At 35.8% G+C, this 144,179-nt stretch overlaps 1 protein-coding gene across 1 annotated transcript; it reads left to right on the forward strand.

The window, feature by feature from the left end:
* The first annotated feature begins 38,694 nt into the window (after window positions 1–38,694).
* On the forward strand, window positions 38,695–105,215 carry ABCI18 (non-intrinsic ABC protein 4). Its single transcript, XM_089808836.1, has 3 exons — window positions 38,695–39,863; window positions 104,310–104,603; window positions 104,738–105,215. The coding sequence occupies exons 1-3, from the start codon at window positions 39,381–39,383 to the stop codon at window positions 104,807–104,809; spliced, it is 849 nt and encodes a 282-aa protein (XP_089664962.1). The 5' UTR covers window positions 38,695–39,380; the 3' UTR covers window positions 104,810–105,215.
* The last annotated feature ends 38,964 nt before the right edge of the window (window positions 105,216–144,179 follow it).

Genomic DNA, 144,179 nt, shown 5'->3' on the forward strand with positions numbered 1-144,179 from the left:
ATTAGTAGCATATTATTGACCCTTACATTTACTCTTTATCTATTTATCTCTCTAGGGCATATGTTTGACCTCTCTCTCTCTCTCTCTCTCTCTCTCTCTCTCTCTCTCTCTCTCTCTCTCTCTCTCTCTCTCTCTCTCTCTCTCTCTCTCTCTCATGTTTAGTCGCATTGCTTATTAACGATGCATGTTAGATTATCTCTATGTGCTTGATTCTTCAAAGTAAAATTTCTCTATCATCTTGGCTTCTTAATTCTTTGACTTAATGCATTCCTAGATCAATAATAGATTAGTCAAAGAGGGTTAAATGTAATCATCCAAAAATGGTCATCTAGACTATGTGCTCCCTTTCTAGCAATTTGCTTAATTCATCTATTGCTTATTCTTGATCAACCATCACTTTGATATTTATTAAATTTTAATATATGGTTTGACCACCTTATCCTAAGTCTTTTCTTTAATTTAATAACTTTCTCCCCTTTAATTACATAAAATCTCCAAATTCCCACTTATCCTAAGTGTACACATAAAAAGTATTATTCCTATTTTCAAAATAAAATAAAAGGCATTTTTGTCTCACATGACATGCACACTTTTCTATGTGGGAGGAATATTTATTTTCAAAATAAATTTAATTCTCCTCCACTTATCTTTATCCTCTTAAACATATCCATTGATTGCTTAAGTTATATTCTTTTGCACATGGATCACTCAAGGCTCATTCTCCACCCTTGATTTTTCCTCTTAAACTCTACTGTCCATTTATCTTTAAAAGGGGGATCTCCTCCCACTCTCTCATATCATTCTAATTTATGCTAACTTTATTTTTCACATTTTTTTATGGCTTTTGGATCATTTGGAGCACTTGGAGCATTCTTGCATTCTTAGCTAGTCTTCATTCTACTTGCATTATGACATACTCATTAGCTTAATTTCTTTTATGCTCTAGCTTAGCTCACATATCTTAATTAGGTGGTTCTTATAACTCTCTTTTTTATCTTTCATATCATTCTAATGTATCTTGAATTTGCATTACATCCATCATTGATTCATTATATTGGCATTCTTGTCTCAACTCTTTGAATCTTCCATTCTACGGTGCACCTTGCAAGGGTTGCTTAATATAGATTCATTCGAGAGCTACCATCTCATATCTCTGGCATGTCATAGATAGGAATCTATAAGCTGCTTCTTGAGACTCCCAAATCCATGGGTTTTCTCAAGTGTAATGGTTTATAGAAGTGTATTCTTGGATATTGACATTCTTGCCTCTACTCTTTGAATCTTCCATTCTATAGTGCACCTTTCAAGGGTTTCTTAATCTAGGTTCATTTGAGAGATCATCATTTCACGTCATAGATAGGAAGCTATAAGCTACTTCTTGAGACTCCCTCTTCCATGGGTTTTCTCAAGTGTAATGGTTTATAGAAGTGTGCCCTCTTTTTGGTATATAGGTGGATCCTAGCAATTTCAAAGTCATAAATCCCCTAATAGGGTAGACTCTTAATAGAGTTTTTTAAAATCCTTTTACAAGGTAGATCTTAGTAGATCTAATTATCCTTCTAACAAGTTACAAAATCAATCCTAATAGGGTGAACAACCCTCATAATGGGTAATTATATGCTCTTAATCAAGAAAGACATTTACTATAGCAGTGAAGATTTGTAGGTACTACCCCCACCATGGTTTTACTATTAGAAATAGGGAATACTAAGAGGGGGGAATGAATCATTATTCTACAAACTTTTATCACCAACTGAATATTATTTATTACTTTGAACCATACATAAGAAAGTAAACAAGTAATGTTGAATAGTAAGAGTAACCATGCACAAATAGAACTCATAACACCATATTTTGTTAACTAGGATAACTTTGGTGAGAATGATGCCCACAAAGAGATATATATATATATATATATATATATATATATATATACATATGTATATATATATATATACATATGTATATATATATGTATATATGTATATATATATATATATATACATATGTATACATATGTATATATATACATATGTATATATATATGTATATATATACATATGTATATATATGTATATATATACATATATATATACATATGTATACATATGTATATATATATATATATACATATGTATATATATATGTATATATATACATATGTATACATATGTATATATATATATATATACATATGTATATATATATGTATATATATACATATATATACATATGTATATATATACATATATATATACATATGTATATATATACATATATATATATACATATGTATATATATACAAATGTATATATATATAAATATATATACATATATACATATATACATATATACATATATCTACATATATATACATATATATACATATGTACATATATATATACATATATATATATATATATATACATATATATATATATATATATATATGTATATGTATATATATACACATGTATATATATGTGTATATATATGTATGTATATATACACACACATATATATACACATATATATGTGTGTGTGTGTGTGTATATATATACATATTTATATGTATATATATGTACATATATATACATATGTATACATATACATATGTATATATATGTACATATGTATATATATATATATATACATATGTATATGTATATGTATATATGTAAATATATATATACATATACATATGTATATATATACATATACATATGTATATGTATATATATAAATATACATATATATACATATACATATGTGTGTGTGTGTATATATATATATATTCATATTCATTCTTTGTTAGAGGATGGATCCTATTAGGAGTCTATAAACACATTCAATACATATGAGTCCCTATTAGGAGACTTTGAATCCCTATTAGGAGTTTTGGTACAATGGATGCAAAAAGAGCTCACTGCCCAAACATGCACTTTCAATTACAAGAAGAGCTCTGCCCAAACAAGTAATTAATCCTCAAGTTTCTCAAATATATAAACATAGATGTTGTACCTTATTTCCAACTAATCATTGATCTCAATTCAATCTCGGATCACAAAATCAGGTTATTAGAAATTTTCTTCTACATATGATACCAAACATTGCATTCACAACTTTCACATATTACAAATCGCTTCATAATTCACTTCTACATCTCTTGCACATAATTTCGCAAGATGTCTTTGCATAAATACATGCCTTTTCACAAATTTTTGCTAGGTCGACTAAGACCAAAATAAAATTTCTAATTTAGGGTAAACATCTAGGATGTCATCCCTAATTGGTCAAGTAATTATTTTGTAAATAAAAATAATTCCTTTACCTTTCATTTTGATTTTCTGTAGATCTTAATTATCTCTTTTCTGTACTATATGTACTAATGTTTGAGGTTATAAGCTCCATCATTATCATGTATACAGTTTCAATATATCTTCTCTCTCAAGAATAATATTGTATAAACAAGTTACACTTCAAATACTATTCCCTATTCCTGTCTAATAAACATATAATTGTATTCACTAGAACATGAATAACAAGTGTTAGATTTAGTATTCCTACAAGGAATGGTAACCATGTGTTTAGCTCACTTCATTCTACCTCCATGTAACCTTGTAACACCCCACTTGAGAACCAAAAAGAAATAAACCCTATATATTACAAAGTTTATTGAACTATTTATGAAAAAAAAATTTAAACAACATCAAATTAACAATAATGTGGAAGCAATATATACATACACATCAAATACACATAAGCAGTTACAAATACAGTTTCAATTCCTCAAAGGTTCCTTTATGTTGAGTCATATTTAAGAAAGTTTAAATCTCAACTACAATGTCTATAATCATAAAATGAATAAACACATGCATAATCATATAAGCAAATGCATAAGTACAACTAATAATACGAGAGCACATCTAATAAATAACATCCACTACCCATGTTACAAAGTATATAAAAATAGAGACAAGCACATCAATATACAATACAATATCCCATAGGATCTCAAAATACATGATACATAGATACCTCAAACAAATAGAAGTCTTTAAGATAAGATGAAGAATGATAATGGTATCACTATATCAATGAGCATCTAACATCTATCAATCTAAGGGGGGCCCAAATGGTAAGAAGACACTACATCCCGACTGTGTGGTCACTTAGTTAGGCTCCCACTCCCACCGTGAATGATAGATAATGTACGATCCACACACAAATACTCAAATCATAAAATAATCCTAGGCAAGAAATCCTGATATCCCAATGCTATCTCAAGGGTAACACAAACTACTCAAGAAGAAGAGATAATCAAAATTGAAAGGACACTCATCCAAACCAACATCACATATTGAAATCAACAACTGATACCAAGTACAAAACAAATATCAAAACCAAAAAACACAACCACCTCCAAATCAATGTCAAGTACCATAAGCACAATAACTAACAGATAACAATTGTCATCAATAAAATGAAGCCACCAATCACTAACTCTAAAAATAAAAAAATCACCAATGAATAACTGATCATTCATTAATAAAAGTCAACTATAAAAAATAAATGACATACAATCAATGAGAAAAAACTCACAATAAATACACCATCAAAAGTAATATCCAACAAGTACACCATTAGAGGCAAATATATTTAAAATAACCATGAAGGAAACTAAGGCTACATACTATGGAGTGTCATCACATGAGCCAAATATAAGGTTGCCCTTGCAGTCTCTCAAGACCCCGACCCCATAGTGACTCTATGCACAACCAGAATACCCTCTCATGATGATAAGGAAACTAGTAATACCTTTCACTAGGTATCATCCCATTCTCATCCTTAGCTTGTACAAGCACTCAAGGCATGAGGGAGGCAAACATTTCTAACTTATCTTTTTGACTTTTATGACCTCCTAAATATCTCATTTTTCCTTTAGTGTAAAGATTGAACTTCTCCATGAGTTTGCTAAGTTTACATTCTACCAAAAAAGTTGACTTAATGGTAGAATCAATTTGGGACACCCTAGAAGGCCTTAGTCAAGTCTAGAGTTATTGCAATTTTAGTTGGGTGAGTTTAGAAGCCTATTGAGTTACAAATTTGAGGGTTGAAGAGTGTTCACCCAATCTCTACATTTAGAGAGAGCAAAGTTAGGATTGAAGGAGGAAGAAAGATTAGCTCTTCTCAAAAATTGAATTTCCATAACCATTTGTGAAGGTAGGAATCCTTCACAATCTTGTTCTTCCTATTGTGTTTTCATTTGCTTAAATAGATCTTTTTGCATGTATGTGTATTTGCATGTTTGATGAAACATGTGAGGGATGGGTTATTATGGGTTTCTTAATTGTTTTTCCTTTCCTGTTTTACATTTTTTTTTGTGAGGGAAACTCAGATAGGGAAGAAGTGGCCATGTATAGGAGGAGGGCATCAGATGGACTTTGGGTTAGTACAGAGTCTCTCCCCATGATGAGGAGAGGGAGAAAAGTAGGTGTTATAGGCCCCTACTTGTTAATACAAATTGCTTTGTGTTTGGGAAGATAACAAGTGTAAGAACAAAAGTTTTTGTGATTATAAATCTTGGAAGAGGCATTTGTTTTGGTGTTGTGATTGACTTCTCCTACTTTGAAAAAATCTATCTTCTCCCTAGTCCTGGTTTGATAAGGAACCTATTGTGCAAACCTGGGATGGGAGTAATTGGTTGAATGTGTCTATGTGTTGAATTTGATTGTCACCCAGTCAGTTTTAGTTTTCCATGGTTACCTTGATAAAAATTGCAAATTTCATAGTCGATACCTTGATACGAAGCCAAATTGGATTCAAAGTTTGGTGTTCTTGATTCAAATGTTTTGAAGACTTCTCCTCAGGATAATGATCCTAATATAAAATTTATTATTAACATTATTTTTGAAATGACAATGATATCGGGTTTTCTTCCCCAATTCTTTCTCAATGGAATCCTTGAATCAGGTGTTTTGAATAAAATAAATAAGAAGTGACTAGCCCACATGTGTTGAAAAAAGAAAAAGAGATTCCTTTCATATGACATTCTTTATAATTAAATTCATATGTATATGATTAATGGTGATTAGATACAATGATGTTACATACTGTTATGCAATTTGATTACGAACATGTGTTAGACGATTTATATGGTGATTATTTCATTTTGCATTGTAGTGACTATTGAAAAAATATATACTCCTACTTTAATGCATAAATATAACATCAAAAGACTATGCTCAATTCATCCTAGAAAATAAAAAAACATCCCTTCATGCCATGTTTAAGAATTGTATGAGAAAATTTAACACTTGTAAAAAAATGATCCTTAAGAAATTTACCTTTCTAGAGAAAAAATGCTCTCTTCCATCTATATGAGAAGTTTTAATTCACTTTGGAATAGAGCATATTCCCACAAAGATTTCCTTTTAATCCTTTTCATTTATTCAATTAATAGTTTGCAATTATAAAATATATTCCATAAAATAAATAAAATTGTTAAACTATGGAAATAATCCTATTCTACCCTTATCCTATCCAAACTCACCTAACAAACTTTATAACATTACTTTTAAATACCTTCCACCAACATAGGCACTGCAACAACCCCTCAAGTCTTCAACCCCTCACATGTGCCCATGACTATGTTAGTGGGTCGAGCACATCATATTCAAAGGTTTATGTCAAATGGGAGGGGATCGGGGAGGGGTGGCAGGCATAATAAGTTGGATGGGGATCGGTTTTAAGTTAGCAAGTGGGGAGGGGCCACATGGTTATAGGTAGTTGGTGTTATGAAAAAAATCAAATTGTCCACCTCTCCTTGCATAGGAGGTTGACTGTCCACACATGCATACCAAACCTTGATGGCGCACATCCACCTTGGACAACACTCCAAGTCTTGTTAGGCTTTGGGAAAATGGAGACCAAGTGGGGATAGGTGGCGGCTAAGAATGTTGGAAGATTAAAAAAAAACAAAATAATAAACTAAACCTCCAATTGCATGTCTCCTACAATCTTCCTTGGGTAGCATGGGGAAAAGGCTTGGGAAAGGATGCAAGCGAAGTCAACAAAGAAGGGAGTAAGCATTTAAACCTGACAACCTCCTTTAAACATTTAAACTTCCTTCCAAAGCATTTTACCACCATGCACGTACCCTTTCTCCATCCTGTGTGTAGCATGACCTCCATTTGGGGCACATGAGCCTAGGTGGACATGGAGTTAATGGGGTTAGGTGGTAGGGGTAGGGTTAGATAGGGTTTAGTGTGGTTAGCTATGTTAGTTAAGTTAGTTTAATAAGTGTTAATTTAGATTTGTGATTTGACATAAATAATTTAGTAGATAGTTAGTTAGTTAAATATAGTATAATTTAAGATTAGTTTTATGTAATATTTTTAAGTAAATAGAATTAGTATTTTATTAGTATTGTTTTAGTTTAATTTAATTTAATTAAAAAATATTTTTATCATGTAAGATTTGAAGGGGTTAGAAGTAGAATGTGATTAGAAAAGTAATGTTATTTTATATATTAGTTAGTAGTTAATATTTAAGATTGTATGTTTAATTAGTTTATGATTTAAAAGTATTAATGTTTTAGTTTTTCTGAAATCTTTTTAATTAAACTGTATATGCTAGCTTTATTTTAAATAATTAATTATTTTGATTAGAAATTGAAATGAGTTAGCTAGTAAGGAAAGTTAGTGGGGATGTTATATTAGGGATAGATAATGTATCTTCTCTTTATAATTGGATCATGAACTTATTAATAAGGTGAAATTAACATTAGTATTAGAAAATTTAATTTACTCTTTTATTGATTTAATGAAACATTAAAGTTTCCTTGAGTAATAAATCTTTAGGTAAAGTATCAAGGTATTTCTAGGGAAACCTATGTTTGCATTTCAACATACTTATAGTTTAACTTGTAAAATGAATATATAGAATCATGTCAAAACATAATGTGTCTTAGGTAATCAATCGAACTTAACAATTCAACTGTGACCTAAGAACTAAGGAACGTAATGCTTGCCCAGATTATGATATCACTCTCCAATTGAGACATCGATTCTACACTATGTCAAATCACAATTAGAATTCATTTCTAATCTCTTCATAACCTTCTTAGGTGACATGTATTAATTTACTGGATTAAACATCTGTAAAAAAAATTTAAAAAAATTGTGTGTTTTTGCCGCATTATTTTGGGCATGACATGTCTTTCTCTCTTCTTCCTTTTCATATTTTTCCTTCCTTTCATGTTCTTTCTTTCCTTCTTCTAGATTCTTTTCTTCCACAAGCAACTTCAGCTTGGCTTCTTCAATATTTTTCTTTTCTTCTTCTAACTGCCTTTTCTCCTCTTCAATTAGTTTTAACTAATCTTGAATATTTTCAGAAAGGAATTCAGGCTGATTAAAAGGATCATCTTCAATGTTAATAGTGATATTAGTCTGATCAATTTGCATTATATCACCACTTACTAATACTTCTGAAGTTTTTTTTGCAATGGGAGGGGTTTTTGTTAGCTCAATCATCATCTTTTTTACGGCTTTAGCTGTTTTACTTCTTATGACATTCTTCTCACTTCCCATAAATAGAAATGGCCTCATCTTATTCTGTAAGTAAGGTGGTAGATTGTTCATCAATTTCTTGATTTCTTCTTCATCATTAATTTTGCACATAGTTCTTAACATAGATTTCTAAAGTTCCATGTCTTCTTCATGAACTAGTGCCTTCTTAGCTATAAGTCTATCATAGACTTTCTGATTTACAATGCCTTCAATGTCTTCAAGTTTCAAATTGTTAAGAATCATATATCTCATAGTGGAGATATCAATTTGTTCTTTCTCAATATCATTGTATAAATCATAAAACTTATTCATTTGCACAAAGTTCCCCTCATTGGCAATACCTGTGTTAATCTTTTCTATCTTCAATTTCTAGGGTTGCCTTGTTTTACCTGCTAACTGCTTAGAAACAATAAACTTTTTAGGCTTTTTAATTTCTTGTTCCGCATAATCTTCCTCACTAGAGTATTCAATTGTCAACAATTTTTTATTCTTTTTCTCAAGTCCAGGCTAGTTGCTTAACTCTTTTTGTCTTATGAGTCTCAACTTCTACTAACCTTTCAGACTTCCTTTTGGGTTCACTTGGTTTCTCGGCTAATTCAACAACATATGGAATGCTTTGTTCTGTAGGAGTTGCTACAATGGATACTCTTGATGCTTGAGCAACTGATAGAGGTGGCCTATACATCACATCTTTTTCACCAGTTTGTTTCAGTCTAGATATTGTTTGTCTGACTTCTTGTGATTCTTATTCTAAAATACTAGCCTCAATCAATGCTTTCTTCATCATAGTCTCAACCTTCTTATGAGATACTTTCTCTAAAGATGCCTGGTAAGCTGATTGAGTTATCTCTTCATAAGTTCCAAATTTGTATGAAGCTTGATCCATTTCAAACTTTAATAATAGATCAATGTAACCAATAGCTACATCATCGCTCAATTCATAACCTAAGGGTTCAAGAAATATTTCCCTTAGTTCTATTGCTTCAACATAAGTTAGGTATGTATCTACCATAAAGCATATGTCATCCTTAAATCTATCAACAATTCCTAGTGCAATTCTGAATCTTTCCTTCATTTCTTTCTGGAATGTTCTCATAATTAAATTGCCACTGTCCAAGATTTTCTCTATAGGATGCCTTTTGCATACATCTATTATCTTATCCATAGTACATATTTTACTACTCATAATCTCTATAACTGATAGAAATGGAAATCTTTTAAGTACATGAAAGAAAATGTGATTGATTAGTGATTGAAATCTAAATACACCATTCTTAGTTCTCTTAATCTTTTCCAGATTCTCAAGGAGTTGTACTCTAAAATCTCACTCAAATTCACTTGTTCTTTCTCAACATAAATCTTGTAGGCTATATAGATAAAGCCTGCTAACAACTCATCACTCTTAGAACTTGCACAAATATAATATGCAATGATTTTGCTCGAGAATCTCACATCATGTTGTCTAATGGTGTTGATCACCATTGCCTTACCATTATAAATTGCTTTAGTATTGAGTTCCACCTTCTTCTCAACTAATTTTTTCTCACCAATGGGTACACTTCCTTTTTTGCTAAGACTACTAACCTCATGAATAAGGTTAGCAGAAATGTCAACCACATTGTCTCCCATCCAAAACTTACCATTATGAATTCTACTTAATATAATTTCAGTCCATTCTTTGTTATCAAGTTCACAGTAGAAGTAATATCTGAATAAATCTAAATCCTTCAGATGTTCAAATCCAAGCTTCACAGTCATATCATGATTGAAAACAATTTCCATATCCTTGTTCATAAATTCACCTCCAGTAGTTTCAAACTTGCTAGACAAATAACTTCCAAGTAAACTACGTTGTTCAAAGTTGTTGAAAAAGCCAAATTAAGGTTTCCTTCTAAGGGTTTCACAGGCACAACCTTCAATTTGGGTCTCTCAATATTCTCAACATTGTGAACTACTAACATATCCATGATTTCACCAAATAGAAATTTATCGAAGAAATCTTGTGCAAAAAATGATAAAATACCTTTTCCCAAAGTAGGGTTTTGCTCAAAATCACTTTGTCGAATTGCTTCTGAGTGATCTAAGCTTTTGAGATAACCACAATGTGGAAATAATCAATTTTTTACTTTATTTATTTATCCAACTTGACTTGCATTAATTGCATACTTTGCCAAATGGAAAAAAGCTATTAATTTCATTTTGAAATGAAATATCTACTCAAAATCATTTGTTCGACCTTCAAATGCTACCTGAGGTTAATCATAGTTTACTTTCATCATGAAAATGCTCCACAAAATTTGCTATGAAAAAATAGATTTCATCTTCTATTATAGAATTAACTCTCTTTGTTGTAATAGTAACTCTTATTTCCTTTGTAACTTGTTTTTTTAACCTCCAAATTGGAAGTGAGCTTAGATACAATCTAAACTCATCTAGATACATCTCTCAATCTTGCCACTCATAGTTTGGTCTCTATATGAAGTTTCAAATTTTGGTGTTGTAAACAAGCTTAATTCTACTTGGTTGAATCAAAAGTAGTGACTTCAATCTTCCCTTTTCTGCATCATCTAAATTTTCTTTAGATCCAATAGTTAATCCCTTTACAAATGTCTCATCAAGTTTTTCTCAAAGTTCACTAACTACATTTGTTTGATCTTCATTATCTTTCCTAGTTTCAAAGTTCCTTTCATGATTCTTTTTATCATTTTTGAAGTTTCTTTCATTGTTCCTTTTGTTTCTAAAGTTTCTTTCATTGTTCCTTCTATTTCCAAAGTTTCTTTCATTGTTCCTTCTCTTCATTCTGCAATACTTTGCTATAAGCCCAAATTTTTTGCATAACTGACATACTAGGGTTCTGCTTCTATGGTTATGTTGATCAATAGGTGCTTGACAATTTTGGGCTATGTGTCCAAAGTTGTTACACTTATAACACATGATTTACTTTCTTTCTTCATAAGGTCTTATTTCTCTTGATGTCCTCTCATTAGATCTTCTTCTATCTGTAGGGTTAGTATTTCCAGACATTCTACTATTTCTTTTATCATTATCATATTTAGGTTTCTTACAATCAATTGGTTTATGAAAAATTCCATGATAATTATGACAATAAAAATTTGTAACATGATTGAATGACTTATGTGTACAATTTTTTTCAGATGACCTATTTTATTACATGAAAAACACTTACTTTGAAATTCATACCTAGTTTACTTAGGAGATACAACTTGCTTAGGTTCATCCAATTTCTTAGTTTCCAATTCTTGTTCAACTTCTTTAGATTTATCAGAGGCTTGACTGGATTCAATCTTATCATCAAATTTATATATTTCTTTCAAATCTGGCCCACTTTCAAGTTTCTTCATAGACGTGTTAAATAGGTAACCAAGACCAATTTTATCATAGGTAGGTCTTCTACTAACATTTGTTCATCAAGATTTTCTCTTCTAGAATAAAGTTTTTCAAGTTGTAGCTTTCTTTGAGTTAGTTCACCTTTCACAATAGTGCTTTACTTTTGAATTTCTTCATGATCTACTTTTAGTGCTTCAACTTAGGATGTCTTCTTTGCTAGATTGGCTCTAAGATCTAAATTTTCAATCTTCAAATTAGATTCAAATTTGTTAGGATCATTCTTCAAACTCAACTTTAGATTGGTAATCTTTAATTCATGCTTCAAGATCTTGTACTCTATCTTCAGTTTTGAATATTCATCATCACCAGTTTTAGATTTAGCAAATTCAAGATTGGATTTGAGATGTTCAATCCTGTTCTTTAGTTCTCCAATGTATAGTAAGGAGTCTTCATACCTATCTTGCATATTATCTCTTTCTTTAGTAAGGAGATTAATTTGTTCAAGTGCCTCTTCAAGGTTCTTCATCAACTGTTCCATATCCATAGGGATCTTACTCAAGCTTTTAAGCCTCTTATGAGTAACTAAGCTCTGATACCAATTGTTAGAAATAGGGAATAATGAGAGGGGGGGGTGAATCAATATTCTATAAACTTTTGTCACCAACTGGATATTATTTATTACTTTGAACCATGCATAAGAAAGTAAACAATTAATTTTGAATAGTAAAAGTAACCATGCATAAATAGAACTCATAAAACTGTATTTTGTTAACTAGGGAAACCATGGACAAGGGAACAACTCGATGGGAATGATGCCCACAAAGATATATATATATATATATATATATATATATATATATATATATATATATATATATATATATATATATATATATATATATATATATATATATATATATATATATATATATATATATATATATATATATATATATATATATATATATATATATATATATATATATATATATATATATATATATATATATATATATATTCCTTGTTAAAGGATGTACCCTATTAGGAGTCTATAAACATAAACATGTTCAGTACATAAGAGTCCCTATTAGGAGACTTTGAATCCCTGTTAGGAGATTCCAACCCTATTAGGAGTTGTGGTACAATGGATGCAAGAAGAGCTCACTTCCCAAACAAGTAATTAATCCTCAAGTTCCTCAAATATTTAAACATAGATGTTGTACTTCTTTCCAGCTGATCTTTGATCTCAGACCATAAAATTAGGTTATCAAAAACTCACTTTTGTATATGATACCAAACTTTGCATTCACAACTTTCACATATCACAAATTGCTTCACATTTCACTTCCAAATCTCTTGCACATAATTTTGCAAGATATCTTTGCATAAATACCATGCCTTTTCACAAATTGTTGCTAGGTTGGCTAAGACCAAAATAAACTTTCCAATTTAGGGTAAACATCTAGGATTCCATCCCCAATTGGTCATGTAATTATTTTGTAAATAAAATAATTCCTTTACCTTTCATTTTGATGTTCTGTAGATCTTAAATATCTCTTTTCCACATTGTCTGTACTAATGTTCAAGGTTATACACATCATCATTAACATGTATACATTTTCAATATATCTTCTCTCTCAAGAATAACATCGTATAAACAAGTTATACTTCAAATACTATTCTTTATTCCTGTCTGATAAACATATAACTATATTCACTAGAACATGAATAACAAGTGTTAGAGTTAGTATTCCTACAAGCAATGCTAACCACATGTTTAGCTCACTTCATTCTAACTCCATGTAACCTTGCTAGTCATAATATGATGTCAGTAGTAAGTTACATACAAGACAATACATTACTGTAAACCATTCATACTTAGACAATTTTCTAAGTACCAAAAAGCTAAGTATCTTTATTTCTAAGGTTTACTACAAGCATGTACATCATGTGTTGTCATTAATGACAACATTTACATATCTACATATAGCCAATTGCCAACATTTACATTCTAACCAATGGGTTTTGTGATACCAAAATCATTATGTAATGAGTTATATATGTATGAGATACTAGTTATAAGTTTAATAATTTGAAAGTTAACATTTCAATTTTATAGGACAACAATTAAAGAGTGAAAGAATTTAACTATATTGATTCATCCATGTCTTAGTACTTGTAAATCCTTACATTATGTCTATTTGTTTTATAACATGTGCTTGGTTTCATTTTTCATTAGGTTGTTGATTCTTTGTTGTTTAGTTATTTTTGTTTTGTATTTATGTATCTCTGATATTTTTTTATTTTAGGGGTCCTAGTTCCCCCTCAAAATCTATTCGTCAAGGGATTCTACTTTCTTCAAAACTCGACTTCCCCTAATCAAAAATTCACATGTGGGACGTAAATATTTTATGTTGTTCATTGATGATAATAGTTGCATAATTTGGACATTCTTTGCAACAAAAATTAGAATCTTCTCCAACTTTTGAAAGGTTTCACATTGTGACTAGGAAACAAACCCAATGTCTAATTGGTGTAAATAAATAATTGTCACTAATTTACCTCTTTATTTTTTAGGATTGTCTTTGTCAAAATAATATTCTCCAATGTAGCTATCATATTGTTGAGAGTATTGTAGAGAAAGTGATTCAAACTATTATGAACATGGTTCAAGCAATGTTATATTTCAAAGGCACCAAGGCACATTTTTTTAGAAATTCTATATTTCAATATTATTTTTAGGAAAAGACAACAAGGACACAAGTTTATCCCTGCAATATATCACCATCACCTATACTTCACTAGAAAAAAAAAACCTATATAGAGTTTGGTCTAGTTCTTGACCATTTGTTTGACATCTATAGACTTTTACCTACCCTTGCTATATGTTGACTTCTAGAGAAAAATGAAGTAAGTTGCATCATTGAATATTTGCATACATATTTCTTTACTATTACAAATCTTAAAAACATTGATTTTTTTAATGAAATCAAAACAATATAATTGATATGAATGATTTATCTATCACTAATGTTTATGAGAATAATAATCAAAATGTGTTAGTACAATTCAATATTCACATAAAATCCAATATAGCATCTTCTATATTTTTTTGGCATTGCTCTAAGTTTATGGGGGGGAGGTAGAATGGTCATTTTGGATCTAAGGTGGGAGGAGAATAACAATTCTCTAGCAAAAACCGGCATAAATTATCCACTTATTTCCCAATCCACTAATATGAGTATTGATTAAAAAAAGCACAAGGATTATTGGATTTAATTGAGGTCTTACAACAAATTTCCAAATATGATATCAATAAAAGCTTAGCCAAAAATATCAAAATAGATCAAAAGAGAGGCTCTCATAGAAGGAATTTTTTTTATCAAAATAATTTGGTTCAAGAGTCGTCAATGGAAGTAAGGCTGACAACCATAGGAACATGAGTGATATTTTATGTTCATTTTCTATTTCCTCATTTACATACATTATTATTATATTTTATATTTTTCCCAATCATTCCTCAAGTCTTGGCGTGTATTTGCATTTTCTTTGCATTCTATTTCTTTTTGTGTGAATTTTCTTTCTCACTTGAATTTGGTTATAACTTCTCTTCCTTTTACTAATAGTAGTTCCTATTGTGCCTCAAAAAAAAGCTTTTAATTGTGTATTACTTTTTATAATTGTATAAGACTAGAATGCTATAGGAAATCATATGCTAGAGCAGATATATAATGGTTTAATAATGATTTGGCTATGACACGAACATAGTTATGAATAACTATTAACTATTTTCTTATTTTGTTCAGTATAGAGATGGTGGTTTTTGTTATTTTTTATTTAGTATACTATTATTACTATTCTTTTATTATTTTCTTCCAATTTGGTTCTCTAATTGGACTGCAAAAGGATTTTACTGTGGGAGCAAGATAACTTTTTGTTGAAAATAATGAGCAGCGACATAAAGTACACAACGAATAATGATAATCGGTCTTCCACTTGTGTTATTGCAATTCTCCTTAGGACATGAATAACATCAAAAAAAGTGGCTACACCGACAAACAAAAACTGTATGGCCCATTGTAGCCCCATCTATAGTATTTTGAAGTGGGATTTCTAGTATAAATGAGATGATTTGAGCCAATGCAAGTTTTATTTTCTTAGAATATTATATTATATATTTCAAATAAAATTATTATATTTCTACAATTTATATGAACGTTTTAAACTTATAGATTGAATTTTGTAATAATAATTATTCAACAATGTTTCAAATTACACTCTTTGATCTATAATGATGATGTAACAAGAGAACATAAGAAACAAAAAGATGTACTATGGATCACCTTTATTGATGAAGACACAAACCACAACCAGAATGAATGCAACAGGGGAAAAGGGTATTATTATTAGTAGTAAAATATGCTACTACATTCAATACATGTAAACAGACCCAAAGACATGCCCTATGGGCTTACAATTGTCAGATCCTAGAGAAAATCCTCCTTCATAGTACCTTCTCTCAAACTCCACCAAGAACTACCTTTACAATGCCAGAAATGTTCTTAAATAAACCCCAATTAGGTTTAGGGTTAGGAATACATTCTAGAATATGTCATTTGGCATCCATCACCAAAACAGAAGGTTCTAGAAATCACATTAGAAACTGGTGTAAAATTAGAAGAATCCAAAAATGGTACTCCAACTTCCAAGAGGCATAACTTTGGATCTGGGACTCTGATTGACGAACCGTTTACATTTTTGGAAAGCTCTCAAAGCGCTCTATAGCCCTATGGAGGAGCTTCACTCATCCCCCATTTTTTGCACCTGTACGAGGTCATTTAATGCCTTAAATTTGACTCAGAAACACTCTTAAGAGGTCTCTAAGCAACTTAAAACTACAATAACTTTCAAACCGTAAAGCCTTTTACATTATTCTTTATTATTTTTTTGGAGTGTTTTAAATTACAAATATAATTATACCTCCAACTTACACCCTCTAACTCATCATAATAATGGCTCAACTACAAAATAACCCATTTTCTACATTGACACGTATCCCAAGGTGCTCAAAAACTCTAACCAATAAAACCACTAGTGGAACTATGAGTGTTGGAATATTTATTTGACCCAAATGAGTATCCAGAAATGAAAATACTTTAAGTATAAACTAAAACTAAGCATTTTTTTTGGGTGATATAGGATTTCCCTTACACCACTGGATGCTCCTGCATCATTTATTTTCCTTATGGTCTCTTGTTACATCATCATTATAGATCAAAGAGAATAATATGAAACCTTAATAAGTATAAATAATTACACAATTTAATCCAAAAAGTTTAACACATATTTCAAACAAATTTTGTTTATAGGTCGTCTCACACCTATCAGAAGGGCCATCACTCTGTGTTGTTCTATATAATCAATTAGCCAGGAAAGTGTAGATTTTACATGAATAAAATTCTAAAAATATATCTTTATTGTAACTCTATTGACAATAATTACAAAGGTTTGAATATAAGTAATTTATACCCATATAATTAAATAAGCGTAAAACTAGATATGTATATACCTAGACATGTTTTATTTGCTCGTGAATAAAACTAAATCCTAAATATATGCATATTTCAACACATTCTTTATTTGCATAAAAACTAAAAAAATAACTAAAAATATTTTCCAAAAAACTCTATTTTTCCAACAACATCAATTATCCATTTTCTCCCCCTTGATGCTAAGTGGGCTCACAATCTGATTATTTCATCTCAAAGTGAAACTCTTCATCACTGGAGTCTAATAGACTCATATAGTACTTCTAATAGAAGTCAAATAACTCTTTATCAATTTCTCTCTTTCATGAGAGACCAAAAGACTTAGTCTTCCCCTCCTTTCTCTAATATAGAGAAGACTCATGACACTTCCATGTGCCGATCACAAGAAGTAGTCATCAACTACTTCACTCAAACATTATAATCTTGATCCACTATTGTAACTCTTTACATGAAAAATTTGAAGTTTTTACAATCTTTTCAACATCTTTGTCACCTTCAACATGATCCATTAATCCATCCATAATCAACATGTATACATATTTTTTGTAGATTGTTCATTGTCATCTCTATTCCAACATGTCTTTTCATTGTGGCTCTTCAACCCACAAATTCTATAAGGGTGAATATCCCAACATTTATCTACTATATGTCCTTCTCTACAACAATGGGGACATGTAATACATTCCTTACTTCAAACTAATTTGTTTGAACTTGAAACACTCGCAACATAGAATCTCTCTCTCTCTCTCTCTCTCTCTCTCTCTCTCTCTCTCTCTCTCTCTCTCTCTCTCTCTCTCTCTCTCTCTCTCTCTCCCAGGCCTTCAAATTTAGGCCTCTAAATAAGCTGGATGGGATCTTTCATGCCTTCCCCATGTTCTCTTAATCCACTTCCATGAAATCTCAATCTTAAAACCAATATTATTTTTAAAACAAACTTTATTGTCATCATGACAAGCTCCATCCATATCTATAGACACATCCCTGCCTTCATCTTTACTTGATAGATCAAGAGGACAAACCAAATCTTTTGTGCTATAAGAGACATCACAAACTGATTTCAAATATTTATTGTCTTTTTTGAAAACTTGTAACTTCCTTTTCAAATCTTCATTTTTCTTCTTAACTTCATCAAATAACTCTAAATTGTCCTTTAATTCAACATTTTCATTTTTAACTCTTTCCAATTCTTTTTCAAGCTTCTCAATTTGACACAAATATTCATATCTATCATTTCCAAACTTTTTGAAATCCTCTAATAGCTCTAAATTACACTTCTCTAATTTTATAATCAATTCATCTTTCAAACAATCCTTCTCACAAATCATACTTTCATTCTCTTTTTTAGCCTTCCTCCTTGTCTTTCTCATTGAAATAAATAAAATTATTATACAAAAAAACTACTTCTATTTTGGGCACTATTCTTCGGTTGCACAAAGAAGATCTCCTTTCTAAAATAGTAATACTCAATCTTCATGTTTTCCAATATTACCCATGACATTTTCTCTTCTATAATTTTTAAACTCTTCAATGAATCCTTTTCAACACAATCATTTTTTCTTCTACAACCTACTTTAAATCAAAATATCATCTTTGCATACTTTGATCTTCTTCAAAAAATTCAGCCCAAATAATCTCATGAAAACCTTTCACACCCCAAAATCTTCATCTACTCTAATACCAAATGTCAATATTATACAAGAATAACTTTCTAAAAATACATTTTTATTACAACTCTATTGAAAATAATTACAAAGGGTTGAATATAAAGAATTCATACCCACATAAAAATAAGCATAAAAATAGATACACGTGTACCTAGACATGCTTTATTTGCTAAGAAATAAAACTAAAAACAAATAAAACTAAATCCTAAATATATGGATATTTGAGCACATTCTTTATTTGCATAAAAACAAAAAAACTAGCTTAAAATATTCTCCAAAAAACTATTCTTTTTCCAGCAACATCAATTATCCACAGAAAGATCCGTTTTGAAATGACATCTATAACAAGAATACTTTGTCTTTTGAAATGATAAAAGAGGATGTGAAGGATTTATTTACTATTGAAATAGAACACTACTCTCCTAGATGCAAGAACATAGATAATAATAATAAGCACCAGTTCAATGTTGCCCTTAATAGTAGGTTTAGGGAAGATGTTGCTTTTGAATCAATGTAAATAATTTACAAGATTTTTTTTATAGAAACTGTTAGTTATTGGGTTTTTATCCCTAGCATCAGAGAATAAGCTAAAAAAGTAAGCTAGTTGTGTAGAATAACTCGATCTTAGTACATTCTGATTCATTATTGATACAGACATGTATGACATTATGACAAATTCTAGGAATTTATGAAAGGAAAATACATTACTTATTATCAATTAAATCACGAAGAGGATAACAAAGACATTTCATCTTCAATTTTTAAATTTTATTAACTATTTTGAAAAAATTTCTTTTACATAGATCTAGATAAAAAGAAATTTTAAGTCTTCAAATTATTTAATTATTTGAAGGTTATGTTAAAATTAAAACAAGTTTCATTTACTTCTATTGAAAATACATAGAAGGGATAGTTATTCTCCCCTATAATTATTTGTCTAAGTGTTATAACAATTACAATACCAAAAAATAACTTCCTGTGATTTATTGTACTCCAAAAAATAATAATGTAAATAAAATGAACAATACTATTATACAAATGGTATAAAGTAGTGGCAAGAGAAACTTCCATGTTAGATTTGGATTAAAGCACTTACAACAATATTATATGTATTGATTTTAAGTCACATCAATGTTATGTAAAAAAAAAAAGGAATTTGAGTAGCCATCCAAACTAAGTATGTATTATATTTTAGGGCACAAACTTCTAGAGAAGGTTGACATGAGAGAATTAAATCCCAATTAACCTTAACCCCTAGAAATGGACCTAGATTAAATGTAACTTAAGAGTGTACCATTCTAAAACTTGAAACAATTGACCCAAAAGTGGGAAAATAAAACTTTCTAAAGCTCGATATCCTAAAACTCTCGAAACTTGAAAATTGGACTTAGGGTTAGGGATGAGGTTGACCCTACCCTAGGTTAGGGTCGAGGTCATCTGTGACCTAGGTCAGGATCAAGGTTGTCCATGACCTAGGTCAAGGTTGAGGTCAACCTTGACCCAGAAAGTCAAAGTTCTCAGTTTCACAGAGAAAATTGTCAAGAATAGGCTAGAAATAGAGAGAGAGAAGCAGACAAATCTATGAAAAGACCTATTTAAAGCACTTGAATTGAACCCAAACCACTTACTTGGATGGCTAAATTCTCTTAACATGGAAGTGCTTCCATTTTAATATGATACACATTGAACTTAGGGGTTAACATTTGTTCATGCTTTTCCAATGTCTCCTTCACTTCTTTTTCTTACAGGTCTGGCATTACCTTTCTCAATGTTTAATCATAGATATCCTTGGCAGCCATTACTGCAGTATCCCAATGATGTGATACTACCTTAAGTAGAATGTTAAGAACTTGACTGCTTAGTTCACTCAAAGAATATTTCCACTTTGTCATCTTTACTGCTAAGGATTCTTCTATTTTCTTCTGTTCTTTGTTTCTAGTTTCATACTTAATAAATTAAAAATCTATCATACCTCCTCCTTCTTTGCATCACTTAAGTCTTTCTTCAAAGGTTGGAGTAGACATTTTGAATGATATTTGTTGCTCTTCTTCTTCATCTTCATCTTCATCTGCAAGTTTGAGCTTCTTTCTTGATCTAGTGGGTTTGTTGGTGGTAAGGCAAGAGTTGACCTTGTAGCTATTCTTTATATTGATTATCCCTTTTTCTTAGGTGGTTCTTCTTTTGATTCTGCAATGTCATCACCCTTACCTTCTGTGAGTAGAAGAGGGGAACCATATTTCACATTCTCCTTCTTAATCTTTTCTACTTTCTTCCTTCCTCTCTTGATAATTTGAGGACTCAAGTGAGATCTTGGTTTTTCCTTCTTCAACTGTTCCAAAATAAGGTGCTTTGGGGTTCGTGAGCTCATTAATAAGAGCCTCTATGATGTGCTTAGTATCAACAATGTTTACCTCATATCCAAGAGGTCTTACCCATGCAACTCTAGGTTTGACTGCCTAAATGTATACCTCATCAAAATCCACAAGGAAACATATGTCTTTTTCATAGTCATCCACTAGTTGCTTAAGAATTTTGAATCTACTTTGCATTCTTTCCTTGAAGGTTTCAAAATATGCATCCATGATGTTCTCAAAATTGTCTCCCATTTTAGTTATGAATTCATTTATCTGATATACAATGGGGTTGTCCCTCTTCCATACTACACTACCCTTGGAGGGAAAAAATTCCAAACATAAAAGAATAAGCAAACTAAAAGTGAACCAAACTTACACAGATTTGTCTTTAATGCCTAGATACTTTCCATGTTCTTTCTCAACTAGTTCAATAGCAACTTGGCAAGATCAAAAGAACGATTGTTCTTGACTACTTGAAAGCCAAGTCCACACCTTCACATGCAACATTGTTTGGATGGATAGAGTTGTATATCTTATGTGCAACCACATGAATACCAAACTTAATTTCCATGTTAGTGACATTGTTTAGCTTCATTCCTTTGCCATCCCATTCAGCGGCAGTCTTCTTTGTCAACTCAACCTAACCTAGGGTTTTGGTTGTCTTGGATTTCTCAAGCATGGGAAATGCAGTAACCCCGTGAATCATATTCTTTGTAATCCTAATTGATTGTTCAAGACAATATTGCATATTGTGAATACAACTCAATATAATCCTAATCCACTTAATTTGAAAATTCCTTGGCATGTACAAGATATGGGTCAAACCCTTCACTTCTAGGTGTTTGTACTTAGGTTTTAGGTTTCCATCCACACATAATACTTCATGTGCTTGATTCATCTCTAAAGTTTCCAGTTCCTAAATTGAACATTGATAGAAGGATCTAATATCATGTATTAATGTATCTTTAATGGAATTTATGAGTGTGCACCAACTAGGTCCAATTCCTCTGCAATCGTAGGATAAAGTTTGAACTTCGGGTTTATAGGTACTATAGATGCTTAAAATCGTCCCTAAACACTATATTAATTAATTTTAATATTGCCCATGACATCATAATTAATTATTAATTAATTAATTATATTGCTCACATTCTTCTACTTATTTAATTAAATTAATTAATTAAATGAGTTCATTCTCTTAAGAATTTTAATCTAATTTAAATACTTCTAGCCTTAATGTGTTAAATTAATTTAACACATGATCCTCCATGTTTCTCCATTTTAAAATAAATTTTATTTATTTAAACCCTCACATCCCATTAATTCCTCTAAATCCATGATTAAATTAAATCTCATTTAATTTAATCTTAAGCCTAACCTAGAGCCTAGCCTATAACCATCATTTTCATCCTCTTAAGCCTACTTCTTCTCTAATCCCACTTAATCATTTCTAATCTTCTTCCTAATCCCCTTCATTAGCCTAAGACTGTGCTCACACGTGTGAGATAACATGCCTACACACTCCCCTTTGCACTCTTGTCTCCCTCTTTTCTTCTCAAGTTTGCTCACACATGTGTGAGCAAACTTTAAATTCTTGACCATTTGCATGGCTTGCATGTCACCTTATGTGGCATCTACATGGATGCCACCTCACCAAGCCCTCTCTTGAGCCTATAAATAGAGGCCTTGTCTCAAGCATTGGCATCTCTCATTATTGCATTGTTACCATTCCATTTTGAGTCTTGAGTTTTCATGCTAGGGTTTTCATTGTAGTTTGAATTTTCATAGAAATTTCTAGGTGAATACTAACCATTTGGTAGTTGTTTTAGCTTTTCATTTGCATTATTAGTCTAGTTTACATGCATTTTCTCATCTCCATTTCATTTACATCTTAGTTTAGCTTGCATATCTAGTTAGTTTCTTTGTTGCATTTCATATTTTCACCATTGAATGCTTTCAAGTATGGCTTTCTCCATAGCCATTTCTTGAAGTATTATTCATTTCATGTAGTTTAGGATCATATTACATCTTCACTCACATTTGCATATTCACTCAAGAGACTCATCATTTTGTTGTGTTTGGGAGAGCACACCAAACATACCCCCCATCTTAATACACCAACAAGGCCTCTTATGGGTGCCTTTGTTGAGCTATAGAGGTGGCTAGAAGATTGGTTTTGTTGGCTACTTAGAGTCGCAAAACTCAAGCAAGCATTAGTTTAGTTTTCTTTCATTTTGATGAATTCTTGTTACATGTTTTGATTTGAACTAATGTTTGCTTGTTGATTCATGTTCTTGACAGGTCACATTTTCTAGCACACAGGTACAACATTCCTTACTAACATCTCGAGTCCCTTCTTGACTTTCCTGCTCAATGAGGATGCCATTATGCTCAATGATGAATAAATAATCTTTGACAAATTTTCTCTAATTTTCTCTAAATCACTTGGGGGCTCAAGATCACTTTTCTCTATTCTAGAAATCACAGTGAAAAATAAAATGTTCGATTCCTCCCTTTTGATCAAAATTTGTCTTTAAGTTGCCATAAATGTATTGTACTAAAAACAACTTGGTGACAACCTATTAACTCAGCATGTGTGAGAAGCTCAGTTATTACCTTTGTCTTCAACTAAGATCTTCAACTTGATAGACTCCATCTACATCCATGCTTAGTTAGGTCTCTAAACTCGGTGAAGCTCGGTTATGACTAACTTCACTTGAATTCACTCGGTAAGGTCTAAGATATTGGCACCAACTCGATGATCCTCGATGCATTTGAAATATTGATTTGGATCTTCTTGCTTGTTATATGGAACTGATGTAAGATGTTTCTTTTTATCACAGTTCCAGAGATCTCCAAGGATAATTAGCTTGAAATAGTTAAGTCACCCAGTTCATTGACTTGGGTGTCAACACTCTCATGACTTTGACTTGCATTCTTTCGAGATTTATTTTCCCATTGTTGCCTCATTTGACTTTTGATAATTTCAACCTTTTCTTTCTTCTCATCTTCAACTGTAACTCAATTCATATAGTTCTTGGCTAGATGACCAAGTTCTTTATAAATAAAACATCTCTCTGTAGGGTCTCTTTCCCTCATCTGAGTTCTCGTATAATTTTCTCCAATGTGACCATGCTCACCACACAAGTAACATTTGCACCGTGTGTTATAATCCCAACCAAAGATAGCTTTCACAATTTGTTCTGTTGTGTTCCATTTCTTGGTTTTGCATTTTGAGGATTTGTGCCTTGTTTGTTGCATTTAAAACATTTTCTTTTAAACTTGGTTTTCTTTGTGCATTCACTTTCTTTATGACCTTGTTTGTTACAACTATAACATTTTCCACTAAATTTTGATTTACCATTGCTCAAACACATGTTTGATGTATGCCATGTTTTTCCACAATAACTACAAGATTGCCTTTTGTTCTTCTGAGATCCTTATTGTGATGATTCACCTTTATCTGTTAGCCTAATCCAACATTTCCTTTGTATCTAAATTGAGTTTGCTTTTCCAATTGATTCGTGCTTTCTTGAGATTACATCATTCTTTTATTGGTTTGCCTTTCTATGTTGAGATCATTCTGCAATCTTGCATTGTCTGTCTTCAAGTTAATAAGCTCATGATTTGCACAACTGAGTTGATTTATTAAATCTGCTTGCTGAAGAGATAGGTGTTGAATTTCATTATCCTTTTCTTATATCTTTTTAGTTAGCAATATTTTCTCTTCTTTTGCTATGTCCTTTTGTTCCATATCTTCATGCATTCTAACTAACTGAATTTCTTGTTCTCTTTTCAACTTTCTAACTTCTTTATGTAGAGTAAGATTCTTTTCAAGTAGATCTTTAATTGCCGCATTAGCTTCATTTGAATTTTTGTCTTGGCAAATGTCATCAATTCTTTCTTCCATGTAGATATTGTCATTTATTTGTACTGCTAGTTCTTTCCTTCTTTGTAGGGATTTAGAGAGTTGCTCCTTTTGTTTCTTGAATTGATCCATGGCCATCTGCAGATCTAACTTTTCATTTTCAATAGCTTTCTCTAATTTGTACACTTCCATTGCCTTTGATCTTTTCTCAAGCTGCTAAACTTCTGATATGAGAACCAACTTCTCTAATACCAATTGTTGGAAATGTAGAGGAGGCTAGGTGATTGAGAGGGGGGATTTTGAATCAAGAACCAATAAAACTTTTACTTCAATTCACCAATTAATCCTTCATTAACTAGTCTGATCTAATTGCATGCATGAAAAATTAAAAGTAATAAAACATTCATAATAGTTCACACAATATTTGGTAACCTATAAACCTTCCAAATAGAAACTAAAACTGGGGTGGGGATAATACTCACAATCTTTAGTACTACAGCATAAAGTTGTCATGTTAAGGCTTACAAATGATCACTTCAGATGATCTACCCTATAAGGAGCAATAAGGATTGTTAGGTCCACCTTGTGAAAGAATTTATACAATACAATGAAGTATGTACTCGGTTAGGAGATTTTGCATAAGATTGTTAAGTCCACCTTGTTAGAGGATTTAGCTGATGCACCTATTAGGATCAACCAGGTAGCTGATCTCTACTTTACAACTCAGTTTGTTGAATGAGATTCCTTTGATGTAGAATGATCACCTTAATGTGATGGATGAGACTCTGCATTTCCTTATACTTCTTGTAGTCTTTCAATTCACATCTTCTTCATATATCATTCTCATTTAGATATGACAAGATATCTCTTATTTATACCAATCCAAATAATTACCCTATGAAGTCAATTGCAATACCATATTAAATAATCTTCACTAAGTTGACTCAATGCCAGCACTCAGGTTTAGAAGTCCACTCGGGTGATATTCTTGTTGTGATGTGGAGCCTAATCAGACTCAGAGGTTTACTCGGCTCAAATTTCTCCACATATTATTTCTATGGGGGTCTGGGTAGTGCCCCTACGGGATCCTGGGGAAATGCCCTTGGTGTGCTCCCTATTGTAGTACAGGGTGAGGTCAAGGGGCAGTGCCCCCACGAGGGTTTTAAGGGGCAACACCCCCAAAGCCAAAAATGCCCTTATATTGTAAAAGGCATTGGTTACTATTTTTTCTATTGGATGACTTATTCTAGCCCTAATTTTTTAAGCAACAAAAGCTTGTATAAAAAGGCTTAGGGTCAGGGATTTGGTTATGTAATGGTGATATTTTTAGCTTCTTGCAGCAGTATTGAGCTATAAGGGATTGTGGATTGTAATCACTGGATAATAATAATATTGGACTTTTTCTTGGTGGACATAGCCCAAGGATTGGGTGAACCATGTTAAATCTTGGTGTCTCATGTTCTCTTCTATGTAATCTATTATTTTATAGTATTGGTTATATTTACATGCAACTATTATTTTTGTCTATGGTTTAAACCTAACAAATCTGATACTCGACAACACAGTGAACTTGACAAAATCTGGCACTTGGTTAACACTAGTACACGATCAACTTTGATCACTTAGGACTAGGTGTGAATTCACTTAACATTGATGACTCGAAAAACATTGTAGAGCTTGGTTGACATTGCAACAACTTGGTTAGAACTAAAGCTCGATCAACACTACTATTCCCTATTGTTGGTTAACACAATTGGCTCAGTTGACATTGTCTTATGCTCTTTCATGGTTAACACTTCATGCTAGCGTCGACTGCTATTTTTCCTATTAGACGACTTATTCCTACCTTAATTTTGTAAGTAGAAACAAGGTATAAAAAGGCTTAGGGTTAGGGATTTAATAATGTAATGGTGATATTGTAGCTTCTTGTGATGATATTGAGCTATAAGGGATTGTGGATTGTAATCACTGGATAATAATAATATTGGACTTGTTGTTGGTGGATGTAGCCCAGGGATTGGGTGAACCATGTTAAATCTTGGTGTCTTGTGTTCTCTTCTATGTGATCTATTATTTTCTGGTATTAGTTATATTTGCATGTACCTATTATTTTTATTAGTGGTTTAAACCTAACAATTCTAATACTTGGCAACATAGTGAACTCGACAAACTCTGGCACTCGGTTGACACTGGTGCATGATCCACTTTGATCACTTAGGACTAGGTGTGAATTCGCTTAACACTAATAACTCGACAAACATTGTAGAGCTCGGTTGACACTAGAACAACTTGGTTAGAATTGAAGCTTGGTCAACACTACTATTTCCTATGCTTGGTTAACACAACTGGCTCAGGTGACACTTTCTTCTGCTTGTGCTCGATTGACACTTCATGCCAGCTCGATTGACACTATCTGCAAGGTTAACTCTGTGGTGCTCGGTAATAATGCAACCAACCAAATGATTATTTGTTTTGGCACTAATTAACAAATAGTCTGGCCATAAGGTCAACATTTATGTCCTGGGTCCATAATAAAATCAGTAGGGAAAATCAATCCAAGCCATACCAGGAGGAGGAAATGACAACACCACTATATCTTAGGCTTGAAGAAAGGGATCCAAGGGCTTACTACTATGTTTGGTTAATGATATCAATCAATAAAGCAGGGAAAAAACATATTAAGCCTCTCAAAAGAGTTGTCGATGTAGAGTTTGAATAATTACAGGCAAGGGAGCTACAAGAAGCATATATATCAATTATCCAAAGATGGATAAGACTTCCCCATGATTTACAAGTATGTGAGCCACATTCACCTCAAAATTTTATTATGGCAAGTAAACAGGCTCCATTGTATATATTGTTGGGAAGATCTAGAATGAGTTATTGGATTCCACTTAGATATTAGTCCTCTCTGCTTATGCATCCACTCTTAGGTGTTCATGAAGATGCAGATGAACATGAGGGTTGTTAAAGTACAAATTTGGGAGCAGCTGAGGGACTCTAAGGGATACCATTGGAGCAAGGACAAAGAAGGAGCAAGAGAGAGCATTGCAACAGATTTCAATATGAGACCTCAGGTTACAAACCACATACTTGCTAGAGGACCAACAAGACCTTAAGTTGGGGGGAATGATGGGGCCATATAATAGCATATGTTGTATGGGTTCAATACTTATTTAGAAGAGTCTTTTCCTTTAAAGTTCAAAGAATTTTTATCATATGCTTTGTATAAACCTATAATTACTGTGCTTTGCTATGGTTTTTGAAGACATAATATGGTTTCCTAAATATAATGCTATAGTTAGAACTTATGTCTGATAACTCAGATCATGTGTGTATATATTGGTAGATATATTACTTTGTTCCTTAAAAATTTTATGGGGCAAATTCCTATAGCAACACGTCATGAGCAAGGATTATTCTATCCATACATTTAATGCTTTCTATGAGTTATTAAGATGAATATATATTTTGATATTTGGCATGTGCGCTAATCTCATCCATGAACAAGTCAAAGAGAACTAAAAGGAACATGACCAAGGGACATAATGACAGATTCACGTGACAACCTTATACTAGCGGTTTAGCAAAAGATCATGTCAATGCAACCATAAACCGCTCATGCACAAATCTAGAGTTATGGTGTGTTACATTTGATGAAGACTTGTTCAATCGAGAAGAACATGTTCTACATTTATGTATTTCATTAATGTCATTGCTAAATCCTTGTTGTTGAAGGATCCTATATTTAGGAAAGTTGGTTTTCCTTCAATGTTATAAATAAGATATCGATTGAACTTGGGAAGTTAGTTGAGAAGTGATTGTAATTCACAACAAAATTCAATATATAGTTTGTTTTTTCTAGTTTGTACTGTAGGTGGTTTAATATCAATAAAAATAGCATTGTTACTTCTTAGCACTTTATCTTGAGTCTATATTCATTTTCTCATCCAAGGGGGCCTACTTGGTGAGTGAATCTAATTAGTAGGAGTAGTCTTTCATTGCCTTTTAGAATAGATAGAACTTTGTTTCTCCTTAAACCATTAATAATAGAACTATTGGTTTTTCCTGTAGCAAAGGCAAATGATGTAGAATCGTGTTTGCATTTCAATTCCTGTACTATAGATTAGTTGCTCAATTCCATACTTAAGTTTAGTATTTTGATTTCTATTAGGTTTTGCATTTCTGTTCTTACTTTGCAAATACCATTTCAAGTCTATGTCCTTGGTTGATAAATTAAATGAGTTCAATGGGGTATTTGGATGCTGCTTAATGATGTAAAATTCATAGGTCATAAGTGTGAGCTCTAGTTTCTAGACTAATCAATTGACCAAGTAGTGTACAAATGACAATAGGGAGGAGACTCAGAAAGACAAATAAGTAGAAATGAAATGAATGTCAATGAAAAATATAGAAGTGCTTCAAAAATTGAAATTGAATTGAATGTCAATGTATACAAACAAACCATGAGGATGTGAAACAATAAGGGCATAGAAAATAAAAAATAAAATGAACAAGAAGGAAATAGTAGAAAGGATAGATGTCTGGATATGAATTGAAAGAAAAGGAGAATATATTAGAGAAGGCGAAATGCATTTCAAGGGCTATAAAGAAACCATGAGGAGGTATGGGTCCATTGTAACTTGCATGAATATGAAGGGAGAACTAGAAAAAAGGGAACTATAAATCTATAAGTGAAATGAACATGAAGGAGACAAAAGATAGGAGTTTCTAATATAAGTGATAATACAAGAAAACATAAAGCACTAATGAGCATATAAAAACTTGAATAATTATTTTGTTTGACATCTCTTGCTCTCTCATCCTGATGATGGATCACGTAGTGTGATTCGAGATGTTGATGGTAAAAATTTCCACACAATCTAATCTAGAAACTGATTTACATAACCTGAATATTTAGCTTCAATTATTCATTTTCAGCTTTCTTTTAGCTCCTTTTAAAAACTGTAACCAAAATAAATATGTACAAAACAATAGAAGTAAGGGTATACAAAACTATAAGTGACATAAACATGAAGGAAAGAGCACAAATAAAGGTATAAAAAACTTGAAGTGAAATGATCACAAATGACAAAATTGTAAGTGAAATAAACATGAATGAAATAGTACAAAAAACCAAAAAATGTAAGGATGTGATAAACCATTAAAGGTATGAAAAACTGAAAAAGAAATGAACATGAAGGATATAGTAGAATAGATAGATACACATAAATTATATGAACAATAAACGAATATAGAAATAACACAAACCAATAATAAACATGGACATACCTGGATAACTAACTTCAATTCTTGCTCCTCTATACTCAATAGTCTTTGTGCTTTTCAATTGGTGTTGAATGACATGAATAAGATGGCTTTGAGTCTACTTGTCTTAATTAGTGCACTCTTACAAATTTGAATTTTGAATTGAAGCTTTACTTACAAGAATTCATCTGACGACTTCTTTGGATTAAGATTGATTGGCCTTTGGTGGTTATTGGTAGCCTTACACAAGTTGATTTTGAAATTGAAGGTGGTTTATTGTTGAAGTGACCACATCTTGGGCGCTTTAAGAGGAATGAAGATACATTTTGGCTAGAACGATGGGACAAGGTCTTGTCTAAGTGTTTAGGGTGGTAACAACTGTTGGAATTATAGATAGAGTAACTAAGAGGGGGGGGGGGGGGAGGGGTGGGGGGTCAATCAGATACCACAAAAACAAATCCACAGATCCCTTAGATGTCTTAAATAACTAGTTATTGTTGATACTCGGTAAACACTATAAAAATGTTGTAACTCGGTAGATTAACTTGTTACTGATCTTCAAGCATTCATAATTATTAACATGCATAAAAAGGTAAATAACATGAACACAAGAGACACCAGATTTAACATGGAAACTCAATATGGGAAAAACCACCAAGTAACTAGCTACCAATTTTCACTCGTCTGAAGTGAGTGCTATTAGGAGCCGACCCTATTAAAGGTTATAATACACACTATTAGGTGTGACCCTGTTAGAGGATTTAATCACCCTATTAAGAGTGGCCTTGCTAGAGGTCTTTAGAATAATTCAACTAAACTGTCACCTTGTTAGAGGATTTACAAAATGGTTGTTAAACCAACTTTGTTAAGAGATTTTGAAATCACTACTACAATGGTTAGAAAGTAACAATGAATAGACATGAATAAGATGCAACTGAATTTGCTGATTACAGATCTCTATTATGCACTATTAGATCCTTCTCGATCAAATATAGCTTTGTTGCTCCTCAATGATCTCTGATCATCCTTTAAAATTCGCTCTCACAATAATCAGTCTTCCTTCTCATTCACATTACACCAAATCCATCACACACTTATAATTCACAACTTGACCTCTTATATATACCATTCAAATTATCAAGTCGGTTCATTCACAAGTTACATTTACCAATAAATCATACATCATTCGGCTACAAATATTATATTAAACAAATAAATTTTATTTTACAAAATAATGAAATCCTTCATTGGCCGACCCTGCTCAATAAACACTACTCGAAAAATAATTTCCTGAGTTAACCATCTCAACTCAGTTAACACTAAAAATCTGCAAAATCCTTTGGCTACCGAGTTAACTTGGTAAGAACTGAATTTCCTTTGCTGTCCATGAGAGCTCGATAAGAACTATTTTCTGCCATATTTTCTTTTCATGACCGAGTAAGCTCAGTAGTCACTAAATTGCCTTGCTTAACCTTGAAAGCTCGGTAACAACTATCTGTGCAAGGTAAAGCTTGAGAACGCTCGGTAGACATTGTAAACCATCTTTGCTAACCTTCTGAGCTCGGTAGACTCTATCTCTTGCCTTGCTAACGATCTGAGCTCGGTAGACTATGACTGATAATTGATATGACATTTGTGTAACATCAAAGACAACACACAATTAAACAATTGTATCCAACAATCTCCCTCTTTGGCATTGATGGCAACACAACATGTCATAGCAGAATGAAATTTGAAAATAGGTCTTTATTGATAGAATGCTTCACCTTTTTACATTTCATACAACAATCTCCCTCTTTTATAGTAATCTCTCCCTCTTACATAAATTCTCTTTTTCTTGCAAGTTTCAAAAAGACATGATAGTAAACTCTCCCTATTTGACAACACATGCCAAAGACAACACAAATCAAATGAATAGCATTATACCTTATGTATTGATTCACATGCAATGTCTTCATTACTTTGCTGCATCAACTGATAGATCTTCAATTTAGTTCCTGTTGATGCATCACTAAAACTGTATTTTAGTGAGCTTCAGATAGGGGAATGACCCCTAACTTACCTCTTAGATACAAGAATGCATCCTTAGGTAAAGGTTTTGTGAATATGTCAGCAATTTGTTCCTTTGTATGGACATATTCCAATCTGATTTCCTTTTCATGTACCAATTCTCTAACAAAGTGATACTTTATAGCAATATGCTTGGTTTTTGAATGCATCACTGGATTCTTGGATATGTTAATTGCACTTGTATTGTCACAAAACATAACAACAGGTTCCTTGATTTCTTGCTTCCTACCTTCCAATAACTGTTTGAACCACACAATGTTTGAGTAGTTTACTACTGCTGCAACATATTCAGCCTCTGTTGTGGACTGGAATGTACAGTTCTACTTTTTACTTGTCCAAGAAACCAACCTTTTTCCAAGAAAGAAAGCTCCCCTACTTGTACTCTTTCTGTCATCAACATTCCCTACCCAATCTGCATCAGTGATCACTTTTAAATTCAGATTTCCTCCAAGTTTATACCATAATCCATAATCTCATGATCCTTTTGATTGCCATCATGTGATTTTCTTTTGGTTTTGCTAAGAATCTTGCTACAATTCCTACTGCAAGGGTAATGTATGGTCTTATGTGCACTACATACTGCAACTTTCCAATCATAGATCTATACAATGTCTGATCCACTTCCTTTGATTCATCATCCTTGGTAAGTTTCAATCCAGTACATATAGGAGTTCCAACTGGTTTGCAGTCTTCCATACTAAATTTTTTTAGTATCTCCTTGATGTATTTAGATTGAGTGATGTAGATGCCATTCTTACTTTGATTCATTTGAAGACCAATGAAGAATTTGATCTCACCAAACATTGACATTTCAAATTCCTTGTTCATTTTTTCTAAAAATTCTTTACAAATATCATCATTTCCTATGAACAAAGTATTATCTACAAATATTTCTGTCAAAACAATCTTATTATCTGGTCCTTCCTTGATGTATAGGCTACTGTTATCATTAGTTCTTTGAAAACCAATATGAATAAGATAGTTATGTAGTCTTTCATACCCTGCTCTAGGGGGCTTGTTTTAGACCATATAATGCTTTATGTAATTTGTAGACCATGTCCTTCTTGTCTGGATCAACAAAACCTTTAGGCTGTTCAATGTAAACCTCTTCATCCAGTATGCAATTGAGAAATGTTGACTTAACATCCATCTGATAAACTTTGAATCCTTTGTATGCAACATATGTAAGTAAAGTTCTGACACCTTCTAATCTTGCAATAGGAGCAAAAGTCTCTCCATAGTCTACACCTTCTTCTCGAGAGTATCCTTTGCATACCAGTCTAGCTTTGTTCCTTGATACCTTATCATCTTCATTTAACTTGTTTCTGAATACCCACTTAGTTCCAATCACATTTTTGTCTTTCGGTCTAGGTACAAGAGTCCATGTCTTATTTTTCTCTATCTGTTCTATCTCTTCATTCATAACTTCAATCCAACTTTCATTTTCTAATGCATCTTTGATATTTCTAGGTTCAAAATCAACAAGTAAACAAGTGCCTTTCAACTTACTTCTTGTCATTGTTCCTTCTGATTTATCTCCAATGATTTGATCTAGTGCATGACGCTTCCTGACATACTTGGCTAACACAGGCTCCTTGCCTTTTGAATGATTTGAATTGTTATCCTTTTGTGCTTCAACTTTTAGTTCTGGTTTTGGTTGCTCGGGCTCGATAGCTGTTAATTCAGTAGGTTCTATTTGCAACTCAGGTTCTTGCAATTCGGTAGGTATTAGCTCAGTTTGAACTTCCTACGACTTGGTTACTAAAGACTTAGGAGTTGAAGATTCCTGATTGCCAGGTGTATTTGGCAGTGTATTAGGTTCAATGTAAACAAATCTCTTGTAGTCTTCAGGTTCCCTTTTGCTTTCTTCTTCAGTTCTTTCTGCAAACTCATCAACTTTCACATGTGCACTTTCTATGACTTTGTGAGTAGACAAATTCAAACATCTATATGCTTTACTTTTGCAAGAATATCCCAAAAATATTCCTTCATCACCCTTTACATCAAATTTACCTTTTCTAGATTCTTTCAAAATGTAACATTTGCTTCAAAATACTTTTAGGTAACTTACATTGGGTTTGTATCCATACCATAACTCATAGGGGTATTTGAATGAGTCCTTCTTTAGTTGTACTCGGTTCAAGGTATGAACTCTAGTGCTGATAGCATCCTTCCAGTATATGATACCAATGCTCTTTTTAATCATTAAGGTTCTTGCATAGTCCATGATAGATTTGTTTCTTCTTTTAGCTATTCGATTTTGTTTAGGAGTTCCAGGAGCTAAAACCTGTCTTTTGATTCCCCTTTCAATGCAAGAGTTATTGAATTCATGTGAAATGAATTCACCACCTCTATCTGACCTTAAACATTTCAGTCTTTTGCCTGTTTCCTTTTCTACTCTGGCCAAATACCATTTGAACTTTTCAAATGCTTTTGATTTCTCTCTTAGGTACATGATAGTCATCATTTTTGAGTAATCATCAACACAAAAAATGAAAAACTTTTCACCAGTATAACTTTCAATGCCAATAGGTCCACACAAATCAGTATGCACAATTTTTAAAATTTCTTCAAACTGACAATTCTTGCTTTTAAAGCTAGTCTTTTCTATCTTGCCAATTTGACAATTCTTGCATAGACCAACCTCAAGTTTTTTTTATGTTAGGAATGCTTCTTACTTTCCTGAATTTACTTATTATTACTAAGTTATCAAAGTTCACATGATATAACCTCCCATGCCATAACCAACTTTCTTCAACTTGAACAATAAAACATGAACATTCACCAAGTTCAAGATAAAACAAGTTACCTTTTGTTTGAGTGCCTGATCCAACTAGTTTTCCTTTGCCATCCAACAATCTTGCTTTTTCATGCATGAATTCAACTTTGAATCCATTATCGAGTAGCTATGCCAAACTCAACAGATTGTGTTTTAGTCCTTCTACCCAATATGCATTGTCACATACAAGTTCTTTGGTTAGAGAGATTCTTCCTTTTCCTTTTATGCAACAAGGTTCATTATTACCAAATCTCACATTACCACTATCATATTTTTAAACTTACTTTTATCACCAGTCATGTGATGAGAACAACCACTATCTATAATCCATGTATCATTTTTACTTATATGAGAAATGAGTGCCATTTCTTCATCATTATCAGATTCATCCTTTACAACAATGTAAACAATTTCATCTTCTTCTTCATCATCAGAATCATTAGAATCTTTAGCCATGAAACAAGTTTTCTTACCTTTATCCTTGAATGATTTGAAGTCTTTCTTGCCATTGCACTTGTGACCTTTCTTCTCATCCTTGTTCTACTTATTTGGGTACCTAGCAGCAATATGTCCAATTTCTTCACAAGAGAAATAGATTAGAGGAACCTTACCTTTGTATTTCCCTTTGCCTCTTGAATATTTCCTTGCTAGCAGAGCTTCAACCACCTCAAGATCACTGTCTGAACTTTGTCCTGATTCTTCATCACTATCTGACTAAGGATCCTTTATCTTCTTGCCTTTTTCCTTAAGTGAAAGCTTGGCTTCAAATGTTGATTCAATGTTCTTGGTAGCTAGAACATAATTATCATAGTTGTCTAGCTCGAATGTAGTCAATCTTCCAACTATGGCCTCTAAATTTATCTTATGATTTGCTTCACATCTTCTTTCTTGAATTGCAGAGACTCTGATTGCATAAATAAGAAGTAGAGTTCTAAGAACTTTACTTCTAACTGTCTCCTCCTTGAGATCTCCTCCAAATGCTTTGATTGCACTAACACATGCTTTAACTCTTTCAACATATTTTGCAATGTTTTCATCTTCTCTCATCCTCATTTGATCAAATTGTCCTCTCAAACTTTCTGCCTTGGCTCTTCTCACATTATCATCTCCTCTATAGATCTCTTTCAGCTTGTTCCACATTTCAAAAGCAGTTTTGCAATCCTTGATTTCATCAATTTTTTCATAACTTAGAGCCTATACAATATCTATCATCATATTGTTGTGAGTCTTCTTTTCAACAATATCATTGACATATAATGTACTAGCAGGTTCTGCATATTTTTCATCAAGGTACTTTAGCCCTAAATCACCAATAGAAGCCAGATGAAGTCTCATCAATCCCTACCATGTTGAGAAGTTGTCCCTGTCAATTCTTAGAATTTTCCTCTTATAAGACATCCTGATCTTTAGCTTAGATCCTTGAAATCTTTTCCTGCAAGCACCAAGAGCTTTGATACCAACTGTTGGAATTATAGATGGAGTAATTGGGAGGGGGGTGAATCAATTACCACAAAAACAAATCCACAGATCCCTTAGATGTCTTAAATGACTAGTTACTGCTGATACTCGGTAAACACTATAAAAATGCTATAGCTCAGTAGATTAACTTGTTACTGATCTTCAAGCATTCATAATTATTAACATGCATAAAAAGGTAAATAACATGAACACAAGAGACACCAAATTTAACGTGGAAACCCAATATGGGAAAAACCACCAAGTAACTAGCTACCAATTTTCACTCTTCTTAAGCGAGCCCTATTAGGAGCCAACCCTATTAAAGGTTACAATACACACTGTTAGGTGTGACCCTGTTAGAGGATTTAATCACCCTGTTAAGAGTGGCCTTGCTATAGGTCTTTAGAACAATTCAATTGAACTGTCACCTTGTTAGAGGATTTACAAAATGGCTGTTAAACCAACTCTGTTAGGAGATTTTGAAATCACTGCTACAATGGTTAGAAAGTAACAATGAATAGACCTGAATAAGATGCAACTGAATTTGTTGATTACATATCTCTATTCTGCACTATTAGATCATTCTTGATCAAATATAGCTTTGCTGCTCCTCAATGATCTCTGATCATCCTTCAAAATTCGCTCTCACAATAATCAGTCTTCCTTCTCATTCACATTACATCAAATCCATCACACACCTAGAATTCACAACTTGACCTCTTATATATACCATTCAGATTATCAAGTCAGCTCATTCACAAGTTACATTTACCAATAAACCATACATCAGTTGGCTACAGATATTACATTAAACAAATAAATTTTATTTTACAAAATAATGAAATCCTTCATTGGCCGACCTTGCTCAGTAAACACTGCTGCAGAAATAATTTCCTGAGTTAACCATCTCAACTCTGTTAACACTGAAAATCTGCAAAATCCTTTGGTTGCCGAGTTAACTTGGTAAGAACTGAATTTCCTTTGCTGTTCATGAGAGCTCGGTAAGAACTGTTTTCTGCCATATTTTCTTTTGATGACTGAGTAAGCTTGGTAGTCACTAAATTGCCTTGCTTAACCTTGAAAGCTTGGTAACAACTGTCTGTGCAAGGTAAAGTCTGAGAATGCTTGGTAGACACTATAAACCATCTTTGCTAACTTTTTGAGCTCGGTAGACTCTGTCTCTTGCCTTGCTGACCATCTGAGTTCGATAGACTTTGACTGATAACTAATATGACATTTGTGTAACATCAAAGACAACACACAATTGAACAATTGTATCCAACAACAACTACACAGGCAATATATGTATAACTAGTTGCAATGTGGTGTCAACTTTGAACATAGCTTGAGTCAATGTGCGTCCATGTTAAAATATTTTGATTATACTACGCACTGTGGTTGAGGTTGCGATCCTAATTTGTGGGTTTAATGTTGATATGCAAGTGTTTTGACATGATTTGTATTGTAAACAATCAAGATGACTTTTTTATACCGAGCAACCTAGTTTAGCATGAGTCATACCCTTTTAACAAGATTGACAAATTACTTGTCCAATAAAAAAGACACCCGATTTTTGATTCAATACATTTATAAAATAAACAATTTATCTTTATATAATACCTTTTAATCTCTACAAAGTTTTGATATTTTTTAATTGACTTTTCAAATTCATATAGACTAATATATAGACCCCTATCAACTCCACCAACACCTTACAATTTAGACTTGTGTACTTATTAACTTCTCTCCCTCAACTAGATTTCCTACTCACATCATTTTATTCATTTTTATTTGAAAAACTAAGCTAGATATTGGTCGAGCGGGAGGTTAACCCACACGCGTCAAACCTTGCTTTCATGGAAATGACATCTAAACTCCCGCCCTCTCATAGAGGCTTCACCATCCTGCATGTGACCGTAAGAGAGGAGTTCTAGCACACCATCCTCATGACCGTGTGCCCGACCGTTTTGACCCAGCCGTGAAAATTAAAGGCGGAATCCATTTCCGTGCTATTAGTTGGCAGGAGTGGAGAACGCAAAGATTGCTATTCATATATCTATGCTTGCACCACAGCCCCCACCAGATTTGCTTCCAAAGGAAAGGAAAAATGAAATAAAAGCGTAGTATATGCCAATTAACCCTCCGAGCATACTGCTGGAGTAGGTCCCAGATTCGCCCTCAAATCCTTGTCTACACCTTCGATTCGCCCTCCAATACCCACTTATTCGTCACTTCAAATTCTTCTTTTTGCACACGGATTTGGCCACGAATCCTTACAAACCGAATTGGGCTACTGCCGAATTGCCTAAGTTTGCCGTCCTTGGATAGCCATTATTCTGAAATTCCTGAAAATCCCTAGTAGACTAGTGCCAATTTGCCTTTGAATTTCTATCTTCGAAGCCCCAATTTTCTGAGTCTCTTATATATAATATTTATATTGATTGGCTAACAATGTCCTATGAGGAAGAGGAGGCTCTGGAACACACGCTTCTAGTAGTGAGAGAGGTTTCGGTGTACAAGATCCCTCCCAGAAGCACAAGCGGTGGTTATAAATGCGGCGAATGGCTGCAATCTGATAAGATTTGGTCAGGCAGATTGAGAGTTGTGTCCTGTAAGGATAAATGTGAGATTAGGCTCGAGGATCCCAATTCTGGCGAGCTCTTTGCTGCCTGCTATGTTTATCCAGGCCAGAGGGACAGCTCCGTGGAGAGTGTGCTTGATTCCTCTCGATATTTTGTATTAAAGATTGAGGATGGCATGGGCAAACATGCCTTTATTGGCCTTGGATTTGCTGAGAGGAACGAGGCCTTTGATTTCAATGTTGCACTGTCTGATCACGAGAAATACATCAAGAGAGAGAATGAGAAGGAGGGGGCTGAAGAAGATGACGATGGTAAAATAGACATTCATCCTGCGGTCAATCAGAGGCTAAAGGTTAGATTCCTTTTGTTTGCCGTCTCGTCACGCAATTCGATCGTAAAATGTTAACTCTGATTTATTTCATACATAAATAAAACAAAAGATGGAAGATGACAAAATATAAAGGGGATCACACATACACTGATCTCTCTCTCTTCCTGTTTTTTCTATTGCCTTTTCTTTGCAATGGTATGACTGTTTGTTTCTATAATGCCAATACGTTAGTGGCTATGTGTAAAAAACTTTTACTTTTAAAATTCACTTTTGGGATTTGCCCAAAATATGCCTTGATCTGGAATAATTCGCAGTGTTCAGGGATAGATCAGCACAACTCACTCTTATTTGCTTTTACGTGAAGTAGTGTTACAGATTAGGAATAATAAGCCCATCCCTTATCACGCTCAGATTTAATAAAACGTGTCAGCCAATAGCTTATTTTGAATATAAAGACACATAATTGGCAATTCCCAAATTCACCAGTCTACATGGATGTAAAAACATAGGCATTGGCACCCTCAATGTTTTTTCATCTTGTGGTGCATGCTGGATTTGGGTTAAACATGGATCTGTGCCAGTTATTGTCCAGACAGGCGGCCACTTTTCTATTTTTAGTTGTACACAAATTTACTATCGTGGAACCATTTAAAATAATATTTTAACCTTTGCATTATTTAGCTTCAGGGAACAGATTTACACGAGATTTTGATTCATGGATTCACAATTTGAGTAGTTTCAGAAGCAAATTCTGCTTCCTTGTTTGGTCCTATTAACAATACCAACTGAACTAATTTTCTCGCCTGATCGTATAACCATATTATACAAAAAGTTTGTACCATCTCTAGATTCTATTTGACCTGCAGTTCTTTAGAAATGAAATGATAGATTTTAATGACGTCCACTATGCCTAAAGTAGCCTACGGGACCCATACGATCACCCCCCTAAGATAGGAGAGGAACTACTCTAGCTGTAGTAGATATTGCCTTCCATATCTCTACTTTTTATCCAGATTTTCTACATGAAGTAAATGTCAGATTGCTAAGGTAAATATTTGATTTTGAATTGAGTCGGGAAGTCTTTTCTAATGATACCACATTTTTAATTGCCATTTAATCAGCAAAGGTCTAATAAATGTGAATTAGAACAGTTTAGCAAACTAAAAATTTCACATATCATGTAAAATTGTTTCCCCTGCAGTTTAAGGGCCATGTGCTGATATGGGCTATTTTTCCTGTTATTTCATAATATTTTTGAACAAATAGACAGTTCTCTTAAAGAATGCGTCATTTCCAATAAAAAAATCCTAGCTCGCAAAAATAAATTGTGATCAGTTGGTAAAATTGGTGATCCCATTAACACAGTTTTATAAATATATGAGGATTACACTGCATTATTTTGATATTAACAAGAAGGAAACCAGGGTCCCAACCCAAATACGGCAGTTCAAGGAAGATTTATTTTAAAGCATAAAAGCAGGCAGATACAGGCTGCTTATAGCACTTAAGAATTGCAGAACCAGCTGAACAAAACAGAGACGAGAACTTAAAAAATAGGCCAACACAAAGACAACTGAGAGGGAGAATTTACTTCTCCCTCAGAGATAGCTTTGGCCAGCTGTTCAAAGTGCTCTGTTTTAGCAGTATCCAAATCCAGCATTTTCCGCACATTGTGCTACAAACCAGAAGGAAAGCCTGCCAAATGTCTCAATATTTTTTCTCTTTCTAGTTTCCCTCATTATCTTCTCTATGCTGTGTAGCCTAGCACTCTTAACCTACGACTTGTCTCGCATATCATCCTTGTTCACATACACTTACAGGATGTCATCCACTGAATCTGGCACATTCATCTCGTCAAAGGGACTTTTTCTCTCATATTTCATTGACAGCATGTGCTGAGTTGTAAGCTGTTGGCAGTGAGCCAACATACCTTGCTGGAATCTCGACATGGTTTAACAGCCTCCTATGTCTTCTATAAGTCTAGTTGTTGTATTGAGCATTAATAAGTTGATCTTTTGGTGTAATGGCAACCCTGCGGTCAACAAGTGGTATCAGATCTTGGTTAAGGTTCGAATTCTTGCATGCCATGATGGGTAATGCTGGGAGGGGGATTGTTTGCAGTGGGCAACATCCCTTGCTGCACTTGTGACATAGTTTAACAACCTCATGTGTCCTCTATAATTCTAGTGGTTTTACCGATCATTAACAAGTCGATCTTTTGGTGCAATGACAACCCTAGTGGTTAACATAAGCTCCTCCAAAAACATACTCTTTGGGGTGTCATCTAGGCTTATCTTGTCTAGTTGTTTGTTTATTAATCACTACTTTGTGCCTTAGCTTGGTTGTTACACTTTTGGACATGAGGGCTCAGAATCACTTGTTTTGTTAGCATCCTCAGTAGACACTTGACAATGACAAAATTTCTTAGGTTCCCCCAAAGCTATAGGTTTTCCCTTTCCCAACTTGTTATCCCTAGAAACACATTTAACCTTTCGTTCAGGAGCCTCACAATGCAGCTCCTTTGGACATGGCCATTTTATGGTGCCCTCACTATCCATAGGCAACTTCTCTTTACATAGGGGGGTAGCAGGTGATTAATAATATTAGCAAGTCTTAATGGGTTTGGCAGAGCAAAGGGCTAGGTGAAAGTGGTAGAGGTAAAAAATGAGGCCTTGGTGGAATGGGATGGGAAGTAAGTTATTTTAAAAAAAAAAACTTGGCTTTAGCCTTTATAATGGAACTTTCCAGTGAGTTAAACAAGAATAATGGAATACTGAACAAAATGTTATGTCTTAGACAAAGTTCTTAGACTCAGACTCGGTAGGGACTCACTAAGGCTGGCCTGTCTTGAGACTCAGCAAGGTGGAAAAACCCAATAAATTTAGACATTTTAAAGGATTTAAAACTTGTTTCATGCATTTAAAGACACAATAACATCATCAAATAGAAGCTAATTTGATCACATACACAAGTATACATTAGTCACATAAATGCAAATTGTAGCTTAAGGAAATAACAATTTTAGATATAGAAAATTATAAATATTGTCAAATGTATATAAAACTCATGGAATATGAAATTCATGATATAAAATGTTCCAAACATATATTAAAACAAAATGGTGGTGAAACTGGGCTCTGAAATCCTTACAGCCCTGGTTTAGCACATTTAACGTGGTGCCTAGATTTATATGTAACCAAGTTAATGATTATGAAGGAGAGAATTGTTAGAAATAGGGAATACTGGGGGGGCGGGGGTGAATCAGTATTCTACAAACTTTTGTCGCCAACTGGATATTATTAATTACTTTGAACCATGCGTAAGAAAGTAAACAAGTAATGCCGAACAGTAGTAATAACCATGCATAAAGAGAACTCATAACACCATATTTTGTTAACTAGGGCAACCCTGGCCAAGGGAAAACCCCGGTGGGGATGATACCCACTAGATAATATAGTGATATATATGTTCCTTGTTAGAGGATGGACCCTGTTAGGAGTCAATGACAAAATTCAGTATAGAGAGTCCCTGTTAGGAGACTTTGAATCCCTGTTAGGAGATTCGAACCCCGTTAGGAGTTGTAGTATAGTGAATGCAAGAAGAGCTCACTGCCCAAACATGCACTTCCAATTACAAGAAGAGCTCACTGCCCAAACAAGTAATTAGTCCTTAGTTATATAGGTGCTGTATCTTCTTCCTTGACTGATCTCTGTCCTCAGCTTGAACTTGGATCAGGAAATCAGGTTCTCAAAAACTTAGCATATATCGCTTCACAAAAGGTTCGCATATCACTTATCACAATACAACTACACTCTTCTTCTTGCAAGATATCCTTTTGTATAAATATCATGCCTTTTCACAAATTGCTGCTAGGTCGGCTAAGACCACAATATTTTCCAACTTAGAGTAAACATCTAGGATGTCGGACCTAATTGGTCAAGTAATTATTTTGTAAACAAAATAATTCCTTTCTTTTAATTCTGCTGTCCTATTTCACTTGGTAAATCGTAAATATCTCTTTTCCGTATTGTCCGTACTGATGTCCGAGGTTATACATGTCATCATCAACATGTATACAGTCTCCATCCATCTTTGCTAGTCATAATATGACATCATAAACTTTTTACATATAAAACAATGAACTGCTGTAAACCAATTTCATAGTTAGACAATTTTCTGAGTACCAAAAGCTAAGTGTCTTTATTACCGAGGTTTTCTGCAAGTAAGTACATCATGTGTTGCCATTAATGACAACAATTACATCACTACATATATAGCCAATTGTCAACAAGACTTTCTCTAGAAACAAAGAGTCATACAGAGAACATTAAGATAAAGGAGATCTCTTAAAGCAATTGAAAATTAACAATAGAAAACAAAGAACTCAAAGAACATGTTCAAAAATTACAGTTTAACTTGGAGAATGGTGAATATGTGCTGCTTTTGACAAAGGAGGACCTAGAGTAAATGAAAACAACAATTGAGAACGAAGGAATTGGAAATAAAATACTGGCGGCCCACAAAGTAAGGAAATCCAATCAGCAATGGCAAACATGGAGCTAAAAAAAAAATCAATTTTAAGAGAACAAACTGAAGAGATCAAATCATCTACAAACAAACACACCAAGTGACTTCATCTAGAAACAAGTAAGGCAATAGATTTGAGAAGATAAGGACAGAAATTATAAGGCAATGCATTTCATCATTAAAGGGCTGAAAGACCACGAGAAAAAGGAAAATACAAGTAATAAGAGACTTTCTTAAAGATCAGCTGGAATGGTATGGAGTAATCCAACAAGCACAAAGAATTGGAAAATGGATGAAACATGATAGAGGCAAAAATGTAAGATTCACTTTGAAGAACATAAAGGACAAAAACATGATTCTAAGAAACAAGAGATTCCTCAAAGGCACACACATATACTTTGATGAGGATCTTACCATAATTCAACAAGAAGATAGAAGAAAATAATGGGCAAAAGTAAAGGCAACAAGGGATAATGGAAATTGGGCTTGGTTGCAAATTGGGAAGGCCCAAATCAATAACATGATGACATGTAGGAAGTAGGAACTCGAGCCCCCTAGGAGTACATAAATATGGTTAGTTGGAATTCTAAAGGTTACCCATAAAGAAGAGGACCTGTTGTAGAGCCCATAGTTAAGAGGTAAAGATGTCGTATTTCTTATAGAGACACTTGAGTATAACAGGTGTAAAGTCCTAGAGTTTGAGGTTTACAAAAGAGCTTTAGTTTGGAAAGAAAGAACTGGTAGTGGCAAATGACATAGATGAATTACCATCTTCATTATAGAAACATGGGGCAGATTCATAAGTATAGAGAAAGAAGACTCGAACAAGCGCTACATATGGATGAAAATAAAAAAAATTCAAGTTTCAATGAGGGTTGTGACAAGCTACTTTGCTCCAAAAGGTTCAAAAACATATAAGAAGAGGAATTTAGATCGAGAGGACCCTTACGCATCTCTAAAAAAGAACATTTCTTTTCTCAACACTTTGGGTGAGGTCTTAATAATAGGGGACTTCAATGCTAGGACAACAAATAACCAAGCTCTCAATATGAAAAGAAGTTATATAAAAAGAAGTGACCCGCTATGGTTAGAAGAGGAGAAAGACCAATGCTGGTAGAAGTCTACATAGGATAACAAGGGAAGTGCTAATCATTATGGAGCGAAATTATTGGACTTTTGTATTTTGTACCTAAGTCACGGGGTTTGCCGAATTTTCTGCTTTAGGTTTGAAATTTGGCAAACCCATAAAAAATTAAAAAAATTGCTGAAGTTCGGCCCAAATTTGTACAACAATTATTTTGTTGTTGTTTCGCAAGAAATATATTTCATTCTAACGTTTTTAGGGTTTTTGATTTCTATTGGCTATAGCCTAGAGATGCTGTGAATGCACCCACCTAGGTGAAGTTCTGTGTGGCACAACATCACTCAAACACCGAAAAAGTCCAATCTTCTACATGCTACAACAACCAATCTTCTATGTGCATAGGTTTGCTGAGTAAATGCCAAAATAACGTTCTCCCAGTGGAAACGAGAATGTAAATGTCAGAGGAAACGATGATCTCCTTGCGGCAACGACAATTACCAAGCCAACAAACATTTTGAAAGATTAGATTTTAATAGTTTATAATTTTATTATAATGTAACTTTTATTTCTTTATCAACAGTAAAGCTTTTATGTATATTTTTTTATTAGAAAAATATCAATGTTTTACGTATTTATTTATTTATTTACTATTAGTAAAACATTAATATTTTTTTATTCTTATCTATTATTATTAATTAATTTATTATCACATTACTTATATATATATATGAAAAGTTATATAAGGTGAATTTTATGTCAATTTTTTTCGAATTATTTTGACCTTGCCAAACCTCATCCAAACTTCATGGTTGTCGAATTTGAACTTGAACTCGAACTTGTTGACTTAGGTTTGTACAACATGGTCATATGCAACGGTATGAAAGCATTGTTGATCCTACAAGTCTCGTTGGCATGAAGATTGTGAAATATAAAGAGCGTTGTCATTGATGGGCAAATTGAGTGGCGACCAATCAAAGGAAGTAGATGACATAAGGTGTTAGTACTAATAGAAGAATAAATCGATATTCACTCGCATACACCACACAACCACGTGCAGACAAGCGTGAAAGGTAGTTGATCTAGGTCATCAATGGAGTGAGTCACCATGGATTTGACGGGAGAGAAATGGGCAAAATGGATGTGACAGAAGCGAAGAGTGAAATGACGGAAGCATGCATGGACAAATGCCACTATTGGTTCACAGACTGACTAACAGGGCTACCAATCTAGACCCTAGGAGTATGGGTCATGGGTTTCTTGTGAACGAACTAGACATGGAATTCAAAATTTGAATTAAAAAATGAGCGAGATAATTTTGTTATGGGTAATTGTACCTTGACATCGTAGAATGAATATAAGCACTCAAAAAAAAGAGTTGTTGTTGAAGTTGTGGGTTGTTGTTGTTGGCATAAGAATGTGAAGAAGCCAAAGAGAAGGAGAAGAGTGTGTAGAACACACATAGCTAATGAAAGTGTAGACTAGCTAGGAAGAAGATACAACGATAGGCTGTCATAAACAACCAAGGGGAGAAGTGAGACCAAAGAACTCACCAAGTTAACAAGGAGATTGGTGCATCTTTAAAGATACACAATGGAGACCTACAAGGCAAGCTAGTGCCACATTTCAAGTCTAATACATTAGATTGCTTTCTTTCCCTTGCATCTATTTGTAGCTCTTGACAGGGCAAGCTTTATTAGTAAGCTTATTGTAAAATCCTCTAACAAGCTGTCTCTTAGAAGGAGACTTGTAAATCCTCTAACAAGGTAGCTCTCACAAGCTTGTTTAACCTTGACAGGTTATAGACATTGCTAACAAGATCTGTTTCTAGAAGAAACAATTGTAGCTCCAAATAGGGCAAACCCTTTACATACATTATAAGGGCTAGTGGGTATATTATCCCCACCATGGTTTTTATCCTCTAATTGAGGGTTTCCACTTATAAATCTCTATGTCAACTTGGTGAATGCTTTTGTGTGTGAATTTATTTGCTTCTACTTATTGCATTTGGCTTGGCTTTAGCTATTAAGTGGTTTGCACTTAGTTTGTTTACAATTGTTAAAGGAGTAGCCGGTCTTGGAATTGGTATCGATTTACCCCCCGTCTCAATATTGGTTGGGACCAATAAGCATGGTCAAATTCAAGGAACATTACTTGTAAAGCTTACAATAGTCAAAGTGTGGTCGACTATGTTATTTGTTCTCAAGATCACACCTCTAGGGCAATGGAGATAGAGATAGGAAAATGTCCAATAGGGGTAAAATCAGATTACAATACATTTTTTTATGAAATTAGCCATTATAGTTAACCCTCTTCTAGGGAAAATCTTTAGCAACATGGTTTGAATGCAAAATCAGCTTTTGGGCAGAAATAGAAGGTAAGAGGGCTAAGGGTAGGCTGGTATTTAGACCAAAAGACTCCACTATACGTTAATGATAATTTTCATATATATATATATATATATATATATATACGTGTGTGTGTCCATTCGTACATATTTCATACCCACCCAAGTATGAGTATATACGTGATATTACTATACTAAGACATGATAGCTTGCTTGGTACACAAAGATCATTATACAAAGAAGTTAATATTTCTTATTTAGTTCATTACAGTGTTTTGCTTATTTGGATAGCTCATGGTAGTCCTTGTACTTTCTTGATTGTCTGGCCATTCTAGTCCTTGGTTTAGGTGGTTAGGTTCATACCTATTGGTCTATCGGTGGATTTGGGTGTTCCCTTCCTAACTCTCATTTTGGCAACACTTGCCTCCGCAGTCATGCACCTACAAAATGGAAATGGTTCATGGTAATAACATGTTTCCAACTAATTTGAAGTAATAAAAAATATCACATAATCAAAGATATTCATTTTCCAATTCCATCTTAATGACTAACAAACATGTCATCTGACACATTAACTGATAACCAAATTTCCATTTCATAAGAATCAAAATATCTCAACAACTTTATCAATAAATCAATTTCACATGAACCATTATTCTCAACAGATTTAGTGAACAACTAACTTCACATGAATTTTTCCAACGGCTAGAATGTTATTTACTGTAGCAAAAATTTGGGATGTAACAAGTGTTATTTTTGTACTCAAATTTAAGGGTAGATTGTGATAAGAATTCAGACAGTACTCCATTGATCGGAGTTTATTCATTTTAGATGCTGTAAAGCATGGCTGAAAGATCTTGAGTGCCTCTCAAAAAAAAAAAAATTGCATTTTCTACGTGCTGACAGATTGGGCAATATTTTACCCACAGGATTTGAAATTTAATAGATATGATGACATTAATTATGTGGATTGTGCTCTACAGACTTTTGCAATGGAAATTCCCAAGGAAAATGATAAATGGAAGTGGGCATCTTTATTATGTCCCTTTCAGTCAGTTAACATGGAGTGAAGAAAATAAATATTCTCTAGTATATCTGCAGAGGAGGAATTGCTTCTTATATGGAATTGCTCAATGGTTTGACTTTGATTAAACTGAAACCCTCTCCATCCCTGAATCATGAAATAGGGTGGTGTCAACATTGAAGTTTATGAAGAGCTTATTGGTGCTGCGATGGGCCTAAAATTCCATGGTTTAAAGGTTCACAAGCAAAGAAATAGTGTAGGACACCAAAAACATGAGGAAATTTTTCAACAAAGGAGAGCCTCTGATCAAGCATCAGAATGGGTTCATCAAGGAAACAACGCCTCCTGCTAGGACAAAGTGTGTTGGGCTTCGACCAAGCATTTCACTCTTGACAGTTAGTTTAAAAGTTACTATGGCTATCACTTTCCCCTTCTGAATTTTCTAAGACTAGAGTTCCTAGAGTTCAAGACAATAGTTCATATTTGAGGATAAAAATTTATATTTTGCACTTTTGCCTAACTTTAATTCTGAAAACTAAAGAAAATACTGAGAAGGGGAGGGGGTGATTCTGAATTATAGAATTTAATAAAAGCAAAGACTAAAAGAATCCAAACACAAGGAAAACAGTGACTCAAAGAATTTATTGCATGGAAAACCCTTCTGGGGAAAAAACCTCGGTCCACTTGTAATCTGAAATGGGCTTCAACCCAGTACAATATCAGAGCTTCAACTCAAGACAAGGCTACAACCTTCCTGTCAAAAGGTTCCACCTCCAACTAGTATATGGCAACAACCATAGAAATTACAACTTGACAATTTGAAAACAAACACCTTATTTTGTAGTCATACTTAGCATCAACCAAGAAAGACCGCTGAGACATTAACAACTGGAAATTTCTGGAATGATTTTCACTCTGACCATATTCAGTAGATTACTTTTGAAGATGTATACAGTGCCAAGGCTTCAGTATTCTGCAAAGTGAACAGTTTCGATATCCCCTTTTGTAGAAGGCCAAACACCAAGATTTTAACACCAACTTTCAGAAAAATATTTGAAAATCTCTTACAACTCCAGAACCAAAACCAACACACATATTCAACATTCACAGTCATTTAGAAGCTATACGGCCACAACCCTGTTCGACTTTATCAGTTTTTGTCAGTACTCAAAAACTCCTTTCACCAAACTGTCATATGGTTCCAGCATAGTCTGCTCCAGCATTCCGCTCATCATAACTGATTATATCTCCACATTTCTTTTTGAAAAAACTGATAATGATATCCATGATTTTACAATTTTTTAAAATTGTATATTATTTTTACCAACGCAGGAACACTGGCGATACCTGTTGTTTTCCTCACCTAATCATATATCCGTCATATCTCAGAAAACAATATCATATTTCTGACACTGTGACACCTGCCATCTCAGAAAATGAGACCATCTTCTATTGTTTTTGACAGCCATATACATTACGAGCTTCTATGGAGATGCTTGACATCAATTTTTAATAGTAATGGCAGCACCAATATATGCTAGTGTTAATGTTTTGCCCAGAGAATAAACAGCAATAAAAGGTAGAATAAAAATGCAAAGATATACGAGATTATCCTGGGAAAACCCTTCCACTTGTAGGGAAAAATACAACCACACCAGAAAATATATCTTTTATCGATAATAAAATCTTTGAATACAATGCTTTCACTTGATTCCCAATTGTACTATATACACACCAAGTAATCACACACATAGAATTGAGAGACTCTTCACATCACAACCGAACGTCTCTTCAATTTTCAAAAACAAGTCTCTTCATCTTTCCAAACACATGCCTCTCCGCAGGACACATGTCTCTACACATAATATTGTCTCAAATATTATGATAAATGTTTTCTTCTGTTGAAGATGACCATAATGGTCATATTTCTAGCACATAAATTTAGAGAGGAAAATCTCTACAGCAGCTACAATCTTCAACACTCCCTTCTAGCAAGAGGTATCTTTAGTATGTCAGGCACACATAGCTGCAACCAAAGATGTTAATGATAAATTTACATCATATTAAACATGTTATTTCAGCATAACATAGTTCACCATAGTTATTTCATAAGCACATAAAATTTTAGTCATGGAGTCACACATGATTTCCACTATGCCTACACGCAAAGGGAGGAACAAGGGCTTTCACCTCAAACTTTCCCAAAGAAGAATGCATTTCCACCATGCCTACTTGTAGAGGGTGGAATAGAGACTTTCACTTCAAACTTCTCCTAGAGAAGAATGTGTTTCCACCATGGCTACTTGTAGAAGGTGGATCCATCATACCTACTCGCAAAGCATGGAACATAGGATTTCACCTCAAACTTTTCTTATAAAGAGGAGCTCATTACTAGCATGAATAAGAATGGTTGGGATTATCCCTCAACAGAGAATTCCTCTCAGCAGATTACCACAATAAGATAGCTGATGTAACCTCCCTCTGAAGCTGAAACATCTCCTTCCGAATATGTATCATCAAAGCAGCATCCTCATCTTATTGCTTCTTGTTGCACCCTGCAACCAAGAGAGATATTCATAACTCATCAAATCAACTATAATTGAAATCAATATTAAGAGCATACACCATTCCTAGTAATATAACATAGAATACATCTCTTTTGTATAGACTTCCATGTAGGCCCAACATAGATGATGCCAGATTGCTATTGAGGTGAAGTTCAGGAAGACAAAATTATATTAGAACAAAAATATGGGAAACAACCAAAAGACAGTCCTTTCATTAAGTTTTTAAAAATAATAACCTTCTCACTGTTAAATCTTTGAAGTTTTATGATCACACATAGATCAGAGTCTTAGGAACGCAAACAACGTATTGTCTTCCAAAATTTGCTTACTTTACAATACCATAAATTTTGTTTATCTTTCATTTTGATATAGACAACCAATTTTTTAATTATTTTACTACATTTATATCCAAGAACTTGTATTTCTAGAACATTAAAAATTAACTTACCCTGCTGAAGAATATAATTATTATATGTATAAAACTAAGAGCGTCCAAAACAAGTACACCTAAGGAGTTTGGCAAACGTTTCTTTCATCAGTTCAACTTATGAGAAGTCATTGTAGAGCTTGTCTTTCCTCCTATATAATTGTGATGCAACACCTAGGGAGCGGCAAAATAGCCATAATTAGATGATTCGGACCTGTCGAGTGGCCATCCCAAAAAAGACGATCCCTCACAAGTGGTGCTCGTGCCCATCTCCAATTCATTTACTCCTTGCCATCCCCATCCCCATCATCACTCTTGTCGGTGTTTTAGAGTTAAATCTCTCTATTTGGTTTCTCTTCTGTACGTATACTTCTATATGTAATACTCACTGCTCTTCTATGTTTTTGTATTCTCTCTCTGTTCAATATAGAAACATTCTCTCTCTCTTCAAAATGCTTCTTTTTCTCTCTTTGTTTGTTATAGAAACATTCTTGTGTATACTTGTATATATAGATCATAAACTATTTAATAACACATTCATTATTTTACCATAATATAGTATTAGAGCTATTCTTTTTGAAAAATAATAATGTCATTTTTGAAATTTCTTGAGTTGTTTTTTGAACTAGGTTTTGAAAATCTTTGATTTCTTCATGAAATTTTTTGACTCAAGATTTTTGAAAATCTTTGCCTAGGTGTGTTCATTTTATTTTTCTAGAACTTTCCCAAGTAGGGTTTCTTAGCAGCATTTTTTCTTGCAAATCCTCTCTGCTAGGGCATTGGTTTTGGTTTGCAACTTACTTTGCTTCTCTAGGCGTCAATTTTTGGGAAACGTAGGTCTCACGTGTCTTTGAATCACTTTTTTTGGGTCATTGTTTCGTTGACTTTTAGTAGAATTTTTCTCTACAAACAACGACCTTTGCTCACTCTTCATTTTTTGACATCTATTTGTTTGCAACCTACTTTCCTTATTGCCTTTTTTCTTCAGATTGTGACTTCAAAAATGACCTGCGATTTTTTTTTTTGCTAAATTGCGACTGTTTTTTGGCCATTTCAAACCTTCTCTGCCTTTTTCGGTGCCATCAAGGGTTTTTACAACCTTTTGTCATTGATTTCTAGCAAGAGCAATTTCGTTTTCTACCATTTTTACAATCAAATCTGCCACTTCTTTGGTTTTTCAAAAATGGCTAGGTTTCTTTCGAAACTCTCTTTTACCGTGCCATTTTGGAAAACTTTTTTTAGATTCTTGGTGGGTTTTTGTAGATCTCATCTGGGTTGGCCTCTATTTTTTTCTGGGTCTTCCGTTAATCTGCCTCAAAGTTTGTGCCTATGTAGATATTCACTTTTTTTGCATAAAAAAATGTGTCATGGCATCTCTCACCAATCTTCTCTTGGAAGGCAGTTAGCAATTCAATGAAAAGAACTATGACACTTGGAAGTAGAGAATGATGACAATATTCGAGCACTGTCGTCTTGAGGCGATTGTTCTGGGCATCGAGATTCGTCCTACCATAGTTGATGCTACTCAAGAGAAGTTTGATGAGGGTAATCGTGAAGCGGTTATGCTCATCAAGCTTTTAGGTACTAATGATCAGTTGCCTCAAGTGTTGTTTGGCAAGGCAACTGCAGAGATCTAGAGAACACCGAAGTATCTCCATGAGACATTAAACAAAAGCAAAGTGTTCTTTTTGAAGAATCAACTATTCTCTATTTTTATGGATGAATACATGTCCTTACAAGAACCTCTTCTAAAGAATAAGGATATTAGAGATGAGCTTGAGGCCATTGGCTGTACAATGGAGGAAGAGGATATGGTGATAATTACTCTAAAAAGTCTACCACCATCCTATGAGCACTTTATTGAAATGCTCAACATTACTGCAACTAATGTTGACCTCAAATTTCCACACTTGTGCACCAAATTTTTGCTTGAGGACTGTTGGAAACAACATTTTGGTAGTAGTGCTCCTTCATCCTCCTTTGAACAAGCATTTTGACCCCAATCCTTTCACAAGGATAAAGGCCAATCTTAGTCATTCACCCAGTCTCAAGATAGCTCCAAAAAGAAGCAATCTAGATGCACTATTGTTGCAAATTTGGTCATGTGATCCGAGAATGCAGGACTCACATTGCTTTTGAAAAACGGAAGTAGGGAGGGTCTCAACCACATGCCAATATTGTAGAGCATGTAGAGCTCATTGATCAATTCAAGTCTTCCTTTTACATCTTTTCAGGATTCACTTGCAATATTTTTTGTTTTGAAGTTAGATTGACCATTAAGGGAGGGTATTAGAGTTAAATCTCTCTAATTTTGTTTTTCTCTTTAGTAGATTTATTTATGTTTCTAATGGTCACCCCTTTTCTATGTTTCCATAATCTTAGAATGTAGGACTCACATTGCTTTTGAAAAACAAAAGTAGGGAGGGTGTCAGCCATATGCCAATATTGTAGAGCATGTAGAGCTCATTGATCAATTCGAGTCTTCCTTTTACGTCTTTTGAGGATTCATCTGCAATAATTTTCGTTTTGAAGTTAGATTGACCATTAAGGGAGGGTATTAGAGTTAAATCTCTCTAATTTTGTTTTTCTCTTCAGTAGATTTATTTCTGTTTCTAATGGTCACCCCTTTTCTATGTTTCCACAATCTCTCTTTGTTCAATGGAAACTTTATCTTTCTCTCTTCAAAATGTTTCTATTTCTCTCTCCTTATTTGTTATAGAAACATTCTTGTGAATAGTTATATATTGATCATTTAAGATATCTTGCAACCCCATTTGCAAAACCTTCACCAAGTATTTTGCCTTATGAACCATTCATTAGAAAGCCCCTTAAGCTCATCAATTGATAAGTAGTTAAGCATGCTTAGGCTGGAGTAGTACTGGGATGGGTGACCTCCCGGGAAGTCCTGGTGCTTCACCCCTGCGAGCATCACCTAGATCCAATGAATGCTAAGTGTTCCATTTATTCTCATGAGAGATGGATTCATGTTGAATCACTACTCATGAAACATGGGTCAATGAGTTTGACTCAAAATCACACAGTTAAATCCTGATAGCAATATCACAATTTGACTTGCTATGGAAATTATCTCCTACTTATCAATTGATGAGCTTAAAGGGCTTTCTAATGAATGGTTCATGAGGTACAATACTTGGTGAAGGTTTTGCAAATGGGGTTGCAAGCTTTGGGTTTAACCATGGAGGAAACTCCATAGTTAAGCGCGCTCAGGCTGGAGTAGTATTGGGATGGGTGACCTTCCGGGAAGTCCTGGTGCTTCACCTCTGTGAGCATCACCTAGATCCAATGAGTGCTAAGTGTTCCATTTATTCTCATGAGAGATGGATTCATGTTGAATCACTACTCATGAAACATGGGTCAATGAGTTTGACTCAAAATCACACAGTTAAATCCTGATAGCAATATCACAATTTGACTTCTTGTGGAAATTATCTCCTACTTATCAGTTGATGAGCTTAAGGGGCTTTCTAATGAATGGTTCATAAGGCACAATTCTTGGTGAAGTTTTTGCAAATGGGGTTGCAAGCTTTGGGTTTAACCATGGAGGAAACTCTGTGGTTAAGCGCACTTAGGCTGGAGTAGTACTAGGATGGGTGACTTCCCGGAAGTCTCGGTGCTTCACCCCTGTGAGCATCACCTAGATCCAATGAGTGCTAAGTGTTCCATTTATTCTCATGAGAGATGGATTCATGTTGAATCACTACTCATGAAACATGGGTCAATGAGTTTGACTCAAAATCACACAGTTAAATCTTGATAGCAATATCACAATTTATGATATCTGTTTAATAACATATTCATTATTTACCATAATAGTCCGCTTAGCTCATTATACACCTATGATGTGTATGGGCTATGCACCCGTTGCTTCGACTCGGCTATGTTTTGGTAAGTCTGTCTTCTACGAAAGACAAACATACTTAACCTCTCTTGGCCCAGACAAAAAGTAGGGTTCTCTAGCTATCCAACCATTATTGGGGTTGGAGAGATTGTTACTGCAAATACAAACCAGACTTAATGGAGATGCCGGGACGCATGAACTCCATAACTGATTCACCAAACCAATCTAGAATTCCATGCGCTATCCAAGGACTTAGTTCCTTCGAAACCTACTTGGCATTACCTATGATCAGTGACAAAAAATCATCCAGCAATACACGACACCAAGATATATCAGTACAGATGGTAGTTACCATGATAACCATCAGAATTCCAATGTCTACATCATAATGAATGATTAAAAGACCTTGAACGAATGACCACCATATATGATAACCAACGACACACCCGACTCATCTCCTGCAATGGCAACAACACCTCATACTGATGAGTGACTCAACAATCATACCCCTAATTCTGCGAGCTTGCGTAAAGGAGGAGGAAGCTGTTGTTCTAAAAGACTGGTGACCTTTCAACTTTATTTACATGCCGTGCTGCAACGATTGAGCAATACAATCATCTTCTTCTCAGGCGCAGACTCTCATTTAGAGTTAGTTCACTGAAAATCATGAAACATTTGCAATGGAGCCCTCCTCCAAACTCAACTGGTCCACCCAGAGCTTGACCTTTGTTGTAGTGACTTACACACTCTATGCATTGTCCAAAGAGATGGAGCAACTGGTTTCTTGATCACTGTTCAAACAGTCCACTTGGCAATGCTAATCACGATGACAATACTTCCTGGTAGATGCAACACTGAGACGTCTGCAACTTCCATTCAATCCAAGGCTCCATCTTAATGAGTCTTCAAACTTCTCATATTATACCAGTTTTTACAAATGCACGAAGATCAATGATAGTGTAGAAATAGTGTTCTTTCTGAACATGAAGATGCAATACATATATAAAAAGTCCCTCTGAGCATCAAACTGACAAATATTGACAGAGTCAACAAATTGAATACAAAATTGAATATATAAATTATCTGGTATTGACAGACACGATGAACTGAATATGAGAACTGTGAAAAACATGTGCATTATCTTCCTTTGATAGGAAATGAAAAATGCCAACAATCTTAATAACATATTCATTTTTCTGAACCCGCACCACAAGAACAAAAGCCAATGAAAGTAAATTTCTTCAGACAAAGATCCCACACCAAATAGAAGAATATGACAAGCACTAGAACAAAGCAAATATAATAATAAAGACTGCAGTTACAACCCAAGCAACTAGAAGCAATTAGACCGGAAAAAGAAAATCTAATTTGCAGCAATTTATTCCCAATACTTGCTAAAAAAATAATGACAGACATAAGATATTATGAAACTTGAAGAATCTGAAATATCCTATCCTGGTTCTGGATCTTACTACAACTTGGCTCCGATACCATGTTAATGTTTTACCCAGAAAATAAAGATAAACAACAATAAAAGGTAGAATATAAATGCACAAAAGACGCAAGAGATTATCCTGGGAAAATCCTTCTCTTGAAAGAAAAACCCAACCACACCAAAAATATTTCTTTTATTGATAATATAATCTTCGAATACAATGCTTTCACTTGATACCCAATTGTTGTGCATGCACACAAAGTAATCATGCACACACACACATATATATATATATAGAATTGAGAGGCTCTTTACATTACAACCGAAGGTCTCTTCAATTTCCAACAAAAGTCTATCTTTCCAAATGCATGCCTCTTTGCATGACACGTCTCTGCACATAATATTGCCTCGAATATTGTCATAACTGTCTTCTTCAACTGAAGATGGCCATAATGGTCATATTTCTATTACATAAAATCAAAGATAAAGATCTCTATTGCAGCTACTATCATCGACAGCTAGGACGTTACACTACAGCTGTCATCCAGTTCACACACTTTTTTAAAAACTGTGACATGGATAATCTTTTTACCCAATTTGCAGAGCCTGTCAATGTGCTTAGTAACGCCTAATTACAGGTGAATGAATGATATTTGCCTGGAATAAAAACGTCAAATTCCCTGCACTGGAATGTTATTGCAGCCACCTAACGCTTACAAATTGAGAACATACACTTGTCGGTGATTTCTTTGTCAACACAGAAACAAGGATCTCCAAGAACATCAACCCAGCAGACTTTGTCTCACATGCCAACGCAAAACCAAACAAACTAGATGCCAGCACAATCACCATTTGTCTCATGTGGCATATGAAAGCTGACAAGGATCCAGTCAGCACACCCAAACACAAAATACAAACTATGTTATAGGAAAACAACTACAAACCAACAACACAATCTCCATAGTAGCTTTAGCAAACATTGAAGCTTTCAGCTAAACACAATTAATGAAAAATACCAACAATATCCCCCTATTTTTCATTGATGACAATCCCATACTGCTCTCCCTGAATGAGTCTACTCCCCCTTTGACATCAATGATCATGAAGTAATTTAATAAAGATCTGAAAAATTGAGGTAGAAGATAAAACATTTAAGTGCTCCCCTGAAAATAAGCCATTCAGTGAGGCAAGGTTACACCAAGTCTACTCCTGAAGTATTCAAAGCATTCCCAGGGTAATGTATAGTAAATATATCAACCACCTATTCTTTAGTACACATATTCCAGCTTGACAATGTGATTAGCAACTTGCGCTTTCAAAAAATGAAATTTGATTAGAATATGTTTAGTATGAGAATGCATAACAGGATTTTTGGAAATGTCTATAGTGCTGATATTGTCAAAGTAGATAGAAATAGGATAACAAATCTCAACTTTAAAATCGAGCAATGAATGTTTCGTAAGTTACCTTATTCGCCCCTTAGCATGCAAATTCGACATTTGATTCGTAGCTAATTCAAAGTCGCTTCTGGTTCTTGTCAAATTCATCACTTGTCTGATGAATGATGAATTCCCTGTGGGTTCTCTTTTTTGGATCCTAGACGAATTTGGGCGAATGTCAAGCGAATTTTGTAGTTGACGGAAGAGGTCGGGAGGAATTTGGAGCTAATTTGGGTGTGCAACCAAAAAAGTTTGACTTTTTAATGTTTTTATTGTTTTGAAAAGGCATTTTTTTGGTTTAAATAAAATCTGATTTATTATCCAACCTACCCAACCCTAAAACATGCCCGCACTTCATATAGTGGTGTATGAACTTATTTGCTGCAGCATAATTTTACACACACACACACACACACACACACACACACATAAAATTCAAAATTCTTGTACGGACAAACCCAAAACGAACCTGAACCCAGCCCCAAAAAAATTTGATCGAGTTTCGAACCTGCATCCAAACCAGAATCCGAACCGGCAACTTAGAATGTTTCATCCAAATTTCTTGATTTGACCTAGCCTGTCTGATAAGTGCTCCTATGTTACTGGTTGAAGTTTGCTGGTATTGGCTTGATGTTCTGTATCTATTTTTCCTATGTTGTCTTTCAGATTTATGCAGATAACAGTTGTGGGTTTGTGTTTTTGTGCAAGGGGGCGTTCCACGTTTTGGATTGCTTGCAGTATAATGAAAGAATACATATACATTTCAACAAACAATCTAGTTCAGCAGTAGATGTTCAATAAGCACCAAGGAAAATAAATTAATAATTTATTATTCAGGCATCACAAATACAGTACATCGGCTACTCTGTCTTCAACTAGTAAGACTAACTTGTGCAACTGACATTGTTGGAGTGGCTGGAGTGTGTCGTGTTCTGATCACCTGATAACACAACCTCAAATATGAATGGTACTCTGTCCCTATTCAACTTTCACTCTGTTCCGCTACCCTGGTTCTCAACATCAATCAATTTGCTGGACTCCTCAAAGAATGTGGACCCTTAGAAGACAGCTGTTATATATATGAATACATATTTTTCCTGACTCTAGTTCATTTGATGCATACACTGTCAAAATTGATTGTTCTTCAAATTTGCCGATGGTCTCTAACCCGATAATATCCAGGCTACCCTGCTAGCTATTCCAATCACTAGTTCCAATAGGATTGCCATGCTGTCGATATCCCAAATGTTAACTTCCTTATTATCTAGTATAGATAAATCAAACTCAAGTGTCAAAGGCCAATAGGCCAATTTGACATTTGAGTAATTGAGTTATATTGTCTTTTTATATATGAATAAATTATTATTTACTGTATTATTTTAAATTATATTTATAATCTTCTATAATTATCGCAGGACTATCTTAAACTAATTATCATTAGTTTATCAATGTCAATGTTTTAAAGAAATTATTGGCTGTGTCTATTCCATCCAATTGACACTTGATTGGTGGCTCCCTAGTTTGTGTCCATATGATTGATGCTTAACACCAATCGGGGGTTTGGAAGGTGGCACATAATTACTTTTGTCTCACACGTAAAAGACAACAGTTCCATTTAACACAGCAATAAAGAAGACAAAAATATCCTTTGAGCACAAGAAGGAAGAAAGTTGTGGGCAATAACGTGAATAGATGGCTGCCTGAATTCGCATGTCATAACATTGCTTCCGCAATCACCATACATATTGGGGTAAATCGACTTAACAAAACATACATATCAACAGGATATTACTGATACCAAATTATTAAAGAAATAAAATTACAGAAATTCATTATTGAACTAAATTGTAAATTCACAGTAAAACTATTACTGTTATACTCTGGCAATAATCTGATTAAAAATTTACATGGTATTAGAGCCTTGTTAAATTAAAAGGATCCTAAAGTCAGATTTATTAAGCAAAACTATTAAGATGGTAACCGGATTAAAAGTGGAAGACAGACTTGATGGTGCTGTGAATTTCACTTCTTGGAAATTCAAGGTATTACTTACAAGAAAATGAATTAACTGACTTCATCAACAAAGATATGCCTCAATCCAGCGATGTTGACGAAGTATCCCAATGGAAGAAAAACAGTACAAAAGCCAAGTAGATCTTAGTGGATTCAGTAAAAGATCATATAGTTCCTAATGCCCATTATCTCTAATTTGTCTACAGCAAAAGAATTTTTTTAAAACATTGGAGCAGATGTATGAAACCAATAACACCAGTCGAGCATTGGCATCAAACAAAAACTTCAACACATAAAAACTATAAAGGAAGATTCTATTACATCATATTTCCTGAGGATCACTGAATTGAGAGATCAACTATCAACCATTGGACATGTCACTGATAGTAAGGAACTAACCATGTTAGCTCTAAAAGGACTCCCCTCCTCATGGGAACCATTTATTCAAGGAGTCGGTGCAAGGTCCAAAATGCCAAAATTTGATAGACTATGATTGGATTGTATACAATAAGAGTCTAGATGGGCTACTAGAGAAATTGATTCTAACACCCACAATGAAGAAAGCCTTGCCTTAGCATCCAAAACCTAAAAAAGAAAAGGAAAATTTGATTGAAAAAGAAACTTCAAAAGAAATAGAGACCAAAGGAAAGTTTTCAAATCTAAACCTTATGAGAAGATAGATTTATCAAAAATCAAATGCTTCAGATGTGAAAGAACAGGACACTATGTCAGGGATTGCAGAACCGAACTCAAACAGCAAGCTTCTACTGCTGATGTCCACAAGAAGAATCTGAAGATAAATAATTCTTATTCATTTCAGCATTTCAAGCAACACATTAAACATCAACTGTACTTGGTTGATTGATAGCAGGGCCTCCCAACATATGATAGGCTTCAGGAACAATCGTTCAATCTAATTGAAAGATAATCTGATCTAGAAGTGACTATTGGCAATGATACTAGTTATCCTGTAAAAGGTTCAGGTACAGTTCATCTAAAATTTGAATCAGGTATATCACTTAAATTAAGTGATGTATTATATGTACCTGGGATTAAAAGGAATCTTGCATCAATTTCTGCACTAGAAGACAAAGGTTATGAAATAGCTTTTTCAAAAGGTTCCTTTCTTGGCCTAAAAATTCTCATATCAAGGAAACACAAGAAATTGGATATAGACATGAATGCCTATACAACTTATCTACAAGCTCTATTCAAGCCTTGCTAATGGAATCTTCAAATCCAAATGAGCTATGGCACAAAGACTTGCTCACAATACAAGGGACTAGAGTACTTATAAAAGATGGTCAAAGAAGCAGGAATCAAGAGAGAATTTAGTGTCACCTACAATCCCCAACAAAATGGGGTAGCAGAAAGGAAAAATAGAACAATTGTAGAAGCAGCAAGAGCAATGTTGCATGATCAAAATCTCCAAAACTTTCTATGGGCAGAGACCTCTAAAACTACTGTTATGTTCTAAACTGAAGTCCACATCACATCCTTGAAGACATGACACATGAAGAAGCCTTCGGCATATAACTTGAAGTGAGTCATCTTGGGATATTTGGATGTCCTGTCTATATAAATGTACCTAAAGATAAAAGAACTAAACTTGAGCTCTCAGGCAAGAGAGGAATTTTCGTAGGCTTTATGAGTCATCTAAAGACTACAAAATCTACATTCCTGGACAAAAGCAAAATGAGGTTAGTAGAGATGTTACCTTTGAGGAAGACATAGCTTTTAAAAGATCAAGAGGACGTCATATGGAGATTGAAGATGGATCAACTCAAGACATGCAAGTTGATCCCTCTATCAAGTCTCAGAAGGCAATTATTGAAGAACAAGAAGATAATGAACCATTTGAACCATTGGATCCCAATGATGGTCCTAGTGACATTGTAGTAAATTGGAAAAGACCACTATGGGCGAGGAAAACAATGGAGGATTCTGAAAGTTTTGCTGCGCTGAAAGGGGCTTTTAGAGAAAGCAAAAGACCACACAAATTTTCTAGCTATGTTGCATTAATAAGCAACATCATTCAATTCCAACCAATTACTTTCAAAGAAGTTGAGAAATTGCAATAATGGAAAGATGCAATGATTGAAGAATATCAATCAATCATAATATACCATGTTTGGGACATTGTGCCAAGACCCAAAGAGAAATCAGTCATCTCTTCAAAATGGTTATTTAAAATAAACATGCAGCTAATGGTAGCATTGAAAAACACAAAGCCAGATTTGTTGCCAGTGGATTCACTCAAAAATAAGGGATTGACTATGAGGAAACATTTGCACATGAAGCCTGATATACATCCACGAGAAGATTATTGCAGTTGCTGCAGCTAAAAAATGGAAATTACACCAAACGGACATAAAAACTGCATTCTTAAATGGAGTGATTGATCTATAGTGAACAGCCTCAAGGTTTTATAATACATATCAAGGACACACGTTTGCAGGTTAAGAAAGCTCTATATGGGCTAGAAAAGCTCCCCGAGCCTGGTATAAAAGAATTGATCGTTATCTATTAAGCTCGAACTTTCAAAAAGCAATGCTGATTGAGATCTGTACCTTAAAATAGTTGACAGTGAAGTGTTGATTCTAGTCCTATATGTTGATGATTTATTTCTTACTGGTGAAGAGCATCTCATCATCAAATGCAAGAAAGACTGAGAATATGGCAAAATGCCGATGAAATCATTCTCAGTCAAGGGAAGTATATAATTGACATCTTCACAAGATTCGGTATGCTAGAGTGCAAAGCTATGTCAACTCCCATGGAAACCAACTTAAGAAAGTTAAGGGAATCAACAGAAAATTCAGATCTTGTAGATCCTGCTTTATACGGATAGCTAAACGGGTCCTTAATGTATCTTGTCAATACAAGGCTTGACATTTGCTACGCAATAAGTGCACTCAGTCAATTCATGAATGAACGAATGCACATTCACCTAGTTGCAGCCAAACACATCTTAAAATATCTTCGAGGTACAATTAGTTTTGGACTATGTTTACCGTACTGGTAAAGAAATCAACGCATACAGACAATGGAACAGAAATAGCAGAATTATATTCGCATATGCTAGACATTACATTATGCTTCATAAGATGAGTAATAGAAGATGATTTACAATGATCCTAGATGGGATATAAATACTATCCGCCGAACCTTCCCAAAGGAGTCTGTCGGCCACAACCATTATGTCCGCTACAAACTATTTACCCGTCGGCTACAAAATACAAAACATCGACGACAATCATTCCGTCGGCTACAGAAACACCGTCGGGACCATCCAATCGGCTGACACCATCCCCCCCAAAAAGAGAAGTCGTCTCCGGACGACAATTACAAAATATCTGAAACAAATTAACAAACAAAATACATTAATAGAGTGACTAAAACAAAAAATCTGCTTCTGTCACATCACTTCCACATTCATCCCGTTACATTTGTAGCCTCTGCTAACACAATGCTGTCTCCTCAAGCTGACCTTGATAGCCACCCGTGCTGCTTTCTCTGCTTCCAACACTGGGTCCACTGAGCTAAGTGTCCCTGCACTGCCTCCAACTGGATGATTAGCTCCTCCTGAGCTCTCTACGCATCCACCAAGATAGCCTCTCGGTCAACACCTACTCCTAGTGCCTCTGGTACACAGAAAGTCCATGCCTGCAGCAACTTCAACTCTTCTCAACTGGTCAGACTCCCACGAATGATATCCGCAATGACTGGGGGTCCAGGGGGCAACGCCCTCGGCGGGGTCAAGGGGCCCGTGTCGCCAAGACCAAATTAGCACTTCGCAACCCACACAGAAATGTACGGAGCACACCATCTTTGTCATTTTTTGCCGATTCTACACTCTTTCTGGCAACCACAGATGCGTCCCCTTTCCTTTGGCATCATCTGTAACTCATTCTGAACAATTTGATTTTGTCGTCGGTTTTTTATTTTTTTTTTATTTTTTAGAAAATCCTTAGACCCATCTGCTACACAAACTCAACAATCTCTCCTCACTCCAACAATCTTTGGCTGAAACAACTCCTCTGGCAATGAGAAGCTCAATAATTCTTCCAGCAATGAAAATAATCAAACAATCTATTCCTTCCAAAATTGCTTGTTGCAAATCGCATTAAATCCGGCTTCTCTAGAAACCACTGAGCTAATGCGCCTGGAAAAAAAATGCAAAGCCGCGAGGCAGTCTTTGGGAAAATGCGAAAAAGACTTCGCTGAGAGATGTGGACAAATTCCGCCGGTGCTCGATGAAGAACTCTGTGGGAAAAGGCACACCCCGCGGACAAGGAAGGTCTCCGCGGGAAGATAATAGACAGATCACAGACGATCGCTCGCGGAATAATGGAAGCCCTGAGGGAAAAATATCACTGCCAAACAATATTTACAAACTCCCGCGGCAGGACAAACTCCCGAGATTTAAGACCCGCGGGTATATATAAAAACAAAAAAAACGCCCGCGAATGAATATTTAAGGTGGAGATCTGGCAAGATGACCCTGCGGACCAGACAAGCCCGCGGAAAGAGGACCTCCGGACAGGCTGCCGCGGACAGGTGCTCGTGGAGCACCTCTCGCAGAAGAGGTCCACGGAACACCTCCCGCGGACAGGTGCCCGCGGACAAGTGCCTGCGGACAGAGGCCCACGGAGCACCTCCTGCGGATAGGTGCTCGCGGAGCACCTCTGGCAGTTTTTTTTTTCTCTCCAAATTTTTTCTTTTTTTTTTTTTTTTTTTGGACAAAAATAAAATAAATAGAAAGACAGCACCTCAATTTTGCCTCCAGGCGTCGCCATTCTGCAACGACGATGGAGTCCGCTGGCCATTTTGTGACAGCGACGGAGTCTTCTTAGCACCATATATTTGCAATTTAAATCCGTTGACTACCGGAGGCACCTCTTGCTCATCCAATGTCTCCAATTTTATCACCCGATTGTCGCCGACCTCTCGGGTCTGATATGGTCCAACCCATCTTGCCTTAAACCTTTCCTGTTTGATTTCATCCTCGGCAACGACGCCAAATGTTTACCATACTGGTAAAGAAATCAACGCACACAGACAATGGAACAAAAATAGCAGAATTATATTCGCATATGCCAGACATTACATTATGCTTCATAAGATGAGTAATAGAAGATGATTTACAATGATCCCAGACGGGATATAAATACTATCCGCCGAACCTTCCCGAAGGAGTCTGTCGGCCACAACCATTATGTCCGCTACAAACTATTTACCTGTCGGCTACAAAATACAAAACATCGACGACAATCATTCCGTCGGCTACAGAAACACTGCCGGGACCATCCAGTCGGTTGACAGACTAAAATACTCTTGCAATTGGGAACTCAATCTATAAGGCTTCACTGACTCAGAGTGGGCTGGATCTGTTGTTATCTCCCAGTGTAGTAGAAAACAATCCTCTGTAGCACTTAGCACAACAAAAGCAGAATATATGGCTGTATGAGAAGCGGTTTGGTTAAGAAAGATACTATCTGGACCATATGGTGAGCCTGTAACACCTACAATTATTTTCGGTGATAATCAAAGCTGTGTCAAGCTATCCATAAATCCTGTATTTCATGATAGAACAAAACACCTTGAAATTCAGTATCACTATGTACAAGAAATGGTTCAAAGGAATGCTATACAACTCAAGTATATTAGAGTAGATGAACAAATAGCTGATATCTTCACCAAGTCTTTTGCAAGAGCAAAACTTGTCTATTTTCGAGATAGGCTTGAAATTGTTGAAAATGAAGCTATTGCTGAGAGGGAGTTCCCACATCAGTAGTTCTTGAGGTGTGATTGAATTCAAGTATTATTTCTTTATTATGTTGAGAGATTCCATGACAACTATGGTTGCAAAAGTCACGTCGAGAGAGTCCATGACTTGACATCATGTTGAGAGAGTCCATGATGAACCAAGTTGAGCGAATCCTTGGTTAACATATTGTGTTGAGAGATTCCACAATTGTGCATCTATGCAAAACATCTTGTTTATCATGTCAAGTGATTCCTTGATATTAAGAGTTTGCATACATTTATCTATATAGCTAAAGAGGGATTGTTAATTCCTTATAATCTTGTATAGATAAATTGAACTCAAATGTCAAAGGCCAATAGGCCAATTTGACATTTGAGTTATATTGTCTTTGTATATATAAGTAAATTATTATTATTTTATATTCTAATCTTCTATAATTATCACAGGACTATCTTATACTAATTATCAGTAGTTTATCAATGTCATTGTTTTAAAGAAATTATCGGCTGCATCTATTCCATCTAATCAACACTTGATTGGCGGCTCCCTAGTTCACGTCCATATGATTGATACTTAGGAGTTGCATGGATATGGATATGGATACGGATACAAATACAGATACGGTATTGGGTATGGATAAGGCCATTTTTTAAGACCACCAATATGGATACGGCTGGACACAACATTAATAAATAACAGATGCACATATATTTAACATAGTTTTTAAGTTATTATAGGAGGTTTTCATTACTTCAAAAGCAATAATGACAGATAAATATTTACAAGTTAATTTATCACTTCACAATATGTAAACATAATAGAGTTGCATTAGAAGATAACCCAAAAAATGGGTTGCTGAAATAGGAAAAACATTTGATTTGTCTTTCTCATTTGGTGCAGGTTTTGTTTAAACCATTTAAAAAAAAAAACTTTAATAGAGTTTTTTAAAACCGAATTTGGGAAGATTTACATCAAATTTTTAAAAAAATCAAATCCCATAGTATTTGGCATGGTTGGAAAATGCAGTTTTTTTAGGCAGACATGGGTACAATATTTGACATGTATCCGAGCAGTATTGGATACGTTTCCAAATTGGATATGGGGATACGTGAGCCCAAGGAGGGACAGAGGAGTTTTCAGCAACTTTGCTTAATATCAACCGGGAGTTTAGAAGGTGACACATAATAACTTTTGTCTCATTTGTAAAAGACAATAGTGGTGGCACATAATTACTTTTTTGACAATTATGAATGAATTATAATACATGTGTAAGCCACATAGGTATATGTTTGTACAATGTTATGGATGTATATATATGAATGTATGTAATTTATTATAATTTGGATTATATTTATTGCATTTATAAGTTCTTTTTAGCATGAGATTGTGGTTTTCAGCCCACTATAGAATTGGAGACAGGCTTAGCCTATAAGTATTACCTCTTATAGACATCCACAAATGCACAAAGAAAATATAGAAAAGGTGGTCAATTGGCAGCAGGGCACATCAGATCCATCTTCTTTCTTATTAGTCTCAGTATAGAGTTGAATAAGAGAACTGTCAAGAACAGTTAAGATTGCACTCACAGGCTTATAACTACACTGCTTTTATCTTCATGACTAACAAAATGCTCCAGAGGCACATATTGAATCTGAGAAATATTGGCCACACACTTTTTAGAATTTCTTCCAGATGATGAAAACATCATTACTTCATCTTTTTATTAGTTATACTGCAGCAGCTTTCTTGTAGATTATATGGCCTGCCTAGATATTCTACTTGTAGAAGGGATTACACTTGGAACAATTTATTAGCTAAGTTACCAGTTCAGGTGCGAGGATGAATGTGGGTATGCAAACCTGCTACATGTGTGAAATTATTTTTTGGGGCCTGTATGCATTTAGGTATATGTGTGTGTATATATATATGTATATTTATGATGTTTTTATGTATATATGTTTAATGAACTATATATAGTATATACACAAAAATTAAAGAAATATACAAAATTGTAAAACTAGATCATTTGATAGTATGATTCATCATTGCTCAATGCCAAACGCCACAAATAAATTTTAAATGCCAATTGATAGTTCAAAAATATTCCCTTAAGTCATATCATTGGTATCACATATGTCTATGCTCACGACTTCATTGAAAATTATTACAATTGCAAAATGTAGTTAATGATTCATCAATCATCAATCATCAATCATCAATCATCAAAAGGAACATCAAAAATATCATGTATTGGATTTTCAGCTGCTGCAAGTTCAAGATCATTATCATCATGTGAATGAAAAGCAGTTCCACTCACACTAGATGCACCATCTGTAGGTATGTCATCATCATCATCTACATCATCCCTAGTGGCTTTAGCGAGATCCTCAACGGTTGCATCCGAAATGGTAGATTCGGGTGCTACATCCCAATGCTTCATTGCTTCTTGCTTGTATTGGGGATCCTCATGTGACAAAAGACATAAATTGGAATGAATATAAACCAAGTCTTCAGCCTTTTTTGCAGCCAATTGGTTACGCTTTAGTGAATGGATAAATGAGTATTTACTTCAATCTCGTTTAGTGGTAGATCAACTTGCAACCTAGAGAGAAAACCAACAAAAAAGATAAAAATAAATTTAAGAATGTTAAAATGTTGAATACTACAATACAAGTGGCAAAAAACAAACTTGTAAAAGGATCTTGATTGCAAGAGGTTGAAGGTACATATAATCTTGACCATGGAGGTACCACCATGCAGTAGCATCCATTTTAGATTGTTCTTTAACAACACAAGATGTATGATTGCTTCCTAAAACAAACAAGCAAAAATCATTCCTAACACTTGTCTCCACTTTTGGATTTTTGAAGAGTCTACTAAATGCCGTGTGTACCCGTTGACAATTTCTGAATCTCTCTATGTTGATACTTTTCCTAGGATAGAAAGTATGACATTGCTATAGTACCTCGGAGATAGGGCATATGCAAGGAGGTGCAATTGTTGATGTATAGCATCAGTAGAAGTAATGATGCTCGTCTTATGTATTCAAATCTGTATTAGGTTTCTCTAATGAATGTTCATTGTTGTTACTTACAGAGATATGTGTGTGTGTGTGTTTTGTTTAGATTAACATACATTTAATGACATTATTGACAGATAGTAATATGGATAGACTGTATTATATCAGTGACCTTTATAATATCGGCAATATTGTATCAGCGAACATTATAGTATCTGCAGTGTTGGATTATAACACTGATTGCTTATATTAATGCTTTGTGTATATGTTAAGTTACCCTAACAAATCAGTTGTTAGTTATGCCTCCATAGAGGCATGACTCTTTGTGGCCAAAGGCCACGTGGAGTCATGACTCTACAGGGGTCATGACCCTTTACCAACATATAAATGAATAGGCAGATTGCTGAGGATAACAATCAATACAAGGCATTATAAGTCCCAACAATCTTCTCTATAATCACAGGATCATTCTCAACCTTCTCGTCTGCACTCTTTGCTGAAAGACTATTAATATATTCACTCTATAGTACGGGTTATCAGCAGTCTTCATTGGAAGATCTTTGTCATCTCAGCAATAACAAAAGTCACAATTTGAGAAACAAATCTGTTCTGCAGTTATACAAGTAAGAGTACGTATCATTATTTACTGTAATAGTATTGTCTATCAAAGATCTATAAAACTAACATGGTATTAGAGCCATTCTGAAAAGAAAAGCTATTACTCAGAATTAAAATCTAAAGTCTCAGATTTACAAAAGTTAAATTATATTATTAAATCAAAATAGTGAATCATGTAAGACTAGAAGATAGGCTTGAGGGTGCATCAAATTTTTTATCATGGAAAATTAGAGTCACGATAATATTAAGAGAAATGGAATTAGAGGAGTATATTGAAACAAACATATCCATTCCTGAAAATGATCCAGAGAAAGTAACATGGAAAAGACACAATAACAAAGCAATAAAAATTATAATAGATTCTGTAAAAGATCATATTCTTCCATCCATATCCAGTCTCAAGATTGCATTTGAGATGTTCTCCACTATAAGAGATACATTTGAAATCAACAATACTAGTAGATTATTAACCCTAAAACAAGATCTACTATATATAAAAATGAAAAATAGAGAGTCTATTACATCGTACTTTCTAAGGATTTTTGAATTAAAAGATCAACTTGCAACAATGGAAAATCAAGTTGATGACAAAGAACTCAATATGATAGCACTAAGAGGTCTTCCTTTATCTTGGGAAACATTTATTCGAGGTTTAAGCTCTCAACCCGAACTCCCTAAATTTGATTTACTAAAGAATGAATGCACACGAGAAGAATCAAGATTAGTCTCAAGAGGACTAAGTACAAATCAAGAGGGAGACATTCAAGCACTTCATGTAAATTCAAACAAGAAAAGAAAATTCAAACATAATAGAAGGAAATTTGTCAAATCATATTAGAAACATGATTGGTCCAAAGTTAGATGTTTCAAATGTGATAAAATTGGTCACTCCCATAACTTCTGCCCTAAAAAGAAGAGAATTCAATCAGCCTTAGCAGAAATCAAAGGAGAGGAAGTAGAGAAAGAAGAAAGGGAAAACTATGCTTTTTACTTAGCCCTTTCAAGTGAATTAAACTCAAATCACGACACTTGGATCATAGACAGTGGAGCATCTCGACACATCATCGGTTTTAAAGACAAATTTGAAACTTTCTTAGAACAATCTTCAGAAGAAGTTACCATTGGAGATAACTCAACTCATCCTATCAAAGACATTGGTTCTTGTTCAATTTACCTAAATTCAGGAATTACTCTCCAACTCAAAAATGTTTTACATGTACCAGGAATAAAAAGAAACCTAGTCTTTATTTCTGATCTTGCTGATCAAGGATTCAGAATCACTTTCCAAGAGGACAAAGTTCTATCTTGGCCAAAGAACTCTAATACCAACAAAGCCATTTCCATCAGATTTAAAGATGGAAGGCTATATAAACTTTGTAATAATCAAAACCTAACTCTTAGTCATGAAACTTCAAATTCCACCAAAATTTGGCATAGGAGGCTAGGTCACCTTCATTGATCAGTTAAGTATTTGCAAAGGATGTGCTTTAGGCAAAAGTACTAAGCAATCATTTCCTAAAAGTGTTCACAAATCAAAATCCATTCTTGAACTGATTCACACTGACCTTTGCGGTCCTATGTCTGTACCTTCTCTTAACGGGTGCTTTTTTTTTATGTAATTTTTATTGATGATTACTCTAGAAGAACTTGGATCTACTTTCTGCAATAGAAAGAATCAATTGAAGTTTTATCAAAATTCTAAGAGTTCAAAGCCCTAGTTGAAAATCAGTCAGGACAGAAAATAAAAATTCTAAGGTTAGACAATGGAGGTGAATACATCTATGATATTTTAAAAAACTTTTGCATTGCTGTTGGGATTAAGAGAGAGTTTTCTGTACCATATAATCCTCAATGGAATGGAGTTGTTGAACGTAAAAATAGATCAATTGTTGAATTAGCCAGAGCAATGATGCATGATCAAAACCTTCATACTTCCTTCTGGGCTGAAGCATCTAACATTGCAGTCTACATTCAAAACAAATGTCCCCACTTAGTATTAGAGAACACCACTCTTGAAGAAGAATTTACGGCCATTATGTAACGCCTCGCCAAGGGATCTAAAAGAATTAACCTAAAGTTTTACTAAGTTTGCCAAACTTTTTTTATTTTAAAGAAACAATAACATACACATCAAACATAAAGTAGCGGAAGCAATAACATACAATCATAATTAAACAAACAAAACATATTACATTCCTTAAGGATCCCAAGACGTTGAATCACATTTAAATTTAATTAATACTAATTCTAACAAATAGCACATTCACATGAGATAATAATTAAAAGTACAAAGTCCAATTAAATAATATACATTTGTTTCGAATGCCACTTGGCAATAAAATTTGGAATGCTCAATCATCCACTGTACATGTCACAGGTTATGAAAGGCTAAAAGAATATACATTTATAAAAATAGATTACATCATCCTTTTCGGATCCATGAAACAAAGTACAATACAATAACCATCCATCATAAAGATATAATCATCCATCATAATATGTAAGAATAGAATGAAAGGAAATGCAGACAAGGAAACTCTAGCCATGGTATCAACGGACGGATCTCAATGGTAAGAGTAAAAAGCACTACCACTCGACCGCATCATAACCCAAAAAGGCCCACTCCCGCCATGCTAAGGAGATAGTTTCAAATCCCAAACAGAATATCAATCCAAATATCAAAAGTACTCTCTGAGTCCAGAAAACTCTAAAAGTAATCTAACTCAAAGGTTCCAAGATAAATTGACATCTAGACCCAGAGGCACACAAAGACACATAGGAAGCCTACTATGTAAGCAGGCAAGTGTCATCGCACGAATCAATGCTAGAGTTATCTTGGCAGTCTCTTAGGACCCTGACCCCCTAGTGACCTTATGCGACACTAGTATTCTGTCGTATTAACAAGGCATACTAACGATGTATGGTCGCAACCAAGTGTTCTCTCTACTTCCATCCTAGTCTGTACTAGCACTTGAGGCATGGGCAAGAACATACAAAGACTCTTATTAGATTCATTTTACTCTCATATAGTGTAGTGTTTTCACTTATTAAACAATTTATAATGGGTTACCCTGGTAGCTACTTAGGGCCCCGACCTCCATTGCAAGCCACTTCCTGATGTTACATATAGATAACTTATCTTGAGCTCATGAAATCATAGATCAAAGAATCATAGTGAATCACCTTAGTCCTATACAAGTGACTGGAAAGCATCAAAAGATAAATCACAATACCGATAAGTTCTCTACGAGCAACTGGAAAGTATTCCAAAAATATTGATTGAAGACTCAAAATGGTTAAGTTAGGTAGGTCATAACTTTCATCCCGTTATCTCATAATAACACTGAAAACAATAACCAACAATTTAAACAACTCATCAAAGAGCATACCAACACATTACCATGGTTGAATTTAAAAGATCAAGATCAGTCAAACATAATACCACATTCACAAAACTCCCAAGCCTTTGGTAGACATCCTAAAATTGGTGAACGCTCTAGTCAACCATACCCAAAACATAGACACCATACAAATAACAAAGTGTAGGTTTCATAGTTTGGTTTGATTTTGAAAACATATTGTTGAGTTAAATGGAAGGTTTCAATTTCCGTTTCAAAGTATGTTTCAAGTAAAAGAGATTCTCAGTTTACCTTGCAAGTTAACCCATTCATTTATTTGAATAAGAAATAGAATTACCCCCATTATATATTAAGGCAATTCCTAAAATATTCTAATGATAATCATTTATTTATTTAAATTTATAAAATAATATCTATTGATCTTCCAATAAAACTAATCTTCAATCTTATTAAAATCAATATTATTGTTAATAAAATAAATCTAAATCCACTATGTACTTCCGTTTATTAATTGAACTTAATTAAAATTTCATTTTATTAAATTAGTCAATAATTGTAAAAAACATAATCATCTTAAGCTTTTAGTAATTATTTATGAAAATAATAATTATTAATAAAATTCATTAGTTAAAAATTAACTAAATTTAAATATAATTAAAAATTTATTAATAATTAAAATTAATAATAAACAAACTTATTTATAAAAATTATTATTAAAATAAAAATAATTAATTTTTTTAAAAAATTAAATATCACCATTGGCCTATATTAAATATTATTGTTGTCCTTTAAAAAAAAGGTGCGGCCACCTGCTGTCGTAGGTTGCCTGTGACCGTAGTGGTTGTATCACTGCTGTTGCAGTACCTTGCGATCAGTAGGGTATCACCGCTTTGTGGTGAGGGGAGGAGGTGGGTGGAACTTGCCCCTCCCTTATTAAATTATATTATTTAAAAAAATAAATAAATTTCTTCTTTTTTTTAATATAATTTTGTTTTAATAATTTTTTTTATTAAAAGAAACCCCACGTAAATGATAATAGTAATTAATTTTTTTGTAAAAAAATTCAGCAATACCCTAATAGGAAAAATACAGCTAACTTTCTATTTAAATTATCGATTTCAATACAAAACCCTTCCCTATTTAATTTTCACTTTTAAATCTACTGAAGGAGGATTGTAATGATATTTTAATCTTCCTGTATACAGACAAAATCAACATGCATACCATAATTTTCAAAATGAAATATTGGGAGATTCGTCGCAAGAAAATATAGACAGTCAATTCACAGTGACGAAAAAGACAAAAAAAGAAATAGCGTAATTAACTATGTGAATTAATTACAAGAATGAACCTAGATTCTGATGCTAACAACGCAATGCCCAAAAAGATTTGTGAGTGAAATTTCTCTTCTCAAAACCTTCTCTCTTCCCAAATTCCGCTTCCAAAATTCATAGTGCCTCGAAAATGAACCCTCAAATTGTAATATGGAATTCTGTCCTAAAATCAGGGCACTAATTGTGCGATCACCCGAGAGCACTCCTTGCTCCCCAGACTTTAACTCTTTATTAACTTTTCTTTATCTTTTCCATGCACGTTTGTTGAAATATAAAATATCTTTATTTAATTCATTTGACCTCTCTTTTTTAATTAATTTATTAAATTTTAATCTCGTGCACACTTTATGCAGTCTTAAAACTTTTAATAAATTAATATCCTTTCCATGCTTTGCTTTATTTTCGAAACGTTAATTGATAAAATATTTATTAACTTAAATAATAATAATATTTAACATTTATTTAAAAATGAACTCTAAATATATTATTATTAAATTAAATAAATATTATCACGTTGTAAAATTAAACTTGTAACTTTTATCTTTAAATTTAATTCTTTTTATTTAATTAATTCTCCAATTAATTAAATATTAAAAATATCATAACAATTTTTCATTAAATTAAATTATTTAATTTGACTTAATTAATAGAAAAATCACCGAAGACCCATAAGACAATACGAAAACCCGTCATAGAAAAACACATACAAGATCAAATTAAAGAGTTATAATCACAAATTAACGTTATACGACACATTCGGGAGGTAACCAACTCAAATACTTGTCCTAATTTTCTAGGACAAAGGGTTTAAAGGTTAGGATTTGGACTTAAGAATTTATCTCCCCTCTCTTACCATTGGGATAATGCGATAGGGTATGCTCATCCTGGCAATTCTGGGAAGTCGATACCTAGTACCTGCAATCTACATAAAATCTATGCATGTACAAACACATATATACTAAGCTAAACAGGCAATGGCAGGAAGTGGTGCATTGTGTAAATTCCGACTAGCAGGTGACTACGACTCCCTTCCTTAACCACATCAGAAATGTCATACACAAAGAAAATATACGCGCAAACCATACATATGCAGTATGGGGTAAGTATCCATAAGAAAACACATATGATAATCCATCTAACTAATTAGCATCAATAATTGAAAATACTGTAATAATCATCATGCATACATGAAGTATAGAGTATCAAGTAATTTCATCATATAATCAACTGAATGTGAAACAATATCTGATAATCTCAAAATAATGCTAATAATCATCAAGCATAAAATTGACCTAAAAGAGTTCGGCAATAATAATAAAATGCAAACTAGGGGCATGCACTACACATTAAACCAAATCTAAGTCATCTAAGAATATTTGGATGTCCTGTTTATATCCACATTCCTAAAGAGAAAAGAACAAAACTAGAACCATCTGGAAAGAAGGGGATACTTATTGGATACAGTGAAATCTTCATTCTACGTCAAAGAACAATTGAGATTAGCAGAGATATGAAATTTGAAGAAGATATCGCCTTTAATATTTCTAGAAATAGTGATGAATCCATTATTGAATCTATTCCTAAAGTAGATGAAAATCACCAAGCAAAGATTGAGAGGGAGAATGATATTGAACCATCCTCGTCCACTATGTCTAATCATGAAGATTCTGAAAATGTCAACAATAAAAAGAGGCTACTTTGGGCTAGGAAAATGATAGAAGAAAATCAAGTTGAACCTAATGAAGTGATTCGAGAAAGTAAAAGAACGAGAAATCAATCGTGTTATGTTGCATTATTAACTAAACTTATAAAAACTGAACCTTCAAATGTTAAAGAAGCACTTTCAAATCAGTCTTGGAAAGAAGCAATGATTAAAGAATATAACTCCATACTAAAAAAATGATGTATGGGATGTTGTACCAAGACCTAAAAACAAACGAGTTGTTTCTTCAAAATGGTTGTTTAAAATTAAGCATGCATTTGGTGGCAGCATTGAAAAGTACAAAGGCAGATTTGTAGCACGGGGTTTCTCACAGAAAGAAGGCATTAATTATGAAGAAATATTTGCATCAGTTGTTAGATATACTTCAGTTAGAATCATCTTGGCTATCGCAGCATCCAAGGGATGGAAGGTTTATCAAATGGATGTCAAAACAACATTCCTAAATGGCAAAATTGAAGAAGTTTATATCGAGCAAGTAGAAGGATTTACACTTATAACAACAAAACTCATGTTTGTAAATTAAAGAAAGCTCTTTATGGTCTCAAATAGACTCCTAGAGCGTGGTATGAAAGGATAGAAAACTATCTAATGAAGTTAGGATATTCTAAAAATGAAGCGGATCCTAACTTATACTTCAAAATAGATGGTGATGATATGATTATTCTTGTGTTATCTGTTGATGATTTGTTAATAACAGGTGAAGAACATCTCATAAAGAAATGCAAACAAGAACTCATAGCAGAGTTTGAAATGAAAGATTTAGGCCTACTTCACTACTTTCTTGGATTAGAAGTCTGGCAATAGGATAACTACATTCTTCTGAATCAAGGAAAATACACAGTCGACATTTTAACAAAATTTGGAATGCTGGAATGTAAACCAGCTTCTACTCTTATGGAAGTCAATCTACACAAGTTGAAGGATGATATGATCAAATTAGAACCTATAGATTCTACTTACTATAGGGAGATTATTGGATCTTTAATGTATTTGGTGAATACTCGTCCTGACATATGTTATGCTACTAACACCTTGAGTTAGTTTATGTGTGCACCAAAGAAGATACATCTACGTGTAGCTAAATACATTTTGAGATATCTAAAAGGTACTATTGGCATGAGAATCAAATATGATAAAGTCAACATCGAACTTCATGGATATTCTAATTTCGATCGGGCAGGCAGTCCTACTGAACATAAGAGTACTTTTGGATGTTGCTTTAGTCTAGGATTTGGTATGGTTTCTTGGTTCAGTAGAAAACAGTCTTCAGTTGCATTAAGTTCTACCGAAGTAGAATATGTTGCATCTTTTTTGGGTGCTAGAGAAGCGGTATGGCTATGAAAGTTGTTAGTAGATTTGTTCAAAAGACCTTTGTAGCCCACTGTGATTCATTGTGATACTCAAAGTTGCATTAGGCTTTCTGCTAATCCAATTTTCCTCAATCGTTCCAAACATTTTGAAATTCCTTACCACTACATTAGAGATATGATGGATTGAGGAATCATTCAACTGGAGTACATCAATACTAATGAGCAAACAACAGATATCTTTACTAAGCCCCTTGCGAAACAGAAGTTGAAATACTTCAGACAAAAACTTGGTATGATTAATTTGTAATATTGAATATTGAATTTAAATTTTCAATTCATGTGAGTTTATGCTTCTATTGTTGTTTAGTCACATCAGATATATAATAAAAGGTGATGATCTTTCATGGACATATATATTCAGAAGGTAATTGTTTGTAAGGTGATGATCTTGCAAATGATAGGCCTGTTATCATGCACATCTCTAGATATTGTTTCAGACAATAAGAGATCATAGATAACGAATCCATTATGTTACCATGGACATCTGTAGATATTGTTTCGAACAATTAGAGATCATAAGTAACGAATCTATTATGTTATCATGGACATCTCTAGATATTGTTTCGGACAATTAGATATCATAGATAACATATCCATTATGATTACTCTAGATATTGTTTCAGGCAATTAGAGATCATAATATATGTTATGATAGTGTTCATAGCATGGTGATTTTAATTATTTGACTAGTTACCATTTCAGACTGTTAAGATCAGATAAAGTGTTCAGATATTCTATTTTGAAATTTAAAGGTGTATTACTTCTCCCTTGCTAAGAGGGAGTGTTGATGTATAGCATCAATAGAAGTAATGATGCTTGTTTGATATATACAAATCTGTATTAGGTTTATCTGATAAATGTTCATTGTTGTTACTTACAGATATGTGTGTGTGTGTGTGTGTGTTGTTTAGATTAACATACATTTAATGACATTATTGACAGATAGTAATATCGGCGAACTGTATTATATCAGCAACCTTTATAGTATCGGCAATGTTGTATCAGCAAACATTATAGTATCAGTAATGTTGGATTATAACACCGATTGCTTATACTAATGCTTTGTGTATATGTTAAGTTACCCTAACAAATTAGTTGTTAGTTATGCCTCCATAGAGGCATGACTCTTTGTGGTCAAAGGCCACATAGAGTCATGACTCTACGGGGGTCATGACTCTTCACCAACATATAAATGAATAGGCAGATCGCTGAGGATAACAATCAATACGAGGCATTATAAATCCCAGCAATTTGCACTATAATCATAGGATCATTCTCAACCTTCTCCTCTGCACTCTTTGCTGAAAGACTATTAATATATTCACTCTACAGTACAGGTTATCAACAATCTTCATTGGAAGATCTTTGTCATCTCAGCAATCACAAAACAGTCACCATTTGAGAACAAATCTGTTCTGCAGTTATACAAGTAAGAGTATCTATCATTATTTACTGTAATAGTTTTGTCTATTAGAGATCTATAAAACTAACAGCACTGACATGGTTGTCTTTTTCCAATGACGAATAACGTTTCTTTTAATCCTTTTGAAAAAAGGTTTCTTCAGGATCATTCTCTCTTTTGTATTGCCGCTATTATTTCTTGAATATCCTGTCCATGCTATCATTGACATCTCCCAAACATGGTCCATTTGTATTAGCAACCCGAAGCATAAACACTTAAGTCATTGGTTTGAGTTGGATTCGAAATATAGATTCGAAGAACCGGTTTGTTGGTACGGAAATTTTTTGGAAAGGGTTTTGGGTTCGTTCATACAAAAATATTTAATTGTTTAATATATATATATATATATATATATATGAAGCCTAAAAGCATAAGTTAAAATTAGAATGTGACATAGTATCATAAAATCATATGATTTAAACAACAGAAACACCATAAACTTTAAACTTGTAATCATAGCATCATGAATCGTAATCATACCATCATATATTTCAATTTCAACATCAAAGATTGAAAACATTAAAATTAAATCATGATTCATGAATCATAGCAGCAATGATTCAAGTTCAAGTATCATTGTTTCAAGTTCAAGTTTCAACTAATGCATTAAAAATGTATAAATATTAATCATCTTCATCTTATTTTTCTTCATCATCATCTTCTTCTTCTCCTTCTCCTTCTCTTAGTTTTTTGGTATTAGTTGACTTAGCAATAGAGCTAAGGCCAATGGGATCAGCAGCAACAATAATAGTATGGGCATCTAAATCTTCAAAATCTTTAATTATAAGCCAATAAGTAGAAGCATCCAAGTTTGCCTACTCTGTATTTACATCCCATTTCCTTGTCTCCCCTTCTTTGTATTCTTTAGTCTTGTGTGAGAGGAGACACAAGTTGTAATGCACAAGTACCAATTTCTCCACTCTTTTTGATTGCAACCTATTGCGCTTCATTGAGTAGATGAAAGAATATGTGCTCCAATTTCTTTTTGAAGCATATGAACTTGCAATCCAAAAAGACATGACCATGTAAACAACTAAAATAAAATTTAAATAATGTATCTTGAATCTTAGAATTTCTAGCAATTTATGAAGACAAAGTAAACTAAAAACTTACTTGTGATATCACTTTAATCGCAGGGGCTGCAATGTTTGGAATCTTTGGTCATGGAGGTAATACCAAAAATGGACATCCTTCCTAAACAGAGGACGGAGAGCATCATTACTTAAGAGTTTTCGTATCCACAAATTATATAAACTTATCTGTAATCAAATCTCGCATATCATCATCAGGAAAGAGTCTTTGAAATGCTCCCTTGTATCCATCATACACTTCTAAATCTCTGTAGGGTGGTAACCTTCTTGGTAGATCAATATATTGGGTGTTATAGTATCTGGGTATCAATGCATAGGCAAGTAGATGTTGAAGAGTGGTCATTATGTCCCATCTTTCTATAACAATTGTGTGGAATTGTTTGAAGGAGGTCCCTTGAGGATCCTGCTCTTTTCATTTACAATTTGCTTGATCTTCTCAAGCATTATGTGATGTAGGAGCATCCTTCGTTGGCTAGCAATCCCGCATGTTGGTGTGGTTTGGCCTTGGAGTTGGAGGACTCGATAAAAAATGAAGGGTGATTCGGTCGATATTGAGTTGGTTTGGTTGCTGTGTTAACCGAGTGACTCGATTAATGAAGATGTTCAGTGATGCTTGAGGCACTCAACAGACATTAGGAGCTCAGTTTGCACTGTGAGCTCGACAGTAGTGTTGCCCGAGCAACTCAGTCAATGAAGGGGCTTGATTGCTTCTGGAGGACTCGATGCATATTGGTGCTCAGTTAGTGAAGAAACTTGGTTATGTCTGGTGGAATGCTAACACTCGGCATGGTTTTTTTTGACACTCGGTTTGGTCTTAGTCCTTGTGGTGTCCGAGTTGTCAGTGAGCCAACTTTTGGCATTTAATTTGTGTATGGGTATTTAATTTGTGTTGTAGCCGACTTGTGGCTTGCATGAGAATTTAATGTAAGGATTTATTTTAATTTCTAATGGGCTAGGCCGACTTGTGGCTTAGTTGGGTATACGTAAGGGGTTTTTGTGGAGTCTTAAGGAAGGAGATTAGAGACTTATCCAACATGGAGAAGAGGATGAAGTGGAGGAGCGAACTTTAAGAAGGGCTAGTAGTTGAGGCTTGGTAAACTAGGAGATTGCTTGGTGGTCTTGCAAGCACAAGTTGAGATTTCCTTGGGTTTCGTACCAGAGTGTGGATCTAGACTAGTTGGGATTAGGATTGTGAGTTGAATCTTGTGGGATCTTGCAGAACTGTTTTGTAATTGCTGTTTTTTGGCCCTAACCAGGTTGGCCTTATTGTCGGGCATATTGCATGTAGACAGTTATATTTATGAACAAAGTGTTGTGGTTTGGTATCAGATCTTGCATTTGTGTTGTGTTTCCACTGTGTGGTTGTTTGCAGGGATCCAGATTACCTTCAGTAGGGGTACCTTCGGATTCTCGCTGCATCAGGTGGTATTAGAGCATAGTTGTTCTTGAGTGTGTAGACCGAGCACCAAAGTTGAGGCAGTTTGCACCAGGACTTCGGTGAAGGTTGGAAGAGAAGGTTGATCTTGTGGAGTTGATTGATCTTCTAGACTTGTGAATTTGTTTCTTTGGGTTTACAAAAGATCTTGGAAGATGCCTCCAAGAAAATTGGACCCCAGGGTGTTTGATGATCTTAGTGATGCTATGGAAACAAGGCTCTCAGAGAAGATTAAAGCAGAATTCAGATCTGAAATGGCATTGATGAAGAGTGATTTGATTGCGGAAATGATAAGTGCTATAGGTAGTGTACCTCGGCATGTGGGTATTGAAGATGGTTATGAGGAGGTTGCCGAAGACTTTGAAGTTGTTGGATCAAGTGGTGAGGACAGAACTGATCGTGTGGAGAGACCTATTGGTATTAGGGCTGGTCAGTTCGCTAGGCTTGGATCTCAGTTAAAGTTGAAGCATAAGATGGAGGTTTCTAATTTCTCAAGTACTTTGACTCCTAAAGACTTGATTGATTGGATTGGTGAATTAGAAGATTACTTTGAGCTTGAGGATATTGGGGATCCACTCAGAGTAAGGTTGGCACAAGCTAAGTTGAAAGGTCATGCTGCTCTTTGGTGGAAAGAACTGCAAAGAGACATAGAGGAGGAAGGTGAAATGAAGATCACTAGATGGAGGTTGATGGTAACTAAGTTGAAGGCTAAGTTCATTCTTGTTGATTATGAACTTGAGTTGTTCAAAAGGTTGTAGAATTTGAAACAAAAATGACTATGAAAGATTATACCTAGGAGTTCTACAAGTTGACTATTCGGTTTGGGCATAGAGAATTGTCAAAGGATAAGGTAGCTTGGTACATTAATGGTTTGAGATTCAATATCCAAGATGAGGTTGGTATGTTGAAGATTGATTCGGTTGAGGATGCTTATCAGTATGCCTTGGAGGTAGAAGATAAGTTGAAGAGGAAAAGTCAAGGTAATTCCAGAGGGAAGGAGAAGCAGGATGGCTCGGCAAAAGCTAAATTGAGTGATAAAGATGAACCAAAACTTGTTGATCAAAAGAGAAGGACATGTAGAGGTGAGTTTAAGGGTACTTGCTACAAATGTGGAGAAGTAGGACATAGATTTTATTAATGTCCTAAGGCTGGTGACAGAAGAACTGTTGTTGTGAATGAGGTTGAGGATCATGGCAGTCAATCTGAGCAAGGAGGAAGTTTTATAGCTCAGTGAGTCTTGATTGGTTAGAGGACAACGAAATCTTGTCAGAGGACTAATTTGTTCGTGACTCGTTGTAAGTATGGTGGTAAAGTCTGCAATGTGATTGTTTGATGGTGGTAGTACTGATAATCTTGTTGCTAAGGAGATGGTTCAAAAACTTGGTTTGAGGAGAATGAAACATCTTTTTCCTTATAGGATTGGCTGGGTGCAAGGTGAGCATGCTTTGGAGGTAAGGGAGTAGTGCCTTGTTGATTTCCAGATTGGGTAGTATAAAGATCAAGTGTTGTTTGATATTGTGGACATGAACAGTTGTCATGTGTTGCTTGGTATACCTTGGCAGTATGATAGCAGAGCTGTGCATGATTGTGTCAAGAATGTGTTTACAATTGTGAAAGGTGGCAAGAAGCATTTCCTGATTCCTTTGTAGAATGAAGAGCTTGGTAGAAGGAACTTGAGTATTGGCAGTTGAGTTGAGTTGCAGGATTCTGAAAAGGTTAGAAATCAGCATGGAAGGTAGAGTTGTAGCACACTGAGGATGGATGAAAAGAAGTAGAAGAAGATCAAGGGAATGACTGTACAAGTTGAGGACTTGGAAGATATGTATGTGAAGAACCAATTTGGGATTTATGTGCTGAATCCGAGAAGATGTTCTTCCAGCTACTAAGAACATCTTTTCGAATTTGGGGTGTTTGATGCAGGAGCATCCTTGGTTGGCTAGCAATCTTGCATGTTGGTGTGGTTTGACCTTTTTGGAGGACTCAGTGAAAAATGAAGAGTCGATACTGAGTTGGTTTGGTTGCTGTGTTAATCGAGTGACTCGATTAATGAAGATGTTCAGCGATGCTTGGGGCACTCAGTAGATATTGGTAGCTTGGTTTGCACTGGGTGCTCGGTAGTAGTGTTGCCCGAGCAACTCAGTCAATGAAGGGGCTCGGTTGCTTTTGGATGACTCGACACATACTGGTGCTTAGTTAGTGAAGGAACTCGGTTATGTCTGGTGGAACACTAACACTCGACATGGTTTTCTTTGACACTCGGTTTGGTCTTTGTCCCTTCGATGCTCGAGTTGTTAGTGAGCCGACTTTTGACATTTAATTTGTGTAGGGGTATTTAATTTGTGTTATAGCCAACTTGTGCCTTGCATGGAAATTTAATATAAGGGTTTGTTTTAATTTCTAATGGGCTAGGCTGACTTGTGGCTTAGTTGGGTATAAGTAAGGGGTTTTTGTGGAGAAGGAAGGAGATTAGAGAGTCATCTAACTTGGAGAAGAGGATGAAGTGAAGGAGCGAACCGTGAGAAGGGCTAGTAGCTGAGGCTTGGTAAACTAAGAGATTGCTTGGTGGGCTTGCGAGCACAAGTTGAGATTTCCTTGGGGTTTCTTACCAGAGTGTGGATCTGGACTAGCTGGGATTAGGATTGTGAGTTGAATCTTGTGGGATCTTGTAGAATTGTCTTGTAATTGTTGTTGTTTTTGGCCCTAACCCAAAATGCCTTACAATCGGGCATATTGCATGTAAACATTTATATTTATGAATAAAGTGTTGTAATTTGGTATCAAATCTTGCATTTGTGTTGTGTTTCCGTTGTGTGGTTGTTTCCAGGGATCCGGATTACCTCCAGTAGGGGTACCCTCAGATTCTCATTGCATCATTATGTCATCATAGGTTTCTCCAAGGCAAGGCCTATCTATGTCTGCATACCTAAGCATGATCATAATGGGTTCAGTGAGCTTAATGAGATATTCCACACGTTACCACCATAAGTCATCCAAAATCCTAAACTTTATTTTAGATGCCCTCTTACTGCTGCTTTGCCTCCATATAGCCCAATTGTTGCTGATTAGCATATTGGAAAGTGCCTCTTTCACTTCCATAAGTCGTCTCAAGACAATTACATTTAATGCAAAACATGTCCCAACAACCTGAAACATAAAATAGAGCAAACAAAATACAACTATTAGATACACAATTCAAAAAAGAATACACATTACATGATAAAAATATCAGAAATTGTAAGATATGTAAAAAAATTTAATAATTAGATAACTAACTTGAGTTCAAGTTCACTCACCTTCAGCAACTCCAAACATGAGAACATTCTGAATATCCCTTGAGTCATGTAGTGGTTTGTGATAAACATCTGGATGTCCTCAGCTTCTGCATACACCTCCTTGATCCACTCAATACTCTTCCCAATCTTTTGTGGCATAAGATTGAGTGAATGAACTGTACAATTTGTCCAAAAAATATGTTGGTATCTCTTTTTAACCAACAAAGCAACCGCTCTACAATTCTTTGCGTTGTCCATTACAGTTGGACAATGTTTCTAGCATCCACTTCTTCAGCGGCATAGATGAGAATATTAGTAATAAATTGCCCATCTTTTACTTGCCCCTTACAATCCACTGCTTTCAAAAAAATTGCCCCTTTTGGGGACACTGCAAAAACATTGATCAATGGATGATTTCTAGTATCTTTCCACCTATCTGAAACAATTTTTACCCCTGTCTCAATCCATAAATCCTTGATGGGCTTCAATTGCTCATCAATCAACTTGACCTCTTGATCCAACAAGGTAGTTCGTAATCTCTCAAAACCAGAACCTGAATACCGTGCAAGTTTGCATTAACACTTCTCAACATCCTCTTGAAATATGGAGAGCAAACAAGATTAAGAGACAACTCATTTGCATACAAGCATCTTGCTGCATCAATGGAGGCAATTTCCCTACTCTGATTTTGAAATGCACTTTCAAGTGTCCCCTTTCTTCTGTGGCGAAGGGGTGCTTCATTTTGAGAATCAAGGGCGGTTGAGGTACTATTGAAGGGGTCATCTTCTATCACAACAACTGGGGTGGATATCTTACCCCCTGCTCTTATTTTATTTTTATTGCCATCATTGGTATTTTGCCTAACTTCATCTCTCTCTCTCTCTCTCATGCTCTTCAATATATTTTAATACTAATGAATTTGGCACTGGTGCATTTTTTTACCAGGACATTTCTTCACTTCTCTTCTAGGGTATCCACACAATGGCCCACTACATGATAATATGAATTGTTTCTTTCTACATCACAACCCTGACATTTCCAACAAAAGATACCACCTCTTGGAAGAGGATATATAAGATCCACATGCTTCCACAAAGGAGAATTAGATTGGGGTTCTATTGTTTGTGGGGTATTGGCATTGCCTACTGAGGAAGAAGTAGATCCCATTGAAGTTCCTTTTCCTATGGCAATAAATTGTATACATATTGAGAATAGAATTTTAGGGAAAACAATCGCTAGATCTTATTGGCAATGAAAGATAATTGAAAAAAATAAAAAGCTTAAACAAAACAAAAGCAAAATAGAACAAGAATTGACCTCTTGCTTCCGTTGTTAGCTTGCAAAGGTGTAGGGATGAACCACAAACACCTCAATATAGCTCGCAAACCAATCTTCCAACTACTTGCACAAACAAACTCTTGCTCAACCACTTATTTGCTCTTGCTCAAGACAAAATAACCTATTTGCGCACCACAAAAAAGTGTTAGAATCCAACACAAGCCATTTACATTCACTGGGCAAAATTCGCTCAGGTTCGATGGAATTTCGTTATGGGTGATAGAAATTTGTCCAAATTTGATTTGCATTGCTATTGGATTGAACCATGCCCCTAGAATTCGAACCCTACTATATTTTTGTTGAATTGGATCCAAACCATATATTAGTTCGAACCTCGACTAGGTTTGGAGGCCAGAACAGTGAATCGGGGTAACTAAGCTTATGCATGATAAATTCAGTGAATTCCAATATGTACTCCACATGAGTTCACCAATCATCATCCAAGATTAGTGACTTGACCTTATGGGCCGTCTTTGAATTTGATTGCTTTCATATACCCCATTGGTTGCTAATTACCATTTGACCAATGCCTCTCGCACCTTCAAAAGTCATCTCATAACAATTATATGAGATGCAAACTGGGTCTTAGCAACCTAGAATCATGTTAATACTAACTTGTAAGTAAATAACATATAAAAATGTGTAAGTAAAACATATAAAATATTTTATTCAATTATGTAAAACATAACATAAATGTAAGCAAACAAATAAAAGTAACCTTCAACAATTCCAATCTTAAGAAAATTTTGCAAATTTCTTGTGACATATAGTGGTTCGTCACAAACATTTGGATCTCCTCGGCCTCTTGCTATATTTCTTTCACCCACTCTATTTGGGTGCCAATTGTTTGCGTCACCAAGTTGAAGGAGTGAACAATGCACGATGTGCAAAAAATGACTCATATCTTGCTTCAATCAAAGCACCTAGAGCCACGCAAACTTTTGCATTGTCCATAATTATGTGGACCACATTCTCATGATCCACCATCTCTATGGAGTCAGAGAGGATCTTGGGAATTGACTTTGCATCTTTGACTTCCTCTTCACAATCAATCACCATAAAAAAAGATTGCCCCCTTGGGGGACACAACAATACCTTTTGCATTGTTCATAATGATGTGGATCACATTCTCATGACTGACTATCTCTATAGAGTCAATGAAGATCTTGGAAACTATCTTTTCATCTTTGACTTCCTCTTCACAACTAGTTACCCTCAAAAAGATTGCTCCCTTGGGGGACACTGCAATAACATTTATGAATGATGGTTTATGCAATCTTTTCATCTGTTGGCAAAAATCAAAAACATTTGATTCAATTCAAGAATCTGTAATTGGTGAGGCCTCTATAGATTTCTTCTCTCTTTGTAATAAGGTGGTACACACCTTTTCATACCTAGGACTTGTGAAACTAGGAGGTGCACTATTTATTGTTGACACCATGTCTCGCTAATATGGTGATTTCACCAAGTTGAATGGAAAATCATTGACATAGACTCAACATGCAATTTTTCTTCAGCAATATCTCTTCCTTCCATTTTAAATGCCCTATCCAATGGACCTTTATTGTGGGTGGGAATGTCTACTTTATCTTCATCTGCCATAGAGGGTATATGCAAGAAGGGATGTTTGGAGGTTGCTACCACATTAGAGGGTAAATTCATTGTTTTTTCTTTCTGAAACTATTTGCACTTTGTTTTTCTTTTGCAAACAATTTGTTAGCATAGTCTTGTTCTTTTATGAATCCCACTATTTGTAGAGGAGACAACCCTTTCTTATTTGGGCCCTCACACATATTAATCCCTTAACCACTAGGGCTTATAAAGTAAAGTTCCACTTGAGAATAAGAGTTATTATATTGTATATTATAAAAATTCCACTTTCAAACATATCCCCTACTTGCAAGAACTTGTGAAATCCTTGTGGTTTGTCTTCATAAATAAGATTTTTTTTATCAATTTTGAACTTTTGGTTTACTTCTACACCTATTAAACTTTGACTATTGGCCATTGTTGCAATCTAAAGAGCTTTAGAAAAAAGATAAAGAAACAAACTTGAAAAATCAGTCAAAAACTTGAAAAATGCATCAAAAGACTAAAGAATAGGGTTTAAATGTTTACTTTAGACAATTAAATTCTCTTTGTGGAAGCTATTTGGCACTCTATGAGTAATCTCCTTCCAAAAAATCCCCTGCCCTCTGAAATACCAAGATGGAGACAAAATAAGTCGAGTGCAAAACAAGCAAAATGATATGTTTTTGAGTTGAAAGGCCTCTAAAGGTTTGTTTTAGGGTTTAGAAGGAAAACAAAATTCGAGGTGTTTTTTGTTTGACTTTTTCATTGAGGTGCCCGCCAATGCGTCTGTATGTGTTCAAGTGTGGGTTAGATGTGCATAGGTTTTGGGCCTAACCATGCAGATGCATCCATTTAAATTGGTGTACATCTGCATCTAGTCCGGGCCTTTAGGAGATGCATCTTGTAATGTAGTTTATTATACATTGATTTCCTTTTATATACAATCACAATTGAACAACTTTGCATTTAACTTCTTTGTAGAAGCCCACTTCTGATATACTATTTCTAGATTATTGACATGTTCTTTCTTACTTTTTCCCGAAGGGGACATATCATTTGCAAGGACTACCATGACTTGTGTATTTCAAAAATGTTAATTATCAATCTCACAAAATTACATGGCCCATTCAACAATCCATTTGCCATTACCAAAAACATAGAATTGATCTCGTCCATAAAGATTGTTTCGCCCTTTAGGTACCATCTTTTCAAAAATTATTTTTCTTTTGTTTCTACCTCTTTCTTGTTTAATTGTTCCAATTTATAGGGTGTTTCATAATTAACTATATGTTATTCCAGTTCCATTTGATTTCCTGTTCACCCAATGGAGATAATCTTGCAGGTCTTATGTAAACAATTATGATCAATCTCATGTAAGGATTCACTGTTTACCTTTATCTTTGTCGACTAAGTTGTAGCTTTGAAATGTTTAATGTAAGGCTCCAAGGCACTTGTGCCCTCTCTTTTGAAGTTTTACTAGCATAGCAGGTAATATGAGAATGCTTGATTTTTCTTCTTTTCCATTTAATTTGGTCCTTGATTTGTACGACTTTGTTAGAGATGACCTTTAGTATAATTTGAGATGTTACTAATCCTCCAAAGGGCTGCATTTATATCCTGCATCTCACTACATACCATCATGTGAGTATATTTGTAGCACAAGCATGCTATTTTTGTGATCACCTTTCAATTTGTGGACTACCTTCTACAAGTAGGGGCCTTCTTGCGATGGAACCCTAGTGTTTTTTGGAAACTAGATTTTATAAAGAGTTTATTTACTCTGGTATTTGATCTCTATTGCAAGCTCATTAATTCTTCTTTTGTACAAACACCAAATCTATAGGTTGAAACTTATCAAGAGACCGAGGTCATCACATCTACATTGACACTACTCTAACTACCGCTTGTTCATGTGAGTTTTATGCCACTAATACATATAGGGTGAAACAATCAATGTTTTAGGATGAAAGACCAAATACTAAATCCTCTCTCGAATAAGGAAGCTCATATGCTAAACAATATGGATTGTGTGATCAAATGAGACAACCCCAAGGTTCCTCCTTAATGTGAATACTCAGTTTAATAATGTGATATGATGGGTAGCACAAAGAGACTTATGTTGTTCATTCAATAGATACCAAAAACTTCAACTACTTCGAACCAAACAAATAGCAAAGGGAAAGGGTTGGGAAAGTTATCATACTCGTTTAATGCAAGAGATGTTGAATACCTTTGTGACTCTACTAGACTTAGTTTAGCCATTGACATCATCCAAGCTAGTGCGATCTCCTAAGGGGTAAATGTAAATGTTCAAACTGTTACCATTTTATTTAGACTATCCATCGATGCATATCAATATGCAAGCAATAATTGAAGTAAAGCTCATAAATATGCCTTTCCACCATGCAAGACAAGCTTACAATCAACAAGCAGCTAGTGGCTTGGTCTAAGTGAGTTCACCAAAGTTGCGTTCAAAATATCTTTGTGTCAACTAAACACTACTTTAATCAGCATGAAATCTAAGTGAGGAAATGTAGAAACCGTGCAATACTTCAAAGCAATGCAAGTAATCCTTAATGAAGATGAACAATGAATTAGCAATTACTTTGATAGCTTTCTAGCAACAATTTCAACAAGTATCTCCTTTAAAAATGAGAGGAGTAGGATTTATATATGAGCCCCAAATACATTGAATGAACAAGATCGATTTGAATCCAATGACCTGGATTAATTTGTGACAAACACTAATTAGGGTAACCATAAACAACCAAAGGCAACAAGGCACCAACATATGGGCCAATGAGAAAATAGTGTGTTCGAGATGTCCACTTGTGAATGATCCTAATTGGATGACCTTGGACATGTCAACTTGGAGATCTCTGATTGGTTGAATGATGACTAGACACCACCTTAGCTTGCTCACTTTATCCTTGTTTCAATTTTGTTTCTTCATCTTATTCCTTTAGGGGATTCTCTCATCGAACTTGTCCTTGAAATTGTTCTTAATTTTCTTGAAGTGGCGCGTCTCCCTCTATTGATGACGAACTTGTAAATTTTCATGGCCTTGAACCCTTGATGATGGTAACACTTCTTCATTTGTAGATCTTTCCTCCTTGCATACCTTGATCATCTTTGTGTGGTGAAGTACTCCTTATTCAATGTTTGAGACATCCTTGATACCTTTGTTTGTAACCTTCTTGGATCAGAATCCTTTAGCCTTGATTCCTCATAGGGACAAATTGGAGTCCCTAACATCTTGTCCTTGAATTAAATCCCATTTGATCTTTATGGAAAATTGATGTGAATAGGGACATTGATTTCTCTATAAGATAATCCTTATTCTTCAAGCATTTAATCAAGTGAGAAGTTGACTTGCATAGGGACACATGAATGCCCTTGAATTTGAACTTGTCCTTGTCCATGGGCTCCTTGTTTTTGACTCCGGACTTATCCATGTTCCTGCATGATGAAGGCTTGATCTTAAATCCTCTAAGTCTCCGTCTTGAATGTATAAAGTTCGTTTTTGCCTTGTTGAGGAGCTGTCAACATTGTATTCACATTGCCGCTTCCCTACAAATAGTCACCTCTGCAGAAGAGAAAGAACAACTTATATCAAAAGTTATGAAAAATGAATTGCAAATTGAAATTCTCCAGATAATCCTTATGATAAGCAATCCCCAATTTGGAAATTGTTAATGATATTCTAATTATTTTCTTGTGTTAAATGGTGGAAATTTGCTTGTCATTGGGATGAATTGATTTCACGTTCATTGTTCAGTTTTTGCTTCGATTCTTGCTCATCCTCTTGGTGCAAAACTGATAGAGACAAGGTTACAATGAAGTCCCTATAAAATGTCTTTACCTTATCCTTCATTTGTTACTGATTTGAGGCTGTATGACTTACAGAAACAAGGCCTTAATTTTGCAAATGAAGCTACACTAGTCTGAAAGTTTGAGGACAGGTCTGGAAATAGATGCAAGCAGACTGTTAGAATCATTAAAACCATGCCTTAGATGACTAATTTTGGCTTCAAAAGAGAAATCTAGATTTTATCATTGAATCATTAGCTCTGATTTTCCTGAGGATTGCCCTGTAACATGTTTGAAAATGCCTTCAAATCCATCCAATCTTCATGATAGATGCACTTTAACCAATGTACATGAGTTTGATAAGAGTATGAAGGTGTCTAAGAAATTAATCATGAGAAACAAACCCCTTTTGCCATGATACGAAATTTTGCCTTTTCTGAAGACAAGGTCTCGAACATACCTTTTTTGGATAATTTTGTCCTCAAAACTTAATGTTCTTGTGCAAAAAGGGTTCATCAACACCGAGCAACAAAGTCTGGTGTGACTGGGTAGCCTGTGATTTTTGAAAGAAATTGCATTTATTGGGAAATTTTCAGTCTGTCTGTATACTAATGCATTCTCAGCCCCTTGTCTGCCTCAACTTGGTCATGAAACTCGGATTTTTGTCTTCCAATGAACCTGCCACTAACATGGTTTGGTGGGTGGAGAAATTTTAACAATTTTTGTAAAAATCAAACCCCATAAGACAAATTTCAGATCTTATTTGAATACACTTTTTTTTTTGTCCTCTCAGCTTTTGGATTTCCCTTTGGGTGTCAAATAAAATTCTGATTTTTTTACATCAGCAACCTTGCTATATCAGTGTTAACTTTTTTCTTAATCACGGCTGATGTCTTTCGTCATGGCATGGTTTGATTTTCAGCTCTCCTTTCCTTGGACAAATTTCTTATCAACTCCTTGGCTCTTGCATTGACCACCCTTGAATTTAGAGTCAATCCATTATCTACTTTGTACTTCCTTATTGCTGTTATAGGTTCTTTTAAAGAAGTTTTTGGTTTGGATCTCCCTCGCACAGCCAATATGGATAAAATTGCATTTTTAAGAATTAATTTTGAGACTTGCAAAGTTGAATGGAGCCCCTTAGGACTCGTGGAAAATTGACAATCCATATATTATTCAATTTCCACCTCCAATCTTTCAATTTTTTGATTTTTGGAGGAGAATTGGTTTGGAGGAGAATCGCTTGCATTTTCATCTATTTTTGTCTTCAAATGTTCAACTTCATGGGGCTAGTGGAAAAATGGCCCTCATGAGAACAAGTAAGAATCCTTAAAGTTTCCTTTGTTGAATTTGTCCAAGTATCAATGATGGGAAATCAATTGGTATGGGGATTATTCCCACTTTCATACTTCATATTTTCATTTAATCCACATTATCTCCCAAGGGAGATTTGACTTGCACGAGGACAAAAATATGCTTCAAATTTTCCTTGCTTCCTTATTTCATCTCCAAAGGGGAATTTTAATCCTCATAGGGACTATCTCTTACTCGTTTTCCTTCTCCATAAGGGGAAATTCAACATCCATAGGGACAACCATAGTCCCCCAACACTCAGAATTTTCATTCAACAATAATAGCCTTCAAGGGAAAAATTTCTCTCATAGTGACTGGGGGAATTTTTGTTTGCACGAGGACAAGTGGAGATTCTTCACCCATAATGACTTTCTGACTTCCCAACTCAAAAATATTTTAAGCATAGAGTCCAGTGGAAAATCCTTGTCCATAGGGACAAAGGGAAAATCCTTGTCCAACCCTTGATGGGTCAACATGAAAAATAAGTGTTCAAATGCCCTCTTTATTTTCAGCGGTTGAAGATATGTCTTGTTAGACAAGAAAACTGATATTATGTTTGGCTGACTTAATAATGGCCATATTTTCTAAAAGGGTGACCAATCTATTGATTTCTTGCATTAATTTTTGGTGCCCAAAATGGGTATATAAAGGAGAATCATTAGTGCAAATTAAGTGGAAGATACATGGAAGTGAAGGAACCGTGGAAGCCAAGGCTCTATCATTCAAACACAGAAGAGAAAATGTATTGCAGAGCAAAACTAATTCAGGCAGAGCAGAATAGAGGTAATGTAGAGCAGAGCTTAATTGTAGCAGAGCTATGAAGGAGATTTTGTTGTTCATCATCTTTTGAAGAAGCAGCATACTGAAGATGAAGTTTTGAGCAGATGAGGTTGGTGCCTCCTGAAGAAAGAGATTGGCATCTCTTGCTAAGTTGGTGCTCAGTTGTGGGGATTGGGGTCTCTAGTAGTTTGGCGCTTGCAAACACCATGAGTGGGGATTAGTCTCTTGGGCAGGTTGGTACTTGCAAGTATTGTAAGATCTCTTAATTGTTTTTGTGAGGCTGGATTTGGACAATAGAGTTAAGCAGTCCTCTGTCGTGGTCTTTTCTCAAATGGGTTTCTACATAAATATGCGTTCTTTCATGTGTGCATATTCATATTGCTAGTTATGAATGTTATTGCTGACATGATTGTTAAATTTTAATAAAAAAATGCCCTAAACCAATTCACTTCACCTCACTTCACCTCCTTAGTAAAGTGTCTACTCAATATGTTTTCCTCTGCTCCATTAATCAAGGCATTCCTTTTTTGTGCTCCTTTCCTACTCTATAGGTCCATGGGAGCCATGTTCTGTTTGGATCCACTGCTCTCACTATACAGTTTTCTGTCTCCTTAATATTTTATGATAGGAACACTGTACTTTTGTACCTTGATATTTTGAATCTTATTGAGAACTACATTTTTCACAGAGTTTTAAAATATCAGGGTGCAAAAGTACATTGTGTTTTTTTGACATATAAGTGAGGAGGCAGAAGAATGCTTGCTATAAACACAGTATGCACTGTTGTACCCTGATACTTTAAATCTTTATGAAAAATATCAGGGTACAGCAATGCATAGTTAAGGAGACAAAAGGATGTATATGCAGTCAGTAACTGCGGTAAAAGTGCTATAGACAATGTGCTCAATTTGTTACTCTTTAGAACTAAACAACTGAAGAATACTATCTGATGATCCAAATTTTGAGTGGCAATATAAATGGGCCATTAGGTTATGTCTAGGGATGTAAGGTTTCTAAAAGGGTTTGTGAGGATATTTGGGGTCCATCATGCACTTGTTTAATTGAAATAATCTAATTTAAAATAAAAATAAGAGGGAGGCATCCCTATTTTTCAGGAGTGCAGCCTCAACTTCCCTGTAGGCCAGGGCACATGGGGATGGGGGATTGGGATGGGTCTCTGTATCTGATTTCTAGTCTTCGAGGCTTGTTGCCTAAACAATGTCGATTTGTTCCCCACATTTCATTTTCTGGAGGGAATTTTTAACTTGTCCCTCTTCTTACCATAAAGATTTTTAGTTACATGACTGTAAAAGGGCTTCTAGTTATTACATCTTGAATCTTTAAACAGGCTTCTAAACATCCATCTGATTCTGAATTTCTGAGGAACAGTCTTCACTCTTCAATAATTTTAGGCAAATGGGTTATATGCTCCAGCTTATTTTTGGGACACAACTCAAAATGTCTAAATCTTTATGCACTAGATCTCTCTATTAAAACTAGATCTTTTGCAACATGTTTACATATCGTGTTTCTATGTTTAAATCAGTAATTTTGTCCATGTCCTCCATCAATTTGAAGCATTCAGGTGGGTATTGTATCTAGAGCTCAGCCCTTGTGATATGTTGAATGCAACTATATTCTTGTAAGATTCATTGAGCTAGCTCAGAAAGTACATCAAAATTTCCAAGTCATATTTTCTGATACATGCCTATGAAAATGAGAATGAAAGGGAAGTGCTAATAACATGTCATTTGGATTTTGGGGAATTGAGGAGTACATTATATGTGTTGTGTTCAGTGGAATGAAATATTTGTTCTTTAAACCTTTGTGTTCTGAATTTAATTCATATTTTTGATTGGGATACTTTATTTGATCCTTGTGATATATTCTGTAGTGTTAAAAGTCATTGGAACATTCTTCATTCTAGAATTATATTGGTTTGGATCACTGCAACATTCCATTCAGATAATAATGATGCAGTGTCATAAAAGTATGAATGGATTTCATTTAAATAAGTTTGAAATGAGGACTTGGGAACTAGAAAACAATTCACCATTTCTGATATCCCGAAAAGGCTTATTTTTCTATATCATTTAAATTATTTAATATATAGCATCGTTCCAAGACTCTCTAGGACTCTCCAAATCTTGGTGAGTCCTAAGCCGAGTGACCCTGGCTGAGTCCTAGGGGATTGAGACTCCATGAACTCACTTGAGGCAAGACACTAGAAACTGGATTTTTGCCGAGTCAAGTCTTGTTGAGTCTTGCCAATGTTTGCCGAGTACCAAGTTGGGTTGGCCTTGCCGAGTCCAAGTCTGATTTCTATGATATATAGTGTGCATAGATAAAGATAAACATTACAAATTGTAAATGTGCTAATTATAGAAGTCCAACTTTACTTTCCGTTAAGAGGCTTAAGATAACAAAAACAAATGGCTAGCTCTAAAATAATTGGTAATTCCATTGTGAAGTATAACATTTAGGGGGCTGCCTTGTGCTTTTAAAGTCAACTTCATTATGAAAATAAACTAAAAGGAAAAACCATTGTGGCTTAAAATTTAGCTTCTGAAAGAATTCTATTTGAGGTAAAATAAAATACCCTAACTCTAACTCTAAAGTAAAAATGTTTTGTGTAAGTGTGCTTTATATTTTTGTCTTTTGATTGTAAAGCTACAAAATGCCAAAATAAATATAATTTTTTGATGAAGGTACTGGAATGTATTTCGAATTCAATTTTGACTATTTAACACTTTTAACTTAGGAATGGTGTGGGAGTCTCTGAGAAGCGTTGGCTGCCGGCTGGGCTAGGGTTTTTCCCCTAGCCTGTTCTTGGTGTTTGATCTTTACTATTTTTCTGTTCTGTTTGGATTGTTAGCTACTGGACATAATTTGCGTCGGTGTTTTTGGAGATCTTCTACAGTCAATTTTGGATTGGGGGTTTTATTGTTTGCATGGCAGGGCCTGGGATTTCTTCTCCATTGGTGAGAACAGATGGTTCTTCTCCAACTATGCATGCAATGCGATTTGAATCATTTTATTCAGGGGAGAGCTCCAAGCTGAAAAAAGTTAATGGTTGTCTTTCGCGTAGCCATGATCGCCCTGTTCTGGTTATTCCTCCAACGGCTGTAATGGAGGACATTGATTATTGGACCAAGCATGCTTTGATATGCAAATTTCTTGGAATCCGGATTTCCCTATCCGCTCTTGAGGCATGGATCTGCCGCTCTTGGCAGGTGGAAGGCGATATGGAGATTATGTTGGCAGGGAATAGTTATTTTTTTGTTGTATTCTCTTGCATGTCTGACCGTGATCGTGTTTTTGAAGGAGGCCCTTATTTCTACAACAATGTGGGGTTATTTGTCAAACCTTGGCATTTAGGTTTTAATTCTGCTGAGGATCTCCCTTCAACAGTGCCAGTTTGGGTTTGCTTGCCTCGTCTTCCCTTGGAATTTTGGCGTGAAGACATCCTTCGACAAATTGCTGCTTTGTTGGGGAAGCCAGCTGCAATCGCACATCAAACCCTCGATAAAAAGGTTATTTCTTTTGCTAGAATTTTTGTTGAAATTAATTTGAATAACCCATTACCAGATTCTTTGGAAATTTGTCCGGGGGATTCTTCTTGGGTGCAGCAGTTAGATTATGAATCCCTCCCTTTCCGTTGCCGGATTTGTCATGAGTATGGTCATTTACTGCGACAGTGCCCCCGTAACTTGAGTTTCAAAGGAGTGGATCGATCTATAGCTGGAAATGCTGGTGGTTTGGCAGATACTACAGGAAAAGGACAATCTCAAATGGTTAATACTACCAAGGGGATGAATCTACAAGATGTTACAGGTAAGGGTAAGGCTCAAATGCAGGATAAGGATGGATTTACCCCTGTTCGTCCTCGAGTTAAGGGACGTGGTCAAAAGAGGCCTTTGAAAGAAAGATTATCTGATTCAGGTTTTAACCGTTTTGAGGTGCTGGATAGTATGGTTCTAGAGGAGGGTATTCCTCCTCCTATCTCTTCTGATCCAACTTGCCCAGATGAGAGATCTGTTCCTAATGATGCTTGTGGGGCATGTAGTATATCAGAATTGTGAGGTTCCTGTAGCTCCTGTGACAGCGGCTTTGGTGACTCCTGCAGTGTTGGAAGATGATGATGTTGTTTTGGCTGACTTGGTTAAGGATGTGCTACCATCAGGTAAGAGCAAGGGTTCTCCTCTCCCCTTGGGGTTGCTGCCTCGACCCTTTAAGCGGGCTTCTTCTCCCCCTCTAAGGAGTGGGCGCAAAACAGACCAAGAGAAGATTAAACTCACAGGAGATATATTGATTGAGTCTGGTTCAGTGAAACCTTTGGATTCTCATTTTCCCAAATCTACCCAATGATGATTATTCTCTCATGGAATGTAAGGGGGTTGAATAGCATCCCTAGACAAAAGGCTATTCATAACTTGGTGGTTGATCATAGTCCTGATGTTTTTTGTATCCAAGAGACTAAGCTCTCTGTGGAGTCTATGGTCCAACATGCCTCTAGTATTTAGTCTCGTGGCCAATGCCAGTGTGTTGGGGCAACAGGCAGTGCTGGCGGTTTAGCTATATTTTGGGATCCTCAAAAAATTTCTCCTCTTGGCTGGATGTCTTCTCGCTCAGCTCTCTCTATGGTAGCTTCTGCTCTAGACTCAGGAGAGGTAATCATGGTTACTAATGTGTATGCACCTGTTGATCTTGTGGGAAAGGAGGAACTTTGGGAACATATTCAATATGTTAGAAATTGTCATCCTTATCATCCTTGGGTGTTAGCAGGGGACTTCAATTCAGTTTTAAGTCTGGAAGAGAAGCATGGTGGTTTGGCTAGATTGGGGCCTTCTTTTGCTCTTCTTCGGCAACACATATCTCTTTTGCATCTCTCTGATGTTAAGCCTTCTAATGGCCTTTATACTTGGAATAATCGCAGGACTGGTGTTGCTGCTATCTCAGAACGCCTGGATAGATTTCTTGTTTCTTGCTTCTGGCTTAGTGGCACCCTTACTATCTCTTCAGAAATCCTTGATTGGAGGGGTTCAGATCATTGGCCAATCAAATTTTCCGCTATAGGGGCTTATGTTCCGAAGCATCCTCCTTTTAAGTTCCAGTTGATGTGGCTTCGTGACTCCTCTCTTCATGATTTTGTTTTTTGTTGGTGGAAAGATGGTGCCCCTGCATATGGTACTGCAATGTTCTCATTTTCTAAAAGGCTTCAATATGTTAAAAGGCAGCTCAAGATATGGAATAGGGAATGCTTTGGGAATCTTCACTTTATGAAGAGGCTTGCTCAAGAAAATCTTGATGTCATCACAAGGGAGATTAGAGATCGAGGTTTCTCGGAGGATCTTGGCCAGGCTGAATCCCTTGCTTCTAGAGCTCTAGAAGAATGGGAACTTCGAGAGGAAATTTTTTGGAAGCAAAAGGCTCGAGTTGATTGGCTCCAGGAAGGTGATCGAAACACTGCCTTTTTCCATAAAACAGTGCAATCTCGTCGGAATCAGAGCACTATCTCTTCTTTGGTTAATTCTCAAGGTATCCAAATGAATTCCTTGCCAGCTTTGTTCCAGGAGGCTATTTCGTACTTCTCTACCCTCTTCTCTGAGGACTCTCCTCCTGCTGATAATGAAGAAAATATTATTTTGTCCTGTATTCCTTCCCTTATCACTCAGGAAATGAATGATTATCTCATGCGTCCTATCTCTTTGGAAGAGCTGGAGGCGGTGGTCTTTGGCATGCCTAAGGGGAAGGCTCCTGGTCCTGATGGTTTTCCAGTTGAATTCTTTCAGGAATTTTGGGACATCATTAATCATGATTTGTTGGAGGTGGTTAAAGAATCCTATGCTAGCAAGCAGATGCTTCGAGCTTTGAACTCTACATTCTTGACTCTTATTCCTAAGAGAGAGGGTGCTAATCAATTGGAGTTTTTTAGACCAATTGCCTTATGTAATGTGGTCTACAAAGTTATTACTAAGCTGATTGCTGAGAGACTGAAAAGGTGGCTTCCCATTATTATCTCAGAAGAACAAGGTGGTTTTGTTGCTGGAAGACAAATTTTGGATGGGGTGGTTATTGCTACTGAGGCTATTCACTCTATGGCTACTTCAAGGGAGAGAGCCATGTTTGTTAAGCTGGATATGGCTAAGGCCTACGATAGAGTTAAATGGAGCTTCCTAAGGAGTATTCTTCTTTCTTTTGGATTTAGCTCTGACTGGGTGAGTTGGATTATGAGTTGCATTACTTCTGCCTCTTTTTCTATTCTTATTAATGGTCAACCTTCACAACTATTTGGTGCTTCTAGAGGCCTCCGCCAGGGTGACCCTCTCTCCCCATATCTATTCATCATCATGGCTGAAGGCTTGGGAAGATTCATTAAGCATCAGGTGTCCCAGAATTCTATTCAAGGCTGGCGGTGGGGTAATGGCTTACCTTCTCTTTCCCATCTTCAATTTGTTGATGATTCTGCTCTTGCCGGTCTTGCTAGGATCAAGGAAGCTGAAGCCTTTCGACATGCTTTGGACGTTTATTTGGCAGCTTCAGGCCAGAAAGTTAATGAGCACAAATCTTTCATTTACTTTTTTAACACTCCTGATTCTATTCAGCACAGGATTGTTGGTATCCTACGGTTTTAGATAGGTTCACTTCCTTTGACTTATCTTGGCATTCCTATTGCTGTTTCCAGGCAGCCACGTCTCTTCTGGCAAAATTTGATTACCAAGCTTCAGGATAAGGTAAATCATTGGACTCATAGATGGCTTTCTACTGCTGCCCGGGTTACTCTTCTTCAAGCTGTTATCCAAGCTCTTCCTACTTATAGAAGCATGGTTCATGCTGCACCTATTTACTTTCTCAAGGAGTTTGATGCTCTTTCTCGACAATTCCTTTGGAGTGGTAATTTGCGTAGTACTAAATGGAGCTTGGTTAATTGGGCAACTGTTTGTAGGCCTAAAAAGGAGGGTGGTCTTGGTCTTCGTTATGCTCTATTGAGTAGACAAGCTTTGGCTGCTAAACTTTATTGGCGATGGTGCTCTGGACAGCATCAACTTTGGGCTCGTATTATCACTCATAAATATTTTCATGGTGCTGATCCTTGCTCTATTTCTGCACTTCCTCTTGAAGGTCGTGGCTCAATGGTTTGGCATACTTTGAAGACAGGTGCGATGTTGGTGAAGAGGGGTCTGTTCTGGATATGTAAAGGAGGTTCTCAGGCTTTGTTTTGGTCTGATGCTTGGGATGGATTCCCTTCCATTTTATCCATATACCCTCATCTTCAGCCTCTTTGTGACTCTTTTCTGGCCGCTGGATGGGATAAAGTGGCTCATTACAAGACTCCTTATCAATTGGGACCTGTTGTTGGTTATAGATGGAAGCATTCCTCTGATTGGCCTCCTGGAGGTACAGACATGGATCGTCAGGAGCTTTCTCAAATTCTGGCCTCTAGAGAGTGTTCCTCTTTGCTTGGTCCAGATGTATTGGCTTGGGGCGGTACCTTGTCTGGTAAATATCATGTCGCTGCTGGGTATCAGGAGATAACTAGACAATTATTTGGGGATGCTGAGGTCCTTTGGTGGAAGCAAGTCTGGAATAAAGTTTCTTGGTCCAAGTGCAATTTTTTCATGTGGCTAGTGGCTCACAACCGTTGTCTTACCTGGGATAATCTTTGTAAATGTGGATTTCAGGGCCCCTCTTATTGTGTTTTGTGTGGTAATGGAGAGGAGTCTGTCTCCCATCTGTTCTTCCATTGCTCCTATTCTACTCAGATATGGCACCTTTGGTGGAGCGCTTGGGGTTGCTCTTGTCGGCATGCTTCCTCTTTGCCTGAGTTCTGGGCTCGCTTGGGTAGTGCTCCCTCCAAGTCTTCTTCTCTCCATGCTGCTTGGATTGCTGGCCCATCTTTCATGCTTTGGCATATCTAGTTGGAGAGGAATCGTCGCATATTCCAAGATGTTCGGCTTGGTGTTTTGCATCTTTGGTGGAAAATATCACATTCTCTCCAGGAAACTATTCTTGTGAAGTGTGAGCTTGATGGGGGTATGGATCCGGTTGATCTTGCTATCTGTAATCGCCTCAATTTTCATCTGCAGGATGGGGTTGCGGCTCATAGGTTTCCTTCTATGTCCAGGCAGCTTCACCATCAGAGGAAGGGTCGGGTTAACTGGGATGGGCACTGGACTCCTCCTCCCTGTGGAGTTCTGAAAATTAACACTGATGGTTCTTCTCGTGGGAATCCTGGTCCGGCTGGTATTGGCGGAGTGGCTCGTTGTAGTTCTGGGAATGTTAAATTTTTCTTCTCAATTCATAAAGGTGATTATACTAACAATCTCATGGAAGCTCAGGCTATTTTATATGCTGTGGAACAGTGTTGCTTGTGGGGATGGAGTAAGATTATTTGTGAGTCTGATTCCCAGGTGGTGGTGAACATGCTTTCTTCGCAAGAGCTTGAGGATATTAGTTGGCAGCTGGCCACTGTTGTTAAGCAGATTCTTTTCTTCTCTTCCTCTTTTCAGTTCATTAGGTTCAAGTATATTCCGCGAGAATGGAATAGACCTGCTGATTGTTTAGCCAAATGGGCTTCTAGTCATGATCCGGGTTGGAATATTAGGGATAGGGGGCAACTGTCCTTTGAGATGGTGCAAGAATTTGATGATCTTGTTGCTCAGGATCGAGCTCCTTGTTGAGCTCTCCTTGTTGTATTCCTTTCTGTCTTAATAAATTTTTACCCCTCTTTTTGCACTGGAATGTATTTCTAGAAGTTGATACAATGTGCTGAATTTACAATGACAATCTTCCCCTTTTAAATTTTCTTGAGTTCCCTGATCCTGTAGAGGATATCTAGGGGTCTCTCATGTCCCCTAGTTAGAAACTCCAATAGAGACAAAAAGAGGTGTGAATTTGTGAAATTGACATTGATAATGAAGTTCTGTGAGTTTTTTTCGGCCTTATTTGTGCTTGCTGTCAAGGGGTTGCACTCGACCCTCTAACCTTGCCCTATGCATTACCGCTAGACCTTGTTAGGAGCCAATGAGGTGCTTTGCCTCCATACCCTTTGAAGGGGTGTCATCCCTTGACCCTGTTGGGGGCTTTTCCTTAAATCCTCACAAGGGTCACTGACTCTTAAAACCCAAATCTCCATCCCCATGGTGATTGTTAATGCAATCATTGCCATGTTTTTAATGTTTATTAGTTTAACCTTTCACTTAGTATGCCAAAGTTCTGTTTCCAATTCTTATGGTTATTGTTGGTTTGCTCTTAAAGTTACAAAACTCTGCCCTCCATTGTTAATCAAATTTCAATGCAATCATTGTCATATTTATAAGATTTATATTTTGAAATTTACGTAGTATGCCAAAGTTTAATTTATAATTCTTATGCTTATTCCTTTTACATCTTTTTATAACTAGCTTTCTAAGTACTTCAGGTATTTGTGCCGTCTCGCCCACCCCACCCTGCCCGCCCCCACCCCCCCCGGGTCCCCAAACTTAGGCTCTTGGCTACCCTATTAGGAATTTACGTGAAACTGGGTTTTCAACTTTATTTTAATTTTTTATTCCTTGAAGAGTTGCTATTATAATTTTTCGTACAAGTCCCCAAGATGTTTGGAAGCCATCTACACCTATTGAAAGTGTCCATATGGCACAATGGTTATTCTTTATATTGAAGTTTGTAGTGACCGTTATTCAATAGGCAAGTAAATATATGATGCAATATGATGATTTGGGCCAGTGAATAGAAAAGTATATTATTTCTTGAATTTGATTTTCTGTTCTCCCTTTAAGGTAATAATATTTTTGACTATTTCATGTAACAAAAAAAATCCAATATTTTGAGTATTGCATGCTCTAAGATATGGTTAGTTTGTGTGTTTGGGAAACCTATTTAATATTTTTTGAATGTGTATTTTTTACTTATGTCATGTCATTGTAGCAAATATATGCATAGGTTTGAGGGAGTTGTAATTTTCCTTGTCTGACATATGAAAGACAAGTGAACAAAGTTCTAAATTTTTGCAGGATATCTTCTGGATTGGATTGTGTCAAAATTTTTATCATCAACGTTTCAAACCACATCTCCTTTGAACTTTTCCATCCCGATGATGAATCAGAGTGTAATTTGAAATTTTGATGGTAAATTTTTTTAACATAATCTAGTCCAGAAGACTATTCACTGAAAAATTCAATATGGATTGTGGAAACCTGATAGTATTATGTTCTAAATGCCAAAATCTCCTCTATCAACCTACTATTTTTCTATTTAATTTTCTGCTTTTATGTGGACCTTTGTGCATTTACCTGCATCAAGAGGATTTGTAGGTTATTTATTTTCCTCTTCCTGAACGTATAATTTTAAAAGTAATGATATGCAGCTAATGGCTACTCTTATCAACACCATTCTTTTGAAAAACCTTTCGAGTTCAAGGATAAGTTTTATGGTCATTGCAGGAAGGTGAGACTATACGAATTAATGTCAAGAATAAAGTATCTTCAGGTACAGGCATGCTGTCAGCTGCAGGTTTGTCTGGGAGCATCTCAACCACAAGCAAACCCAAAATATCCCTTGCCCCTCCGCCTGCAAGTGGGAGAATCAGGTCCCCCTTACCTCCTCCACCTAATGATACGGTAATTGCCAGAATCAGCAATTCTTTGAGTTCCAGTCGAATATCGAACACTGCATCGAAATTTTCTAGGGATGAGACAAGGCACAGTGCTGATCCCTTAGATCTTTCTCAGCTGGAGGTATGGTATTTTTTTATCTTATTATCTGGGGAATGTTAAAAACAGTGTACATATTTATCTTCTGATTACAATGCTGTCTCTTGAGGGGCAGTATTGAGTTTTCAACAAACTTTGATACTCTTTCTGGTATGCAGGTGAACCTACCTCCAGCCACTTCATCTGGCTCGGCAAAGACCACTACCGCTTCTGGATGGGCAGCATTCTGAGGGATAACTGCAAGCACATTTCTTATCCAGTGAGCAAAGGATGACATGACATCTGTTTTAGATCTCTTGAACAGGAACATAAATTTGGAGTGAGCGAATTTACAGTTCTGTCTCAATTATAGGCACAATTCCTTTGCAGAATTCATGCAATTAAATGAGTATGAAACATGATGATTATATCATGTTGGAAGAATCATCTGTCTATCTGTTAGCAAGATTTCGATGACTAGTGTTTGAGAAAACTTTCTAGAACATCTGTAAGCATATTTGCAGATTATATATTGTTGTGCAAGACTAGCTGAAGATGCAGCTTGTGAATTCTAGTGTCTCTTGTTTGTCACAACGTTACTTAAGCATAAACCTTTGGGGTGGATTTTCTCAATTGAATGACATATTAAATTTGTCACACTTTGTATGAGGGCACATAAAGTATTGAAAATGTGCATTGCATTTTACATATGAACTCAAAATTTGGTTCTTTCATTTTCTGGTTGTAGCTGTGATAACTACGTTGTTTGAGTCACTGCAAGAGGTTTCTCTACGTAAGAGGATTGCAGCCTTTTATCTATGATGTATTGCTGGCAATGGTATGAATACATTGTAATTTTTAGCCTTCACAAACTTTTCTGAAATTCTACACAAGCTAGAGACGGTTCCACATCATAGTGGAGGTGGTGACAGTAGGAAGCATTTTGTTTCTCAAAAATAGCTGCCGATGAATCTAAGAGCGGGAGACAAATGATCTCTGAGAAGTTAGTTTAGAGGTAATTTTAACATACTGCAATTCCATTTACGAGGCAGTGACATGGAATGCTAGAACTATAAATGAAATTCTATAAGGGGTTTAAATTGAGAAGAAACCATGGCAACTAAAAGTGAGTAGAAATTCGCAAAGAAGTAAAACAGTTTCTGTTATAACTTATTTTACATTGTACATAGAAACAAATTACTCATAATATCCAACAAATAAATATTTTCGTGTACAATTTTTTATTAATGTTGTCTTGAACCAGGCTTGCAATTAGTCAATGAATATCAATCTATAATACAAAATAAAACACCATTAAACTATGAAGCTACAAGATGTGAAAATGAAGCTTTATTCTCGATTATCTACTTTCAATCACAATTGGTCAAGCCCTTATCCGAGATTGTCATATCCTCACCGTTACGCTCGGTTGTATTGAGATTATGGCCAAGCCTTGGGTTGTGGCATGCGAACGCAAAATCATTCATTGGCTTTGGCTTTAGGTAGTTTCTTTACTTGAAGGATGCGTGAAAATAGCATTTGAGCTCGCGCAGAAGGTAGGGTTGTCAAGAATCTGTATTTCCAGCAATCGACATGATTTAGCTTTGTTGTCGAAGTATTTCTATGATTTGCTTTGACATCTCTTATTTGCAAAACCAAAATGTATTGATGAGTTTTAATATGATTAAAATAGGTATTTTTGTCGAAACAAATATAGAATTTAAATGAACAAAATTGCTGGGTGTTGATTATATAATATGAGTTTAAAATTCAGTCCATGGTTTCCAAGTCCTCGAATTGACAACAAATGCATTAGACTAAAAAGTAACTCTTCGCCATTTGGGACGTTGATGATTTATATATAACTATATACTAATTGTCACATTAAGAATTGATCACTCTATGTGGCACATTTGATCTCATAATTTGTAATGGTTTGGCTAGATGGGCTAAGTCAGGCACTTTCATTTGCAACACATACAATGGAGCAAGTGTGGTAGATTATGTAATTTGTTCGCAAAATTTGTATGAAAATATTGAAGAAGTTGCAATTGGAGAACACATTTGGGATCTCAAATCAGATCATAGACCATTGTACGTAAATTTGTATTGGGCAAAGGATAGGCGGATTGGAGCAAAAACCCAAGGCCCTCAATACCCCCCTTCTCAAGGCAGAATTTTGTTAACTTCAGAAAACAGTAACACTTTCAGAACTACTCTTGAGGAACTTTGTATGGGACACCCTATGTATAAACATGGTGTTAACAGTTATGATTTATCAAATTTGATTCATGAGGCTCTTTCAAAATGCAAGAGAGAAAAAAATAGAAAATCTGAAACTAATTGTTTTCCAGCCAATGCTTGGTTTGATAAGGAATGCAAGAGGGCTAGAAGAAACTTAAGGGAGTCAAATAAAACTAACCTTGACATTAAGGCCTACAAACAGATCGTAAAGAAGAAAAAAATTGATTTTATGTTCACAAGGAGAGAGGAGTTAATTTTCTTGGGCAGAAATAACTCCAAATGTTTTTGGAAAGAACTCCAACCAAGGAGAAAACAAACTGAAAATAATAATATTACTGCCACCCAATGGTTTGAATATGCTAAGAAACTTTATGAACAAAAGGGTGGAGTGGGACAGCCACCTTTGGTCAATGATGATACAAATCTTTTCACTGTGCAAGAGATAGAGGCAGAGATTAAGAAGTTAGGTGGAGGTAAAGCAAAAGACCTTGTTGCGCTTCAAGTAGAATATTTGAAGTGGGGTATGAAAACTCTTGCACCGCACATCACTGAAATTTTCAACAAAATTTGCGAAGAAGAGTTTTTGAAAGATTGGGCAATCAGCGTTGCAATACCACTTTTTAAGAGTGGTGATGTTAACAATCCCTCCAACTACAGGACTATAATGATCAATCCCCTCTTTGCTAAACTTTTTGGCAGCATGATAGAAACTAAGATCAGCAAATGGGCAGAAGAAAACCATAAAGGTGCTAAAGGGTAAGCTGGTTTTAGGCCAAAGCACTCGAGAGTGGATCACTGTGTCACTTTGAGACACATTATTGAAAAAGAATGGGAGAAAAAGGAAGAGGTATTTTGTTGCTTTGTCGACTTTAAAAAGACTTTTGACACCGTCCTGAGAGACAAGCTTTGGTTTATGATGGAAGAATTGGAGATTCCTATGCATCTCAGAGCTGCTGTTCATAAGATGTACGAAGAGGTGAAAGTTAAAATCAGAACTTCAGATGGCATTTCAAAATGTTTTAGGAGCGATATCGGGGTCAAACAGGGCTGCCCTTTATCTCCTACTTTGTTTGGTTTATATATTGAGAAACTGGAAGAGTGGTTAAACATGCAAAAAAGTGAAGGCATTTAGTTAGGTGAATTTGTTATAAAGTTGCTCCTATATGCGGACGATCTCATTTTAATTGTCAAATCTGCCTATGGTTTGCAAGATCATCTATCTTCTCTTGAGCGCTTTTGCGGAATGGTGGGGATGCAGGTCAATATCAGCAAGACTAAGGTTATGATTTTCTCTAATAATAAAAAACAACACCAACATGAATTTTATTACAATGGAAGTGTTCTTGAAGAAGTTGCGGAGTATAAATACCTTGGCATCGATTTCAACAAAAAACTAAGCTGGTCTAGCTGCAGGTATAAAAGGATATTAGGTGGGTGGAAGGCTTTTTATGCTCTTTAGAATAGGTGCCGTGAAGCAGAGTTGTGGGATTGGAAAACTATTCAAACCTTGTTCGGTCTTCTTGTGCTCCCAATTGTTCTTTATGGGTGTGAATTATGGGCCAGCAACACTACTATAGCACAATAGAAACAAATCGAAGGAATCCAAAAGCGCTTGATCACAAGCAAGTTTAAAATCAAAAGCACTGTTCCATATGATATCATGTTAAGTGAAATGGGGGCTGCTCCTATTGAGGCACTTGCTATGGTTCGCCTTCTAAGTTATCTAAAAAGAATTGAAAAAATGGAAGAGGATAGATGGCCTAAAGTGGTCTTTAGTGACACACTATGTCAGCGAAAAAGGACATGGATGCAACAAAACATCAAATGGATGAGTAAATGGAATATTCAATTCAATATGTGCCCCACAAATAATAAAGAAATAAAGGTCTTTGTCATGGAGAAATTCTACAAGAGAAATTGGAGAAGCGAGATCGGAAGGAAGAAATTATATTATATAAATGAGTTCAACCCTGCTTGTGATCAACTCCAAAAAGCATACATAGGAGCCAACATTTTTTGGAGGGCTAAAATTCTTATTGCTCAGTTGAGAACCAACTCTCACCAACTTCGTTGTGAGACCGGACGTTGGAAGAGGCCAAAGGAGGCTTGGGAAGAAAGAATTTGCAGATTCTGCAATTCTGGGAAAGTGGAAACTGAACAACACTTTATTTTAGAATGTGAAGCCTACAAGAGTAGTAGAGATAAATTTGCGGACACTATATGTGACAATTCTTGGCATAACTTATTCAACGAAGAGTACATTGAGCAATTGGGTGGACTCATCATCATCCTACACAAGCAACGAACATTGTTACTTAAGTCTGCTTGAGTTGTCTTGCTGTCCCATAGGCTATTTTTAGCCTCGTGGACGTTAAAATTTTATCTATCTATCTATCTACTGTTCCTTACCTGTTAATGAAAGGAATTGCAATGCATTTGAAAGGCCTATTGTCATTGATGACAGGTTATGAATCTTATGATGAATTTAAATAGTAGTCGATGCTTTAAATTCTTTTTTACCTTTCTCTGTCTCCATTGCATCAATGATCTTTAATACGGACTATCATTATTCTCTAATTTAGATCACATTGCCCCTCCATCCTATTCTCGACCTTATAAGGATAGGGTTATCCCTCATTCTTGATGATCTGACCAGTGGCTCTAAAGTTGATGCAATTTATTCGGTATTTGTTTAATAGGATGAGTACAAAATTTGCCAATGGTTATCACATGTATGCGATTGACAGAGATGGAATTTGTCCACTTATCAATTGAAAATTTTTTAACTCATTTTTTGTCACAGATTTTGCAGTGTAGAAAGCTTGTGGCACAAGAGTCGCACTGAGTTCAGCACAAGTATGCAGGATTGTGCAAACCACCTTTCACGTGACATTATCGATTGAAACAATAGCAGGTGCGAGAGCTTGGAGTTCTGTAATTATTTTTAAATTGTAAAGATATGGGAGAACCCTATTATTCATTAGTATGTTTGTTTGAGATGATTTTTTAAGGAACGTAGGCTAAAAGTTGTTTTCAACGATCATAGTTCTTTCAATCTTAGAGTGGTAGAAAGGGAAAAACTACTATTAGAGTTGCATGTGTTCTGATTTAAACATTTGGAATTGAAGTGGGTAGAAATTTTAAAAGAGGACGAATCATTCATTTTGACCCTTATTTACAAAGTAGAGGACTCATTAAATTTTTGTCGATTAATTATAAGAAATAATTTTGTATTTTCATAGGATATGACTATTTATGCTCATATATAAGATGTCTAGGTTGTTTCTATATGCATCTAAATTGGGGTTTCTCTTGTTGAAATCATATTTAGATCTTCCCAATTCATTCACTTTCATGTAGTCCCCTAGTTCTAAGGTATCTTAATTTCCATTTGCCACTATCAAGGGTTCCCTTGAAATACCTTAGTTCACATTCACAAGTGTTCTTTTATATAAGTTAGTGCTTATGATGGTCTTGACGAGAGTAAAATTTATAGAAATCTCATAAGAAATCACTGAAGGATCACATTTTTTTTCTATATACCTAGATTTGAAATTCTTTGCTCTTTTAATGTAATTTTTTAAAACAATAAACCTTGCATGAGGATTTCAATAGTTTGATCCAATGAATTCAACAAAGATTCAATATTTAAGGTTGTACATAATGAAAAGGGAAGCAATGCAATTAGGTAAATCACTTCTCTTTTTCATGAACTACACATTTCAAAATGAAGATGCCTCACTAGGTTCAAGAGGAGACACAAAAGCTAAGCGAGATAATAATCATTCTCTAAAACATGTAATGATGAAAATATAAATGATGCAATGATGTGATGTAGATGATGAATTAGACATGTTACTAAAAAATGTAATAAAAGGCTAATATAGATTGACATACAACAAAGGTGCACATAAACATAAATCAGAGCACATATCTAACCTATGAGTAAGATATGAGTTGAAAATGTAGTGTAAGGGTGAGAAGAATCCTATACCTAGGTACAAGGCACCATTGACATTATGCACATGGCGATTTTAGCTAAATTTCTCCAGGGTTTGTCAATTGTATCTAATCTTTTCATGTTTCATCCAATGGCTCTATAACCTATTATTGTAGTGACAAAACAAATAAAAGGTTGTCTAAAGGGGATTTACTTGGTCAAACTCATGTTTAGGAATCAACCTCGAAAATTGAATAACATTGCATAAAGGAAAATATGAAAAAAATGTACATGTTTGATTTACCTTGCATAAACCCTCATGGATAAATGTAGCAATCACTCATATCCATGAAGATGCTTGAATGTACTTGAAATCCAAAGAGTTGACCTTGAAATATGATGTAGAATCAAATATGTCCTTATAAATGCATAGATCTACGAGTGCCACTTCTAGATCTTGAATGCAAATATGCTTGATAATCACTTGCAATGCAGGAGAGAATGTAAATGGAGGGAAGTATGTTCTTGCTTGATTGAGAATTCTTCTACGTGGCCATCGTGGGAGAGAAACTTGTTTCAGTTGGAGAAGGTTGCCTTTGTGTTGAATTATCTTGAAGAATTGGAGATTCAGAGAAGCTTGTTCTTGGTTGTTTGCCTTCAAATATTGAATCCAATCTCTCAATTGCTCTTAATTTCTTGAAAACTTGATTGCAAATGCTTGAGTATGGTTATGATCTTCAAAACGAGGAGAGTATAAGGGGTTTTAATAATCAATCAATCATTTAGGAAACAAAATGATCCACGTTGATCATGAAATTAAATCTCCAACTAATACCCAGATATTGGGTCTTGAGAATAATTTGGTTACCAATCCTTAGGTTTAGGACTCCATTGGTATCCTATACCATGGAGAATGGACCAAAATTTGAATGAGATGTTGAGATAGGTGAAACTACCCAGGAATAGGTTGCTAGGATCCAAAATAATGAGAATTCAGACCTCAAAATCACCAAAAGAGGGCTAATAGGTCCTAATAAAGCATTTAATTATAGGTGCTAACTTTTTAGGACAATGCATCTAGCCCCTGCTTTAGCGAGAGTATGAGACAAATTCATGCTTACAATAAAGTGGACTAATGATTAAGAACAATCTTAGGAAGGTTAATAGATAGAGAAAAATTAAGCCCCCACGTGACTTAAGTCCTCATAAAATTTGAAATCAAAATAAAACAGACATTGCTGAAAAGAAGAAAGAAGAAAGAGGGGTGTAATCACTAGCCTAGTAAGGTATTGCCAAGTACTATGTATCACTCAAAGATAAAACATTGTAAAATATGACATTTATAGTATAACAAGTTGTGTAATCCTAGTCAACCAATCAAAGATGACCAATCCTTAAGGGAAGCACTGTCTCTGTTAGGGAATTTGAGAGGGCGATCATGCCTAAGGAAATCATTATTTCCCATATGGGATCCAAAAAGGCCATTAGGCCTAAGGAAAGCATTTCAAAAGGTATCAAGGAAAGGGAGATCAATCCTTACGGAAAACATATTCTCCATTAAGGAATCCAAAGAGAAAGATCATGCCTAAGGAAAGCATTTATCCATAGGGATCAAAGAAACACAAATTAGCCCTTAAGGAAACTATTGTCTCCGTTAACGGATCTAATGAAAGATGAGTGCAAGGATAACTTGTCTCATTATTCATCCTCAAGAGATATTGCATTGAATCGTTGTGTGTGTGTGTGTGTGCAAATTAGTCCTTAAGGAAAACAGATCTAATGAGAGATGAGTGCAAGGATAAATTGTCTCATTATTCATCCTCAAGAGATATTGCATTGAATCATTGTGTGTGTGTGTGTGTGTGTGTGTGTGTGTGTGTGTGTGTGTGTGTGTGTGTGTGTGTGTGTGTGTGTGTGTGTGTGTGTGTGTGCGCGTGTGCGCACGTGCATGTGCATGTGTGTGCATGTGCGTGCGCGTGACTGCAAGGCCTTAACACAAGCAATGACTTTTACGAACCATACATGCACCCACAATAACAATTTACACTATAAAATTCCCCCAAGAAATAACAAACCAATGGAAAACAATGGAAATACTATACATGGAACATGGACAAAAAGGGATCTACTATCTAAAGCATCCACATGACCACTAAGATGATCATTGTCATCATTTCCCAAAGATAGTAGAAATAGAAGAACACATAAGAGTCACCAACAAGAGTCTATTTGGGTTGACACCTCAAAGACCTAAAAGGACATGTAGCTACAATTTAGCAACATCCCCAATTAGGCAACAAAAAGATACTCTTGACAATAGCACATGCATGACATAACATAAAAAACATTTTAAAAAAATGAGATACAAATAGAGTAATGTCACAAAATATTGATTCCTTTGTCAACTTGTGGCAATGAAATAACAAGGGTTGTCTACCAAAAAATGAACAAAACATATATCAAGAAATATATCACAAGGGAGACACATTGCAACAAGTAAACATAAAGTCCACCGTACAAGAGGAGCTAGTCCAACATATCACTCCCCCCCATCTTGATCTGTAGTGTTTAGGGAAGGTGGGAGACACACAAGAGGAGACAAATATTAGCTTTACTAAACAACTAGTATTAGCTTTACCGTGTTTCACTAAGGTATTTCAAGTGGATTATGATGCAAGTGGAAATGCAATGGGAAAAATATTGAGTCAAGAAGGTAGACTTGTTTCTTTTTACAGTGAAGAGTTCAATGATGCAAAGAAGGGATATAATTTTATGACCATATACTCTATGCTGTAATTCAAGCTTTGAAGAAATGGAGACATTACTTGTTACCAAAGGAATTTTATTTTTATACTGATCATAAGCATTGCAATATGTAAGTAGTCAAGGTGAGTTGAATTAGAGACATATAAGATGGGTTTGTATGCTAAAATGCAAGCACACTTCTATAAACCATTATTCTCAAGTGATCTCATGGATTAGGAGACTCAAGAGGAGGCTTATAGCTTCTTATCCATGACGTGCAAGAATCAAAGTGATGTGATGGTGGTTCTCAAATGAACCCAAAGATTGAGACCCTTACAAGGTGAACCATATAATGTAAGATTCAAGGAGCAAGAGAAAGAATGCTAGAATCCAAGAACTTCAAATGAAAATATAATGAAAATGCAAGAACATGGAAAGTAAACTAATCTAACAAGATGAAGATTACAATCCTCTTAGTTAAGCTATGTGGGCTATTCTAAATACAATAAAATGAAATACTAAACTAGTATTTAAGAGTGCAAGAGTGCAAGTGAGTGCTCAATAAATCAAGAATCAAAGCAACAACATATTGTTAGCATGAAAACATAAGATATGAGAGAGTGAGGAGAGAGCCTCCTTTTAAAGAGATTTAGATGGTCAAGATTAAGAGGCAAAAACAATAGTTGAGATTTTGTTCTTGGTTGATCTACGTGCTTAAGATTCTTAAGAGGCAAAAGGGGTGGATGAGATTAAGAGGCAAAAGATGATTGTGGAGGCTAAGAGGCAACAAAGATTCCACTCACCTTGGAAAGTGTGCATCAAGTTGTAGACAACTTACTTTGAAAATAAATAAATAGAAAAATATTTTTTATGTGCTAATAGGATAAAGGGAATTTTATTTAATTAAAAGGGGATATGTTCTTCTAATTAAATAAAACTAATGACCAGGTGGTTAAGCTCGAGGATAAGATTAAATGAATGATTAATTAATGATTTGATAAAATATTAATGATTAAATAACTATGCAAAATTTATTACACACATAATGAGATCTAGTGTATAGATTTAAAATGTTGAAAAGATAGCTTATAGTTTACTAGAGCATTTTTGGTCGATTACATTTCCCCTCTTTGAGTTTGTGTGTGAGTGATCTGAGAGAGCACATTGAGTCACAAAATGATGATGTCAAGACGATAAGAGATCTGACTCCACACCTAATTAAACAAAGTGTAGTAAGGTAGATAATCTTGCATGCACAGTTTGATGTGAAGTGATGAAATTAAACATTAGCACAAGGTTGATTAGACAATACCAAACATATTTTGTTGAGAAATGATATGTCCAAGATCGATTAGATTCAATGTCTGCAAGGAGAAAATATTTGAAGGATCTCAACTTGATGTGGAGTGATGAAGATGAGATGTCTTGAGATATTGATAACATAGCATAATCAATTTGTAACATTGAAAGATTAATGATAAATTATTCCTACCCCCTTAGGATCAAAATCAAAATGATATAGAGGAGATGTAGAGATGAGATAGATGTGATCAAATTGAGATAAGACATAGTCCTTGATGATAGATGAGTGATACACAAAATATAGAACTAAGTTTGACCACCAAGCAATGAGAATGGGCCCCAGTTCAAGCAAAATGATAAAACATAAGAATTCAGCGAGGAAGAAATGCGATGAAATGATAAAGAGTTTTAACTAATGAAGAAATGATGTTTTGCTTGAAAGATGAAAAATATTTTGCCTTGAAAGGGTTAGTTAACTACATAGACAAGAAATAAATTTTCAATTGCGATTTTGATAGTTAATAAGAATCTTGATTTTGATTTTGATCCTAAAAATGGATCCTGGATGTCAAAATTAGGTTAGGGCGCAATTTATGAAAGTATGAGACAATTAAATTTTGGTCAAAATGCTGTGTAAGAGGTCCAAAATGGATTGATAGGTGCGATCATAAGACTAAACTCATGATGAAAGGATAGAAGAAAGATGAAATATGATGAGAGAAAGATCAAATGATGACAAATAAATGACTGAGAGAAGAAGATGATTCAAAATGATCAAGCATAGTTGAGTGGAAGGTTATGATGATCAAATCTGTTTGATAATGATGAAGAAGACTCTCTCCTCACCTAATGCAAAATGAAAAGCCTAAAAATGCAAGCTAGGATGAAAACCCTACTATACAAGCTATAATGAAATGAAAAATATAATTTTCAAGGGTCAATTAAGTAGGTCCTTGTTTTTATCATCGAGTCTTGTTAAGGGACATAAAAAGATCACACAACCATCACTAATGCAAACACAACAATGAAGATATGAATATGGCCTATATCAAATAGAATGTAGGAACCTAACATAAGAATCAAAGCTATAGAGGTCAAGATGATTCATTGTTATATTTCTAGTTAACGTGGCAAGATTATGCTCGCATAGAAACATAAGTGTTGAGATAGCCATAAGCATGATCTTGTGGAACACATATGATGTAATAGTCAAGGACATAGCTCCAACTCACCTAGGTGTCAAAACAAATTATGTTGAGGTATATGTGGCACACCAATAAAGAGGAGGCACTTATCATAGACACTTGATGCACTATAACACATATGATCATCAAAACTATACCCATTGGTGGAAGACAAAGGAAGTATGCCCCGTGCCCCATGCCTCCAGTCTTGTAGTCAAGTGACATCCCAGAGAGACATAGGAAGGAAAACTAAAAATCATCAATAACAATCAACACACAAAGAGAATCATGAAGCATGTCTCATTCATTTTAGTTAAATGTGGTGTGAAAAAGAGAGTAATCATTTACTCTTCTAGAACTTATTCTTGCAAGTGAGATATATTGTACAACCCTAGACTATTGACAAAGTGTTGGTTCAAGGTGAAATTTATAATAAGTGTTGACAAATAATTGATGTTAAGGGGAAGTATTAAGAACCACTTTTAGGGTGGTGTCAAGAAACACTCACGCATCCTAGAGACCAAAGATGACATAGTTCATGCCCCTATACCTAGAGAAATTTTAGACGAAGGAGACAAGTGTGAGATGAAACTCAAATGGTTCAAGGTTAAAGCCATGAGATAATAGATAGAAGCATGAAGGTCTCAAGTAGTGTCTATTTCCAAGTTTTCACCACTTGGTAGGATTTTTTTTCCAGGGCTTTTTATGATTTTAAAAATATTTTTTGATATTTTGATTTTTTTGGTGATACATCAAAGTGCCTTCTGCTAGGTTTTCACTAATATGATAATTTTTTAGGACTTCATTTTTATTTTAAGGATTTTTTCAAGATCATGTATCAATTTTTTGGATTTTGTCAAGATTATAAGCTATGTACAAAAGCTCTAGATGCAAAGAGGGTCAAGCATAGAAATTCTTTAGGTAGAGTATATTGATAGGCTAAGGGAGTTGATCTCCATCTAGTGTTGAGAGTTAATATGCATCATGTAGACACCTAAATCTGATTACATCACTTAAGTGATCCTATTTAGTCATTTCCTAAGGCATCATTAATTAAGTATTTAATATTTAATTAATCTATTGTCATCCCCTAGTTAATTAGTTAATTTAATTAACTATAGTCCAATTGATAAAGATCACCCAAAATCAATTTATCAATTAAATCCCTATTCCTCTATTACATTGAATAAATCCTCAAATCTATTCAATTTAATTCTATATCCCAATTTTATTAAATAAATAATTTAATAAAATATCTAAAATCCTAAGAGCCTCCCTAAACCCTATCCTAACCCCTAATCTGACCCATTCACACATACTAACCTCACTTAGCCACCTAACTAATCCATCCCATCAAATCTAAGCCACTTACCCCCTAATGCCCCCTCTAATCCAAGCCCAATCCTCTTCTAATCATTTGCACAATCATAAACATGGGTTAAGACTTGCTAACCCAAGCCAAAATCAACAATCTCATTCTCCCCTCACCCTCCAACCTTTATGACTCAAGCCAAAGTCAACAATCTCATCCTCCTCCCAACCATCTCTATTTGACCCAACCATCTCCATTTATGACCTAACCATCCCCATTTATGGCTCAACCTCCCTCATTACTCCTTTGACCAACCCATATCCTAACCTCTCACATCCAATCACCATGTGACATGTGTCACCTCCTAATTAGTTTCAAACAAGCACAATCCACGTGCTTCCCTTTGAGTGCATCTTGACCCTCCCTCACCATCTTGCCATCCTTGCATCCTGACCATCCATCCCTCTACCCCTTGGCCTATAAATAGAAGCCTGTCCCTTCACAAACAACATCCACTTTTGAAGCAAACTTATAATGCTATTTTGAGAGCCTAAAAACTACCAAAATACTATTATGATGTTGAAACCCCTCCATACCTTCATTTTTGAATCATTCATCTACACCCATATTTGATTATCACTCATCCACTTGGAGCTTGAGAAAATTGTGAGCATACATCCAATATCCATCAGGGACATAGCTTCGTCATCATGAGAAGCACTTGAGGAGTTTACCATCTTTGGTTTACTTTCCTCAATTTTGTCTTCTTTGGTCCTATCTTAAGTGTTTACTGGGTTTTAGTATTGAGAATGCTTTTTATAGATTAGTGTTCATTTTACTCTACTAAAATAGGTGATATATTTTGGCACGCTCGGTGGGACCCCACTACGGGTCATTCATTCATCCATTTCAATCCATATTCAATCCATTTTTTTTTTACAAACTAACAATCTAACGTTTGTTGTTGTTTGAGGGTGTTGCAGGGTGTTTTTCTTGTTTGTGTAGGTTGAAGGACGCATTTAGGAAGAAAATATATTCTAAAATATCAAAAAAATAAAATAAAAATAAAAAAATTCTAAAAAAAACTGCGCTTCTTCATTCTGTTTGCGTGCAGTGTCGTCTCTGACTGTTTTGGCATCTCCGCACCTCTGTTTTGGCGTCTCCACACCATAATTTTAGCATCTCCGCAGTTTGGCATCTCTGCGCCTCTGTTTTGGCGTCTCCGTACCATAGTTTTGGCGTCTCTGCACCGCAGTTTGGCATCTCTGCACCTCTATTTTGGCGTCTTCGCACCACAGCTTTGGCGTCTTCGTAGTTTTGGCATCTCTGCACCATAGTTTTGGTGTCTCCGTAGTTTTGTCATCTCTGCTGCAATTTGGTAATCCCTGCATTTTTTTATAATTATGAGTTTTGGCGTCTGCGACTGTTAACTGTTGTCTACATTTTTTTTGATTTCAAAAAGAAAAAGAAAAAAAGAAAAAGAGTATAAATCAAATTTTAACTTTTGGTGGTTCCATAGAGTAGAAGTTTTTCTAAGCATTTTTATGCCTATGAAAAAGAACAAAAAAAGTTGATTTTATTTTTCCCATAGTTAAGCTTCAATTTTTGAGATTTTTGGTGACTAATAAAATTGGCTTTTGTAGCTTTGCAGATTGGAGCATCTATGAAACCACTAACCATGTTTCTTGCAAGTTCTCCTTACATGGTTTAATGCTCTCAGAAAATGAACTTGAATGTTTAAACACTTGTGTTTGAATGCATGTCGCTAAAATCAATCTTGAATGCCATGGACTAAAATCTAAACATTTTTATTGGAATGCATGATAAACACAACTCTTGAATGCTAAAGGTTAAAAAGAACGATTGCGATGAACACTTTATTTAAAGGTGCAAATGAACATTATATGCAAACACTTCAATTTTGAGGCTTAAAATAAATTCATGAAATCTCGAATGTTCTAAAGTGAAAATGTTCTTATTCACTCCTTTTTAAAAGCTTTCATGCCTGCGATTTACTTTTGTTGACTCGATTTTACTTTTGTTGGCGACGCTGTCAAGTTGGAATGAATATTGTATGCCATAATCACAAGTGTTTTCAATCATAGATTACAAAATCTAAATCATCAATTGGAAATGAACGAGTGCCTTTTAAACCCAAGATCATGTATGTGGTCTTGTTTTACACTTTCTAGGAGGCCTGCTTGGGGATTTCATCACCCATTGGGACGACCTCAATTCTAGCATTCTGGCGGAGTATAAATATCGAGAGGTGAATCCAAAGACACCTCTCTTGGAAGCATAATCTTGTCACTTTTGGCTAAGCCCCAAAGAACTTTATACCTTTGGGAAGTGAAGGTGGAGATTTGGGTTACCGTCTCCTCCTGGCTGAGTGGCATTATTTTCTTTCATCTACAGATTTCGGCCTCACGTACCTTGCATATATTGAGGACACCCCTAGCTAATCTTGTATATCCTAGCAAAAATCTTATAGGGTTGTTGGTGTGTTTGATGTGCTTGAATGTTCAAAATCCTCCCAATGTTTCAAAAAAAATCAAGACCATTTGCTAAAGAGATCACTTATACACCATTCAAAATGGTTGTTAGCAAGTCCATTTGCAACAACCCAACCATGGGTCAATCATTCAACCCAAATGAAGGGCATAATTAGCATAGTTACTGCCTTATCCAAGATTCATCCCAACTTCCAAGCTTTCCTCTAGTACCATCATTCCTGACGTCTTCCATAAAGTCTTCCTTTCTCTCCATGTCTTAAATAGTAACATCCCATCCCTACCCAACTCATCATCCAAATCCAAATTTGAGCTTCCCAACTTATCCTAATCTGCATTTCCATATTCATCCTTCATCCCAAAACATCATGTCACAATCCTATTACGATGAGTTTTGTCATCCCACATTTTCTCCCACCTCATCCTATTCCGATGATGATGATGATCTTGTTGACTATTACGGATATATTGAAAGCCTTAGAGATACTTCTCCCAACATCCTCCAAAATCCAAACATTCCTCCCAACTACTCGATCCTTCGTCCATGCATATCCATTAATACTCCCTGCCATACCCTTGACAAGGGAAATCCATTATTATCCTCATCCTTACCTCCTTCCTATATCATGCCCACATATTCCTCTTATACATCAGTCATATCTCCATCTTCCTCTACCTTCATCTCCTAGTCTCCACCATTCCAGAACAATTCCAGTAGCTACATCCCTAGTCCAAATCCACCATCCCAACCTCTTCCAAACCCCTTTCCAAATCCTCCAATAAATCCTAGTCATACAATACATCACCTCAATCCCCTTACTCCTCCCAGTCCAACACACTTGTCTCCAAGGAATTTTACAAGGAAGCCCAAAGAAACTCCCTCTCCCACACCCATCGCTCCTCTTACATTTTCCTATCACTACCACCCCTATCTCATCCACCCCCCTTATCAAACCCCTTCCATCCCTTACTTTCCATCCATTGAATCCCTCCAAATCCCATCTACATCTTGTCCTCCTAGCATTATCCCAATTCCATGTAACAAACCTACTAAGTCCATTCCCCATCAACCCATTATCATTGCAGAACCTCCTACCCATCCATCTACCTCACTTAAAAAGGCCATCCATAATTCTCCTATCATACCATCCACTCCCACCCATTCTTGTAAAGATCTTGTCCAAAAGCATGTTGAAATATCCAACGACACAAAAGAAGATCCCACCATCCCACTTATTCCCCTACATGATCCACTTTTACCATTTACGCCATTCAAAGAGAAATCACCATCCCCTCCATATCCAAATCCTACCATCATACCTAATCCATCTCAAGATCCATTTCCATCCACCCATCCAAATCAAGATTCTCTCCTTCCATCCCCTTTGCTTCCTAATTATACGTCCCCTATACTTCCTAATGATAGATCCATAGAAGAAGAACTAACTATCATATCCGAAGCTTCAACTCCTTCAGCTAATAATGGACTCACATCTTGTATTCCAAATAATGAACATCATATTAAAGAAATAAATAAAAGTTTATCTCTAGATGTTGGTATCCCCTCTATCCCTACATCATCTCAAGTCCTTCCATCTTCACTCCAAAGTTTCCCTCCATCTTTTTCTACACCTATCTTGGGCCCCTATCCTGGTACTTCATTTCAATTGTCCATTTTGGGTCCATATATCCCTTATCTACATCCCACACCCTTTCCATCCATTTTGGGTCCATATATACCTAATATGAATCCTTTATCTCCTCCATCTATCTTGGGACCTACACCTTCCCATTTCCATCTATTTTGGGTCCATATCCTTCATTCCCTCCATCCATTTTGGGCAATTATATCCATCCATATCCTATGTTCCAATCTATCCTTCCATCCCCTCAAATCCACCAGCTAGATCATCAAAGGCACTCACCCTTGAATCCCTTCCAACCTTCACCCTATATCACCCCATCCACAATCCCTCCTTATCCCCCATGCTCTTGTTCCCATACCATGGCTAATGAAATCATATTAGATGCCAAACTCAAAAAGCATAAATCCAAAAATCCACAACAATCCAAGTCTCGACATGTCCCTTCTAAAATACATGTTCCAAAAGCGAAACATTTAATCCCAATCAAAGAAAAAGTCAAGAAGCCACATAGGCCCAAGCTACAAAAGTAAAAAATCATGTGGATACCTAGGGTGCTCATAAAAAAAGGCATCTCAAAGAAAAATCTCAATTGGCATCCATTCATGCTACTCAAAAAGCCTCATTCATTCATCCTTTATCCAACTTCCCATATAAACATCCTTCATCCCCCCAATCCACTCTTAGTCCATATGCTTCTTATCCTAAAATTCCCATCCTCCATCTTCCAACTCTACTTTTAGTCCTTATCTTTCTCTTCCTCCATTTTCTCCTCAACCTTGCTCAATACCATCTTTCCCACTATTTCATCACCTTTCAGGGTGTGTGCTGATGATGATCCTTCCATATTCCTCATTCATTTACCCACAAGCCTCATATCTTTCTATCCCTTACTGGCCAACTATCAACTATCATTCTACTTTTATAATCCAATCCTTTTTAACTCCCTCCCTTCCTACCAACATCTATGAGTCAAAATGCATCAAAAAAAAAAAAGTCCAAAAAAAAAAAAAACAAAAAATCATCCATTGGTGAAAACTTGGCAATTCAAGTGCCATGGATAAGTACCATGATGAAAACTTGGCAAACAAGCGTCATGCATAATCCCTTTATCCAAATGCTCTATACACTTGGGGGCATGTTCCATCACTCACCATACCCATCTCATCCCACCATACCCACCACATCTTATCCATTTCACCCTCTATCCTCCTTCAGATCTTGATAAAAATAAAGTCCACCACAAGATACATGCTTTTGGTCATCTTTTTGACATCCATTCCCCATTGAAGTTTGTCTCCACCTATCCTTTCTCCACTCCCCCTTTTCATCCATATAAATCCTCCCTCATTCTCACCCATTGAATATTATTATCCCCTATCTTCCCTGCTCCTTCACCTTTTCTATCCTAGCTTCCATCTACACCATCCACCCCTCTATCCTATCACACCCCTCATAAAAAACTCCTCCTAGCTTCCATATATCTCCCTTATCCTCTTATTGACCAATCTTCCATCCTATCACTTCCCTCATAAACCCTCCCCTTGAATCACATAGACTGGGGGCACCATATTCCTTGGAGATCATGTCGTGTTCATCCTTCTATTCCCCCCATCCTAGCCCTATCTTTTCTCTTATCATTCCCAAACCCACTCGTTCCCTTTTCTTTTGTCCTTGCACTTCTCACCATCTCTTCATCTTTCCCTCGCCTGGTACATCCCTTGTCATTGGTATCTAGCTCTCAGCTATTCCCATATACTCCAATGTCATCCATAAACTCCTTTCATTACCTCTTTAGGTACCTCACATGGTCTTGGTTGCCCCTATATTCCAACAAAGCTCACTCACATCCTTCGTTTCATCCCCACATACCCAAAAATCATCCAAAATTACCAAAAACATTCAAAATCACTCCACATTACCAAAAACATTTCAAAAATCACTCAAAAATACCAAAAAAAATAAAATTCAAAAATTGCAAAAAATTATCAAAAACATTCATAAATCATAAGAAAATCCAAAAAAAAAAAAAAAAAAAAAACAAAACAGCTTCCTTCTCTCACAACCCTTTCACACACACCTTACTGTCCACAATAAAGGCCTTGACATGAGACAAAAACCTTTCACAAACCCTACACAATGAGAAACCAATAGAATTACAACCTTTTCACATAGACCTCTCAAAGAGAATCTTTTGGAGTTGTAACCATTTGCAAGGCCCATGCCAGTTGCCTCACACCACAAAAGGAGAACCAACCCCATCACTCCTTTACCGACCATCGATAAATCTAGAACATGAAGCCAAACTTGCTCTTCAATGTCCTCCATCAGATCGCTAGAGGATTATGCACAAACCACCCTAAAAATCAAACCCACAAGGATGGAGGGAAAGACAGTGCTAATAGCTGACATAGCTACCCAAACTACCCAAAAATACCAAAAAAATTCAAAAATCACCCAAAAATGCCAAAAAAAATATTAAAAAATCATCCAAAAATACCAAAAAAATCCAAAAATCACCTAAACTTACCAAAAAAATTCAAAAATCACCAGAAAATACCAAAGTAAATTAAAAAATCATTCAAAAATACCAAAAAGAAAAATAAAAAATCACCCAAAAATACCAAAAAATATTAAAAAATCATCCAAAAATACCAAAAAAAAATTCAAAAATCACCCAAACTTACCAAAAAAAAATTCAAAAATCACCCAAAAATTCATAAACTACCCAAAAATACCAAAAAAATTCAAAAATTGCCCAAACAATATCAAAAAAATAAAAATAAAATTCTAAAGCATTCAAAAGGGGGTCATTAATGCCAAATATGGCCATAAAAGCTTGAAACATTAAAACACCACCCTAAAATTCCTCTCAAATTCTGATATTAAGAAGTGAGGTAATGTCCTGAAACATAATTCCAAGCTTAGGAAAATCCAGCACAACTCGGATAGCAAAAGAGATGCCGCAAAGCCAATTGTCGCCTTCCTTCCATGCAACCATTATTAATGTGAATCAAGAAGGATTTTTAGTCTTATTTAAGTTGCAGTGGCCACGATTTGTCTACCCACCTTCAACAAATATATCATGCTATCTCATAAGCCCATGTGTCCTTTTTTGGACCCCTCTAGCGCCCTTTTAGGCCTCAAAGCTTTTTTTTTCAAGGCCCAAGTGTCCTTTTTGGACCCCTCAAGCGCCTTTTTAGGCCTTAAATAATTTTTCACGACCCACGTGTCCTTTTCGGACCCCTCTAGCATCTTTTTAGGCCTTAAATGCTTTTTCAAGGCCCACGTGTCCTTTTTGGACCACTATAGCGCCTTTTTAGGCCTTAAATGCTTTTTCAAGGTCCAAGTCTCCTTTTTGGACCACTCTAGCACCTTTTTAGGCCTAAAATGATTTTTCAAAGCCCAAGTGTCCTTTTTGGACCACTTTAGTGCCTTTTTAGGCCTTAAAATAACTTTTTCAAGGTACTAATGTCCTTTTTGGCCCCCAAAATGCCTTTTTTTGGCTTAAAGCGCCTTTTTCAAGGCCTTATTTTAACCTTTTCCAGCCCTAGAAATGCCTTTATAGGCCCAAGCGCCTTTTTTCAGGCCCTCAAAATGCCTTCTTAGGCTCAAAGCACCTTTTTCAAGGCCTTATTTTGACCTTTTCTAGCCCCAGAAATGCCTTTATAGGCCCAAGCGCCTTTTTTAGGCCCTTGAACTACCCTTTTAGGCCCAAGCGCCTTTTTCTAGGCCCTATTTTGACCTTTTTAGACCCCCGAGATGCCTTTCTAGGCCCAAGCGTCTTTTTTAGGCCCCTGAGACATCTTGTTTGGCCCACATGCCTTTTTCAAGGCCCTCTTTTTGCCTTTTCAAGACCCTGTTTGAACTCTTTTGGCCATCACAAGCCTTGCGTAGGTCCCAATGCCTTTTCCATGCCTCATAAACATCTGTCTCATCACACACCTAGAGAAACGTCCCCACATTTTGTCTTATTATTGTCTATCATACTTGCTAAATCTACACAAACATTCTCACCTACGAGTCATGGTTACCTTTACTCTATAGATTGTATTGTTCCCACTTTTCCAAGAGTCAAGTTATTTGATTATTTATCCCAAAAACAAAAAAAAATTCAAATATATCTCAAACATCCCAAAAAATTTAAATATTCGACAAAAACACAAAAACATCCATATATCTTCCATAAAATCCTAACAACAAAACATGCGATTGCATTACAAACAACATCCGTTGTCCCTTTGATTACCACAACAACAAGCACAAACTTTCTATTCTCCTACGATAGCAACAACAACATTCCATTTAACTAATAATGTTTGGCAGATTTTTTATTCTAGCCTCCTTGGGGGAGGTGGCAATACAAGGTGTCCAATCAATGGCATTCCTTCAGACCCAGTCCCAGATGATGATGTCCCTAGAGTCATCCTCACACCTGCCCAAAGTGTATCCATGGGGATCGGGATGTTACCACGCCTCAAGAGTGTGTTTATCTGCTCCATAAAATGTTTTTCAGAGTATACAACTCCTCTCCTTTGCTCCAAAGGGACTGCTTGGTGATATAATCCCATGTAGTATGCCACCTCTCGTGCAACCCTCACTAACTGCTCCATGACATCTTTCATTTCTGCCCATAGCCTTTCTGCTCCTGGAATAGTTGTTGTCCTTTGTGCAATATCGCATTCTCTTTCATATCTATTCGCTAGCATTTTCATTGACTCCCTCTCATATTTCACTGTATTTAACTGATTCTGGTACCACGTAATGGGCACATTACTTGCATTGAGATGCTCTTGTGACCTCTGCGCTAAACTATTGGTCTACATTGCTGACTCCCTAAATGCCTCTACTTGCAATCGCAAGAGCACTACTTCATTTTCACATCTCTCCATCGCCGCTCTCTCAGCTGCCAAAGTCACCTCCATAGTCTCCACTCTTGTTTGCTCCATCATTAATATCATTCCTAGGCGCTTAGCTTCTGTCCATGCACCATCCTCTCACGCTCTTTCAATCAGACCTTGAAAGAAATTTTCATCTTTCTCTGCCTAGTCAGCCCATTCTTTTTCCACTGCCAATGCTTTCTCTATCACCATCGCTGCATCATGAGCTTCTTGTGTTGCAATATCGGATTGCAATGCTTGAAATGGCCGAAATGCAGACAATACTGGGTCACCCTTTTGGTCCCCAGAGCTCTGCATCCTATCCCTTAAACTGCTTTTTCCTTACTTCCATACCACCGCTGTTGGTCGCATCACGGCTCTTTGTTCCTCTTCTTGAAGAGTCTCTTCTACAAATGGCTGATCTTCTACACTTGCTCCCTCTAACAACACTCCCACACTTGGTAAGTTTGTCTCCTTCTCTTTTTCCCTCGCCTTTGTTTGTTGCATCGCACCTTCTGCTAATAGTTGTAGCAAGGTTAGATCTTCTTCTTCTTCTAGCTGATTTTGAGCTGGATTAATTTTGCTAGCCTCCACCACTCCCCGATCACAATGACGCACACTTCGACGTGGCAAGGTTTCTCTTCTTGTTGGCTCTGCTTTATGCCCCGCTTTTGCCCCTACAACCATTTCCTTTCTCCTTGGCTTTCATTTTCCTCTTCACTCCATCCCCCCATTCCTCCTTCTATCGCCTCTGGCATTTTTTGCCTTTGCTCTTGCGAATCAGCCATGGGTATTTCACTCACAGCTTAATTCTTCGCTCACACTTTTCTTCTACTTCAGCTAACACTTCTTGTTGTTGGGCTTTCATCAAAATCACTCACCTTTTATAGAACCAACAACATTCTCCATCACTTCCATTACACGCTATCCATATCTTCAACAACAAGCTTCAATACCTGCCATCATCATAGTCAAGTCGGCAACTACTTCCATCCTTTCCACACCTCACCTCCTCTATCGTAACAGTATGCTATATCCTATCTCTTTCCACTAGCTTCTCATCCCACACTTTTCATCGCACTATCTCCTCATCCCTAGATTTTCTTCTACTAATCTTCTCATCTTCATCTTTCCTACCACTATCCTATCATGTTGAAATTTTGTACGATCATCCCTTGTAAATACTTTAGTTTGTCCACTATACCATCCTTTCATGTCAGTCCTTCACTTGGTATCCTTGTATATCTCTCCTCTCTTCGTGTTAGTTCTTGTAGTTCTCTTGGTTAGGTGCTTTAGCGAATCCTTGTATGAGATCCCTTGTCATCAAAATGTTGTCCTCAATAGTTCTAATTTCCCATTTTGATCCTAGTCCTCGATATTACCGATAGATCCTTGTAGGATGCATCCTTCCTCTTGTCTGATCTTGGTCCCTCAGTATCCAGTCCTACCGATCCCTTTGGCAAAAGGTTACTTTTTCATGGATTTACATTTTCTTTCGATTTATTTTCTTTTCAGGATTTCACATTTGGTTTTTAAAGTATCTCTTCCAAGTGATTTGGGTTGTTCCCTCCTCATGGTCACCACGATCTTTTATATCATGGTGTATTGTGAATGGGGTAATTCAAGAGCAAGGTTTTGATCAAGTCTTTTTCATTTTCTTTTCTACTTGTGAGTCAGTTGGATATGACCCTTGCATAGTCCAAACATGTGATCACTAGTGGTTACATGGTGCACTTGGGAAATATTGTTTGCTTGTGGGTTACCCAGTATCATTTCCACTTTGATTCTTTCGAGATTCATGTGTGATGTTGGGGCAATCCTTGTGTGTTTGTTTCATGTCAGTCCTATGTAATATTGGTAAAAAGGCCTTGATGTTCTTAGTAACCTTGGCATATCCCTAATATTCCTATATCAAAATAAGTGCTCAACTACATGGTGGTGCTCCCCTTTGGAACACCCACACGCTCAAGCTTCAATAGATTACTTAATACTCCCATTTTATCAAAACATCCCATCCTATCCAAGCATCCCATCCAATTTGTCTTACAATTCTGATCTAACAGTTTTATCCATAGCCCAATCATATCTCCTATCAATCCCATGGTATCTAATCCTGTATCAATCATAATCATACCTCCTCTATCCATCATAATCTTAGTTGCTTCATCAATCATAATCTTAGCTCCTTCATCAATCATAATCTTAGTTGCTTAATCAATCATAATCTTAGCTCCTTCATCAATCATAATCATAGCTCCTGCATCAATCATCATCATAGCTCTTGCATCAATCAAAATCTTCGTTATTACCAATCATAAATCCTTGAATCATAATCTCCCCAACTCTCCCATCTTCCAAATCACTTCCTTGGGTTCAATTTAGAAACCCTATCACCCTCCCCCCTCTCCCTGTCGCCAATGTTCTTACCTATTGGTTATCCTTGTGCACAAGGTTTTCCTTTGTATCATTCTCCCACTGCTTCCTTGCATCACCTCTCTTCACTACCCTCAGTCCTCTTCTTGCCCTACATTCTTGTACCTTTCAAGAAGCTGCCATGCCTCACCTTCTCTCCCCACCATCTTCTTGAGGGGGCATCACACAGTCCACTCTTTCCTCTTCTATTCAAGACTGGGGCAACCATATTGCTTTCAAAGTTTTCTTCATGTCATCTATCTTCAAACTTCTTTGAAATAGTATTGTTCCAACACTATCTCAAAGAGGGGCAAAATGTAGACAGCTAAATCTGATTACATCACTTAAGTAATCCTATTTAGTCATTTCCTAAGGCATCATTAATTAAGTATTTAATATTTAATTAATCTATTGTCATCCCCTAGTTAATTAGTTAATTTAATTAACTATAGTCCAATTGATAAAGATAACCCAAAATCAAGTTATCAATTAAATCCCTATTCCTCTATTAAATTGAATAAATCCTCAAATCTACTCAATTTAATTCTATATCCCCATTTTATTAAATAAATCATTTAATAAAATATATAAAATCCTAAGAGCCTCCCTAAACCCTATCCTAACCCCTAATCCAACCCATTCACACATACTAACCTCACTTAGCCACCTAACTAACCCATCCCATCAAATCTAAGCCACTTACCCCCTAATGCCCCCTCTAATCCAAGCCTAATCCTCTTCTAATCATGTGCACAATCATAAACATGGGTTAAGACTTGCTAACCCAAGCCAAAGTCAACAATCTCATCCTCCTCCCAACCATCTCTATTTGACCCAACCATCTCCATTTATGACCCAACCATCCCCATTTATGGATCAACCTCCCTCATTACTCCTTTGACCAACCCATATCCTAACCTCTCACATCCAATCACCATGTGACATGTGTCACCTCCTAATTGGCTTCAAACAAGCACAATCCATGTGCTTCCCTTTGAGTACATCTTGACCCTCCCTCACCATCTTGCCATCCTTGCATCCTGACCATCCATCCCTCTACCCCTTGGCCTATAAATAGAAGCCTCTCCCTTCACAAACAACATCCACTTTTGAAGCAAACTTATAATGTTATTTTGAGAGCCTAAAAACTACCAAAATACTATTATAATGCTGAAACCCCTCCATACCTTCATTGTTGAATCATTCATCCACACCCATATTTGATTATCACTCATCCACTTGGAGCTTGAGCACATCGTGAGCATACATCCGCTATCCACCAGGGACATAACTTTGTCATCATGAGAAGCACTTGAGGAGTTTACCATATTTGGTCTACTTTCCTCAATTTTATCTTCTTTGGTCCTATCTTAAGTGTTTACTTATTTTTAGTATTGAGAATGCTTTTTATAGATTAGTGTTCATTTTACTCTACTAAAATAGGTGATACACATCAGAGTCAAAAGTAGGAGTGACAATCTAAGGACCCAACCAATTAGGTTCAAACTTTCTTGCCAATTTTGCTGATTCTTAGGGTTTTCTCTCAAGACCTTGTCAGCAACTTCAAAAGATGTATGGTGCACTTTCTTGTTGTAGCTCTTAGACATACATTTCTAGTAGACTCCCATTTGGTCAAAAGTATCTTTTTTGCACATCCAATAGTTCTAGTTCTTGTATATGGGAAATATCGATAGTCTTCTCTCATGCTAAGTCCTCTAAGGGAGACTCAAAGTGATGAGATTTGAACCTCAATAGGAAAGAGAACGTTAGCCCCATAGAAAAGTGTTAAAGGAGTAGCTCCCAGAGGTGTGTGGATGCTTTTTTTGTAAGCCCACAAAGCAAGATTGATCAAAAGATGCCAATCCGTACTAGATTTTCCAACACTTCTATGCAAGATTTTGAGAAGAGTCTTATTAGAAGCTTCAACTTGTCCATTTCCTAGAGGGTAATACATGGAGGACTAGTCTTCCTTAATCTTGAATTTATTACACAACTATTTTAGATCTTTATTCTTGAATTGACCTCCATTATCAGTAACTATGGATGATGGCATACCATATCTATAGATGATATAATTTAGGATGAATAGAGATACTTATTTTCCTATAGCAACTAAAAGTGGTATAGCCTCAACCCATTTAGTAAAATATGCTATAGCGGTGTTAATGATCTTATGTCCTCTAGATGAGTTGGGATGTATTTGGCCTACTAGATCAAAATCCCACTACTAAAAAGATGAATACAAGATAGAAGGAACAAGGCCCCTTCTTGGAGTGTGTATCAAGTCATTGTGCATCTAAGATTTCTTAAAATATTTAGAAAGTTTAATAAAATATGTTTCAATAGTAGGCCACTAGTAACCAAACCTAAGTAGTTTTTGAGCTATTGCAAGACCATCAGAGTGAGACCTACATACACCCTCATGGACTTCAACTAACACATGTTCATATTCCTCTCTTTCTAGAACCTAAGAAGTGTTTTGTCTAGACCCCTCCTAAACAAGTCACAAGAGATGAGAGTATAGCAAGAGACATTGCATATGAGTTGTATTTTCTCATTATGAGTAAGGTTGTCAGGGATTACTTGGTCACAAAGGTATAAATAGATGTTAGCCCAATGGGAGGAATCACACCCAATAATGATGTCGATGATGTAGTTTTTATGGGAGTCATATGCGAGGTAGCCTAGTTATTCCACCAAGAATTTGTATCTTGATTCATGTTCATGTAACTGAAGAATAGAAGCCAATGTAACCACAACATCAATTTCTTTGTTCTCAGTTCTAAGAATTTGTTTGAATGTGACAAAGGTGAAGTAGTTCCTAAGCCCATCAATCATCTTCTTATAAGGCACCAATTTTTCATCCTTAGTCTAATAATAATTATAATTTTGGTTGATGATGACATGAGAATATCTAAAGATATGTAGCTCAATAATCCTCCATTCAATAGCCAACTTGATTCTATTAGTAAGAGCCTCGTACTTAACTATATTATTGGTGCATGGAAATAGAAACTTGTAGAATCTAGGTATAGTATATCCTTGAGGAGTGATGTATAAGACTCCAACATTGACACTTTTCCATGTATATAAACTAGCAAAGAACATCTTCCATGTGTGCTTAGTCATGTACATAATAGAAGCATTAGGGAAGTCAATTTGCATAAGTGGATTGTCTCGAAGAGGGAAGTCCACTAGTTAATCAAAAATGCTTTGTCCTTTGATTGCCTTATGATTGATATACCTAATGTTAAATGAAAAAAGAATCATCATCCATTTTTCTAGTCAACCAGTAAGGGTGGATATGATTAGTAATTATTTTAATGGGATCAATCTTAGTGACAAGTTGTATAGTACGAGCTAGCATATAGAGTCTGAGTTTTTGAGACACAAACACTATTGCAAGAAAATATTTCTCAAAATTATTGTAGTTGATCTCATAAGACACAAGTATTCTTCTTATGTATAATATGACTCTTTCTTTTACCTATCTCATCCTACTGTGCTAATAATGCCCCCAAGGATGTTGTTGTACATGAGATGTAGAGTATGCAAGGTTTTCCATGTATAAGAGGCATTAGAATAGGAAGATTATCCAAGTATGCCTTTATCTGGTTTGTACTCTTTTCACATTCCTCATTCCATATATAGGTAGCTCCTTTGTGCAAGTTCTTGTTAAAAGGTTGTGCTCTATCAACCAATTGAGATATGAACATCTTGATGGAATAGAGATGTCTTTGTAGACTTCTCATTTGACTAAAATTTTTGGGAGGTGGCATATCCATTATAGCTTGAACCTTTTCAGGGTAAACCTCAATTCCTTTAGCTAAAATGATATATCCAAGAAGTTTTCTCAAGTTGATACCAAAGATAGATTTCTTTGGATTAAGTTTGAGTATGAACTATTCCATTTGATCTAGGATCAAACCCAAATCTTCAAGATGAGTGTTTCTTTCCTTAGACTTTTCCAAGGTATCATTTACATAATTTTCTATATATTTATGCATCATGTTGGGAAAGATAGTGGTCATATCTCTTTGGTAGGTAGATTCAACATTTTAAAGTCCAAATGACATGACATTCCAACAAAAGGTTCCTTATGCACAAGTGAAAGAAGTATTTTCTTGATCTTTAGGAGCTATTTTAATTTGATTGTAACCCGAGAATCAATCCACAAGAGAGTACATTTTATAGTCCACTATTATATGCACTATCATGTCAATGTACAAGAGTGGAAAGTCATCCTTAGGGCATGCTTTATCATGATCTTTGAAGTTAGTGCATACATGAATGAATTTCTTGTTTTGTGACAGGTACAATGTTTGAAATCCTTTTTGTTGGGATGAAAGATAGAGTAACTGAGAGGGGGGGGTGAATCAATTACTCACAAAAATTAATCCATAGATCCCTTAGATGTCTTAAAGATCTAGTTACTATCGATACTCAGTAAACAAATGCTGTAACTCAATAAATTAAACTATTACTTATCTTCAAGCATTCATGCATGTAACTGAAAATAAAAATGAACACAAGAGACACCAAATTTAACGTGGAAACCCAATATGGGAAAAACCACCAAGTAACTAGTCACCAATTTTCACTCTTCTGAAGTGAGCCATGTTAGGAGCCAACCCTGTTAAAGGTTACAATACACACTATTAGGTGTGACCTTGTTAGAGGACTTAATCACCCTGTTAGGAGTGGCCTTGCTAGGGGTCTTTAGAAAAATTTAACCGAATTGTCACCTTGATAGAGGATTTACAAAATGGTTGTTAAACCAACTCTGTTAAGAGATTTGAAATCACTGCTACAATGGTTAGAAAGCAACAATGAATTGACCTGAACAAGATGCAATTGAATTTGTTGGCTATAGATCTCTATTCAACATCATTAGATCCTCCTTGATCAAATATAGCTTTGCTGATCCTCAATGATCTCTGATCATCCTTCAAATTTGCTTCCACAATAATCAGTCCTCATATCACATTAATTCCACACAAACTTCCACTTCACTTAGAATTCGCAACTTGACCTCTTAATTATATGATTCAGATTGTTAAGTTCGCCCATTTACATGTTACATTTACCAATAAACCATACATCAGTCGGCTACAAATATTACTCTAAACAAATAAATGTTATTTCATAAAACAATGAAATCCTTCACCGGCTAACCTTTCTCAATAAATACTGCTTCTAGAAATTTCCTAAGTTAACCTTCTTAACTCGGTTAACATTGCAATATCCTTAAAATCCTTTGGTTGCCGAGTTTAATCGGTAAGAATTGTTTCTGCCACATTTCCTTTGATGACTGGGTGAGCTTGGTAAGAACTGTTTCTGCCACATTTCCTTTGATGACTGTTGTCACTTAGGTTTGCAACCTTGTCTAGAGCCTATGCATGAGGACAACCTAGTGAAACATGGAAACAACCTCCAAGCTGTGGGACTTGAACTATGAGGTTGAGTCTCCGGAGAAGGCCGGCTTCCTCTTACTATTAGGGTGCACCTAACTACTCTTGGAGGGGAAAAGGGAGAAGGAGAGCATGAAACAAATCTACCTAGCCTAATCTAAAGAGGCAATGCACCAAAATAGAGTGTTCAGACCAATCTCTGCCCATATATGCACTATTGAACCAGAATGAAACTAAGGATATACACATTCAGACTTGCTTTAATCAAATAACCACATGCAGATCAAGATGAATGTCACAAGGAAAGATAGATTCACTTATATACCATTCACAAGCCAACAGAGATACAGTCATGCAGATTACGGACTTTCACAAAATAATGGTGAAGGCAAAGAGTTCTTGCACTTTCATACCAATGGTTGAAGGAGATAAAATAAAGAATCATACAGTTCAGAGGCACAGGGGAATTTACACTGGAATTGCAGAGCAACAACAGAGAAAAGCCAGAGAAAGGTCCGACCTCAACAAAATCTACAAAAATTGCCTTGATAGTTTAGGCATAACTGAGATCTCTTCCAGCTGAAGTGACTTCGCAGCTACCTACCATTAAGTTCTGCAGAGAACAATCAAGGGGAAATCTGATCTTGATGCGGATCCAGACACAATGATTTGGAACAGGGCCCTAAGAAGACAGAAACGACGCCATAACTGAACTTTGACCTGGTAGATGGATCAAAAGATGGGTGGTGGAGTGTTCTTCTCATTTTGCATTCATTTCATGGTAGTTGGAATCAATCATGAAGATCAGATCGTGCAACAAAACCAATTACCTTCATTTTTTGGGTTGTGAATCAGCAGAGTCAGCGAGTCAACCTGTTTTTGTAAGCAGGATGGACCACGTGGACCAACAATCTCTTTTTATTTTTCCACCTCGTGGAAGTCCTACTTAGTTGACCATCTCTTCATCACTAACCGTGCCAACTCCTCAAACTCCAGCTGCGACGGTTACACTAAGTGCCAACCGTTAACTATCAACCTTGGCCGGGCCCACAAGACACGTGTCACCAAGGCGCTATGTCGCTAACGTATCCACCTTGCAACTTCCCATGGTGAGATAGCGCCAACTGTAGATATTCTTTAGATCTAACGATGGAAGACTTGTGGGCCGCAGAACACATAATAAGGTTTGATTGGGTATTTAAAATAATATTAACTCTGTACACTAGCCGTTGGCGAGTAAAACATTTGAAATTTGAATCTTGGTGGGGCATAAAAAATGATAACATTTTTGGTGACTCACAGGGGATGTGAGCCTGCTATGCATAAGACTAGTGGCTTAAAGCATCCATTGGGCTACAGAGTCAAAAAGATGTAGATCCTATGCATTGTCAAACCCTAACCCTACTTCTGAGAGAAAAACCCAGAAATCTCTGTCTTTGCAACTGGAACCAGAGACCAAAACTCCCTGCAATCTTCAAAATTTTGAAAGCCTGCTATCTCACAGAGAGATAACCCTGTGCTCGTGCACTTCTTGGAAAAAAGGGAACAAAAAAAATAGAACTAAACTAATTATATACATGGAACCCCAAACCTTGTCAGAAACATGGCTTAAGGTAAATCCCATTGACTGGGATGGGCATAATCTTACCATCAAGCCTACTTAACTGGAAAGCATTGGCCTGCTTACAACTGATAATTAGATAAGGACCACTCCACAACGTATCAAACTTTGAGTGTCTTCCTGGTTTTGCCCTATCTGCATCCCACTTCAAAACCAAATCTCCCTCCCTGAAGATCCCGACCCTAGCCTTCTTGTCAAGACTCCTCTTCAGCTGCTGCTGGTATGCCTCTAGGGTCTACATGGCCTAATTTCTCTTTTCTTCTAGCTCCATTAGTTCTTCCATTCTCACTGTCATGGCATCATCCTCAATCAACTCCAGCTGATGAGCTAGCTCTAGGGCTGGGAACTCCAATGAAATTGGAAGCCTTGCTTCTCTACCATATACCAACACAAATGGTGAATTCCCTATTGATCTTTTAGGTGTTATCTTGTCAGCCCACAGTGCAGTCTTCAACTTCTTATGCCAACACCTATGATTATCCTCTATTGTCCTTTTCATGATCCTGATTAGGTTCTTGTTGGATGACTCAGCCAAACCATTACCCTGAGGATAGTAATTTGAGGATGTGCTCATATAGATATTATGATCCACTGCCCATGCACAAATCTAAGCTCCAACAAAAGACTTGGCATTATCTGAAATAATGGTTGAAGGGGCACCGAGCCTGGTCACAATTTCATCAAGGAACTCAACAACTACAGATTCAGTGGCATTCTTCAATGCCACTACCTCTTTCCACCTGGTAAAGTAATTTGTAGCAGCTAAAATCCATTTGTGACCAGAACTGGAAGGAGGATTGATAGGTCCTATGAAATCCAACCCCCACTGAGCAAAAGGTTGATCCACCTGGATAGGATGGAGGGGAAGAGCTGCAAGTCTTTGTTTGCCAGAGAAGAAGGCACATTTTTCACACTTCCTTACATACTTATGACAGTCATGGAACAGAGATGGCCAGTAATAACCAGCCCTCATGATCTTCATTGTGGTTGTTCTAGCCAAGAAGTGGCCACCATCAGGACCATCATGAAGTTCCTTGATCATTCTTTCAGCCTAGTTTATATCAAGACACCTTAATAGGGCTCCATTAAAATCTCTTCTAAAAAGGATATCATCAACCATGACATAAGGAATTGACTGTAGCCTATACTATCTCCTTTTAGCTTTGTCTAATCCTTGAGGGTATCCATTCCCTAATAAGAAATTCTTCATGTCATCCATCCAATTCCTTGAGCCATCATTTCTTGCTTCTTGTTCTTCTTTTAATATCATGACAACTTCTTCATCAGGCTGTTGAGATGATAACATCTGCTTACACAATCCTTTACCTCTTACTAGCTTAGTTGCCTAGATATCGGCATCATACTCCATCACTCTTGTAATCCAACCAGCTCTTTTCTCACTAATATCTTTGCTCAAAAGGAAACCCTTCACACTGGCATGGGGTACTAACAAATGAATCTTGTTATGGGACAGGAGGTGTCTGAATTTCCTTAAAGCTCTGATGACTGCAAGGGCTTGCTTCTCTACATAACTGTACCTATCTTCATACTCCTTAATCCCTTCACTAAAGAAAGCTATGGGCTATTCTTCATTCTTGTCATTTGTTTGAGTCAAGATAGCAGAAATGCTTGACTCACCACCTAAGGTATAAAGAATGAAATCCTTCTCAAATTTTGGGTTCATGAGAGTAGAGGCTGAGGCTATGGCTATCTTGATCTCTTCAAAACTTTCCTTCCCTTTCTTGGTCCATGCAAATACCATACCTTTCCTAAGCATAGCTGTAAGAGGTTTCACCATGGTAGCAAGATTTGGGATAAATCTTCTCACAAAATTTATCCTGCCTAGGAAACTTTGCAGCCCTTTCTTATGTTTAGGAAGAGGAAGGGCAAGTATTGCTTTTGTTCTCTTTGGATCAATGGTTAAGCCATCTTTAGATACAATATTCCCTAATAATTTTCCTTGGTTAGTAGCAAAGACACACTTGCTTGGGTTAAGGGAAACCCCAAACTCTCTACATCTTAAGAATACCTGTTTGAGGTGATCAAAATGATCATTTACATCCTTTGAATACACAGTGATATCATCAAGGCAAACTAAGACAAACTTGTCAATCAATTTCTTGAAGGCCATCTCCATTGCCTTCTGAAATGTAGCACTTGCATTGGTTAGCCCAAATGGCATTTTACAAAAAGCATAGGTACCCCATTTAGTGGTAAATGCAGTCTTGTACCTGTCAGACTCTTTAACCAACACTTGATTGTAACAAGAGAATCCATCAAGAAATGAGAATCTCTTTGAACCACTAACCTTGGACAAAATCTGCTCCATAGAAGGGAGAGGATGGTGATCTTTAAGGGAAGCTTGGTTAAGGTCCCTAAAGTCCACACACAGTCTAATTTCCCCATTCTTCTTCCTAACAGCGATAAGGTTTGCTACCCATGATGAGTGTTTGATAGGAAAAATTATGTGGGCCTCAATCAATTCGGATAGCTCTTTTCTCATTAATGGTTCAATCTTGGGATTCACTGGTCTTTGCTTTTGTCTTACTGGTTTTGCATCATCAACTAAATCTATGGTATGCTGAAATAACCTTGGGTCAAAACCCTTTAAGTCATCATATGTCCAAGAAAATATATCATTAAATTCCTAACATAGATGAATAAAATTTTCTTGTTCAATTTCAGAACATACCTTCCCCATGTTTAAGGATTTTCCATCAACAACCATGACTGGAGTATGGTCACCCTCATCAGCAGCTAGGTTCATGGCCCTGCCCTTTGCTTGATCATCAGGATTAAAAACACTCTCTAAAGTAATGGGACCTTTAGGTAGCTTGTTAGAACTAAGATGAATGATCTGATCACTATACTGATCTTGCAGTCTTCACTGATTTCTCTCTGAAAATTCTGCCTCATTCTGCAAGAAGCTGACAATTTGCTCATCAGACTCAAACACTTGCCAGTGGGTGTTATTGTCAGGGATGGCAGGCCTTACTACCACTTTGATTTGTTGCTTCTTCTCCTCCTCAAGATTCCCTAGCACATCATAAGATGCACCTATTGCTGCAAGTCTATCAACATGTCTATTTTCTTTTCTAGGGATGCTTTGGATGTTAAATGCATTGAAACCCTCAACAAAATCCCAAACTCTATGTTTATAAGACTTGAGCAAACCATTTTTGGCGATATTCTAATTTCTCACTTGATTAACCACCAACTCACTGTCTCCATAGACCCTTAAGGCTTGAATTCCTCTTTTTTGAGCAAGTAAGAGACCTTGGATCAAGGATTCATACTCGGCCACATTATTGGTGCAACTAAATTGGAGCCTAAAGGAGAAGTAATACCTTATTTGTGCAGGGGAAATTAACATTACACCAGCTCCTGATCCATTTTTATTCCTTGATCCATCAAAGTACATACTCCATATCCCACTTTCATCTTCTTTAGCATCCACAAGATTGGGAACCAGGACATCCTTTTCCAATATACAATATGTACTGAGACCTATCTCAAGGATCTCTGACATAGGGTCAAATTGATATGCGTCAGCCCACTCATCCAAGAAGAAATCAGGTATCTCTACTAGGGGAGTGGTGGGCTCCTTCACTATGTCATTCTCATCCATCTCTAGAATAGGGCAATTCATGTTGATGGGGTTAGGGGTGTAAGATTCAGTATGATGGAGGGCTTGAGGCTTTGCTCTGATTGAAGCATTGGCTCCATATCTGGTTTTAAAAGACATATATGACCAATCAGAAGATATGAAACCACCTATTTGGGTAGTAAAGTCTCTTGATAGACAGATGGCAAAATATGGCTTGACTTCAACAATAGAGATATCTTGGGTTACAGTACAACCAAGGCATGCATGTAGGGCCATCTACACATTCCTAAGGATCCCTACAGTCTTGACAGTACTACCATCCAACTGTAATACATCCCTAAAAATGGGCTCATATTTCATTCCTAAAGCATCAGCAACACACCTAGGCATCATTGAACTACTGGCCCCTCAATCAATCATGCAATTATGGACTAGTTTGCCTCCTATAATTAGGGAAACATAGAATGGAGGAGGTGTAACCCTTTTACTTGTTTCTTCCTCCCTTGATGGTTGTACTAGGCTTGTGGCACTTTCCATGCTAGGTGTCTGATCCTTTGGTTCAATTCTTTCTAACTCTTCCTGCAGCAACCTCCTTTGCATTGGTATAGTAGCAATAGCATCCCGCATGGAGATATTCACATTTGCCTTCTTCATTTGCTCTACCACACTAAATGGCATAGCAGGTGTTTTGGTAGAAACCTTAGGGGTTGCAACTGTATGAGGTTGCGATGGGATGGCCTGAGGATCACTTGCATCATTTCTACCATGGTTTTGGCTTTGCTGCTGAAAGGCACTTGATTGATTATTTGCTGCTGGCTCATGAGGTACTGTATTCGAAGTTGAGGCCTGATTGGGAGGAGGAGGGACAACATCTTCCATAGCTCTTCTTTTGCTTCTAGTATTATGAGCAATGGAATCCTGGTTTACATTACAATGCTCCTCCATCTGATGATTCATAAAAGAGCAATCACCCTGTCTTTGCATATCTGAGGCATCCTTAAATTGGTCCTCCTTGTATGCTTGTTTTGCTGCAGGTTCTTGGACTGTCAAGGCCAAATAAGATTTAGCCTTCTGACACATACAATAGGCATAGAAGTAGTTGCAAAAGGGACAAAAATCTTGATCTTGAGCCATATTGTTTTGATGGACTATGGCCCTACTTTGGTTTACATTTGAGGTTGAAGCCTGGCCACCCTGCCTACTCTGATCAAAAGAATGGTTCCAATTATTAGGATTTGGAGGCCTACCACTATCCGGAGTTTGATATTGCAATTGATGAGGCTTACTACCTTGAGCTTGGTGTCTTTCTAAAGTCACCACTTTGTTGCTCACTTTCTGCATCATAGGGAAATTATCCTCCAGCCTCCTTCCTTGGTCTTCTAACTTCCTCCCTTGATCCTGCAATCTTTTATCAAGGTTCTTGTCTCTTTTGTCCATGTTTTGCATCATAGATTGCATCATCTCCTTGATTTTATCTATCCCATGTGAGGATGTGGAAGCTTGAGAGACTGGAGTAAGGGATTGTGATATAGAAGTTGTGGGAAGGGGAGCCATTGTTGGTTGATGATTTGGAACATCAGGGAAGAAAGGCATAGGAGGCCTTGGAGCTAACTTAACTCCTTGTATCAAGATGTGTTCCGCCCTTATTGCTATGTCATAAGCGTTAGGCAAGGTATCTCCTCCCATAGTTTGGATTGTAGTGGCAATGTCGATGTTAAAAGCTCTAAGGTAATGCAAGAAGGCATTACCCGGGGTAGGCTTCACTGAAGTAGGTATTCTATCCCATGTCTTTTGGAATCTATAGTTAAAATCAGTCGTACATTCATGGGGGGCTCTTTTTATAGTAGTCAACTGCTCTAAAAGTGACAAATAGTCACTCTTATCCTCAAAATGTTTGCACAATCCTGCTCCTAATCCATCCCAATCTGTTATAGAACCATGAGCTAAACCTCTATACCATTGTAGTGCTTTTCCTTTCAAGGATGAGGCTAGGAGCCTAATTGCAACATCATCCTCTGTAATGCCATGGATATTGCAGACATTTGCAACCTCTTGAATGTGTTTTGAGGGGGAGGTAGAAGTTTCTCCAGTAAATTCTGGTATACTTTTGAGTGCAGCTACTGGTATGTCATGTCTTTGGGCTAACAAGAGAGGGCTCCCACCATTAAAGGTGGCAAAAGTATGAGCTCTAGGAAATGCCATATAGACAAGTGATCTATTGATATGTGTTGATGGCAGTCTAGGATGAGATCTAACAGCAGGAGGAGTAGAGATAGATCTTGTAGGAGTATTTGTTACTACTACGCTCCTAACTGGTGATAAGGATATTCTAGTCTTCCTTCTTCTAGGGTTTGAAAGTGAAAGCTCTTGGTATTGAAAATTACCTCTAGAAGATGTCCTTGTCTCAGCTCTGGCCATGAATCACTGCAACTTTGGTCTGGAACCATATATGTGTTTGAAGCTCAGAGTCGCCAAGTACTTTGAAGAATGAGCCTCTTGAAGGCTTAAACACTGAAGCCAGTACTATCTCTTCAATATTAATCTTGAAATCTTCCCTTTTGACACCAGTAGACTTGAATTTTTTAAAGATTTTTGTCCCACTAGGTGTGCCAAAAAATGTTGTCACTTAGGTTTGCACCCTTGTCCAGAGCCTATGCATGAGGATAACCTAGTGAAACATGGAAACAACCTCCAAGCTGTGGGACTTGAACTATGAGGTTGAGTTTTCGGAGAAGGCCGACTTCCTCTTACTATCAGGGTGCACCTAACTACTCTTGGAGGGGAAAGGGGAGAAGGAGAGCATGAAACAAATCTACCTAGCCTAATCTAAAGAGGCGATGCACCAAAATAGAGTGTTCAGACCAATCTCTACCCATATATGCACTATTGAACTAGAATGAAACTAAGGATATACACATTCAGACTTGCTTTAATCAAATAACCACATGCAGATCAAGATGATCAAGATGAATGTCACAAGGAAAGAGAGATTCACTTATATAACATTCACAAGCCAATAGAGATACAGTCATGCAGATTACAGACTTTCACAAAATAATGGCGAAGGCAAAGAGTTCTTGCACTTTCATACCAATGGTTGAAGGAGATAAAATAGAGAATCATACAGTTCAGAGGCACAGGGGAATTTACATTGGAATTGCAGAGCAACAGTAGAGAAAAGCCAGAGAAAGCTCCGAGCTCAACAAAATCTAAAAAAATTCCTTTATAGTCCAGGCATAACTGAGATCTCTTCCAGCTGAAGTGACTTCGCAGCTACCTACCATTAAGTTCTGCAGAGAACAATCAAGGGGAAATCTGATCTCGATGCGGATCCAGACACAATGATTTGGAACAGGGCCCTGAGAAGATAGAAATGGCGCCATAACTGCGCTCTAACCTGGTAGATGGATCAAAAGATGGGTGGTGGAGTGTTCTTCTCATTCTGCATTCATTTCATGGTAGTTGGAATCGATCATGAAGATCAGATCGTGCAACAAAACTAATTACCTTCATTTCTTAGGTTGTGAATCAACAGAGTCAGCGAGTCAACCTGTTTCTGTAAGCAGGATGGACCACGTGGACCAATAGCCTCTTTTTATTTTGCCACCTCACGAAAGTCTTACATAGTTGACCATCTCTTCATCACTAACCGTGCCAACTCCTCAAACTCCAGCTGCGACGGTTACACTAACTGCTAGCTGTTAACTATCAACCTTGGCTGGCCCGCGAGACACGTGTCACCAAGGTGCTATGTCGCTAACATATCCACCGTGCAACTTCCCATGGTGAGATAGCGCTAACCGTAGATATTCTTTAGATCTAACGATGGAAGAATTGTGGGCCGTAGAATACATAATAAGGTTTGATCGGGTATTTAAAATAATATTAACTCTACACACTAGCCGTTGGTGGGTAAAACATTTGAAATTTGAATCTTGGCGGGGCGTAAAAAATGATAACAATGAGTGAGTTAGCTCAGTAAGAACTGTTTACTCCGTAGATACTGCAAGTTTTCTTTACTAACCTCTTGGGCTCGGTAGATTTTGTCCTTTGCCTTGCTAACCTTTTGAGCTCGGTAGACTCTATCCTTTGCCTTGCTGACCTTCTGAGCTCGGTAGACACTATCCTTTTCCTTGCTGACCTTCTGAGCTCGGTAGACACCGTTCTTTGCCTTGCTAACCTTCTGAGCTCAGTAGACTCTATCTGATGATTGATATGACATTTGTGTAACATCAAAGACAACACACAATTTAACAATTGTATCCAACAATCTCCCTCTTTGGCATTGATGGCAACACAACATGTCATAACAAAATGAAATTTGAAAACAAGTCTTTTACTTACAAAATAGTTCACTTTCTATAGTAAACTCCCTCTTTCATAATAATCTCTCCCTCTTACACAAAACTCTTATTATTTTGCAAATTTTAGAAAGATATGACAGTATACTCTCCCTCTTTGACAACACATGCCAAAGACAACTCAAAACAACTGAATAGCATTGTACCTGATGTACTGATTCATATGCAATGTCTTCATTGGTTGGCTGCATCAACTGATAGATCTTCAATTCTGTACCTGTTGATGCATCACTAGAACTGTATTTTAGTGAGCTTCAAATAGGGAAATGACCCCTAACTTACCCTCTTAGATACAAGAATGCATCCTTAGGTAAAGACTTTGTGAATATGTCAGCAATTTGTTCCTTTGTATGGACATATTCCAATCTTATTTCCTTTTCTTGCACCAATTCTCTAACAAAGTGATACTTTATGGCTATATGCTTGATTTTTGAATGCATCACTGGATT

Source organism: Cupressus sempervirens, chromosome 11 (assembly GCF_028749045.1).
Source record: "Cupressus sempervirens isolate cs-2001-9-10 chromosome 11, ASM2874904v1, whole genome shotgun sequence".
NCBI classification, from domain to species: Eukaryota; Viridiplantae; Streptophyta; class Pinopsida; order Cupressales; family Cupressaceae; genus Cupressus; species Cupressus sempervirens.

What these genes read in the sequence shown, in the direction of transcription:
- ABCI18 (XM_089808836.1), top strand. Translation starts at nt 39,381, where the DNA reads ATGTCCTATGAGGAAGAGGAGGCTCTGGAACACACGCTTCTAGTAGTG. An exon ending in CGGTCAATCAGAGGCTAAAG is followed by an intron (nt 39,864 to 104,309) that starts GTTAGATTCCTT and finishes TGGTCATTGCAG; the next exon opens with GAAGGTGAGACTATACGAAT. An exon ending in TAGATCTTTCTCAGCTGGAG is followed by an intron (nt 104,604 to 104,737) that starts GTATGGTATTTT and finishes TCTGGTATGCAG; the next exon opens with GTGAACCTACCTCCAGCCAC.